Source organism: Emydura macquarii, unplaced genomic scaffold (genome assembly GCF_026122565.2).
Source record: "Emydura macquarii macquarii isolate MOO-44397 ecotype Brisbane River unplaced genomic scaffold, CSIRO-AGI_Emac_v2 contig_450, whole genome shotgun sequence".
NCBI classification, from domain to species: domain Eukaryota; kingdom Metazoa; phylum Chordata; order Testudines; family Chelidae; genus Emydura; species Emydura macquarii.
This window is the reverse complement of record NW_027130587.1, coordinates 11,716,417-11,860,595: the sequence shown is the minus strand read 5'-3', so window position 1 is coordinate 11,860,595 and position 144,179 is coordinate 11,716,417. Positions and strand designations below refer to the sequence as shown.

The following is a 144,179-nucleotide window of genomic DNA, read 5'->3' as shown; positions in this document are numbered from 1 at the left end:
GCTTTCCGAAGAGCAAAGAACAATCTGCTGCCCTTAATGGGTAATATTCTCTGCCATCAAGGCAGCCTTTAGTATTTCACAGTCTCTCATAAAGAACAATTTTACTGGGCTATTAAGGGAAAAAATGACTATCACCAAAGATTGTTTGACAGCAAATTTTCCTCCAAGTCTGGTCAGTTCTTTTCCCCAAATCAAACACTTTTACAAAGTCCATGCAGCTTTGATAAAGACTAGAAGCCAGATCCCCATGTCCATTCTGGCTGTTTTGCATCTCCTCAGTGTCAGACGGGAGAGGTCTATAAATATCACCCCTGTCCTTACATCCTTCCACTGGCTTCCCAGTCTCCAGCACAAACACAGTTACTTGTCTTCACTTTAAAAACCCTGCACTGCTTATCCATGCCTGCCTATCCTCTCTTATCAAGATGTCCACCTTCCCATCTCTTCTCCACCTCTTTTTACAAATTTTTCAACAAGCACCATTGCGCTTCCTCTCCTTATAGCTGCAAAACCACCTCATTGTTTTCCTTCAAATCTCTTCTTACATCTCTTCTCGGATGTGATGCCTACAAAAAACTCACCCTTGGTTAAACAGTTAGCCCAGCAAGCCAACTTAACATGTCAACCAGTGTTAATTCGGTTTCCTTGTGCTCTCCTCATCGGTTTTATCCATCTGTTTCCTACAGTCTTAGACTTAGATTCTGAGCTCTTTGGGCCAAGGACTGTTTCTCAGTTGTGTTTGTATGGTGCCTGGCACACCTGGGCCTTGGCCGCTCGCTGCTGCCATAATACAAATACATAGATTGAGCTTTTCTGCTCAGGTCTGAGTAAGTGGGGTCATGCAGCTGTACCATTATCAAAGCAGCCCTGGGAGGAATTGAGACTCACATAGCTTTTTGTAACCCTCTTGATAGGAGGAGGTGGTGGGGTGGGGAATAAGCTATTGTAGCTGGAGAGTGCCATCTTGGCTAACAAACTAGGGACTGAATGGAGGTCCTCCAGAGCTAAAAGCTGATCCATTACAGCGTAAGCTAAATAGACAAGGCAGTGCTGCAACAGAGTGGCACCCAGCCCTAGATAGTTGGGGGGGGGGGGGGGGGGGGGGGAACCACAATTTTGACAGAATTCGTGGGACTTGGGGAAGGCGGGGGGAGCAGGAGTAGGGGGAGAGAGAGAGCGAGAGAAACACGTGGAGTTTTGGGGGTTGTTTTTTTAGGCAAAATATTCAAAATATTTTGTATTTTTAATCAAAAAGTCCATAACCTCCCCTCCCTCATATTCAGACCTGCTCTATGATCATATCCACTGTAGTTTTGGCCCAGAATGGGACCCGTACCACACACTGTCTAGTGGGTTACAGGAGGTACAACTTATTTCTCCCATATACCTGGCCAGCTCCTCTGACTGGCCAATGATGGGCAAAAGAGGCCCTGCCCATCCCTTTTCTCTCCCTGTCCCCCTCCGAGCCCCAGTACTCTTCGGGGGGAGTTTTGGAGGACAGGGGTATTACTCTGCATTAGACCCAAGATGTAGGTTGATATTAACTGCCCTGAATCCTTACTGTTCATCCAAGTAGGGCAAAGATACAATCAAACCCAAGTGAGTTGATAGCTACAGTATTTCTAGAGATGGAACAGTGCTGTTACCATAATAACGATGTCTGGTTTATAAATATCAAAACAAAATAGATTAGATGAACTTTGTAAACTTTTATATATATTTTTAAGAGATCTTGCTTCCTACACTGTTTTTTGACCCCAGTGCGCCCAGCACTCTAGTAAAATCAGTCAATACACCACTACAATCATTTGGGGAACAGTAAACCTTTGAAAAAAAATACCATTTATACTGTGTATTTATAGAAACCATTTGAACTACAGTAAGCCTCAAAGATAAACATGTTTCAGGGTTTGATTTTCTCAATAATTTATTGAAAATCATTAAAAGAAAATGAGAACTCTACAGCCTGGGCAGACACAGGCTGGGAAAGCAAAGCACCAAGGGGAGAAAAACATTTTTCCTTCAGTATTTAAGAAAACGTATGAAGACTCTGCCAAAACAACAAACCCACTCTGATGAAGAGAAAAACCAAAAACCCAACCAAACGACAGTGCTTCCACTGTATAAGAACTTGCACGGACTACTATTTACGGCACGCTCCCTAAGAAGAATTCAATAACATTCTCCAGGAACGTTCCCCTACTTTGTTGGGCATATTCTCCTCTGGTGTAAACTGGCACAGAAGTCAAGGGAGCCACATTAATTTACACTAGTTGACCCTGCATCTTACAATGGTGTCATGGGCCATTGCTGTGAAATCTGACACGGACTTCTTCCAGTGCTGTCTGATGTTGCTTAGGGAACAAAACGGCTCCACCATCCCTGCTGCAAAATGTTGTGTACTTTTTTATAATGGTTTGACTGTGGTTTTGGATTTGAAGTTACCATTCTGCTCCAGTGCTACCTCCCAAGACTTCCTATAGACCCTTTGGAGTCATCCTGGCACCCGGGTTTGTCAGCCAGGATAGAAGGGAGGCAGTGTGGTTTAGTGGACAGAACTCTAGAGTGGTACTCAGGAGATCTGGGCTCTGGCACTGGCTTGATGGGTGACCTCAGGCCAGTCACTTTACCTCAGCTTCCCCATCTCTAAAATGGGGATAATGATGTGGATTTCTTCTGTGAAGCACTTAGAACTTTTAAGCCACTGATCTCAATATAAGAGCTTGGTATTAACCACCCAGGATTTTCATTGTCATGAGGACAGACCTCTATCATCAGAACTAAAAGAGCAACTCTAGTACCAGCAGCAGGCTCTTGTCTTAGACTCCCCAGGCACATCTACATAGCGAGTGGCAACAAATTTCAGAGCCTGGCTCAACAGAGGCAGGCTTGCAGGGCTCAGGCTACAGCACTAAAAATAGCGGTGTAGGAATTGCCGCTTGGCCTACAGCTCCAGCTCAAAAACTCACCCCCTCCCTGGGTGTCAGAGCTTATGCTGCAATGGCCACGTTGCTGGTTTTGGTGCCGTAGTGCAAGCCCGAGGCTGGTCTACAATGCCAGTGGATTTTGGCACGTCAGTGGGAGATACGCAAGCTACGCATCTCTCTCATTGACTTACTAACTTCTACTTATCGTGGTATCCCCACTGCACTGCACCGATGGGAAATGTCCTCCGGTAAATGCAGCATCACTCTCTTTGCAGGGGTGGATTAACAGCATCAACTTCCATGAGCGATTGAACGGGTCTCCACAGCCACTCAATTGATCCCACAGAATAGATCCTGCATTGCCAACAATGCTGCCGGCAGTGTAGACATACCTAGAGTCTGAAGACCTTGGTTCTAAGACTCGCTTCTGCTGGTTTTATGTGGGCTAGTCAGCAGAGCGAGACAGAGCAAGGTCCATGCACTCCTCTGTTCATATAATGATAGAAAAAATAATACTGAGTGAAGACTGAGTTGTTTATGTTAATGATGAAACATGTAGATAGTTAAGAGCACCATCTGGTGGAACACAAGATCATGTAATATTTGTTCATATATTTGTTGGACCAATAAAGTTATTTTTGCAGTACATTGCAAAGGGCTTCTGGATGAAACAGCTTTCAATAAATAGAGGGGCTGGGACTAGAACTGAAGTCTTTTGACTCCACAGCTGACGTCCTGTCCAATGGACCATGCTGCTGAATATGATATGGCTTTACTAGTCATTATGCATCAGAGAGAGTTCGTTAGTTACTGCTCTGATGCTTGGTCTTCTGGGACAAAAGGGAAAAATCCAGCAGAATAAGCTCCATCGGGCCAAGAAGGAAAAGCAGTAATAGAAAGCACAAGCAATCAAAGCAACGATGAGTTTCCGAGGCAAGGGAAATCTAGAAGCTGCCAATCATTGGGACCATGGGCACAGTGCACCTGGCTGAACAGTTGTTAGCGCTGTTTGTGTGTTTTGTGATCCCATTAACACCAGCGGGAGCTTCTGGGGCAGCGAGGCAGGAAAACTGAAGAGAAATGAGGAATAGATTGGAGTTAAGCATTAGCTGGCATATCCCTGGAGTATGCTAATCAGTGAGGGTATGTCAAAAACAACAACAAAAAAGGAGAGTTTAAGGGCTTAGTTTATTCCTTTTCAAGCTCTTGCTTCATCATTTTAATTTAATTGTGACTAAAGGCTCCATAACCTTATATTAGAAGGACTGTGTTAGCTCTGTGTTACAGAATAATTTTGGCTAGGAATCAGAATGACTCTAGTCCAGGAAGAGCCCTGCTCTAAATCCTAATGGTTTCAGTATTGTTCCCATTGCCTCTCTCTTGTAAGTTGGTTTATTTCTTTGATTATTATTTAAAGCCAGAACCAAGAAGCAACTCTGAGGACATCTGCTTAACTGGATTTGGAGAGTATAATCAGCACTGCACCAACCACTTAATAATGAATCAAATAGATTGCTTAATTGTCTCCTGACCTACTTTTTAGCCCCATTATGACACCTTTCCAAAAATATAAAAAAAAGTCTTATCAGGGTTTATGGGATTTATGGCACATGTCCAAAGGCCAGAAATGACTACACATTAATGGCTAAGTGAGAAAAACTGCTCCTGGCACTTTTAGTATTGTACTTTATCTCCAGGGGAAGTAGCAGAACTTTTTAATCTGGGAAGCATTTTTTGTACAAATGGGAACAGCAAGACTTTTTTTGGCAGGGGTGGAGAGAGTTCAAAACAGAACGCAACATTTATGAGTGTGCACAGCTCAATATCCAGTTTACTTTCATAGTAGCAAGCCAAGGAGGAGGTACCAATAGAACTTGGGTTCCTTTTTTTTTTTTTTTTTTTTTTTTTTTTTGCTTTTAAATAACTTGATATTATTAGTAGTAATTATGCTGTAAATAGGAATTAAGTAGGAAATCATTTTCAGCCATTAAAAATTAAATACCTGGCATTTCCACCGATCAGCTGCAGCTCAATTATATCTTCTGCGCAGGTGCCACTTGGAATTCAGGGAGGATATAGATTTGAAATATTTTTAAGTGACTAAAGAAAGAAGCAGTGGCAAATTGGTTCTAAACACAGTCATCCCATTAGCTGTGCATGGCTGCGTGCAGTGAGTTTGCACAGTGCTTGGGCAGGTTTGCTAGATTTGGTGCTTTTAATATGCGGTACACGTGCTGCAATCTGTTTTCCTACCTGCTCTGTAGTGCATTTAAAAAAGAAAAAGTTTTTGCCTCCTTGGGGACAAGTCAATTCAACCTGACCCTGCAAAACCTCTGACTGTTTCAGTGCTGAGTCTTTTCAGAGCAAGAACCTGGAAACCCTGCTTGGGGGTTTTGTAAAAGCAAGTCCTACCTCCGTTAATAAAGTGGATGTGCTTCTACTGTGCAAGGATTATATTACAGAGGGAGGGTTCTTACACTGCAGTGGAAAGATAAGGGGAGGGCAAGGGTGGAGGCAGAGCTACTGAGTGCTATATCAGCCATTGGGATGGAGGAGCCACCACTGAATGGCCTTGTAGCCTTGGGAGGAAGATTCCTCACTCAGCAGCCTATGCACATGCACTGTAGTCAGCTATGCAGGCTGAGTGATGGAGTAAGGAACTGGCCCTTAGAGACAGGATGAAGATATCCAGATACCACAGTTTTCAGCTGTGAGCTATAAAGCGTTTGAATCTAGGTCTGTAGAATTCAGGAATAAATCATGCCTCCTATGTCAGATTACAGGAAGGTTGCTATGTCTGAGATATAGATGCTCACTGATTTGGGGTAGCCAGCCTGAGACCCCTCTGAGGTAGTTGATCTTCAGTTAGATTAGTGGGTACTCAGCTTTTCAGACGACTCAGGCCCAACATATCTCAAGTGGAGCTGCCAAAAACCAAAGCGCTCAAAATCAGAGGCCACTTTTGAAAAGGTGGGCCATAGGGTGTAGTGCAATTGTGTTACTATGTAGTGTAAGTGAGAGAGAGAGAGAGAGAGAGAGAGAGAGAGAGAGCACGCTCTCACATTGCTTTAGCCATTTGCAAACAGTACATGACAGCTCATAGCCTATCACCTGTGCAACAGAGCTAGACTAAGAATGAAAAAGAAAAACAGCCCTGAAGTCCCATCTGATCTGCTATTTGAACCAGATACACGTAAAATGCCCATATATAGGTTCAGAGAGAGAAAAACTGATTTGTTGATCTTTTTTACAAAAAGGCTCCTAATCTATATTCAGTTCAATTTGTCTTAAAGAACAGATTCATGGGTGTGCTTTGGGACAAAACGATCAAAGATTAGCCCCGTTATGACACCCTTATGAGTCGCTCATTATTTCTTACCTGCCTTTGTGGTATACACCTGTAGATGGTTGATATTCCACTCGACTGTAAAAGTAAGACAACCTTTAAACTCAGTGGGTTCTTATAAAACCAGTTTTGACTCCTTTCTGAAACAAACAATCATACTCCTTTTTCTAACTGTGGATCCAAAAGTAACACAGCTAAATAAAGCAGCAAAACATTTATATAGTACCTTTCATCCCTGGATCTGAGAGACTGTTCTAATCAATTAATTCATTAAGCCTCAACATCGCTGCCAAGAAGGTTCAGTAAGTACCATTCTAAAGGCATAGTTATGTATTGTACTTGGTTCAGCATAGTTCATGTATTGCTGGGTACAGTATACACTTACTATGCTATACAAATAGCAGCTGTACCCATTGTGCAAGTAGATATGCAGAGTTACATCTGAGGTTAAGAAATTTACCCAGATTTCTACAGAGAGAGTCTGAAATAGGACCTAGGAATTCTAGCTCTCACATCCCTGTTCCAAGCCCGAGATAAACCTGCCTTCCCAGAGTGCTATGCTCAATTTGTAATCTACCGCACCCTTCCATACCCTGATTGGATGTGGACTGCTCCATGTCCTTGTTCTGTTTTCTACCTGTAAGCATGAGAAAAGGAGGTTTCTTTAAAGTAGAGACAAGCCCATTTCTTATGGGCCAGTTTCTGCACCCTCTCAAAGGCATCCAGATGTATTCTCTCACCCACCGTCATTACTCATCTGTGTTCCTCAGAGTCGTGCCATAGTACAGAGGAGCTATTAAGAAACAGTGTTTTGCCCTCTGGCTGTTTAACAGGCTTAATGTTCTCTTACACTCCATCAGATTTTGTATTGTTCTGTAGTGATTCTTGTAAGTGTTTATCTATTATTTCAGTCTGGTGAAGGATAGCTCAGTACAGTTTAGTGCACAACAGAATAGGTGGTCTTACAAGGATACATTTTTTTTTTTTTTTAAAAAGAATTAACACTGAATCTCTCTCTTTGCAGTCAATGTGCGTTCTCCTGAATTAACTGTTTGGACAAATCAAAAGTACTTGCTTATCTAGTTACCTGATTTGCACTTGCAAAATATCCAGATTTGAGCCCATAGTTCAATTAGGTAATGTGACAATGTGGGTTATGTAAAAATCGTATCCTCAAAATGTCAGCATAGTTTATAGCTTAGTTGTTGCCACGTTGGGGAGAGAAGAGCTTTGTGCCGCTCTAAAGCTTGTCTCTCTCACCAACAGAAGAATTTGGTCCATAAAAAGATATTACCTCACCCACCTTGTTGCTCTAGCATAGTGATAGATATTAGTAATCTTCAGGCAAACCCCACTTCCATTCTCACATTGGATTGTAAGATCATTGGGGCAGGGACGGGCTCTTTGTTCTATTTGTAATGGGGTCCTGGTTCACTAGGCACTGTGATTATTCAAACAAACCAAAACAACACTATATTCTAAAGGCAACTCCATGTTCTACAGAAAGTAACCTATTGAGGAACAAAGTCAGGTATAGTAGCTACTGAATCAGAACTCCTGGGTTATATTCCACTACTGACTTGCTCTACCACCTGGGGCAATGTCTGTACAGGGCTTAGAAATGCTCAAAGGAAAGATTCTATAGAAATGCAAAGCATTATTACAATTGACATTCACAAAACATGGGATTTTCAAAATCACTTAAGTGATTGACCTCCAAAAACCCACCACAGGCCTTTTTGGCTATTGTGACAGATTACATGCTATTGGCTAAGAAAAAAAACAAAGTAGCTATCTGTTTTTAAAATAATAAAAAGTTTGAGCCAGGCAATGCAGAGACACCCTAGAGGAATCGGAGCTGGCAGTGAAAGAGCATGGTAAAACCTACTTTGTAAGAGTCCAAAGGCTGTCTGGAACAGGGAACATCAACTTGTTAATGGTGATGGCAAAGGACGCACAACAGCATAGGGGTACTGAGAACCATGTTTGCACCTTCTGAGGCTCACATACGTATGAACAGGGCTATATAAATAACTACAGCTGGAACATACCAGTACAACAGGTTTTGTGCTAGAGAAGGGAGGTTGTAACATGATCACAGCAAACCTTATTCTCGAAATGCTAATGCAAAGGAAGCTCGTGCGCCCTTCAGAGCTATATATTGAGGGCCTTCTGAGTAGTAACATAACATAGGCCATGAAGATGCTGCCATGTTGGCTGGAAAAGAGACATGGAAATAGCCTGAAGGACTATGGCAAGCATCTGAACCCTAAGAAATGAATCAAAAGCCCATTACAGTCAATGGGAGACTTTCCATTGACTTCAGTGGTCTTTGGATCAGGGCGTAAACGAATATCTGCTGAAATCATTCTGCTATAATAGCCATATCTGGGTAAGTTGTTATCTTGTCTTAGACTAGATAGGATTTTGCACCATTTATTGATTAGGTCCCACCCCATATTTCGACACACGTTGTTGTAGTTCTGATCTTTGTAATCTAAGAGGGTTTCTGGGAGTCATCACTTCACTCGGTCCCGAGGAGAGGTAAAAAGATCCTTTAGCCTCTGAGGACAGGCACAGGAACTGCTACACTTGGATTCTCACAATCAAAGGCATGGGGCACTGGTGCCCCCCAGGGCTGGTCAGTGCCCTGGCTATAGTTATAGTCAGCTACAGATGAGTGTTGGAAAGCCCAGGAGAACAGCTACCTAACCCATGGTGTAAACCCATGGTATCACAATGCTGCAATTTGTTACAGGGGTTAATGATAGTTGAGAGTGGCTAGCAGTACAATGCTAGTAGATTTTCAGTTAATTTAACAGATTGTGTCAGATGTGCATTTACAGCCTATTTAACATTCCACTTCATTAACTTGAGTTATGACAAACTGTATTGCTGTATGGCACACTTCAAATAACACTCAGCAATCCACTCAGATGAGCAAAACCACCATGTTTTTTGTACTGATGGCGATGGTGGAAATTTCAGTTAGCCCTCTTGTTTCTGGCTGTGACCAGGTCAGATCTTACAAACTTAAAAAAAAAAAAAAGGGGGGGGGTCAAACCAGCTTAACAACTTGTATGGAAGTTCCACACAGAACACGTCCATGCTGCAGGAAACGGTTTTGGTGATTCCAAAACTGGCATGTTGCCCCCCGAGTCAATATTGGATGAATGCCTTTGAGCAGACACCATGCTGCTGTAGACACCACCTTTCAGATGAGGTGTAAAACTGGAGTTCCTTACAGCCAACGATTGTGAAAATATCCATGATGCTTTTCATAAGGGTTAGAATATTATCCCTCTTGTTCTGTTTACATTCCACTCTACATTTTGCCCATATGTATTGCCCAGGGGAGAGGAATCTTCACTTCCTGTCCTAAACATTGGTGCAAAGCAGGTATGAATTATCAAGAAATAATAAAGCCTATTTCTTATAGAGTGCATTTCCTCCATAGATCTCAAAGCACTTCACAATCTTTAATGTATTTACCCTCATCACACCCTGCAAGGTAGGGAAGCATCATTATGCCCCCCATTTTACAGATGGGAAATTGAGGCACAGAGAGTCTCAGTTACTTACCCAACATCACACAGGAAGTCTATGGCAGAACACAGAATTGAACTGAGGTCTTCTACATACAAAGCTAGTGCCCTGACCACTGGGCCCGGCTGTGTTAAAGAGCCAGAACATTCCATCCCAGATGCGCCAACATTTCAACAGTGGGAGAAGGGGCCCCTCCGCCAGAAGTTTGCAAAGCACTTTGGAATGGAGGGTGTTCCAGAAATGGAAGATCCCAACATCTTCATTTGAATATATTTGCCCCGGTCTGACAGTTTTAAACCACGGTATTTAATGTTTTACATTGTCTTCCATATGGTAATGAGCTATTTACTCTGCCCAGGAGTGCTTTTGGCTCTCTTCTGTCCAGGCAGACTAAGGGCAGCTTTAAATCCTGCCCTATGCTTTACTTGTGCAACAAGTATTCCCTGTCAGGCAGGTGCAAAAGGTGGGCAGAGAAAATGTCTTCTCCTGCCCCACCCCAGCCCAAGTAGCAGGTTTGGTTTCCATAAAAGAGTGCAAGGAAAGTAGGCTGGCTTAGGTGATAGCCCTTGCAACAAGACCCCAGTGGGGCATGGCCTGTGGTTTTGGGGTGCATTGATATAACGCCCCCCCCGATCCCAGTCAGCTAACGTGTCAACAAGTGTTAGCCACATAGTCAAGGGTGTTAATTGGTTCTGTTCAGAGAAGCAGTAAAATGGACTCCAGGGCTCATCCTTCTTGAAGAATCCTGTCTGAAGCAGCAGAATTCTTGTAGCGCTGGCTACCCTCTCACTGTGTAAGGTAGAGCAGGATTCACCCTAGGTCTGCTCCTTTCTTTGCAAAGTTCTTCATCTCCTTCTTGAACTATTTAAAAGTGGACCAAGTATGACGGTGACTTAAGCGATGCAACAGCAGCATTGAGGCCCACTATCAAAACAGGAAAGCGAAGAGAACTCAGTAGATCTCATTCCTATGTCTGTAAAGTTTGAGAGAATTTTGTAGCCTCCAGAGGTCTTCTGAGGTAGGTGTACATGCGCCTGTCCTGTGTTTTCATGAGGGGAGGCAGGAGAAGAGCCTATCATGGTGTTTAGACCCTGGTCTTCATACTCCTGCCCAGAACCATGAAGTGCAGAAATGCCCAGTTTTTAAAAGATATTTTAAAAAGTTAACCCAAACTTTTCATACCTAGAACATCATCAGTTTGTATCTAGTCAGAGATGGGCAAAGCTTCATGTAGATTCTGATTGTATCTGTTACTTTCACTCATCCTTAGTTTAGGCCTAAAATTCTTTAAAGTCCAACCTTTATACTGCAGTATCATTAATGTTTAACTATCGTAATGAACTGTTCTGGGCTCCTGTAATTAGAGGAAGTTCTGTTTTGTCAGCAGCTCTGTCAAATGCAGAGTAGGAGTTCAGGTAAAACACCTTCAACATTCGAAATTTTCTCCAGCCTGTCACTTCCTAATGAAAATGGCTTCCTCATCTTGACTCTTTTTCACCCTCTGCCCCAGGTACTCACAATCCCTTGCTACAGTTGTCTTTGGAGAGACTTCAAGAATTACAGTTTCACTGGGGGCGGCGGGGGGAAATCTAGTCCTCAGACTAAAATAACGCAATCAATTACTGGTTTCATTGTTTTACGTTAGCCAACACAGCCAATGCTGTTCTAATATGAGAGGACTTTGATGATCAAAAGAATCTAAGGGTACATCCGCACAGCAAAAAGAAAACTCCCATATCAACAAGGCTCTGAGCTAGGGTGAATTGACTTGGGTGCACGCTATGTGGCTACCGACAGCAGTGTGGACTAGGTTCCCACATAGGCCAGAGCCCAGGCTCTGAAACACAGCAAGGGGGGAGGTTCTCAGAATCTGGCTCCAACCTGAGTTGGAACCTCTACGCTGCTATTTTTAACCCCCTGGAGCAAACCCAAGGCTGTTGATCTGAGCTCTCAGACTCGTTGTTGTGACTTTCTTTTTGGGCCATGTAGACATACCCCAAGGGAGTTGGGCACCTAACTCCATTAAATTTCAATGCAATCTGGGTGCCAGACTCCCTTAGGCACTTTTGAAAATCCCAGTCTAAAGTCCACGAAGCAGGACATTGAGATCCTGTTACTTACTAGGCAACTTCTGCTCACGGACCGAACATCTCCTAGTTTTGGTGCCTACAGCGAAGCAGCAAACTTCATATTTAGGACTGTACAAAAGTGGCCTGATCCTCTGAGGGGCTCAGCACTCACAGCTTATAGCAGCCTTAATGGACGTTGTGGACGTCCAGCACTTCTGAAAATCATGCCACTTCCGTTATCTAAATATGGAACCAAGTAATAACTTTCCAAAGTAGACTTTGGATTACCACAGCAAGTTCTACTGGCCGTTTTTAGGCCTGAGGTAAAAAACAGTTGAAAATAAAATTTGCTGCCAGAGGATATATTTTGTTATCTGGAATTCTGGCAGTTGCCAGTCCTCCCCTCGAAAGCTCAATAATATATTGCAAGTGGGATTTACAAAGCCACTATGTGTATCTGAATCCCTAGCTTCTCTTAGGGGCTAATGGGAACTAGGCATCCAAATTCCTAGGCAGCTTTGACAACCCCACTTCAAGCTGTGTTACCAGCCATGAAAAGAGGCCAGTGGCTATAATGCAGATTCTTTTGAAATTGCAAAAGAAACCGTCACTACTGCAGTGCATCAAACAGTTAAGTATTCTATTAAGAGCTAAGCAAGCCCATCAAGATCCTGGCAAATCACACCTTATTACTTATTTATAAGAGTTAATGTGCTGGCATTTAACATGCCATATGGAAGTGACTTTTGAAGCCAAGTTGCTATTTTTCTTTTTTTTTTTTTAAATGTCTGAATATGAATGAGAGAAGGTTGGTGTTAGTGCCAGTTTTGCTAAGCAAAATTCCTTTTTTTCCTTAAAAAAGAAAAATCCCTTCCTCCCCTTTCCCCCCCAAAGTCAAAATAATAAAAACTAGAGACAGGAAAGTTTGTATGATGGAGAAAATCAGTATACTCTGGTGAGAATATTACATTTCTTTGGCTAAGCAGCAGTCTGCAAACATTCTGCTCTTGTGGATATAGTTAAATAATTAGATCACATACTAGATACTGAGTGTGTACATTCACCTCTATTTGTTTTAATAAGCCAAACTTCCTCCTAATATTTGCTGATGCGATATTAATTTAGAGGAGAATGTGCTGAAAGTATTTTGCTATCAGATATTAAACCCCTCATACCTCGTAACTCAGCTTTTACAGCAAGCTGACTTTACACAGAGAGTTTTCCTAAGAGACGCTTGCCTCATGAAACTCCTTTTGGCTAATATTTTCTGCAATCCACTGTGCTCCTTAGAGGATCTTTAGCAGGAGTATCACATTCCTCATGTTGGACCAGATCCTCAGCTGATGTAAAGCCGCGCAGCTCCATGATCATTAATGGAATATGCTGTTTCAACCAGCTCAAAATCTGCCCCCCCGCCCCCGGACATATAGCTTTTTTGTATCATACCTTATTAAATTAGGGATCTCTCTGAATAAGATGCTGATATACCCCAGAGTTATACAGTAAATACTAAATGTGTCATAAGAATGACATTTGTGACAATCAAACTGAAGGAGCTCTGAACAGTAATTATCCAGATAATATTTCTGTAGGGGCAAAATGGAAACTGAGAAATGGCAAGCGAGATGGGACATGGGAGAAGTGGGATTTGCTGCAGAGGTTTGGGTGGAGGTGGACATTGCTATTCAAAACCATACATGGGCTGAACGGAAACGCAAGACCATAGTCCCTGCTAACATTGTAGTATCAAAACTGATGCAGTATGTTAAAAGAGCTCTAAATATGTGAGGGTGAGTGACGTGTGGGGGTGTCAGGGAAAATTGAGAGGGTTTCAAACAAACATTTCTCTCTCCCCCTCTTGTTCATAAGGAAAAGCTCTAGAAAATGTACTAAAAGTATTGGACAGGATCCTTCTCCCTACTTCTGCCACCCTGCATGACTGCAGTGGTGAAGAGCAGCAACAGTACCTGTTTAAACACCTACTGGCCGATTCCACGGACACAAGGCACACGAGTTACTCATCCTGGCAACCTCTAGTGTAGGTGGGGGGTGTTCATGGGACTGACACATGGCTGGGCCTGGGGCACAGCAGCGATCCATTGACATTGGTTGCTGGAGCGGCCCTTAGGAGCTGTTGCATCTGGGTACAAATTAGAGCAACCCTAAAGTGGCTCAAAGTTGCCACAGGGGCCTAACCTGTCCTAAGAGATCCCAAGGCAGGGAAGTGTGAAAGTGGCATAAAGCCATTTTTGCTCCACCCACTCGGATCCACAAACCATAAACTATTTGCAAATGATTAGTATCTAATAAAGAATGACTAAAAGAATTTCCAAACAGTTTGTGGACAGTTCATCAACAAAAATGGAGACCGTCAAGTGTCTTCACGTTGTGAATTATTAATTTAGCTCCAGTCAATACTAGTCCTGAACTGTGTTAGAGCAAGTCGTCCAGTAAACACAGCTACCATTTGTGGCATGGTAACAGGACTTTTGTTACATACAAAAGGTTCAAGTATGCCAAAAGTTGCTTACTCAGGGAAACGCTCGAGTGAAAAAAGCTTTTTGTGCTTTATCTTTTCTCCTTTCCTTTGTCTTGTTTATTTAGACTGAGCTCTTCAAGACAAGGATGTCACTCATGTATCGGTATAGCACCTATTGAAACCCAACTCTGGTAACTCTGGTTTTAGTAGAAATCTCCAGGAGCTACTGCAGTATACAATCATAGAAGATTGGTGCTGGAAGGGACCCAAGGAGATCATCTAGTCCAATCCCCTGCTCAAAGCAGGGCCAAAACCAGCTAAATCATCCCAGCGAGGGCTTTGTCAAGCTGCACCTTAAAAACCTCTAAGGATGGAGATTCTAACGTTTCCCTAGGTAACCCATTCCAATTCTTCACCACTCTCCTAGTGAAAAAGTTTCTCTTAATATCCAACCTAGACCTCCCCCCACTGCAACTTGAAACGATTGCTCCTTGTTCTGTCATCTACTACCACTGAGAACAACCTAGCTCCATCCTCCCTGGAACTGTTTTTCAGGTAGCTGAAGGCTACTATCAAATCCCCCCTCATTCTTCTCTTCTGCAGACTAAATAAACCTAGTTCCCTCAGCCTTTCCTCATAGGTCATGTGCTCCAGCCCTCTAATCATTTTTGTTGCCCTCTACTGGACTCTCTCCAATTTGTCCACATCCTTTCTGTAGTGGGGGCCCCAAAACTGGACACAATACTGCAAATGGAGCCTCAGCAGTGCTGAATAGAGAGGGATAATCACTTCCCGCGATCTGCTGGCAATGCTCCTACTAATGCAATATATGAATAATTATTAATTTATACAACCTGTAACATATGCATATACTAGAGGGCAGCATTCATTTGGTAGGATAGAGTAGAGTTGATATAAAAAGGGACATGCAGTGGAAGCCAGTGAGTACATCACATACACTCTGTCTTGCGGAATATCACACAGCACATATTGCACACTGATAAAGAAAAGACTATTCATATCCACAGAGAGCATCATGCGTGTCCTGAAATTATCCCAGACTTCATTCTTTCCCACTCTTGTAGAACAACAGCACTGAGGAATTGGTGATGCTGCTTGCTGCACTTTCACTGTTCCAGGATTTTAAGGGTTCTCCAAAAATGAAAAAAAGGTCTTTAAAAAAGTGCTGTTACATAAACAATAATGCCAACACATCCTACCAATAATGGCTGGTCTTTGGATACTGATTGAATCCTGCATTATCGGGTTTTTTGGTATTGCTGCACTTTGATCCCAAGGTCAGAAAGTAAGAGGCCCTGTATTTTCGTCTTCAACATCCCTCACGTTGACGTCTGCCCATTTTAACATCCGAGGATATTCCTGGAATTCCTCTTTAGCTGGACTGTGCCTGTACAGAAAATCTTTATTCATTTCTTGTTCTCTTTCTGACTCGTCTATTGCAAGTCACTGAGATTGTCACAGGATTTGGGCCCTACTATTATAAGTGGCAAGGCACATTAACGAGAGAATATTGGGAAATAAGAGTGGTTTTGTTTATTCAGAACCTTTGGGCAGAGGATGCACCTGACCGTTGTATTCGTTCTGGTGAGGCATGCAGCCGGAAGAACGAGGCTACCGTGTTCTAGCGAGTTGCAGCAGTGCATGGGAAGAGATAAGGTCAATCACGAAGTACAGTGCTAAGAGGCAAATCTCAAGCCCACACACACACCTGCTCCCTTGCTGATAGGAGTGCAAGGTAAAAGAGAGGCAGAGTTTGGGAGGAGTATGGACACGTTTGAGGAAACATGGGCTTAAGTTTGATCATCTGCATGCAAATAAATAGTGAGTTGCTGGCAAAGAACGGGGCATGCCTGAAGAGATACAGTAAGTTTGAGCTTCCAGATACTGAGGTACTTAGCCATGTACTTTCCTCTCTGGCTATACCCCTACTATTAAGAAGGAATAACTTGACAGCAATCTCATTGATATTGGGTTGAGTTTCTCCACACTGGCTGTCCTGATTATTGCTTTTTCTCTTGCACTTAAATGTGCATCTACAGTGTGCAGTTATTTAATAATGTTAATATACCCTTCCTATTTACGGGCCCTGAAAGAGAACACATTGAAGTCAATAAATACAATCCCATTGACTTCACTGGGTGTTGAATTGGATCCAATACAGACCATAAGTCCTACTAGGAACATTGCTATTGATTTAATGTGGAAGGTGTTCAGATACTACATGGATAGGTATCAGTAGAAAGCCTTAATAGAGCTAGAACTGTGAGGAGGTCAGTGGAGTTACGCCATCAAAGAATTAGGTATAAGTGTTTATGCAGACCCTCACTGATCATTGCACAACCACCACTGAACTTGTCCTCATTACACTGTTGTGAGGGAGGAAAGTACCATTGTTCCCATTTAAAACATGAAGAAACTGAAGCTTAGAGAGCATTGGAAGGGCTCAGCTCCCATTTAGGCAACAAAATAAATTGCCAGATTTTCAGAAGGCTTCAGTACATCAGGTGCACGTTGGGTGCAAACCTCTTGAAAATCTCACCCTTATTTAGGTAACTAGATGGGAGCTGAACTCTTCTGAAAAACTGGCCTTATATGACTTCTCCACCCACACCCACACCCAGTATATGAGCCAGGAACTGAATGCAGATCTCCTGAGTTGCAATCCACTATCTAAATCACAAGACTGTCCTTCCTCTCTACCAGGGCCCTCTATTATCTAATATTAGGCTTCCAATAATTTCCCCCCAGTTCTTTATCAGAAGCAGTTCCCTTCTTTTAAAGAAGTCCACGGCTAGCTGCGGATCTTGCCGAAATCATTTGTTCCCTTAACACGTGAAGCACCCTTAGTCCTGGTCTATACTTGCGGGGAAATTCAGCGGCAGTTGACAGGAATTATGCAAGCTACGCAGAGTAGCTTGTGTAACTTACGTCGACTTCCTAAACCCTCTTCTGAACACCATCTCCACTATGTTGCGCAGATGGCAACTTCGTACCTGTCGACACAGCGCTATGCTTTTTGGGGAGGTGGTTTTATTGAATCAACTTCTGGGTCGACTGAGTGGGTCTTCACTTCTGCTCAATTGAACTGGATAAAATTGATCTGACGGCAGTGAATTTGCCACCGTCAGTGAAGACATGCCCTTAGACTTGTTTGGGAAGAGTGCTGAAAAAACAAACCACTGTAATGAGAACAGTTTTCTATCAATGTTAAATTAAAGTTTAGAATAAGATGCACAAAGCAGAATAAACTTTCAATTAAAATATAAACATTGTTACTTGAAAGAAAACTGAAGGGAGCTTGTAGGCTTCTTTGCATTAAAAGTGCTCAAGATTTAATTTCACTGTGACATCTCCTTGGCATTACATTGCTAATTGATCAAATTTTGTCTGTCTGTTATTTAAACTTTCAATAAAACTTAGATTAATGGAAGGCGTAATTCCCCCGGGCAGAACAAATATTCCCATTGTTCATCTCAGGTATGGAATAGTAATGCCCTAGTAATAGCTTTTGCATTCAATCTGTGAACATGAAGTTAATCATAAAAATGTTGTAATTCTATAATTGCTTGAATGAAATTCTCTCTCCGCATCATTTAACCAACCAACGAAAAAAAATAAAATAAAAAAAAATCTGCATTAAATGGCAATGGAAGCAAAGAGTTTCAGAACTACCCATGTATAATACTCAGGGCTGATTAGCTTGATACAAAATTACCAATACCATTCCATCCACTCTACTTCGGACCTTGCAGAAGAAGAAGATACTAATTACCGCATTGGGCTCTACTGGCAAGGACTATTTTAAAAAAGGTATTAAAAACATTTCCTTCTTCAAATGGAAAGTTTAAGGTTGATATTCAATCTAATCCGCCTTCAATGTATTTCCCAAAATCTCGGCTGTGGGCAAAGAAAGCACAGCAGAACTCAGTCTCAATTTTATCCACCGGGTCCTAGGGCTAGTCCCCCACAGCATAAATTAGAGCAGCAGCTCTAATTTGTTCCAGCTGCCTAGAGAGGTCCCTGACCACACACCTTTTCCTTTGGCCACAGCCCTTATTACCGAAATAGGATAGAGCAAACAGACTGAGCTGTCAAAAAGCGTCATTAAACATGTTGAGGGGCCAATGTTGGATGCTATGGCTCTGCTGTTTGCCTCCTAGGAGCAGCCAATCCTAGTCTTGGATTCCTGAAGCACTGGTTCCTTACCAGTTCAGGCCCCTCTTGCAACCTGATCCAGCTCCACTCATCATACTACAACCCCTATATCAGCCACAAGGAGGGGTGGTGCTATACAAGTTCACATGTCAACTCAACATCCCTGGAAGATCTCACTGGCAGAATCCTCCACTAGCCTGCTAGCTGCTTTCTGCTTGCAGCATATTGCGAAGCACGTGAATCTGGGCCCTCATCTAGCATTGAGCAGTCTAACTCAATATATGTGATGTTCCTAGGTCTGCCAAATTTAACAGGACCTTCTCAAGATTTGATGCTTTTCTGAAAGCCCCAGATCCTGGAATCCTATGCTTAGGTGAGAATCTCAGTTGTATTTTTTTTTTTTTTTTTAAATAAAAAAAAAAAAGTCACTGTTGTGGAGGAAAACTAGAACCCTAAAACCTCAAGAAAGGAGGCAAATAAAAGGAAACCCTATATTTATTATTATTTTGTCTTAAATCATAGGATTGCAATCTCATTTTGGGGGGACCTGAGCCTGAGTCAAGATTTTTGATTACTTGGAGTTGGCAATACTGTATCACATAAGATCACACAGATATTTTCTGGAGGTGGGGAGCTATGGAAACATTATTTCCACACAGCAGTATCAAGCACTTTCCTTACCAATCTGGTAGCCAGGCAGAGGAGATGGGGCCAGATTTATTGAGATATTTAGGTGCAGACAGGTGCCTAATGAGTTTCACAAAAGCACTTAAGGAGTTAAACGCCAAACCTGCTTAAGTACCTAACCTGCTTACGCACTTCTGAAAATCCCACTAGACACCTTGCCTGCATCTTTAGGCACCTAAATACCTTTGGAAATCTGACACCAAGTGGCTAATAGAGGCATGGCCAGACACAGGAATCAAACTACTGGTTCCATGAATACATGGGTTTATTCACAGTCAGAAGTCTCTCCCTTGGTGGAGAACTCTGCAAAGACTCTCTCACACATGCATATGCTTAGGATTTCTTATAAAACTTAGAAAACAGCTTCAGATAAACTGTAATCCTCCTCATTACACTCCGATGTCATTTTCATGGTCGTATGTCCCTAAAACATTTTACTATTAATCTAATGACAGCTATTACAGACATTTAAGACACTCACTTGATTCCTTGGGGTGCATTCATGGATTTTGTAAGATACTTACAGATAGACCCAACAACAATTAGCAAGTCAGTCCTGGGAAATGCTCAATTAAAGAAGCATTACTCTGCTGCAGTTACACAAAAACGATTGGGTTTTCACATATATTTTCCAGAGGCAAAAATCTTACAATCTTATCTCAGGAAAGTTGTTTGGGGCTTTTTCCATTTACTTAAATGACTAAGGACTCCAGGATCTTAGTTCTTTGTTACTATGCACTTATCTGATTTTCTAAGTCTTGGCAATTTTATTAATTTAATAATATTTGCCAGTAGTGCTACGTAACCAGAAACCCTGCCTCCCCAAGGAAAACAACTTCTCTTTTCAGCTTGCATTGGAGTGGAGTAAACAGAGGCCAGTGTCTCTCCCGCAGTGTTCTCAGAATTAGTTATTTTACTTTCCACTGCAGTGATGAGTACAGTGAGCACTGTAATTTTGATAGCCTTCTCATTAAGCATTAGGGCACAGACTCTCAAAAAAGGTACTTTGGCATCTAACTCCCGTTGATTGCAATAGGTATATAGGCACTAAATCGGATGAGGATATGGACTTGGGTGCTTATCTTTAACTTTAAATGATGGAACATTGCAACAAATATTACAGACCTTGTTACTGTATAGGTTTCTCCTTTGGTGGTACACCCAAAATAAGTCATATGAGACCAAATTAGAAGACACTGAATGTTGGTGAATGTGTCAGGAGTTTATTTAAGATTTAATTTTTTTTTTAAAATGTCTACTCAAGGCTCTAGGTGCCTTAACACATTTATAGAACACAATGTAATCTCATCAGCATTAAAATAATCACTCCACGGGAACTCGGTCAGCCAGACACTACAGAGAGTCCTCTCCATGCCTTCATTAGTGGGGGAAGCAGATCCTCAAACCTTTCCCCAAACCCTATCACAAAATTCAGGCTATTTCAGACCAAAGGGAAAGCAAGTTCCAGAATGTCAAAGCTCTCATAGAGAGCACGCAGCCACCTCCCATCCCATGTTATAGATGAGAGATCCAGCTCAGGCACTTCTGCTGATGGCCACTTTGAAAGTATGGCCTGACGCCTCTGGCACATTAAATAGAATGCCTTGGATGGATTGCAAAGATGGCAAGTGGTTGTGCATTTAGAGGACAGGACTGGGCCTTGGGAAATCTGAGCTCAATTCCTGGCTCTGCTATTCTGGGTGACCTTAAGTAAGTCTCAATGAACCAGATTTTCAGCATCCAGAGTTCTCTGGAATATCGGAGGTCTTATTTTGGTCCTTAAATGGGAGCTGAGCCCTTTTGACAATCTGGTTTATAATCCCTCAGTGCCTCCCATCTGTAAAATGAGGCCAGCAATACTGATTTCTTCCAGTCTTTGTCTCTTTGGGGCAGGGATTGTCTCATTGTGTGTCTACAGCACTGACTTGCAGAGTCAGGCCCTGACCTGAATTGGTGCCTCTAGGTGCTAGTACTGTACTACCACTACTACTACTACATAACAAGAGACTATTCATGATTTTAATGGAATTCCAAGACTACAGCATCAAAAAACAAAAACAAAACAAATTGAAAAGCAAGAAAGAAAGTATACAGGAATCCGAGCTGCAGGCAAGATCTGACCTTCTCCATGTTTCAGAAGGCTTCAGATCTGGCTTGGGGAACAGGTGTTTGTTTCACCGGCTGTAAAGCTCAAAACCACCTACAGAAGTTTTAGGGTTGATCAGTTCTTGAGTTGTGGTCTGGGCTCATCTTTAGTTTAAGATCTCTTCTAAAGTGAATATTAGATGAGTTCAGGACAATGGGATCTAGAAAATAAAGTTGTTCCCAATTTCACAGCTGTTAAACAGTATTTTATGTGCAGCAATTATGTTTTAAGTAGTAATTAGTATGAAAACATTTTACTATGAATGGGTTTGTTTCTTTAATGTTAATTGCGACAACATTAATCCTGAATAATGTTGATAATGTTCTGACTTTACACTTTGCTTTTAGGTGCTGATGGCTTCTAGCGTGTGAATTATGCATGTGTGAAGACCGCACAATATACAGAGGTGACAATGTGTAAGTTCCATTCCCCATATGAGGTCGCAGCTGATTTCCCATAAAACACTGCATTACCACATTTGAAATCATAGCTCAGGGCCAAGAGAGCACGCACAGGAAAGTGATAATGGTGTCAGGTTTATCAGGTGATAAATAGCACCATTAATGCGTGTCATCACTCTAGGGCAGATCTTCCAGCATGACAAGAATCAGACGCAGTTATTCATAGTCTCCGCGTTGCTGAACTACTGTAACAGCAAATAAACAAAATGAGTAATTATGTATGTTTTTAAAGGTCTATGGAATAGCTCTTCCAGCTAGTTTTACAAATAAAGAGAGGTTATGCTGTTGAATATATTAAGCACTTGCCCTATTATGCTGTTTAACACCCAAGTTCGCAGCTCTGAATAAATCTAAAGATGGACTAGATTCTCAGATGGTATAATCTAGCATAGCCTCTCTGATGTCAGTGTAGCTATGCTGACCTACACCCGCTGAGTTCCTGGCCCATAAGTAAAGATTTGACAATGTGCTACACTTCCAAATAACTCTTTGCTGTAGCAGTAAGGGCAAACCTTTTGTTTGCAGGGCTAAACCCTGCTGTCTGTGGCATTGATGTGACCTTGAGTAACTCCAGTGAATTCCCATGATGCCATGTTCCTAGTAAGAATCCCTAGCCAAACAACATCTGTTTTCCCACAAATCATTTCAATTTTAACGCAGATAGGATTTTGCAGGTCCTTGATCACTGGAGCAGAAAATGCTGCCACCAAAACTTTCAGAATTGGTGATTTTTCCAGGATTAGTCAATAAGGGAGAATGAAAAGATGGATTTGGAACGAGAAAAACATGCATCTCAGAAAACACGCACCTATGCCAAGGTATTTCAGGGGTAAGTCCTCCAAAATGTTGAACACCCTCTGCTAATGGCAATTGAGGTGATCAACAGTTTACAGAATTGGACCTTCTTGCTGGAGGACAGTTTTGACTTAAATGAAAGAACTATTGCATCTAAATAAAATAAGCAGTTGGAAGGTTGTTTTAGGCACACTCCAAAGCTGTTCCCCCAGAGAAAGGTATTATTTAAATGAGGCTAGCCAGTGGAATTCACAGGTGACCCAAACTGTGAAGATACTTGGTTCCCCTCCCGAGTATGTCCACAGAAGAACGAAGGGGTTAAGGAAGAGATTACAAAGGAGTTAAAAGAGCCACAGTCCAAAGGTGGGTGAGAATGTGGAAAATTGAGGAATGTCAAAGTACATGCTGCTCTTGTAGCGAACTTGCCCCACTGGATTCACTGCAGTTGTAAGTAGATTAGCAGGCGGTGCCTCCACATTTGTAACTCAGTAACCTAGGTTCAAACTAAAAATCATGGTCTCAAGGAACAAGATGAATTGTATCCAGAAATTCTCCTAAGAAGATACATGCAGTTTTGATACATTATCCAGCTTATACACAGTTCACAGACACGTAACCCATTTGACCTCATTTTTTCCTTCTAGTTTGTACAAGCACAAAGGAAATCAGCTATTCTCACTGAAACATTCATACTTACTACAGGGAAAACACAGAGAAGCCAAATTTGTTAGCCCATCTTCAGAGTATCTTAATTTGCAGTTAGCCCCACTAGTTTAAATTAGGCTACTCATTGTGAGTGAAGACTGCATAATCTAGCCTCTTGACTTTAGGGGAAATCCAAACAGGAGAATTTGGGCAGCACTGTGCCTGGGAACCTGTGGTAAGGATTTTATCTTGAACCCCATCTAGCTTGTTCAGTTTTAGCTACTAGAAAGCATTTTATCCTTATTTCTCTTATACCCATTTCTGACTTTCATACCTTAGACTTGTACTCACTGAAAAACCTCTTTGCAGTTAACAAAACTCATCTTATTTTTAATATAAACTAGCCCAGCGTTGGGTTTAAACCGAACTGTTTGGATAACTCCAGTGAAAGAGTAGCAAGCTGGTGCACACTGACCCCTTGCAGAGGCAACGAACCTCTAATATCGGAGCTGCCCAGGAGAGGGCTGGACAGTGCAGCACACACTTTTCGAGGCAGTTTGGGACGGGGAGAGCAGTGGAGTCACCCTGCAAGAAGTAACCAAGGCTGGCAGAAGCCAGAGTGGGACTGGAACGTTGCTGACAGGCAGCTGGGCCACGGTTATAGCGACAGACACTCCGGGTGTGACCCGCAGGCTGGGTGTAAGCGGCCCAGGGTGGGAGCTACAACAGTAAAGCATCGTGAGGCACCCCGGGTTACTGGGCAGGTGGTGACAACCTCTGACTGGTCAGGATTGCATCCTGGAATGCAAAACCCTCCCTCAACTCTCCGCTCCTGGACACCCACTCACTCGCCCCATAGTCCCTGCTGTGAATCTCTCCTGCTGTCCTCACCACAGCCAGAGTCACGATCTGAGAAGGGGCGTACAGGGCAGGGGTCTGCTTAGCTGAGTAAGCATAAGGGTCTGGATGGAGTGTGCCCTAGGCCCCCCTCTGTGCCCAATCCATGATGCCCAATCCATGAAGGACAGAAGTGTGTTAGAGCCCCCCCCCGTTAGAAAGCATTGGCTCTTTAGCGCAAGCTGTGGTTAACTCTTGCTTTTAGCTCTGGACGTCCCCAGTTTAATCTCCAGCATGTTAGTCAAGATGGTAGCCATCATATATGGACTGTAACAGTCTAGCTCGGTGGAGTAAATTACTATTCAGCACAAACAGAGGGTCACAACCTGGCTCTAAGCTTGCAATAATTAATTTTCACTTAAAAAGAGAGGTTAGAAAGGTCTTCCGTCAAGATGTTGCAAAGGAAGCAGCACATCTGCATAGAGTCTTAATTGCTCAGAAGAGGGAAGAAAAAAGTCACACAAGACTTCTCCCTGATGTGCATGTCTTCAGCACATTCACAATTTGCTGGAATAAGGCTGTGTCAGAGCACAAACAGGCCAGCTAATGAGGAAAAAAGTTAGGAAGCAACATCTCGTTTGTATTCCTTCAGTGGTACAGTTTGTTGATGCAGTGCTAAATTAAGTCCGATTAATTCACTGTGAAAACAAGCCTTAGAGAATAGTATGGAATTTACAGTTTCTTCTCTTGAATTAATGTTGCATGGTAGCACTTTATTTTAAGACTAATTAATGCTAACTCAATAGCAGAAAGTCTGATACATCTGAAATGCTTCAACAGTAGATGGCTGCTATTGTACCTGCTGTGATATGCGTTTTTTTTTTTAACAAAACCAACCATTGAACATTTTCATAGGTCGGATTCATCTTTATGTCCACCCAAGCCTGTACTATATTTATTGTAAATGGATCTCTCTTTTTTACTTTAATGTGTTTGAAATGGGAGTGAGATATAGGGCCAGATTCTGCCACCTTTACTCCCATTGAGCTGTGCTTTATTCAATGCTGAGTAGTCACACTGAAATCAAATGAGTAGTAAGTTATTTACATTGAGACTACTCATGGACTAAGGGCAGTAGAATCTAGTCCATACTAAATACTCAAATATACATCACAGCCAGTAGGTGGGAAACTTCTGTTGGGGGGTGAAATATTTTGAGATAATGGAGTAGAGGTGAATGAATAATTAATACCAAATAAATTGACAAATGCAAACCCCCATCTCGCAGTTGAGGGATCTGTTTGGGTAGGACCATAATGTCCGCAGAGTCAGATTGCAGGAGCAGAATATTAGTCTCTGTAAATTGCCTGTGACCAGTTTACAGCCTGTCATTCACTGAATGTTTACACCAAGTCAGTCCTAGCCCTTGTCTGCCAACAAGTCATTGTGAGCATACAATAATCTAAATTCAAACTATTCAGAGATGCTGGTTCATACTGACTGGATGCAAAGGTCACATGGTAGTCATCCATTCAGGAAATGGAAACAAACTCTTTGGGTAGTGTAGACTCCAATTGGGAGCATGCCTCCCAACCAGGTACTAGTTCTGCAAGGTAGTGCACTACAAATAGCAGTGTGGACATTATAGCATGGGCTAGCCACCAGAGGACGAAGTCTACACTGCTATTTTTAATGCGCTAGCCTGAGTAGAGATAGCACGTCTCTCTACCCGGGGCTGGGAGGCACACTCCTACCTGCAGTGAATCCACTGTCACCTGGGAATACTCGTCATTACTTCGTTCCAAATATACTCTCTCTGCTATTTCTTTAAACTCAGTGATTTCCTTAAAGTTTCCTGCCAGAAAAAATGAGCTCATGTGTTTGTGGAAAGTGAAGGGGAAAAAAAAAAAAAAAAAAAGGAGCATGACCACAGCTAAAGCAAATTTGCTTTTTATACAAGGAAACATCCATGGTAAAAATCTGTTGAGGTATTAGCTCAGCTCTGTAAGGCCCTGATCCAAAGCCCTTAGAAGCCATTGGAAAGTCTTCAACTAACTTCAATGGGCACAAAACAAGCACAGAAAATACAGGTGTACTCTCTATTATCCTAAGCAGTTTATTTTATAACTTTCCAGAGAGGTGGGACTAGTGAAAGAGTGAAACAATATACTTATAAAATATATTTTTATCTCACTGAGACACAGACCTATTAGCTAAAAGCAGGGTCTGTGATGCCTGCTGGAGCAGCAAAAAGCACAGTATAGATCACTACTCAATACACTTCCCATATAGCACAAGAAACCTTTCATCACAGAGTCAGAAGAACCATAGGGCCAAATACTGTTTGTCTTTGACTTCAATGGGAGTCTGGAATTTGCGAGGCAGGCAGGTGATGATCCATAATAACTCAAAGGAAGCATTTTTGTGATCAGTGCTCAGCATGCTAGGTTCTGTTAAGTGAGGCAGCTCTCTTAATGTAACATCTTCGCCACACAATTGTGCATAATACAATAAATATTAAATTTTAAGTCAACAACTCCAAAAACAAATTAAAACGCAAGATTAAAAGGTGTAACTAACTTTACGGAAGGGTTAAAAAAAACCACCACCCCCTAAAGCAAAACACAAAAGGTATTCGGAAAACATTTAATTTCGGGCTAAAGTAGCCTGTCACAGACTTTCTTAATTTTACAGCTAATCAGGCAAACAGGGCAACAGCCCATAGAACAGACATTTTCACTACATAACAAGTATTCTAGTTTTTTAGGTGGTGTGGTAAAAGACAGCGGGGTCAGGAATGGAGATTACCAGTTTCTCAGATGGCAGTACAGTTTACAAGACAATAAGTACAGTGGTAAGTCTTCAGCCTGGCCAAACCTGCACAGGCAAAGATTATGATGTCTCTCAGTTCCAGCATACCTCCCTTCCAAAAAGGACCATCTGCACAGTTTGGCAACTGAGGCCTCTAAAGGGCCTGCTTAGCATATTGAAACGCAGGGAAATGTTTTTAAATTAAACTCTCAAAAATGCAGCAACTGAAGATATTGTATTTTATTTCCATTAAAAAGATTCCAGGCTATGAACACAATCACGATCAGTAGAGCTCTGGTGGGCCTGGGTCTATTTCATTGTATAGGTCCACCTAGCTTTTCGGAAAAGGGGTGAAATTTAAGGAGCAGTAGCATTAGTAGGCTTGGATTCCAGCCCTTACACCTTCTTCTGCCACACTAACTGGGAGATAGGTGCAGAGGGAGTGTGGTGCCGGTTGGGGGAGGGAGGGTGTTGAGGAACCTCTCTTGGCAAAAATCAATGAAATTTGTTACACTATTCAATTTTATCTCCAGTAATTTGGAAGAGGGGAAACAAGCCGTTATTTCTTATTTAAAAGCTGCATTTAAACAGAGTTCTAACTGCATAGGTCAGATGCTCACTTATTATACTAGCTAAACACCATCATTAGGGCTGGTTGAAAACAGTTCTGACTAAAAAAAAAAAATTAGTGAACAGTGTCTGCTTTCTGTGGAAAATTTTAATTTTTCATTAAAAATAGCAAATGACTGAAAACTGAAATATTTTGACTTGGATATGCTACCATAGTGCCTTGTGGGAGTTGTAGTTTGGTTGCTTCATGTCTCCATTCTTCTTTACGGGAGAGGTTTCTCAGCAAGACTATATCTCCCATGGTGCACCATGGACGTGTATTCCATGATGCACTGCCATCCCTCTCCAAGATGAATCATGGGAGAGGTTGTCTGACCTGGGAGTATTACTGCATCACCCAAAAACTTAAATAATCTGTGGTGTTTGTCACTATCCTTCTGTTGCCCACGTACTTCACCTTTAGAAGTCTGCCTCCTGTCCGCTAGAGCCAATTTTTAAATGAAAAACTAGTAGCCAAAAATAAAAGAATTCAGTGCAACCCCCAAAATAAAAACATTTTTTTCAGTTTGGAGTCCTCTCTATTTTGCCACTAAAAATAAGAAAGGGTGAAGCAAAAGAAAGGAGGGGGGGGAAAAAAACAAAAACAAACAAACAACCGACCTTGAAAATTGAACTCGTTTTGAATAAAAATTTCAGATGTGTTTTTTTGAAAAAGTTTCACAAAAAACTTTTCACTGTTTCCCAACCAGCTGTATTGCTTCCCAGCCAGCTTGTTGATGAATGAGGCTTATGGAACACTTCAAGAAGGAGGACCTGGCAGAGTGAAACACTCTATAGGCTCACTTACTCTCTCTCTACAGGAAAACAAGACCACATGCAATCTAAAAGTAAAGTAAATCGAGAAAGAAGGTTTTTCCCCCTTGCACATGAGAAAGCATAATGTGATCCCGGAAATGCAGTCACAAAAACACTTCCACACTCGGGCAAACTTAGTTTTGTTTACAGATGCCACAGCAAAGGGGGCCTGATGAGTGTGCTATTCAAAAGAATATTTTACTAATCTCTTAAGTAAAATATATATATGTTGCAATATATCAATGTAGGAATTTCTCTCATGGAGCAAAATTCCAAAAGTTGCCTCTTAAATTGTGCCCACAAGTTAACAAGAGCAGGTTACACAGGCACTTCAGTTTTAAGTGCGGGGAAACAATCCCAACACAACAAAAATAAACCCCACGCACGCATGAAAGACTGTAGGTGCAATTCTAAATGTTACCTTAAAACTAGGATGCATAAATACAATTTAAAATCCAGAAACTCCAAGTTCATTTGGGACTTCACTATTGCTATTGATTTTATATGGAAGGGACTCAGACACCGCTGATGGGTGACAGTCTGTTGCCCATTTGAAGATATGAACCTTTGCTTGTTCAAAGCACAGCCATGTTTGGATGCAGAGAGACAAAACCAGAGTTTCATTCCAGTATAGCAGCCTGCCACTTGTATTCTCCCCAAAGGTTTTTGAAGAATGTTCCTGACAATTTTCTGTTTGATCTGTTAAACTGAAACATAAGGAATCTTAATTCTTTAACTGGCTAAGACCTGGCTCCAGGTTGGGGGTTTTGTACAAAATCTGCACAGAAGATTTATACAATAGAGAGGCACATACTGTCCTCATTAAATATCAGTATGGCTGGAAATGAAAAAGATTAATATCAGCTGCAGGAGGCTGTCAGGGATCAATATGTTCCAACATATGTCTTAATGCTTTTTGGGTCCTCATATGTGTCTCCCGAGATGTCTTCATTTATCTCCCCCTGCTCCCTCCTCCACCCAAGGTTATGGAGCCAACCGTTTTCATATGCATACATATATATGCTTGGAAGCAGTGAACGGATTTTCATAATGAATATTCTAGAGAGAAGAGTAAGAAGCTGTGCTTCTTATTCAAACAGACCATGATAAGATTATGTTATGCATAAACCCTGAACTGATCCTACTGTGTGTTACTGTGTTTAAGCCCTAAGCACACATTTGGGTAGATTATTTTTCTAGCAAGGTGGTTAACCACAATTTCCTTGTCAGTGATTTACCATGGATTTTTCTTCATATCCAGTTATATAGACAAGAAAACTATAGTAGTGGACCTTATTGAAATTGATGGGATGGTGGATTTGTTTTTTGGCACATGGAAAAAACCAGCCACTCAAGTACTGTATGTGAAATAGGTGGGCAGCCAGAGCCAGATTTTGGAGAAAAGAAAAGCCAAGAGGTGTGTGTGTGACGGAAGACAACAGATAAAAGTCAACAGAGGGTATGGCTTCAGAAACAGATTCACAGGTTGCTCTGGAATTTGTCTTCTGAGGCATGCTTGCTTGCTAACTAATCAGATTTTCCATCAATTAACACAGCGGGCCCAAAGATCCAGTTGACGTCGGTACTTGGCAGATGAAAAATACACAACACATCCTGCACAGAATACAGGACTCAGATGTTCAAAGATACACCTCCAGTTATGTCTCAGACTAGCTGAAGAATTTAGAACTTTAAGAGGGTGGCAGAGGTAGGGCAGTTCCATGTGTATTATCCTGAAGAGGACTAGCATAGAAATAAGGAAGGTGTTTCTTTTTCCAGAGGCACGATCTAATGGTCTGAGCTCTGGACTGGGAGTTAGGAATTGCTGAATACTAATCCAAGCTCTCAAACCATGATTCCATTTGTGAGCTGCTCTAGTTTTCCCATTTGATAAAAAGGAAGAGAATATTTTCTCCCTGACCACGCAGGGATATGGTGAAGATCAATCAATTAATTGATGTTTTCACATTGTTCCTTTGTGCTGCTCCTGTCTGATACATTAACATGTTTTTTCTTGTCTTCTACTTAGACTGTAAGCTCTTTGGGGCAGAGCCCATCTTTTTGTTCTGTTTGTACAGCACTTGGCACAGCAGAGTCCCGCTCTATGACTAAGGCTCCTAAGTGCTAACTCAAGACAAATTATATCAAAAAATGATCCACAAATGAGAACTGCTATTTACTTTCTAATAAAATAACAATTGTAATTATTTATACTTCTATAGTACCTTCCATCCAAACATTACAACAATACAATAGCACCTATTAGCTCCCTCCCACACTGTAGTGCCTGCCATTGTGCTAGGTGCTGTACATACACAGAGTAAGAAACAGTCCCTGGTCCAGACCGCTTACAATCTAAATAGACATGATAGCCAAAGGGTGGGAGGAAGGAAACATCATCATCCCCATTCAACATGCGGGGAACTGAAACTCAGACATTTCAGCAATGTGTTGAACTAAAGCCCAGTATGGTATTTTTGAGCACTCTCTTCTTTAACTGAAATTTTGACCATTTGCTCTCTCATATTTGGGAAGATGAGGGATGTTAGACCAAGTATCACAAATATTTTTCAATTTAAGTAGCTGAATTTTGCCTATCTAAAATTCTCACTGAAGCTTCAGTTGGATTCAGGACTCTACACTTTTTTGTTCTAAATTATTAGACATCCTAAAACAACTTCTGCATTCCACCCCAGACAGTCATACTTCAGTGAGGAGTGAAGTGATTTGTAAAGCATGCTGAGATCCTCTGGGTCAAAAGGAGCTATAGAAGTGCCAGTCTCAGAGTGGATGGCCATTCCACGTCTCAAATGGGCAGGGAGGGGAGTGAGGTGATCAGAGATCTAGTCCCAGCTCTGCCTCTGCCCTGCGGCGTGACCTTAGGCAGCTCTGCACCTTGGCAAAATGGCGATCCAAAGTTTGGCCTCTTTGGATCTACAGATGAAGCACTGCTACCGGGACTTGACCCTGCAAAGCGCTGGAATAAGATGATCCCTTCTTCCGTTGCAAGAGATGGTGTGAACCCTCAACTCCCACAGAGGGCAATGGGTCAGAACTTGGCAAGACACAGCCCTCCAAGGATGCGTCTACACTGTGTTTGAAAAGCCAAGGCAGCGAGTGTTAGAGGACAATAATCTTCACAACTCATGGGCCGTGGGAATAGGAGGTCTTTTTTTACCGGGACTTGACCCTTAGACCTTAGCAGCTCTGCACCTTGGCAAAATGGCGATCCAAAGTTTGGCCTCTTTGGATCTACAGATGAAGCACTGCTACCGGGACTTGACCCTGCAAAGCGCTGAGGGCCCTCAACTCCCACAGAGGGCAATGGGTCAGAACTTGGCAAGACACAGCCCTCCAAGGATGCGTCTACACTGTGTTTGAAAAGCCAAGGCAGCGAGTGTTAGGGGGGGGGGGGGTTTTTTTTTTTTTGGGGGGGGGGGGGGGCGAGGGGGGGGGAGACACACACGACACTTAATGCCTGGGAGACCATCGGAAAATAATTAAAAGATGGAACCTTTTATGTTGTTTACGATGCTTTGGTGGAGGTTTTTAAATCAACCTATCTTGCCGACTGCAGGTTCTATTCACCCAGGTCGACAGCATCAGCATGGAGCTGAATATGATACAATAGAGAGCGTGAGTAACGTGTTACAGAGGAGTCAGTTATTGACACTAAGCTTACCAAGCCCTTTGCTGCTGAACACAGGCACAGTCCGTGTGTGTGAGGACAGTGGCATTCTGCCAAGGTTGGCATTTCAATGGGGAAAGAACAATGGAGGCAGGCATGGAAATGCATTTTGGCAACACACGGTACCTGGCACATTAGAATTCCATCACAGTAGCCAGCTAAGACCAAGTGTACCTTAGTGGCTCAAGGAGTGGATTAGGAATCAGTGTTGACTTTTATCACGATTATTTAAATTACCAAGATGGGGATATTGTGCTAGGTGCTGTACATGTACATAGAAAAACAGTCCCTGCTTCAAAGACTTGCCAATCTCAATAGACAAGACAGACAAAGTATGGCGGAAGGAGAAGAAGATAACACTATTCCCTACTTTATAGGTGAGGAATTGAGGCACAAAGAAATGAAGGGCCTGATCCAAAACACACCAAAGACAACAAGAAGACTCTCATGGGCTTTGGCTCAGGTTTAAGTGACTTGGCCAAGATCACACAGAAAGTCTGTGGCAGAGAAGGGAATGATTCCAGATTTCCCAATTCCAGTACCTTAATCACAAGACTATCCTTCCTTTCTATACTAATTCATATTCTGTAACCTTGGGCAAGTGACTTTCTCTACCTCACCTCAGTTTCCCTGTCATTAAAGTGGGAATACCACGACAGCAAGGATCCTTACTTCCCAAGGCTGCTGCCATGTTGAATAGGTATGTGTAATGTACTCTGAACGTGAAATGTACTATATAAATATTTACTATTAAGTGTAGTAAGCAGTAAAGTTGAATGGCTGGTATTCACAAGGGTTTTATATCACTTTCCTCTACCATATGTCTGTTTTGTCTATTTAGATTGTAAACTCTTTAGGACAGGGACTGTCTATTACTCTGTCTTTGTACAGCACCTAGTGCGATGGGAACCTGTTACGGGTTGTTCCATAGCAACATCATCATCTACCACAGCAATATCATTTTTCATTATGGGACCATACAGCAAAACAAAAAAGACTCCGCATTTTCCCCCTCACTCATTCATTGCTTTAAAATAGCTCAGAAGCTTTGGACAGAATGTCAGGAAAAAAACCACCCCCCACCCAACCCCTCCACCCCAACTCAGAGCCTGCATGCCAGATTTCCAGCCCCCCCAAATCTAAAAATACAGAGAAATTTAAAATAATTGACAGTAATGCTTTATATTGGAAATTCACAGGCAGGCTTAGCAATAGGCAACACTACATACTCTGCATTTACTATCTTAAAAAGCTGTCAATATCATTGGTTTTTTTTTTCCCCCAATAGTGAAAACAGAACCCAAGTGCATCAATTCATTGTTCTCATAGCTCAGGCCCCCGTCACAGGGCGTACTCACCAACCAATCCCCCTTTGTGCCAGGAAGCAGCGTTGCCCAAGTTTCTTCTGCTGTAGCCTACCATCATTTGTCATCCTGGAGGTGTCGCAGTCTGCAGCTTGCGTGGCCGGGCCCTCCGACCAGGTCACCATTCAGTTCAGTCCCCTTCCAGCATAAGGGGAGAAATCCTCACAGGAAACCCAACATCTAATAGTTATTATGGCAGGCCTTCAGCCCCCACCTGGGACTCACTGGTTTTGCCTCTTTAAGTCCTCAGGCATGTATTACTCCTCCTGCTGGGAAGAAGTAGGGGAAACCTGGCCCGTCCCCCATCTGCATGACAGCCCAGGGACCCTAGGTTTGGCAGATCAGAGTGGCTTCCAATCCCTCACTGCTTCCCTGGGCTGCTCTGGTTTTTTTCCCCTGTTGATCAGCATCCCCCACGGGGCTGCAAACGAGTCCCACCTGGGAGCTCTGTCTCCTCAAGCAGCTTCTTCCCAAGCCCATTACAAAGGCACTTCCTCAGGGTCCCCGTTGGCCTCTTTAGCAGCAAGCGGGCTGTTTCAGGCAGGCAGGCAGGCAGTCTCCTTCTCCTAAGACAGGAACCCCTGCAGCCCTCCTCCGGGAGTAGGAGTAGGAGTGGTGGTTCAGGCACTTGTTAACTCCCTGCCCCAGGGAGGCATCCTGCCCCAATGCCCCTCCTTGTAGCTGGAGCTATGATTGAAGCAGCTGTGGGCCTTTAGTTGCTTCTCCTCAGCTGGCCCTCTTTCCCCAATTAGTCCCCTGGCAGGCTCATATGCTCAACAGCCAGCCTTCTCCTGCTAGTAGCTCCCTCCTGTGGGGGAGGGGGCAGCATATATAAGGGTCCCCTTCCCACAGCACATCCCAATTGGCTGGGAGAGGAGAGTGCCTCACCTCACCCACTCTGCAAAGCGCCTGGTCCCAGGACTTTAAAGGGACAGTAATGGGCTTTTCTCCACCTATGCCCCAGGTCTGCTACTTCTCTTCTGCTATCTCCTAGGTCCTTGCAAACCTCAGGCCTCCCAGCTCTTAAAGGGCCAGGCGATGTGAAAGGGGTGGGCTGAGCCCTAGACCCCATTACAGTTAAAGTGACAGACTGCCCCATTTTAGCAAGTAATTTAACCACAGGCATAATTTTAGTCAATAGTGTGACTCTTGTACTGAAAGATACCTGTGGTTAAGAACCTTGGTGAATCGGAGACTCATGCAGAATGTTGTGATCACCCTTCTCTGTCTCCCTTCAAAACATCAGAGCGAGTCAACTTCTTTTCCCCCCAACTTTTGATTTTTTTTTTAATTAAATGTATCACCAAAAAAATTCAAATTTTGACCAGACTCCTTGCCATTGAAAAATTATAGTGGAAAAAATGAGAATTTGTACTGAAATATTTTTGGCCAGCTATAGAACTGGTCAAAAGGTTTTAATTTAAAAAAATTTAAAAATTGAAAAGCTAGTAAAAAAACGACTGTGTGTGTGTGGATCTGCACCTAAAAATGCAGATAAGTGTGTAGTAGAAGTTCCCAGTGCTTAGGTGTCTACCTCCTATAGGTGCCTACAGGTATCTTTTTGTGCCAAATACCTTTAAAAGCATTGCACTTAGGAGCCTACATCCTATTGAAAGTCAATGGGAAAGTCATTTTTGAAAATGAGACTCAGGCTCCTAAGTAAGTTAGCCGTTTTTGAAAATGTTACCCCCTGTGATTCCTGCCTGAAGCGCTCGATGAGCTAGAGCCTATCTTTTAGAAAGGCATCCAGCCTGAGAACTGGGTACTGATATGTTTCAGTATGTCAGAGATGGAGAGATTAAAGCCATTGTTTCCTTATGGTGCGAGCCAGCATCTCTCGGTCATGTTAAACCGATTGTCTTTAAGGATATAAGATCCTCCAGAGAGCTGCGGCACCCCTGGGAAGTGCACTCCTTATGTGTCCAAACAGCTCCCAGGGATGCTAATTGCAAGATTCCTGTTGATTTCAAATGGAGTTGTGACCTTAATGGAAGCTGAGAGAATTCTGCATCTGGCAAGAACTGCTCAACACCTCTGGGGATAAGCCTGTTAAGAACGGATCTCATGACCAAGGCTTTGCAGGTTTTAATTGTTAATTGAACAGAGTGCAGAGCACCTTCATTTCCCAATGGATTCAGTGGGAACCACGTATGCCTGGCACTGAACCAATCTCTTACGCTCACCATTAATTCTCTCAGGTTTATGGCACTTTATCTGACTGCTTAGTGTACAGTAAGTGGTGGAGAGAGAAATACAAGGTCTCTCAGCACTTTCATTAAAGGTTAAGATATCTAGTGAACTTGAATTAGAACAAGAGACTCAAACAAAATTCAGCATGTTAAGAGATTTACAGTGTGCTGTACCAGCAACTTTCTGATTGGCTTCTTAAATGGACTGTGCTAATAAACCCTTCAGAGCAAGCAATCACATGTTTGGAAAACGCTGACCCCCTTACTGTTTCCACTTAAATGGCAATAAAGCACAGTCTGTTTAGAAATCCGTTCTTATTTATTTTTTAAAATAAATATTTAAAAACATATACATTTAAAATTCAACTCCATACTGGAAATCTACATTATGGGCCTGCTCATGAATCTCTTGGGCAAAATAAATAAATACGTACATAAATAATCCTGTTTTCACTGAAGGGGAGGGATGGTCTTGTGTTGAAGGCACATAGGATGCAGGAGATCTGGGTTGACTGGCTCTGGCATCGACTTTGGGTGTCACCTTGGGAAAAACACGTCAGACCTGATCCGAAGCCTGCTGAAATAAATGAAAAGATTCCTTATGTCTTCCAGAGGATTTGATTCAGCCTCTTAATATCTCTGTCCTTCATCTGTGAAATAGGGAAAATACTTCCTTTCATCACCCCTTTGTTTGTGCTGGCTATTTGAACTGTAAGAATCTGACAAAATTTGTAATGAAATGGGGAAACAGTAAATAGGGGCAACCAATGTATACATTGTTGGGGTACCATGAAAAGCAGTTATATCAAGGCCCTAACATTGAGACACACCTCAAAATGCATTCACAGGAAAATCTCTAATGACGTTCCTTTGTAATGATTCACAAACAAAACTGGACTTAGAATGAAAAGCCCATGTTTCAAGAAGATAAGAAAAGTTGACATTAAAGAATTATAGCATGCTCTTCAAACTCACCCCCCAAAGAGATGAAGGGGATAACATACACTGACTTATAAAATTGAAATATAAAAATGAAGGATTGCTATTAAAAGTTTTGTTAGTTATATTTTAATGATTTGTAATTATGGATAGTGAATGAGTACAGATAAGCTAGCCCGTAGGGGAAGGCCTTGCTGACATTGTGTGGTTTTGCCAATTCTTCTTTTACATAGAATTGCTAATCTGCTGTAAATTATGTTATTGTTCACAGAACAAATGTTAAAAAAAAAAAAAAAAAGCCAACTGGATAAAGATTAAGTAATTTGTTTTTTGGAAATACATGAAAGACCTAAGTGAACATGGGCTCAAGAGAAACACCAGGCCAGAAACTGAAAGGCAGGGCTGAAGCATTAAATCAAGGGATCAGAGAAGACGCTGACTATCATGGAAGGTGGAAGGACTTCCTGCTGCTCCGTAATATGGTAACTTGGGTCCATTTACCACTTTGGTCTTATCTGTTGTTATTTGTCTGGTATAATGTATGTCCAGACACGATGTGATAATTATTCTGTTAGAAATCGTATAAATAAAGGTGCAAATTGGGTTGAGTTGTGACTCAGTTTCCCAACTTTTACCCCCAATTGTGTTAGAGTATAAGAACTTCTTGGATATTTAACATTTACGAAGTGTGAGTCAATCTCCCCCTTTTGCCTCATCTACCACATGCTTGGTAATAAAATGAAAGGGTTCCATTCCATGTAAACTAAACTAACTATTAAGAGAACAATTTACAGAGCTGCTGAGACCTGTAACTAGCATTCCAGCCTTTTGCGTACAGACTGAGTTCTTGATGCCTCCTTCAAACTCCTTTCTCCTGCAACTTGTGCTCCTTCCACCAAGTTCTATGATTTCTTTTAATAAGGAACATAAGTATTCAAAGGTGCCTGAGCATTAGACATTTTACAGTATCCAAAATGAGGAAGCTGCTCCTTTTAAAACAGATTAATCAGGTTCTGCATTGCAAATCCTTGCAAATTGCTACGTTGTACTGATGTCCCTGTGGTATATTAAGCAATTGCGCACACAAACCAACTAATACATCATCCTGGGAGAATTAATCCAATAATCTGATGATGAAAAATGCAATCTGGGTCTGAGATCTAATTGTTTTTGTCCTCGATACATGCTAATTTGCTGTTTTTTCAGATAAGGGGAAACCGAAATCATACAAGTACTTGCCATTTAGTCTACATGCCACATTCCTTTTAATTTAGATTGTAGACGATGGCTGAGAACACTACAAGTTAAGGACTACATGATTGTATTAAGCAAAGAAATTCAAAGCAGCAAGATTTTAGGTAAGAAGCCAAAGAAAGCAAAAGAATACTTAAAATGGAAGGCAGCAGAATCATTGCACCTCACTTCAAATGAGCAGTTCTACAGACTAAGTTCAATAAAGCCATATGCTGCTGCCATCAGGCACAACAACTATATAAGCCACACATAAACGTGTGAGGTGGATCTAGAATCTTAGGTTTTTCGCGTCCATAAACAGGCATGCCTCATCTGAGCTAACGGACCTCTAGTAGCAGCTAGCAGTCCCTTCCCATGCTCTCCCCTCCTTCACTCCAGCTACCATTCGGTAGCACTATTTCCAAACATTGCTGTTAATAGTAATACCAAGGCTCATATATATCACTTTTGCTCCATACATCTCAAAGCCCTTCAGAAATGGCCTCAGCATCATTATTCCCCATTTTCCAAATGGAAAACTGAGGCACGGGGAGATGAAGGGACTTGCCTGAGGTCACTCAGCAAATCTGTGACATAGTCAAGAAGTGAATTTAGGGCTCTTGCGTCCCAATCCAGTGTCCTATCCACTAGGAAACACTGCCTGCCACACCAAATGGAATGGTTAGAACAGGAAGGCCAATTTATATAAAACAACAGTGTCCAGGATCACACTGTACAGCTTTATTCCAGGAGTCTAAGAGTGCTGCAGGTCTCAAGTTAATTATGGATTTTATAGGCATTAAAGTGTGGACCAGGTTTCAATGGATGCCCCTTGATTCACTCTATCTCCTTGGGACAGGGGACTCGTAGAATGGTGATTTTGTTTGGGGACACCAGCCCCCTTCTCAGAAACTCCTCTGCACTTAGCATGGTCTGAGGTCATAGCGTTTCCACCTTCACCTCCCTTTGGGGAATATTTTTCCTCTTCTCCACGGAGTCTGCCATTGACCTTTGCTCATAACCCCGAGCAGGGGCCCTTAAAGAATATTACTGGCTGGCGCCAGTTGGAAATAGAGGCTTGTGTTGGCAGCAGTGACCACACCCTGAAGAAGCCCAGCAAAACTGCAGCTCTACCCGCCACCCAGAGGTGGGAAAGGAAAAACAAACTGGAAAAATGGAAATCAGAAAAAAGGGAACATCGAAAAAACCAAAACCAAACCAACGAACACTGAGAAGAGCTATGGTTTTCATTTTTCTGACTTCATTAAAAAACAAAAAAACAAACAAATAAAAAAACCCAACCCTGAATATTTTGTAACAACAAACTTTTTCTGGGGAACATTTTCAGTGTTGATAAAAGGCCTTTTCTGGCAAAATATTATTCTTTGATGAAAAAGATTTAGTTGGAAAAATTTCAACAAGCGGTAGGTTGAAATTTTCAAACCTGCCTAAGTGACTTAGTAGGCTAAGCCCCATGTTCAAAAGTGACGGAGGCCCTTGGGCCCAGATTCTCAAAGGTATTTAGGTGCCTATCTCCCATTGATTTCAACTGATGTCAGTTCACTGAAGGGAACACTTAACTGAAGAGAAAGCCCATTTGTTGAAATCAATTTTGAGTACGATGCCTAAATATCTTTGAGGAACTGGGACGTAGGAGCCTCTCTCTTATTGACTTTTAATGAGATTTAGGCCTGGTCTACACTACAAAGTTAGGAAGACGTAAGTCATCTCACATCAACGTATTTGTGCACGTGTCTACGCTCAAGTTTGTCTCCCACCAATGTAAGCGCTCCATTACAGTGATACAGTACCACCACCTCCCCGAATGGTATTGAGCCAGGGTTGACGCACTATGGTCGACACAGTGCGAGTGTAGACACTACATGACATGTGTCGACCCTAACAGTCCTCCAACAGCTGTCCCACAATGCCCAACAGAGACCGCTGTTGTCACACTTGTTAACTCCATGGCCCAGAGCTCATAGAGATCAGAACCCACTCACCTCTTTGAAACTCCCAGGTATTTTTGAAATGCCTTTTCCTGATTGCCTGGTTTGGAGAGCACAGCTAGCAGCTTTCCCTGGTTGTGTGCAACTGCCCAACTGACCATGCCGGCTACAAGCTCTAGATACGCTCCTGCCTGGAGCAGACAGGAGGTTGGATCAGGAAAAAAAGATGTCCCGGCTTGCAGCTTCCTGAACAATTCAGTGTTCTTAAAGATACGAGTGTCATGAATCTTCCCTGACCACCCCACACTGATATCAGTGAAGCATCCACCAATACTTGCATAACCAAAGAAGTACAACCCCTGCTCTTGATGTACTCTGTGGCAAGGCGGGCGGGAGCCAAAATAGGGATACGTATGTCATCTATTGCCCGACTAGTGTTTGGGACCCCATAGTTGCAAATCCATCCACAGTGTTCTGCATATTGCCTACAGTCGCAGTTCCGTCTAGCAGGACATGATTCATGCCCTCCTGTGGATTTTCTAACTCCGAAATGATTTCCCGCTGACTGGTAGCAATCCAGCATTGCAAGCTTCCACAGCGCGATCACCATGCGCTTCTCAATTGTCAGTGCGGCTCTCATTTCAGTGGCCAGGGCCTGGGATGGGCTGAGGTTGAGTCTGAGGACAGGAAGTACTAATATACCATGAGAAGATTATCTTCAAAGTGTTTCCAGCCTTTCCGTCACCTGTCCTTTCAAGGTTTCCAGACGAACTTTGGGAGATTCTGAGCATCTCAATGCCACTTGCTTCTCTGGTAGTTGAGGGTACTCCATGCTAGAGCTGGGTGAAATGTCTTGGTCCAAATCAAAATACTCAGATTTGGGTTGACAAATGTGAATTTTGTGTCAAATTCACTGAATTGTTTCAATTGAAATTTTGAAATTTTTGAAATGCAATGTTTTGACGTTTCAATTTGAAATGATGTTTTGTTTTGAAATCTAAACATACCTGTTTTTTGTTTTTTTTTTAAGATTAAAAAAAGGTCAGAAATTAAGTATTTAGTGTTGGGCAATAAAAAGTGTTTCATCTGACTCAAAACAAATTTTTTTTTTTTTTTGAGTTTTCAGATCACTGAAAATTTAGAAAAAAACTCTGCTTTGGGTCAACCCAAAATGAAAGTGTTCCCCCCCCCCCCTTCCTTTTTTGCCCCCAGAGGTGCCAGCAAACCAAAAACCCAAATCATTTGCACAGCCTTCTTTACCACATTACAGAATCGGCCCTTAACGCTATGTTCAGATAACTGAGGCACGCTTCCAAGCTTTTGGGTGTTTATCCGAACCAAAACGACAAACTACCAACGTAACTTTGCCATCAATGTTTCATCACTCAGCATTGCTGAAGAAACAGCTTTTCTATTGCCTTTTTCCATAGATTTTCTATGTCCTTCCAGTCTCTGCATAACTCAGACAGACACAGGGCCCCTACATAAGAGGGAGAAAAGGGTACACTTTACTGGGGCCTGGAGGCCTGGTCCAAGCTGCAGACCCCATTACCATGATGAAAAAAATCTTTGATGGCTCATGAGATTGTATGTATGGGATGAGGGGTTGTGTGTGTAGGCGGGGGCCCGTGTTACAAGATTGTGCTGGGCCTGACAAAATTATGCTTGGGCCCTGGACAGACACAGTCAGATGCCTCCCTCTGTCTATATGTCGACATTGAGACTGACAGCGATAAGGATCATGATAATAAATATTCTAGTATTATTATTACTACAGTAGCAGCTAGAAGCTCCAACCGAGCTCAGGACCCACTTCTCCCATATGGCGGTTTATTAAAATGAATCAAAATAACAAGCGTTTATCCAAGGAGGACATGAGTCGAGGAAAGGCTCTCGGCTAAGTGTGAGATTCTCCACAGGCTATCACCAGAAACACTATCACTGCTATGGGAAGGGAGGGAGGGGAATAACAGCCATCAGATAGTACAGAGATAAAACCACTTGGGCTAGAAACCCGCTAGGGGCGAGGAGGGGAGCATCTCACTCTTTCTTTAATACCATCCCAGAGAGCGTACAGCTCACAACGGCAGACTTCTGCACAGCACGGCTCCATGCCTGAAATAAACAAAGTCCTCAACATCAAGAGGTTCATGACAAGATATTCAATGCCAGCTGACCCTAGGGGAATCTGGGGGGGCAAACTGACAGCTTGGGAAATGGAGTGGGTCTTACTCCAATGCACTGTCATGTAGCCTAAGCCATTTTTTAGTCCCGAAAAAGAATTGAAGGATAAAAAATATTGGGCATAAAGATGCAAACCCACCTTCTTATTGGAGAGGGAATATCAGATTTGGAAAAAACAGAGAAAGTGGCGGTGGTGGTGAGGGAAATATGTTAGTTAAACCAAATATCTTTCTACGTGCTTTTCTTAAAGGCTTTAATACCTGCAGAAAAAGTGAGAATGAAATAAGAAAAAGATTTATTGAGTCTCAAAGCCTCCAGTTAAAATTAAATGCAGGGAGAAAAGTGGCTTTCCACATTTAATTGTCTTTTTCACAGTAACTATGTGTCAGTCTCTTCTAAAAGCCTATTAATTCTGTAATTTAGTGCTAGAGAGAGCTGGGAGATAGACGGAACCACCGCAGGATTTTTTTCTTACTTCATTGACTAGCTGTCATCAGGCATCAATGTTAGGGTTGCTTTCTCCTTGAACACTCCAAATACTAAAAATTAAAAAAAATTTATAGTCTATTTAATAAAAAAAGTGCTGGCACATCAGTTACTAAAATGGATTCTATGACATTGTATGTTAAGATTTTAATTACAGCTAAAAATAACCCCACATGTCAGATAGGCTAGGGAAAGAAGAGTATTCTAGGCAGAGAAGGAAGATTAGCTGAGCTGACTTCTGCAGTTAGCGGGGCTAGTTTATTTGCTTAGCCATAAAAACACATTAGTTTTAGGAATTATTCTGAAGCCGGCTATAGCTAATGGATGGATACAGTTAACACCACAAACATTATACTGGTGTTCTGAGGCTGTTTAGCCAGCATCTTGTGTTGCTAAACATTTACTGAAAATCAGTAAAAAAAAAAAAAAAACAATACCAAAACTGAGTCTTCAAAACGCAATTAAAAAAATAATCCTATGTCTGGAAAAAGGACCAACAATTCTCCTGATTTTAGCATATATTTCCACGTGATGGGTAAAATTACCCATGTGCAGACGATCCGTACATGACCTATGCAGAGGTTAAATCCCCAAAAGACGGCTTAAGTAGTGCCCTAGACATCATGGTGTTCTCTTCACATAGGTCAGTTTTACCCTGTTAGTAATTTAATGGCTGTTGTTTTAACCAAATCTCATTTTTTCCATTCAGAAATAAAATGGTGGATGCAATTTTGTGAGTGCAAGTAATTGCGGATGCACATTATGGCAATTAGATGTCTAATACCTGAATGCATCCACGCATCAGGCGGGCACCTAATTGATGTAATTTGTGCTCAGAGTTGACTCAGTTGCAACTGCAGTTACAGGAAGAGTGGGTTGTATAATCTGTGCTCACAGTTAGTACAGCTGTGACAGCAGTTATAGGAAGAGTGGGTTCAATCCCCTTTAAAAATCATTCTCAATATGTAATCTGCATTTAAGGGCTTTTTGGATGGCTGAAATGATGGGTTCCAAATTAACAATAATTCTCAGCACTTACATGGCATTTTTCATTTGTAGTTCTCACAATGCTTTAGAAAAGCAGGCATGTTATCATTATGTTTATTATACCTGTGGGAAAACTAAGGCAAAGAGAAATACAGTATCTTGCACGGCAGTAGCAAAGCCAAGAATAGAATCCAGTTTTCTTGACTCCTAATTCAAAGACCTAACCACTATCCGGTACTGCCTCTATTAATGTAACATCAATATGAGGCTTATTTTAGTGAGCGTAAATAAAAGTTATTTGATTTCAGTTTTACTTAGAAATGATCATTTTCTGGGCTGCAGGGTAATTTTTAAATACTTTACTTCTGATTAAAGCTGGGCAAATGTTTTCATGCAAAACCATTTTTTGCCCCAAAAAATTGGGTTTTACTAAAGCGATTTGTGAATTCGGGTTGATTTCAGCAAATAGTTTCAGTAAAATTAGAAAAAAAAAACATCAATGAAGAAATGGTTCAATTCAGCATTTCCAAAACAAAGTGTTTTGACTTTTCTTTTCAGAAAGATGTTTCATTTTGGAATTATCCTCAATTGTATTTAAAAAGAAAATTTAAGAACATAAGAACGGCCATACTGGGTCAGACCAATAATCCATCTAACCCAGTATTCTGTCTTCCAACAGTGACCAATGCCAGGTGCTTCAGAGGGAATAAATAGAACAAGTAATCACCAAGTGATCCATCCAACACATGTAAGAGTATTTTTAAAAAAAAACCCAAAATGAAATGAAACATTTCAGTTCATGATGAATCAAAGGTTTATGTTGGATCTGAAGTGATCTCCTCCCCAACTCCCCGTGCCTGATATTTTTGGTCAGCGAGCTGAAAAATCATTTTTTGCACAGCTCTATTTATGAGACATTTTTGTGATTGAAATTTTATCAGGAAAGTAACTGGAGAGCAATATAATATTGCTGAAAACGTGCATTTGTGTGTGCTTTTGCAGGAATGCGTAGGTTTAATCCCCACCGAATTCACCCATTATGTGTTCCCTTGTATTATTTCAAATAAATCAGGACACAGTTTTCAGATATTTCCCCCAGTGTGGGTACCATCCCTGCATGAATGCTTTTTATTCTTTTCCCACCTGTTTCAGTTCCTCGGTCTTGCTGGTTTTATAACTAGAAAAAGCAGAAACTTTAACAATTCACTTTATAAAATACCTCACGCTGTGCTGTAGGCTGTTCCTTATGGAAAAATTCATTAGAATTTAATGGAAACTTTATCATGGTCCCATACCTTTATGTTACTACGTTCTGGCCTGAAAGGTATTGAAATATCAAGTGAAATTCTGTTGCTTATGATATTTCTGATCTGATTTGAGGTAGGAAGTCTAGGAAATCTTATAAGAAAGCTGATGCTCATAAGATTGCCAGTCCAGGTGGGTAAACGCACGGGGCTAGATTCACAAAGAAACTTAGTTGTGGTGATGCTCAGTGTAACTACACCTAACTTTTAGATGCCTAGAAAATGACTGGGTTTCATAGAACATGAGCTCAGCCCCGAGACTGCTATACAACGAAATGGGGACACAGGTGCCTGAGGGTACATCTGAGGGTTCGTCTACATGGCAAAAAACAAAACAAAATAACCCTGTGGCAAGCAAGTCTCAGAGCCAGGGTCAACTGATTGGGACTCGTGCTATGGGGCTACGCATATCAGTGGAGACACTCCTAATCTGAAACCCAGTGAGGGGCGTTGGCCTCGGAACCCCGGTTCCAGCCTGATGGGGTGTGGGGAGAGGGGATCAGCTTCAACATGGGAGAGAGAAGACATATGAATGACTCTGTAGTCCGCTGATCAGAGCGCTCACTGGGGAGGTGGGGGATCCAGTCTCCCTGATCCAGTGATTTAAAAAAATATATATTTATGCAGAGTTGAACAGCTTCAGCGGGATAGAGTGAGGGAGGCCCACCTCAACAGCCCAGTGATTAGAGCACTCGCCTGAGAAGTGGCAGATACCAGTTCAAATGGCCGTTTCCCCCCTTAGGTGGAGGCGGGACTTAAACCGGGGGATGCCCACATCCCAGGTGAGTATTCTAACCACTGGGCTTAAAGTTAAAGGAAGTCCTCCTTCTCCTCCCCCTCCCCCAGCCATTTTGTGTAAACTCATTGATAGGGGCCTGATCCAGTAGAAGAGGTCTAAACATGCTTAGCAGATTAGGTCCCGCAGGCGAGGTAGGTAGAGGAACACCTATCTCCTCCCAATTTGTACATTGCTCTGGGTATTAGGGGTCCAAACACCTTGTACAGGGCTGCAGCGTGCACGTTCAGAGGCAGAAACATTGGCGTGTAGAGAACTTATTATAAATATGTTGGCACCAAGTATGTTTAAGTGCCTATAGGATTTGAGGGCAGCTGAACAGGGGTTTTGTGAATGCTGGTGGAGCCTTATTCTGGGATTTAGGAGTCTCATATGGCCTCATAGGTGCCTAAGCCCTTACATGAATCCAGCCCCTGATCTTCAGAAACTTTTGCTGAAGTTCAGGTTAGCCACTGAACTTCGAGTATTTAGCCCAACTTTGTAAAGGTATTTGATGGAATACTGGCACTAAGTGTAGAGACGAACAAAGTAATTCTCACCTGTTGTACGCTAGCATAGATCCATTGAATGAAATCCTGAACATAATGGCTAAACTCCCGTTGACTTCAGCCGAGCCAGAATTTCATCCATTAACTTCAGTGGAGCAGCGCTCGATTATATTAGCCGAGACACCTTCTCCGGCACTTGTGGAAGTCAAAGGTGAGACTTTCATTGATTTTAATGAGTGATGGATCAGGACCTACGTGGTTTATAATTCAGTTTATGCAGACATGTAACTTACATTGACATTTACAGGAATTACCAATAAATTAGGGAGAGAAGACTGGAACTCTATGTGCATGAAGGGTGAATTTTCCCCTGTGCAGAGGGCCAGCACAAAGCCAATACACCAGATAACTTCCACTTAGGCCTTCAAAACAGGACACAAGTGACATTTAAGAAGTGCACAGACCTCATCCTGACCCTTTGCAGAGTCTTGAATTTCACTCCAATTGGCTAATGTACCCAATCCGTTAAATACCATGGATAACATGAACTAACCTTTGTGAGTCACTCTGACTCTTGGTTCCCTCACATGGGCAAAGCAGAGCTAAGAACTGTAGAGTTTAATACAGAGGACTACATTTTTAGCTTTGGCTTGCAAATGTTAGTCGTTTTTATACACACAACTGGCTGCATCTAGGAAACAATTCTGCATGTATACAACCTGTCTTGACCAGCAAAAATTAAGCAGCTAGGTGCTCGGCTGCCTGAGTTCTGTGAACGAATGGTTGTCTTCACAAATCAATTGGCTCTGCACACACGCTTTGGTTGGCACAATCAATTTGGCACAGAGAGCTGGGCATGGAAATACCAAGACTGTCTTAAAGGCTGGCTGACAATTTGTTCCCCAATGTTTATATTTGAAAATGTCAGTTAGGATGTAAGAATGATGTTTCTGCTTATTCTCCCTTCACTGTCCATTAAACCACTGAGTTATCTTTCTCCATGAAAAACAAACAAACTGACTTTTAAAACAAATTCAGAAGGCAACACGACATTGTGAGAATGCGCCAGTATTTCTAATCTAATCCAGGCAAGTTGTTAAGTATGTATAGAAACATTTTTTTCCCTTGGCATACCTTAAATTGAGTACTGAATCTAATTTCCTCTGGAGAAATACATTGGAGAGATCAGAAATATAAATCTGTCATCGTAAATAGTAATAAATAACCGGACTGACATAGTTGCTTCTTTAGCAAAGTTATCTCTATATTAATAGTTTTTATAGTTACATCTATGTGGTAAAAGTCACAATGGCCATAGCTCTTCAAGGCGCCAAATAACCAAGTGGGTTGATGCACTGCAGTTACCCAAACAGATTAAGTCATTACGTATTAGCTGTGGAGTACCATTCAGTGAACGGCATGCCATAAGGGCTGCATAATCCTAGTTACAGGGCAATACTGAGACCGGTTTTTTGGGAAGACGAGTACATGGAGGGTTACGAGACGATTTCCTTTCATACTGAACTATGAACATATATGGGCAGATTTCCAAATGCAGGCCCCAGTTCAGGAAAGCACTTAAGTCTGTGCTTAACCTTAAGGATGTGCTTAAGTCCCAATGGTCGCTTAATTGATTTTTTAAGGACAGATAGCTCGGCCTCCTGTATAAGACTGGCCATATCCAGTCACTCCTGTAGCGAGCCCAATAATTTGTGTTTGACGAAAGCGTATCTTCCACAAAGGCATCCAGGCTTGAGTTTGAGCTAACTTCAAGAGATGGAGAGTCCACCACTTGCCGTGGTAGTTTGTTCCAACGGTTAATCATCCTCCTTGTTAACATTTTTGTGACTTATTTCTAATCTGAATTTGTCTGGTGTTAACGTCAAATCACTGGTTCTTTTCATGCCTTTCTCCACAAGATTAAAGAGCTCTTTAATACGCAGTGTTTTCTTTCCATGAAGTTAAGCACATGCTTAAGAACTCTTCTTGAATAGGTATGCTTTCTTGGACCAAGACCTATATTTAGGATTTTTAGTTAACTTGGGTTTTACTGATTTCAGAAACCAAAGCATTGAAAATCCACAAGGAGAACAACGGATCCTGATTGGGGCTCAAAGTCTGACTTTCAGCTAAAATGTGAAAATGAGTTCTCCCTGTCATTCACGTGGAGTACATTGGTGTGGCTCTACTTATTTCTATGGGGCTAAGTCAATATACACCCACTGAAGATCTAGTCCTGAAGAATCTAGAGCAGTTTACGTGTAGGGAAGTTACCCCATGTGTCCTGGCCAAACTCCATCTCAAGTAATCAGACTTGGCTTAACTAAAACAAATTGCCATTTAGTTTCACTGGGATAAAGGGTTCCTAGTTTCCTGTCCTGTGCTGCCATGAAGTACTTCATGTACTTCATTCTCGATATGCTTCATTTCCAAGGTGAGTTAAATGATTCCTAGTCATGTCTGCCCAGTGGTTGCCATTAAAAAGTCAACTTTTGCCAATTGGCGTTTGTCAGTTTGCTGGCTTTGTTGAGGGTGTAGCAGGTTCACGCAGGCCCTCCTGCTGATCAGGTCCTCTGCGCCCACAAACAACTCACAGACGTCAGCTTCGTGCTCTCCCCTGTGCTCTTTATTTACAAATTTATATCCCATCATCATCTACTAATATACAATCTGGCCTAATAGACCCAGAAGCCTCACTGCTCCAGCCACGGGTCAAGGGAAGAGCACCCTTCCGTTGCAGCATCTCCCTTTGCTGGCTGTTTCCCCCCCACACACACGCCCCTGCACTTCCTTCCTGGGAGCCTTTTATAGTGCCTAGGCTAACCAGCCCCACAGCTGCTCCTCATTAACCCATCCTGTGCAGGGTTTACTCAGCCTCTTCTCATTCCCTCTAAAGAGGGCAACCAGTGGTAGGGCACTGAACCAGCCTGGTCTCTCCCAGCTCCCTGCCACCGTGCCTCAGGATCCTTGAGTTAAAAGAAGCTATAGCCCATGTGGGCCAGATCCTCAGCTGGTGTAAATGGTGTCGCTCCAGCTACTTCAGTAAAACTATCCCAATTTATAACAGCTGAGGATCTGGTCCCATAAATACAATCTATTAATATTAATGTATAATCTAATAATTAATTATAATATTAATATTAATACATATATTCATTATTCATAAATATAATAGATTAATATAATCGATTAAAATAATATTTAGGGCAAGAACACAATTGGCAAGATCTCTTGCTTAAATAAACTGATTTTATAGCCCTTAAGTCTGAACTTTAATGTGCAAACTTTCATCGTATAAAGAAGAAATAGCGCCTGATTCTTATTTACACTAAGGCTCTTTTACACCACTGGGCATTGTAATAGACCCTGCAAGTGGGTATAATGTAATTTAGATCCACTTTAAGGCCCTTTTACACTACCAGAGTGGTGCAAAGGAGGCCTTGAGGTAAATGAGAATCTGGATTAAAATGTTTTAGTCTCTGGCTCTGTTGCACTGTTTAAAATATCACATCATTTTGTTGTCATTGGACTAAATTCTCCTCTGACTGACAACACATACAACTCTTCTGAGGGATTTAGGGTTGCACAGAATGTAAGTCAAGGAAGAATTTGTCCCATTGTACAAAATGAACATTAATACCTTGCCTGCATAATCCATACTGTTTTCTAGGCTTGATCCTCTTCTCCCTTACATCGATTTGCACTGGTGCACATTGGCAAGCCGTGGAGTCACGTCTGATTTATTCCAATGCAACTGAGGATAATCAGGTTTTTCTGCAAACTATAAATCCTGTGTTTTCTAATAGAATCTACAGTGTATTTGTGGCTACATCATTAAATAATGTTTTGATATAGCTATATATTAATAATACCTATATCTTATATAGCACTTTTTAACAGTAGATGTAAAAGTGTTTTACAAAGGAGGTCAGTATCACTATCCCTGTTTTACCGCTGGGGAAAATGACTTGCTCAAGGTTACTCAGCAGGCCTGCGGCAGAGCCAGCAGTAGAATACAGGTCTCCTGAGTCTCAGTCCAGTGGTCTGCCCATATAGGTGTGATTGGTCGTATAATGTTATATATGTATGCGCATGTCACAAAACTGGCCCACTCTCTATTAGACTCGTTGTGAGGCCTTTGGCTGGATAGGGGCCTGAACCAGAACTCTAGATCTGCACAGCCCAGTCTTTGAGGAAGTTAAAACATGGAACCAAAATGTAGAGACTCAGAGCTCTGTTTTTGTTCATGCACCCCAGCCACTGAGTTAATGTACTTCACTGGAAAACCCACTCTTGTGTTGAAATCCCTACAGCAGATGAACTGTACAGAAAGCATACACAAAAGATAAAGCAAAACAGGCTGAGTGCCACACTTGCACAGAGCTTTCCTCGCCCCCCCTCACCCCCACTCTCTATAGTTCTCCTTTTTAATACTCAAAATAAGAGAAGTTTGCTTTGCTTTTAGAACACACTCCTGACTGGGGGGCCCCTGGGACTCAAGTCTATAGTTAAAGTGCTGCAGTGCTGTTGACATCTGTGTAGAAGAGAGAAGAACCTTTTTCCCAACTGGAATCTAGTGTTTGAAGTACTCAGAGGCTTTTCTATTAGAAGAAATACTTCAGAATGAATGTCAAGAGACGGACTGAAAAGATGAAAGATGAAATAAAAGGACAGGAGATTAAAGGAGTTCAGGAGAGTGTTTATTAGCTTTACAATATTTTTAATAAAGTGATTTTCCCTCCCAAGTTTCTCCAAACTGCATTCAGTCTCTCTTGCTGTGCTGGCTTCAAACACTGTCTTCCTCTTGCTCACTAATCGCCGTTCTTTCCCACAGTGCTTTTTTAAGTCTATGGTAATATAAAAACCTCTCTCTATTCTCTACCTTTAGCATTAATAAGAGACATCTGGAAGGCTTTTAGCCTTTCAAGGCCATGTGCTTCTATGAAATAAAGGGATGCTAAGAGTAAGCTGAGAAAGTGGAAGAAGAAGAAATGAAAAAAAGGCTATGGCTGGGATTGTCAAACAAGGATATGAGACTTAGGAGCCCAACTCCCATTGAGATTCAGTGGGATTTGACTTTTAACTCCTTAAATATCTGTAAAAATCCTAAACTGTGGCAATAAGGGATGCAAATCCAAGAAAGGGGGAAATGTGGAGAAAGCAAGGGATCTTAAATGGAGATAAAATGAGGAGAAGTGAAAACACACAGGGTCCAGTTCAAATCCCATACAAGTAAATGTACAAAACTCCCATTGACTTTGATGGACTTTGCATAAGGCCCTCACTCTGGAAGTGAAAAGGCTAGTCCAGGATGACAGGTGAAAAAAACGGTAACTAGTAAAATAACCTGAGTGAATTCAGTTAGTTAGAGCCTTATTTATCTGTCTGAAACTAGTGCAGATGTGAATTGATCCACTGAGTGATCAGAGTCAAAGGTGGATGCTAGAATAGCTTGATATTTTCTATCACTGGAACCAAATGTAGAAATGCAAAGGACAAAAACTGCAGTCATTGCTCAGGCAAGGCTCCCAGTGACTTCAGCGCCTCTATGTTTGTGTTGTTCCTAACAGATCTCAGCACAAAACAAGAAGATGCAGTGCTAGATCCTCCGCTGGTGGAAATCCACATAGCTCCCACCATCTGATGATGGTTGAATGTTTCGTGTCCTCACAGGAGGCCTCATTTTGCACCAGCTGAAACCAATGGGAATTTTGCAACTGATTGACTTCAGTGAGTACGGCTTTAGGTTTACTGTTATGGCCAGAAGAGATTCATGACTCAACTGTCTGCCATGGCAAAGCCCCATCAAAATCACATCTGTCCCCTTAATGCCAAGATGAATGGTAATATATATATATATTTTTAAATCTAGATGGATTTAACCATCTCTAGAAATCCCAGTCAGAAAAACCTCTGTATTTGCAAAGGGAGCATGCAAGAATGAGAGCTGACTGAATCAGAGGATGAGAGAACAAACAAGACATGACATTCTACGGCGATAAATGCAGTATAAGAACATATAGAATAGAACGAGCTCATACTTTTGACCATGGCATGGGGACAATGCACTGGACTTAAGCAAAGGACAGACATTGCAACAGACTCGTTGCAAGTACAATCCCTGCTGAAACTAGTTCACCAAGAGCAGGCTTGCCCATCCACAATGAAGGGTTATCTTCAATTTGCTCTTAGCAGTTCCTGGACTGTGCAAGCTACAGCACCCGTGACGAAATATAACTCAGTGTTGCAAGCTCTTGTCTTCCTCCTCTGCAGAGCAATGGTGTCTTGGCAGCTTTGATGTTAGCAGCGTGAGACATCACAACAGTGCTGAGATGCTTATTATCCCCCTAGGTTCTTTTCTTTTCTTTGTCATGGATTTCAGCCCGTTGTATAATATACATTTTTTCAAGTTAAACATCAAAACAATGACTACAAATGAGCAGGAACGTTCAGTTGCAGAAGAAGGGGATTAGTAAAACAAACTTCACGCAGTATTATATATTAATGTGTTTCCACTCCAGCATTTGTATTGGAGACCTATACAAAGACCAACTGAGGAATGCTTCTAAGTGAACAGAACCCACTTTTCTATGCCACACACCATTACAGAGAGAGTGTCAGATATGATGTTTTGGAAATAATAGTCATCAGACTTTTAGATGTCACCTGGCACAAGGAAAATACACCTTTGGTCCTGTCAAAAATAGCCCGGGACCACGGATTTCCCTTATATTATCCACCAGCAAAGGGCTGAAAGGACCTCATTTTCAAGTCAGCTCTTCAGCCGTGTAAATCCATTGAGATTTATACCAATTTACACCAGCTGAGGATCTCCCCCATTGATTTCAATGAGGGTTTTGGCGGAGAAAGGATTGAGTAAATAGTAAGTCAAGGCGATGGGTGAAATTCATCCTTCTTTGTGAGAACTAACCCTTTTCCTACACTAAGGCTGGTGCTTATTCTTTGGATAAGACATTAAACTCAAGTCCCTTTTCTGGTGGCTGTTTGCATGGAAATTAATCCCCATGGCACATTTTAGAAGGGGGAAGGAATATTCATGATATCCCTCTTATTCTATCATGAGTTCTCTCTCTTTTCTCTGACTCTCCTCTTTCAAATGGGTTCCAAAATCCATTTCTCTGTCTGGTGTAAATCCACACAGTGCCATTGACTTCAGTGAAACAATGCTGATTTGCACCAGCTAAGGATCTAGCTTCAAGCTAAGGATCTAGCTTCAAGGCTGCATGGAAGACTTTTATTGAATGCACACTGTTGAATTTGCTTAGATCGTGGGTCAGTGTACTACCAGCATCATCCATTACTGTAAATTGCTTCTGCATACCTTGAGTGCAGATGGTGCTAATAGAAACCCAGATCTATATTTCTTGGATTCTAATCACTGGAATTATAAAAAAAAAAAAAAAGCACCAAACAAAGGCATGGATAATTTCCCAGAACAGCAGGGAAATTTTCCTAAATAAATAATAATAAAAAAAAAAAAAAAAAAAAAGCCAGAAGAAAAAAATTGAACTGGCTACTCACTGCATTTTATATCAATATAACACCATAAAAATAGCAGACCAGACAATCCACTGGTAGATCCATTGTCTTCCTTGGGGCTCTGCTGATTTACATCAGCTGAGGACAGAATGACCAGATGTCCCAATTTTATAGGGACAGTCCCAATATTTGGGGCTTTTTCTTATATAGGCATCCATTACCCCCCGACCCTGTCCCAATTTTTCTTGCTTGTGATCTGATCACCCTAGTTGAGGATCTGGTTAAAAGGTGGGGTTATTTTTTATTTAAAGTAGATTGGGGGAAGGAGAAGAAGGGAATCGTGTGTCATTTTATGGAATCCAGGGAGTTAATCATTCAGCCTTGGAAATTTCGAGGTAAGAACCAGAAAAACAAAACAAAAACAAAAAAAAACCCCAACAACCTTGTGATGAAAAGACTACATTCCCCAGCCTGACTTGCCATAAAGAGAAATTTTGCAGAGTAAATCAATATGGTGTTGTTAGAGCAAGGCTGTCTTGCAGAAAGCTATCTGCAGCCAGCCAACTAGAAATAGAACCACCAGCAAAAAGTGTGAAATGTTCTCCTCTCCAAGTTAATGAATGGGGCATAGCCTCATCCCAAAACATCCCCAGCACATCAACTGAGGAAACCATGTGCTGCGGTTTGTTTTTTTAAAAGCGGTAAAAATACACATATGTGTCAAGATCATAACGTGTAATCAAAGAAAGAGTGAATGAGACAGCATGAGATACAGGGATTTACAGGATGATCTGGCTGGCAATATCAAAACAAAATTACAAGAGGGAAACTTGAACATTTTGGATGTTGTTACCAATGGGCTGATCCAAAGTCTATTGAAGTCACTGGAAAGACACAGATTTCAATGGGCTGTAGGTTTACCTGATATGAAATGAAATTCTGTTCTCATTTTTATTTTATGGGGATCCCTCTGCAAATTGTAGACTAATTCTCTGCTGGGGCAAAATGACACAGCTCCATTGACTTCAGCTGACCTGCACACAGATGCCTTCCTAAAATATATGCTTTGGTCAAACACAAGTTATTGAGCTCAACACAGGAATAGCTTTGGCCTGTGTTATACAGGAGGTCAGACTAAGATGATCTAATGATCCTTTCTGGCCTAAAAATCTATGAATCATTTTACAACAGCAGAGTATCTGGCATAAGCACAATCTGATTTTAGCTGAGTTCTCTAGGCACCATAGCAAAACAAGTGACAAATGTATCCAAATGTTCAGAAAAAACATTAAAAAAACCCCAAACAAATAATTTTATTCAATCTCATTTCTATAAAAAGTTTAAAGGTTTGGGTGGAGACAGATTGTTTTCTTATTCTTCCAGAGTAATTCATATCTCTCTCTCGATAGTGACATGGCAAAAATGTTATTGTTTAAAAGACAAATATTAGAGCTGGCCAGGAAAAATTTCAACAACAGTTAATTTTATTTCTCATTTTTACAGAAATATTTTGAGTTTCAGAAAAAAAGAAACTCCAAATTCTCCAAAAAGATTGGTCACCAGCAACCAAAACTACAGAATTTCAAGCTTTGGGCTTTTCAAGAGAAACCTAAAAATTTTCAAAGGAAACATTTTTCTGAGTCCTTTTAGTTGAAAAGACATTTTCTATCAAAAAATTGATACAAAATATTGGCATGTTACAAATTATCTAGGATGTGAAAATGGAAATAGATTATTAAAACTAAATACTTGGAATGAAGTACCTAAAGTGTTAAAAAGTTCTACTATCATCCTAATTTTAAACAGAAGTGACCATTGATTTGCTATTAGCTAATTGGAGAGTAGACAGGCAAATCCAAAGATACCATTACTTCATTTCTTCATTGCTCTCAGCCAGGATTGTATCATGTTCCACTATATTGCACCAGGATGTTCCCATTTTTGAATGTCAGCGATGTTTGCCAATGCAGTTTGCTGACCACTTAAGTAATTCAAATGGAATCTAAACTTTTGGGCGAACCTGGACTTTGAACCTTTTGGGCATCTCATACTAATTTTTGCTCTTCTTCTGCTTTTGTGTGTGTGTTGCAATAATATAATTAGACTGTAAATAAATACTGCACTGCAGATATGTGGCTAATCATGAATGTGATTCAGGGTCAAGTGCTACATCTTGTAATATGCTTTGGTTTAAATAGCTCCACATTACTTCAAATATACCAGCATTTCATACCATAATAAAAAGTACAAAAATCAAGGGACTGAATGGCTCTGGAGTGTGAATCATAGAATCATAGGGCTGGAAGGGACCTCGAGAGGTCATCTAGTCCAGTCCCCTGCACTCATGGCAGGACCAAGCGATATCTAGACCATCCCTGACAGGTGTTTGTCTAACCTGCTCTTAAAAATCTCCAATGATGGAGATTCCATAACCTCCCTAGGCAATTTATTCCAGTGATTAACCACCCTGACAGTCAGGAAGTTTTTCCTAATGTCCAACCTAAACATCCCTTGCTGCAGTGTAAGTCCATTGCTTCTTGTCCTGTCCTCAGAGGTTAAGAAGAACAATATTTCTCCCTTCTTCTTGTAATAACCTTTTATGTACTTGAAAAGCTGTTATGATGTCCCCTTTCAGTCTTCTCTTCTCCAAGCTAAGCAAACCCAATTATTTCAGTCCTGCCTCATAGGTCATGTTTTCTAGACCTTTAATCATTTTTGTTGCTCTTCTCCACTTTGTCCACATCTTTCCTGAAATGTGGTGCCCAGAACTGGACAGCAATACTCCAGTTGAGGCCTAATCAGCACAGAATAGAGCGGAAGAATTACTACTCGTGTCTTACTTACAATACTCCTGCTAATACTTCCCAGAATCATGTTCACATTTTTTGCAACAGCATTACAGTGTTGACTTATATTTTCCTTTGGTCCACTATGATCCCCAGATCCCTTTCTGCAGTACATCTTAGGCAGTCATTTCCCATTTTGTACGTGTGCAACTGATTGTTCCTTCCTAAGTGGAGTACTTTGCATTTGTCCCTATTGAATTTCATCCTATTTGTGGCAGACCAATTCTCCAGTTTGTCCAGATCATTCTGAATTATAATCCTATCCTCCAAAGCACTTGCAACCCCTCCCAGCTTGGTATCGTCCGCAACCTTTATAAGTGTACTATCTATGCCATTATCTAAATTATTGATGAAAATATTGAACAGAACCAGACCCAGAACTGATCCCTGTGGAACCCCACTCATTATGCCCTTCCAGCATGACTGTGAACAGTTGATAACTACTCTCTGGGAACGGTTTCCCAATCAGTTTTGCACCCACCTTATAGTAGCTCCATCTAGGTTGTATTTCCCTAGTTTGTTTAAGAAAAGGTCATGCAGAATAGTACCAAAAGCCTTACTAAAGTCAAGACATACCACATCTACCACATCCCCCCTATCCACAAGGCTTGTTACCCTGTCAAAAAAAGCTATCAAGTTGGTATGACATGATTTGTTCTTGACAAATCCATGCTGACTGTTACTTATTACCTTATTATCTTCTAGATGTTTGCAAATTGATTGCTTAATTATTTGCTCCGTTATCTTTCTGGTTACAGAAGTTAAACTGACTGGTCTGTAATTTCCCGGGTTGTCCTTATTTCCCTTTTTGTAGATGGGCACTATATTTGCCCTTTTCCAATCTTCTGGAATCTCTCCCGTCTTCCAAGACTTTTCAAAGATATCTCCTCAGTAATTTCCTTGAGTATTCTAGAATGCATTTCATCAGGCCCTGGTGACTTGAAGACATCTAACTTGTCTAAGTAATTTTTAACTTGTTCTTTCCCTATTTTAGCTTCTAATACTGCCTCATTTTCACTGGCATTTACTACATTAGATGTCCAATTGCCACCAACCTTCTTGGTGAAAACCGAAACAAAGAAGTAATTTAACACCCCTGCCATTTCTGCATTTTCTGTTATTGTTTCCCCCCTCCCCCCATTGAATAACAGGCCTACACTGTCCTCGGTCTTCCTCTTGCTTCTAATATATTTGTAGAATGTTTTCTTGTTACCCTTTATGTCTCTAGCTAGTTTAATCTTGTTTTGTGCCTTGGTCTTTCTAATTTTGTCCCTGCATACTTGTGTTATTTGTTTATATTCATCCTTTGTTATTTGACCTAGCTTCCACTTTTTGTAGGACTCTTTTTTTGACTTTTAGATCATGTAAGATCTCCTGGTTAAGCCAGGAGATGATGATAGAAGAACCTATCAGTTTCTAGTTCTAGTTCTACACATCCAACCTCCTTAAGCATTTTGAAGATGCCACTAATCCATGACTAATAAGTAGTAACAACAACTGCTGGTTGTCTGCTGACCCAGTGGGGACTGAGTTGGTTATCTATATCTAGGTCCTGAAGGAGAGGTGTCCACATAAGAAGAGCCACAACTGGCATAAACCGGTGGTACATAAAGCCCTTGTACACTAAGGGCTTTTGGCAGAGGGGTGGCATAGATTCAGCAATGCTCCACCCCAGGATACCCCCAAGTGAGGAAGTCTTCAGATGCTCATGACAGATTTAAGGTCCCTGGGCACTGGTGGAGCAACAAAAAGGGGCTTAAGTAAGGGCTAGGATCTGATCCAAGGTGTAAATGAAAAAAAAAAAATGAACGCAATAAAAACTAACATGGAATAAGAGGGCATACAAATTTTCGCCTGGGTAACTGCACATCAGACTTTTAACAAGATAAGTCTCTTTCAGTATTACCCGTTTCATTTCTCACCTTTCTAATTCTTGCAAACTCTTCTTGTCACAAGTGTCTCAATGCTGCAGCACCGACAATAGACTGAATTACTCTAGAGCACATTGCAGACGTAAGGCGTAGATGAGCAGACAGGCCCACTGAGCAGAGAGCCAGCGGAACAGATGGTTGTGACAAGGTGCTTATTTCTGCACAGTAACTGGTGCTGGGCTCCCCCCAAGATCTGACATATGCTGGCGAAGCTGGTAAATGGCCACAGTTGAGACGGTGAGTCAGATGCAGGGCTGTTAAGAAATACACTTTCTTAGTCATACGTTCAAATCAAATTCTTCTGCTTTAATCAACAGATGGAATTGTCTGCTTATGGAAGCACTGAGAGAATCAACTTTCCTAGGACATAAGGAAGAAAACAGACAAGTTCCTGAACCCCTATTGAATCTCATGAATTAGATCAAAACTATGGGGACTCTTACTCAGCCAAACATAGCAATTGTGATAGCGGATCAGACCACTGTACCATCTAGTTCAATGTCCTGTCTCCAACAATAGCCAGTACTGGCTGCTTAAGAGTATGAGCCTAGGCACCTCTGTATTCACACACTACTCACTACTGCAATAATAGCTGTACAAAATATGCCTTGTGAGATATCACGTGAAAGCTGACAACATGCTGGTTATTAGTATCATTGTAAAATGCAAGTGTTAGTGTTATATGTGAAGTTGTGAATTCCCTCTGTCTGACAAGACAGCTTAGCCTAGGTAAAAGCAATAAACACCTCTGTCCTCAGCAAAGGACAATTTACATATTAGCAGAAAACAAAGCTAACAAGCTAAACAAGCAGAGATTATCCTGCTCCTGAACTCAAGAGACAGAATTAACATGGCTCCTGAACGTCAGAGACACACAGGAGGCTGACTTGTAAGGCAAAAGCAATCCCTTTGGAACTACAAGGAACAGAGAGCCACTCCATCTTTATCCTTTGCCTTAAGGAGACAAAGAAACCAAGCAATTTGATCTCTGTGATGGTTCCTGGTCAGGCCGGCCAGTAAAAAAGTGGAAGGAAGATCATGGGTGAGAGAAACCATCTTGAACGATGACCATATCTTGCCAGGTTCATTTTTAATCTCTTAATTGCATGTTTTCATTTATATTTGCTTGTAACCATCTTTACCTTTATCCCTTTTACTTACTTAGTCCATGATCTTTTGTTTATAAAACTTGTTTTCCTTTTACTTTAAGCCAATGCAGTGCTGTGTTTGAAAGGAAGGGTGTATTTACCCCAATTCAATTAACCTGTAAAGTACTGCCTCTTTAACAGAACAGCAAACTTGATATCTTCTGTGAATGTACAGTGATAGGTGCTGTGCACTGCAGAGAAACATCTCTGAGGAGCTTGGGGGCTGGAGTTTTTACCTGCTAGGTAAGGTTTGGGCCGGGAGAGCCTTGAGGAGTTTGCTGGTGAGGAGGATTGTCCACTCCCTGGCACACCAGTCAGACAGTCTAATCTCTAGCAAAGCTCACGCTTGATGAGGCAAAGATGTAACACGGTGGCTTACTGCTCTGGGTAGCCTCGGTAGCATGTTAAAAAGAGAAAGGTGCAGGAAACCCTACAGAAGGCAGTTATGGGAGAACTAGTTCCCAGAGAATGTTTCCTCCTCTCTAACTCCAAAAGTGAGAACTTGGATTCCTTTTTGGAGTATGAGGGTTTCTATCTCTTCCAAATGCGTGGGGTTTTTTGGGGGGTGTTTTGTATTTACTATTATAACTCTAGAAATGTTCATTACTCATGTGAATGTTCAATCCCTTTGTGAATGTTTGGTTACCCCATTTGCCCTTTTGGGGTATCCTTCAAACAACGGGTAGGGAAGGAAGTTGTTCTTCATGGTATGTTGACAGGGACATGGGCCATGTTCCTGCTTCGCTGATGTCAATGGGAGTTTTGACATCGATATCCATGGCACCGTATCAGGACCACATGGAGGACTCACCTTCCTCCTGAACATCCCTTAGGACCAAGTGGGTATATGTTCCATGATCAATTTTCTGCTGCAGCTGGACAAAGAGTCTTTTTAGATCCTTGTCCTCCCCATCATCTTCTCCTTGAGGCATGAAAATGTAGCTATAAAAACAGGCCTCTATCCAAACTCTGGAAATATTTGTTTTGGAGGAAGACTTTTTTCCCTCTAAATAAAATGTATCCAAATTGTTTTATGCATCCTTCTCTGTGATGCTGGTTCACAGAAGCAAAAGTGGCCTCCGACTGGGAGACATGCAAAAAAAAAAAAGCAAGTCTGCTGGATAGAAAATAATTATGTTGTTGAGGAACATATAGATATTTAGATACTACCATAACTTTGCTGAAGAACGATAACTCACCCAGCAATGTTAGATACTGAAGCCAGGTCTACACAATAATGCCAGATAGGGTCATGCTTTTTTTACTACATTTTTATACTGGCAAAAGCCCTACTGCAGGCACAGTTATACCAGCAAAACAGTGCTAGGGAACTGCTGTATGCTGAACTGGCAAAAGCACTTTTTTCCCAGAGGAAGCTGCATCCACACTAGGCAGGTTACCAGTACAGCTATACCAGCAACCATTTTCTAATGTAGACAAAGCCTTGATATGAGTGTGGCTGAGAAAACTGGGCCTAAGAAGCCAATTTGTTATCCGAATTCAAAGTTTTCATTGTCTGGCTTTGCAATGTAGGTTTGTTTGAATTTTCTTAACTCCTCGTCAGCTAGATGATTACTTAAGGGCTCTTTATTTTAGCAGATAATGGTATAACTAAATCCAGCGGCTGAAAGCTGAAGTCAGCAAAGTTCAAACTGGAAATAAGATGCACATTTTTAACATAGAAGGCAATTAACCATTGGAGCAGATGACTGAGGGGATGTAGTTAATTCTCCATCACGTGTAGCCTTTCTATCTAAGTGGATAACTTTCTAAAACAGATACTGAAGTTCAACCACACTTGGTTGGGCTAGATGCAGGAATTACTGGCTGAAAATCTAGGACCTGTGTGATGCAGGTCAGACCAGATGACCATAACAGTCCCTTAAAATCCATAAATCTGTGAAGTAACTGTAAAGTAACTGTAAAGTAATAGCTAATAATATTTACTGTCCCAGTTACTCCTGGTGAATAGTACCTGGCTGTACAAATGGTCACATTGATTAAAATGTGAGTAGGGGGATATGAATCCAGCTTTGAATGAAAAGTGGTGGAAAATAAAGCAAGAGAGGGCAACACCCAAAAGATGGATGAAAGTTGAAGCAATAAAAAGGAATAATGGTAAAAAGGACAACAAGGGGGTGTGTGGGATTTTGGTTATTTTTTTGGTTTGGTTGGGGGTTTTTTTGCATTAAAGAGGCATCTAATTTCCTTGCTATTTTCTTAAGAAATTCTCTCTCATTATCTCTGGTTGAAGGTCATGTCTAACAAAATAAGAGTGTAGAGAACTGAGGTAATGATTTTCAATTTCTGTCACATTACAAGAATAAAAAACTCTGCTCTGTTTCATTAGGGCTCCAGGTGACTTGTCACCAGAATACTTAGCCTCTATTAAAACTAACTCAAAAATACAATGAGATCAGACTCTCAAGTCACAAAAGAAAACCATTTCTGACAGGACGTGACACACTGGATTATTTTGTACAGTTTCTTTAAACACAACTGGCTGCTATTGGAATACATTCCCATCCGAGAGATTTTTGTTGGGCCAGCTTCAATATTGCCATGTAAATCTTGGACACAACATGCTATGTTTTTCCTAGAGGAAGATGTCTTTTTCTGGGTAGTGAATCTAAATAGTTGCTGCCTAGAGAGCTCTTGGTAAATGGGAATTAGACAATATAGTACTCTGGTCTGTAATGACAAAGCCAGATTTGGATACCTTTACTCATAAGACCTTACTTCATTGGCTTTAATGGGATCATTTTAGGTGCAAGGTATTACTCATGAAAAGCACTATCATAGGCCCCATAGCAAATCACAAACACAAGCTGGTATTGTTATTGTTGAAAGGGATAAGCAAACTGATTGGGAATATAGGCAGTTCTTGGAGCTCTGAACCTACTATTTCCTTGTAAAAAAGGACACCTTTCTCAGGTGGAGTGTTCCAAGACAGTGGACAGAGGAATCAAACGCCTAGTATACCCCATCACAAGTCACCATTTGAAGAACTTCAGATCGTTTTGGGGCCAACTGAACACCCTTGTTAGACAGGTAAAGATTATTGCCCCATTTTACAGATAGAAAAATTGACAGACTAAGGAACATTTGCAAAAGTGCCTCAGTGACTTAGGCTCCTGAGTCTCATTTTCAAAAATGACAAAGGAACTTTGGGTGAGACTTTCAAACATATTTAGACACCTAAAGATGCAGATTTGATTTCAATGGGATGTAGGTGTCTAACCTGCCTAGGCACGTTTGAAAATCTCACTAGGCACCTATCTGCAGCTTTACCTGCCTAAATACCTTTGTAAATCTGGCTCTGAGAAGCCTCAGCCGGTTGAAAGTCAAAGAGATTTAAGCTCTTGTGTGCCTAAGGCACTTTTGAAAAAGGGATTTAGACCCAGATCCTCAAAAGTATTTGAAATCAATGAGACACCTAAGGATTCAGTCACTTTGAGGATCTGGGCCTTAGACACTTTTGAAAATTTTACTCTAAGTTCTTTTGGCCAAGATCCCACAGAGAATCTGTTGAAGAGCCAAGAAGAGCAGCATTCTCTCTTGACTCCTCATTCTGGGATTTTAGCACAACACAGTCTCCACATTTCTTCCAACCCATCCTAAATTGTCAGGCGGTTCCAGTCCACTGCAGGTCTGGCAGATTTTGGGCTGTCACGGGGCTGCTCGGAGTTAAGTGTTAACTCTATCAGTGCAAGAACCTCTATTTGTGCATCCTTCCCCCTACTGCACATTGAACCCCCGCTTCAGAAAATCTGCCATAAAATGACACAGTGGCCCAGAATAGTTACTGTATTGTTAAAAATACTGTAAGTCTATTTTTAATGTTAGTAAATGGGCTATTTTTTTTCTTTAGATGGGTGAATAACTTCCTTCTGGTACATTTCCACTTAAAGGGAATAACTACAGAGACTGAGTCAGATTGGCTTAGCAAATCCAAGCAAGACTGTCTCAAAAGTCATAACTATGAAAAGTGGCAAAGGATGCAAAATGTCAGGCAATGAAAGGAGCTTAATCCAGCTAATTGGAAAATATTTAGCTTGGGGGACATCAGTGTGAAAGCAGGTAAGGAGCTCACGTATCCCTGTTCGGTTTTTTCAAACGTGTCTTTGAATGAGGCTGAGTTAGAAAAAATAATGCTGGGTGAATCTCTAAAGATCTGCATAAGCCTCTAAAGTTTAGGTGCTTATCTGTACCTCTTTAGTCTGCAAGACTGGAAGGAACTTTCATTGGAATAGCATTTTCCACAGCATTATGCAGCACTTCTGCTTCTACCCTCTGCTAAACCATGGTAACCCTAAACTTTTTTTCCCCTCTAAGGCTTCTTCTCCCATGCCCCGGTGTCTGATCTCCATTCCTTTCTCTCTCCCCTGCCTCCCAGGTCCCTCTCCAGACTTTACTCCCCCATCATTACCCCACCCTATCCTTCCTTTACCCCGAGTTTATGCCTCTTCAGTCTCCTTCCCCACCTGTTATCACATTCTGGGCAGTAAGCCAGGCAGCTTGTCTCCATCTCTAATGGACTTTTCCCTTCACTACCTATGAAGCGAGGCTGCCTAACCAAGATATTTTTAGAGACAGAGAATGGGATTGAGTAGGCCAATTGAGAGCCGGAATACTTAAATTAGCTCGTCAATTTCTCATTCTCTATGGCTGCAGAGGTCAGTGGAAGTTCAAGTCCTCCAGAGGCATTCTGGAAAAGAAGGAACTTCTTAGCAGTTAGATACAGCAACTTCAGTGGGGCAGTTTGCCAGGTGCCCAATAGAGGTGGTGTAGTGAACACGACTGCACCACAAAAACAGCCAAATCACATGATGATACAGAATTTCCTCCCCCAGGAGATTTGGGGCTGTGTGAAATCACGTGAAAGTGACAGTCTGGGATTTGGGCAGAACAATACGTTCAGTTTTGAGGGAACCGTGTCTTGTCATATGGTCTCATTATTGATGTGAAAGTCACATTGTCTTGTAATTTCAACACAAGGAAAAGAAACACTTATAGTTCTGCTCTGAGGTTTTGGGCTGGTTCAAAACCAAGTCCCCGACACTCACAATAACTCAGGGGAATGGACTCAGACCAGAGATGGATCCATCTTTCTGGCGATAATCAGTTTGAGAGGCGGATTATCTGTTCCACTTCACTCTCTGCACCAGGCAGTTAGCTCAACGGGACCAAAAAGCCAGAAGTTCACAGTGTGTGTATAGCCAGCATAACTGTGATACCCAGAGCATGGGGTTGCATCCCTGACCACCTTGACTAATACCCACTGATGGACTTATCCTCCATGAACTTATCTAATTCTTTTTGAAAACCAGTTATACTTTTGTCCTTCACAACATCCATTGGCAATGAGTCTCACAGTTTGACTGTGTGTTGTGTGAAGAAGTACTTCCTTTTGTTTGTTTTAAATCTGATGCCTCTTAATTTCAGCGGTTGACCCTAGTTCTTGGGTTATAAAAAGGGGTAAATAACACTTCCAATTCACTTTCTCCACAACATTCACGTTTTTATAGACCTTTATCATTTCCACCCTTAGTCGTCTCTCTTCTATGCCGAACAGTCCCAGTCTTTTTTAACTCTCTCTTTGTATGGAAGCTGTTCCATACCAACTACTCATTTTTGTTGCACTTCTCTGTACCTCTTCCAAGTATAATACATCTTTTGGAGATGGGGTGACCAGAACATCACACAATATTCAAGGTGTGAGCAGATCATGGATCTATGGAGTGGCATTATGATAGCATCTATCCATTTTCTAATGTTGTTAACTTAACATTGTTAACTTTTTTTTTTTTGACTGATGCTGCACATTGAGTGAATGTTTCCAGAGAACCACCTATGATGACTCCAAGATCTCTTTCTTGAGGAGTAACAGCTAATTTAGACCCCATCATTTCTTCTGTATAGTTGGGGTTATTTTTTCTAAAAATGCATTACTTTGCACTTATCAGCACTGAATTTCATCTGTCATTTTGTTGCCCAGTCACCCAGTTTAGTGAAATCCCTTTGTAACACTTCACTGTCAGTTTCGGACTTAAATATCTCAAGTAATTTTGTATCATCTGCAAATTTTGCCAACTCACTATATAGTACTCAGTAACAACTATATAATAACCCAATCCCCTGCTCTGTTAGAATAGAGTTATGCCATGCAGCAAAATATTTATGGACTCTCATTGGTTGTAGCATTCTATCTTTCTACATATGCAAAGGACTGACAGCTTCAGCCTTTGCACAGGGGAATGCTGATAAGGGACTGCCAGAGGGGAAGGAGGGAAGAGGGAATTTATATAGGTTTAAAAAAAAGGCAAAATATCTGCAGAGTTACAAAGTGTAGTGCGACAAAGGCCAATCAATTTTAATAGGTGGCACTTCTAGAAACAATGACTCAGAAGGTTGACTCACAGGAAGCATAATGATATCTACTAAGTAACCTTAGCAGATAATTGACAGGTTATCCACCAGAAGCTGATTATTATTTTAAACAGAAATAGAGAACTTGGGGAAAAACTTGCCCTGTGAGTAAAGTCACTGTTGAAGAAGTACCTCACAGCAGGAATTCAAAGGGATGGAGAAGACATCCCTGCTTAGATTTTCAAAGGATGGCATCGCTTTCCATGAGTACTATTGGCATTTTTTTGATTTTGCATCTAATGAGTTCTTTCCCACTTGCAAATGTTCAGAAGGAGCATAGATTAAATTTAAGCTGCTCAAGGTGGTTAATCTATACAGATCAGAATACAGTCCTTATGTAAAAGACAGATGTAGGGTTGGTCACATTTAATGCTACAATATACTGCAGACTGGGGCCCAAGATAGAGCTGAGATCTGTCTCGGACTGTTCAAAGATCTTTCAAAATCATTGTTTTAATTTACATCAGTTATGAAGCAGACAGAAGTTGGAACACTTAATTTGTATTTCTAGACCAAACATCCGTCACAAAATGCACTAATGCAGTCACTTCACCTATAATCCTTTTCATGCTTTTTAGTGTTTATTTTCCTGTCCATGCATGTGTGCCAACTTGCATTAGCTTTCATTGGAACGGCTTTAAAAAAAATATGCTCCCTGTTGTGTGCAAATAGGAAATAGTGAGAATACCACTTGGTGAGTGATGGAGAAAGTGAGAGACTATCAAAAAAAATTGAGCCTCAGACTATGTAACCTGCCAAAAACACAGCATAATCAATGATTTAATGAAAAGCTCAGTGTTGACTATAAAACATTTACTAATCAGACGGAAAGGAGGAAATATTTGACAATTCAAAGACATGCTCTATTCTTTGAAAGCTGGTGTGGGAAGCAAAAAAGATATGAAATAGGTCTTGAGAAATCAAGCACAAAGACATTTGATGTAAATGCTGATTTGATGAGCTGAAGTGGGAAGCCTGCTATTATTCTTTTTACAAAGATTTATGAAACGTTTAAACTAAACACTTGAACCTGCAACCATTTCATGCAGAGCTGATTAAAAATTGTCTAAGCATTTTTTTTAAAATGCAAAAGGACTTTCACAAAACAACATTTTTGCAGAAAATGTTCATTTTGGTCAGAATTTTCCAGTTTTTTGTTGAAACCTAAACAGGAAAATGTTCAGGGTAAGAAGAATGCCTATCAGTAACAATCAAACCTTTTCTGGTAAAGAATTTGGGGATTTAATTTTCAAAAACTGAAAATATTTTCAGAAAATGCCTTTCAAAAACAAAACTGATTTTCAGTTCATCGAAAAAACAAACATTTTATGGGGCATTGTGGGAGAATAGGGGGTGGGGGTTGAGATCTCTGTGAAAAATAATTGCCATTTTTTGACCAGCTTTACTTTCATGTGCCAAAACTCCCAGGGACTCATTTGGGACATTTATCTTTAAATGAGAAGTCTTGCTGGATGAGAGACCAAGGATGGTTTCGATTCAGAAATCTTTCCCAAAGCAGCACATAAATACAACATTTTTTTTTATTCACTTCATCCAATATATGAACACTCCCCCTCTCCTCCCACGAAGGTGCACAGTGGGACCAATTCTCAGTCAGGGAAAATTATCTGAGTCTGTGGAAGACAACAGAACTACACTGATTTCCACCAGTGGAAGATATGGCTCAAATACAATGCATCTATTCCAAAATTTGTTGGACCCGTACTACCTCACAGAATGGCAGCTATCTCTGAGTAAGGAGGGCTGGAGAGGTGTAAAAGTTCAGTACGCTATTATGTTTACTTCCTTCTGGTAGCTCTTGCTATGTGCTAGCAACTGTATAAACAGAAAAACAAGGGTTCCTGATGTGAAAACTTCACAGTCCAAGCAAGGCAAGACAGACAGACAGACAAAAGGTAGGGGAAGAGAGAAACGTATATCAGATCAACCAAGTATTTAATACAGGAAAAACTAAGTCACAACAGTAACATAGCAACACAGCAAGGTTGTGCCAAGTTTTCCAAAGTGTACAGAGCCAGAGTTTCAAGTGCTCATTACCCATTGCTAGACTCAGATTCTTGAAAGCACCTAGATCCCAGCCACTTTCATCGCAACACTCATGGCCAGATTTTCACATGTGCTCAGCATCCAGCATACACCCAGTGTTGTGATTTTCAAAACTCAGGCCAAACTCCTAGAAATATAGGGCTGGAAGGGACCTCAAGTCCATCCCCTCCACATTAGTCCATCCCCTCCACATTAAGGCAGGATTAAGTATACCTAGACCATTCCTGACGTGTTGATTAACCGACTTTTAAAAACCTCCTATTACAGGGACTCCATGACCTCCCCAGGTAACCTAGGAAGCTCAGCTCTTTTGAAAAGCTGCCCCTAAATGTAAGATTTCTAGCCCTTTTCTTCAGACTCAAGAGAATATTTCTCTTGGAATGAGTTTAACCACCTTTGCCTTTGATATTAGCTGCACCCATGAGAAAGGAATTCAACACATTACAAAACAGGGAATTTATTTTACAGGGCCCAGACTGTCAGGTCTAGTTAATGCAAATTTAGTGCATGGCAGGAGTGCGGGATCAATGCAGAAAAACACTCTTTTGGTCAGTATTATTACTTACTTTGAGTCTGCCTGTATTATGAACACACATAAAACAAACACTAAAAAGTATCCAAGTGGCTATAATAAAGCTGAATTTAATGACACGTACCATTGAATCTAAACACCTTTTAAATTCTCTAGCTTGGGATATAACAAATAAGTCTTACAATGATTTGTGAACATTTGTTAAAAACAGTATATGAGTCTGTTCTCATTTGTAGTCAGTAGAAACAATACAAAAAACTAGTATCCTTAGGATCCCAGGACAAGATTAATGACTGACATAACCACGAATGATGTTGCTGGGTAATGATTCGTTACCAGGCTGGGCGTATAACTCATAATGAATAAAATATTCCATGAATTTTGCCTCCTTTGCTCCTTGCTAACTGATGAACATGTAAACACTGGCTCTCATTGCTGTCCTCCCTTTCTAGTGGCTGATCCACACATAGGATAAGAGCCTCCTACTGTTTGCTGCTAATGGAGTTATTCCTTTAGCTCAAGCGATCGAGGTCTGTGTTTTAGAACAGAAAGTCCAGGTTTCGGTGTATGCAGATGATCATAATGTTAAAGCACCTATTAAAATCTAAAGGATTTTAGGCTATTTTCTACAGACCCTTATTACATTACTATACCACAGAACCTCATTTTTTTTTAATCCCTACTCAGTTCTACAGGATTTTTCCATAAGAGATTTTTTTTTTAAAGAATCAATTACACTTTATTTATTATTGCACAATCCTGGTTTTTTGAGAGCTGTGGGAATATTCAGTTCTGCAGGGCACAAAACAGCATGCCTGTACACTTTACTTGCCGCATGCAGTAAAGGATGACAAATCATTACATTTTAAATACCAGCTTTGATAGAATGGTTACATAACATATTATTACCGGGAAAATGCCTGGCTATTACTGTCTTCTAAGTGGGCATTCCTTACCTTATAATCACAGCATTTTTGGATATAATGGATGTGAATGTGGAATGTGTTATTAGTAACAGTCATGTTCTTACAAAGGGAAAACACCATTGTGCGTTACATAATGTATGTGATCCATGTTTTATACTTGTAATTTGCAGTGCAATGCCTTTAAAAACAAGTGGGATCACTGAGGTCAATGTTATCTACAGAAGTGTTTCTCAACCTTTCTGATACCAGGGACTGGCTTGCTGCCTTCCTAAATTGTCAGGGAAATCTCAGGGACCGGCTGGTTCATGGACCAGACGTTGAGAAACCACTGATTCTACAGCACAGGGGTTGCAAAACATTCAGGGTGAAATCCTGGCCCCATTGAAGTCAATCAGAGTTTAGACATTGACTTCTGTGGGGCCAGGATTTCACCCTCAGTACCTGATTGCATGAGTGAACGGTGGTTCAAAGAGATAGATGTTCGTAAATTGGCTTATGGCTACATAACCTATAGAGCCATTTAAAACAGGAGCATTATACTATTTCTTTTCTTTCTTTACCTTTCTTTCCGGCTTTCAAACCCACAGATCTTCTGCTGGGCAAAAATACAGAGGAAAGTAGGGAAATTAAAACCTGCTCAGCACATCAGAATGAACAACTCTTTAACAACTCGCGCAACATAACCCCACGCAAGAAAGAGCTCTTTAAAACAGAGTTTCCAAGAACATCTAACATCTTAAACATGCAAGAAAGAAAAATAATTGGCCAAGGAGAACTTAATGAAGGGCTCTTTGTTTCTGTAAATCATGCCTCTTCTTTTGAAACAGAAACCTTTTCAAAATGCAAATCCAATTGGAAATGGGATAATTTTGTTAGACCATCTGGTTGCAGGATTGTTCCCTGTTTCCATGTTTTGTACTGTCCAGTTTAAAACGACATAAGTGATGACGATTCTGGCCCTTCCCTTGGGAGGTTATTTGACCATCCAAAAGGTCAAAGAAGTTTTCCTTGAGATTAAGCCTAAATTTTTCTGTGCTTATTACATCCTATGAAATCTAATTATGGGACAGATTGTCCCTGGCCAATGTGCAAGCAACCTGGGGAGAGGGAAGGATGCAAGGAGTTTTCTTAGCCCTTGCAATGGCTAAGACAGTCAGAGCCCCTGAGCACAAGAGACTGCAACCATGCAACTATCCTGGTGGCACAAACCACTCATGAGAAGGGCTAGAGGAGGAGGAGGATGCACTGGCTGCTTATGAAGCTGTCCAACAATGAAAAAAAAGGAGCAGTTTGACTCATTCCAGGATCTGTGTTTAAAGCAAACTCACCTGACCCACTGGGAAGATGGGTGAGAATTTCTCACAGAAGCTCAGTATGTTAGGCCAACACTCTGGGGGCACACACACACCTCCACACATCTCCTTCCACTGCTCAGAACAAATCCTCTCCCTCCTTGCAGTTTACAGCCTTCAAATGCATGTAGACAGACATTACTACCCCCTTGCTTCTCCCTGCTCAATCTGTGCAATGCTTTTTCTTTTAATCTTTCCTCGTAACCCGTCCCTCCAGTCATGTTTGTTGCTCCTGTCTAAATTGCTTCCAGTTTACCAACATTTTTCTGTTGTCATGCCCAAGAATGAGTGTATTATTCTTGGCGAAGCACGGTCAGAGCAATATAGAGGGATCACCACTTCCCTGCTTCTTGACATAACGTCTATATGCATGCAGTGCAGAAATCACACTGTTCGTGTTTCTGCTGACAAATTGCATTGTAAAATGAACCAAACGCAATATACAGACTCCCTATGCCAATCCTCCACCCCTCTGCAAAAGCAATACTTCCTGAAGAGGTTCCTGCTTTTCTGTTGAGCACAGTCTGGGACACAAGAGAAATCACAAAAGCGACATTGGTTGCTATAGCAGACAAACTCAATATTACCAAAGGCGTGGTCCAAAAAAGCCTAAACCCACTGAAGTCAACAGGCGTCTTTCCAATGACCTCCGTGGAGTTTAGATGAGGCCCTTACAATACGGAGGCTTAGTTTAGAAGTTAGTCCTGTAACCTTGATTGCCTATTTCCACTTACATACTGCCAGGGAGTGGGATGTGGGTGGTTGTGCCTAGTCGTTAGAGAAGTCATGGTCAGAGCCTGAATCCAAGGCAGATGCCAGAGCCAAAGGGCAGAGCTGAAGTCAGGAATCTGGGTCACAGAGTGAGGCAAGGCAGGGATGGGCTGAGTTCAAGGCAGGAACTATCATAGCCATGGGGTAAATGCTTTGAGCAGCTGCTGGGCCGGTCTGCTTACTCTTCCAACAATCAGGTGGGGGTAGCCAATCAGGCGACCTTCTACAGAACAACTGCAGTTGCCTGCAGTCTATTCTGCTGCAGGCCTGATTCCTGAGACGTTCTAGTTCAAGGGGTTCTTTAATGGAGCTGTGCATCCACTCTTAAAACTTCCACCAAAGTGGGATGCTTCCCTGGCTGTACAGTAGCATCAAGCAAGGCCTACTTCAAAATAAAATGAGCCAGACATGTACGTAATGATCAAGATAGAGGCCAGCCTGTGTTTTGGAAGAGAACCTGTAGCATAGGGATTTTACACTGGAGTTCATGTCTCGGGCACACAGCTTGTGTTTCTCATGATGGTATCGGGCAGCATTTAATGTGGTGTGTCAGAACAGATGAAAGACCAAATGAGAAACGATGGCCCGGATTGTATGCACAAAAGATGATCAAGTCTAGGAAACAGAAATAAAAGCACACCATGTCCTTGAGTGAACAAGAAACAAATTGTCCTTTCTGTTCAGTTTTCTGCAATATTTCCACATGCACAAATTGGATTCCGGTAACGACTCACATCAATGCAAATGATAATGTGGATGGACTATTAGACAGCCTAATTTAGTTAGAGATTCCAAAGCATATCACATACACTAGTGATGTCATCGCATTTCCGGCAGCGCAGTCTACCAATACATTTGAAAAGTACAGGCTCCCATGCCAAAATTCAGCCCTCTGTGGAACGCGAGCTATCAGCTGGTTAAGATAAGAGCACAGAGTAAAAGTCATGGAAGTCAGTGGGAGTCTTTCAGGTGAGGGAGCTGTAATGAGATATTTGAGAGTGATGAGTCAGAGCTATTTTCTGACTGCAAAATTGTTTACAAATGCGGCCACTTTTCATTCAGATTTGAATGAGTGGGATGGGCATGTGTAGATTAAAAAAAATCAGCAATCATCTCATCTCTTTTCTAGCTAGGGTATGTTCATCTAATTGATGGGATTAATTCTATTCTGCTAGCATGTACCAGTCAGACCACTGCACTCTGGATTTCTACCCTCAATCTGCTATTAGCAGCAAAACAATAAATAAATAAATAGATGTGCAGACTGAATAGGGAAAGATTCTTAGGGGATTGCTACACATTTTAGACCTGATTCACCACTTTCATGTCAAGAAAGTTCCTTATCGAAAGCCAGTGTAAGTCTCCAAGGCACCAAAGCACTCAGGGTTGGATCCAAAGCCCATTGCACAACCTCCACCCCCATCGACTGCAATGGACTGCAGATCAGACCGTCAAGGGTATGTTTAAATTGAAGCACACGGGGTTTAATCCTGCAAGAGGCTGAAGATCTGGCGTGAGCACATGCAGAGTCCCACTGGAGTCAGCAGAACTATTCAGGTGCTTTAAGTGAAGTACATGCAGAAGTGTTTTGCTTAGTGGGGTTGGAGCACTCGGCATCTTGCAGGATCAAGCCCATGACGGGTTCCACTAATCTCAATGGGACTGATGCTTAAAGTTAAGCAGGTGCTGAAGTGCTTTGTTGAATAAAGCGCCTAGTACCAGGGAGAATCAGGCCCACTGGTTTTGACTCCAGAGTTCTCTGTTGGCTATTCTCGTGCTCAGTCTTTTCTTTCCTTTTAACACGCAGGAACTGTGTTCTCTCTCCCTCTCTCACTGTTCTCCCCCCCCCCCCTTGCATTTTAGGAATTTATAACAAATTATATGTTGACACTGGAAGAAATGATTGTAATCAGATCGGTCTTTGGCAAAGCTAAAGATGTTACATAGAAGCAGCCAATCGTGATCATATATATATTATACACAGGTTAAAGATCAGTTCCTAGGTAAATTATTTATTCCTTCTGGATACTTGATGTCCATTCAAAAAAAAATAATCAACTTCTGTAAAATTTGCTTGAGCCACTGTGTTGGGTGCTGTACAGACCCAGAACAAGAAGATGTTCCCTTCCCCAAAGAGCATATAATCTAAGCAAACCATCTACCCCTTACTTCTCTGCTCCCTCCCCACCCAACGTATGCACTTTAGGGAGTATCAGAGAGCCAGACCCAAATTCCGGGTAGGATTTATTCAGCCATGCGTAAGGCTAAGGGAGACTATTTCCTTTTATTCTCGCACTCTTTTGAGTAGGACAACGACACTATCCACTCACAGTTTGTGCTGGCTATTTAGAGTAACCAGACAAAATCAGCTGTCACTGGAATTCCCTGATCTTCTTTATTTGGTCTGCCAACTTGCGTAGTATATCTGTGTTGGTGTTTCCTATCTCATTAGTCAGTGCCAGATAACATCACTTGAGTATATATCTATTTTATAAGTGTAGACATGCCCATTCCTTCATTGAAATTCTCACTTGAAGAATTAATTAGTTCAAATGATAAAGTACTGAAGAGAAGGAAGAGCAAACACATGTTAATAAAATATCAGCAAGGTAAAATGACTACTTGAGTCCTAGCTATGCTATATGCATATACATTATGTACCTTTCTTTTGCAAGTTCAAACAAAGAATTAATTCAGGGAAGTTCTATGGCCTGTGTTATATGAGAAGTGGTCCCTTCTGTCTATGAATCAATCACATTTCACCTTTGCAGCAGTTTGTTTCCAAGGCATGCATTGGAAACATTCAGGTGGAAAGCCGAGAGTTGTCTCTCTGAATCAGACTATGGCCGGTAGCTTCATGCTTCAGGCCTTTCCCATATTGTGCCTATATTCACCAGAACCATCACAAAAGTAAAAAAGGCACCAGTTTTTCTTTACTTATTTGTATAGTTTCATCACTGTCACAATTAAATATTTACATGGTTGCTGCCGTACATTTAGGAATGCAGTATAGCCACAGCCCTTTGATAGACAGGTGGGAAATATCATTTTAACTTTAGCCAATGATCCAGTATCCTAACAATGGACTTAGAGCTGAAGGGTGTTAATAAAGGTGATAACAATACAAGTGTCATAGAATCACAAAGTAATTTCTTCCATCACATTACATAACTGCAAGAGAATCGGAAATTCACCTCATCTCCCTTTAGAATGGGAGGAAAATACTAATCCAGAACCTTTGTTCTAGAGAAAATATCCTGGTTTACACCTCCATTCTGCAGTGAAGCCATAGCATATGCTGATTCTTTTTTAATTCATGTTCTCTTGTTATGAAGCGCCCTGTACTTTAAAATGCTAATGTACCATTCAAACAAAGAAAATGACAGTACATTATGTTCCATGAATTGTGTTGATCTGTTGGTCAATGTCACTCCAAAATGGCTCTTAATTTCAATGATTTAGCTGTATAGTATGAAGCTGCTTTCATGCTGTGGGAGAGAGGTTAACATAATATCAGAAAGAGTTGTGTGTGTGTGTGTGTTTGCATTTGCATTTAATGAGTGAATTCTGAAAGCTCTAACATACTCTTTGAAGGCAGCTGAAAAAATGCGGACGCTTCTAACGAGGATGGTTTACTTCTTAATTTCCTAGTTTTATCCTCCAAGAAATCCCTGTGAAGTCAAGTCAGGGAAGGTTGGCTAATAGTAATAATGAGCATTAAGACTTTAGGACTGAAATATGAAACCATTTATCATCATTATTACAGCATCACCTGGCAGCCTCAACAAAGATCAGGGCTCCACCATACTACGTACTTTACACATAGTAAGAGACAGTTTCCCAAAGCGCTTACAAGCTAAGAGAGACAAATCGTGAGACAGAAGAAATATTGTCATCCCCATTTTACAGATGGGGTGCAGAGGAAGAGAGAGAGAGAGAGACTTGCCCATAGTCACCCAGGAAGTCTATAGCAGATCTAGGAATCTCAGTCACACTGATGCAATCCCATTTTTTCCCAAAGGGATTGGCAAGAATTTACCCAACAGCAGAATTTGTCCCTTAATGTGAAAGTAGAAATAAAGTTGTAGTGAATTAATTTTTGTGCATTCATAGGTTTGAAAAAAAAAATCAGTATGGATTTAATTGACAGACATTATTTCTAGCCACAGATAGGCAGCAGTCAGCCACAGGGGACACTGAGGGGCCTGAAAATAATCTACTGTTAGCAAGAGGCCAGCCTGTCTTGTGCTAAAATAAGGAGTCACTAAAATAAACAACTCTACAGCATGTAGACGTTTACATCCTCAAAGTGCTACACAGACATCAATTAACCCTCACAACAGCTGTCAAGTAGGCACCTCAGAATTGATATTAGAGCTGTGGGAAAGGTTTGCAATGATACCTGAAGCCACAGGATACTATGGAGATGCGGGATTGAAGGCGTACCTAGCCAGCTAGGTAAGGCCAGAGTCTGCCAGTCTAACTCATGCAGAATGGTATGTTACCATCAGCCAGATTGTGATCCCTGACTGAAGGCTGGTTAGCACTTTGTCTGGAGGCCAGGAGGCACTGAGCTTCAGTAAGGGTATCACTATTTTGCCCTTAGAATGAGCATACAGCTTGATCCTTAGCCAATATAAACTGGCATAACTCCAGTGACTTTAATGAATTTCCTTTGATTTATTCAAGCGGAGGATCTGGCTGCAAGGGCTCTCTCAGTCCCATTGACTTCACTGGAAGTGCTAAGGACAGGAGAATGGCACTTCTGGAGCAGGATCAGACTCTTCTACGCTGAATGTTTTTCAACATACTGTCTACACAGACACTGCGTCGCCCTAACTACATCGACCTAAGCGCTATGCCCCTCGCGGACTGACATCAGCACTTAGACAGTTAGAGACCTAGACGCTTCGCGAGTTAGGCTGTCGTAAGCTGCCTTATGTCGGCATAACTGAGTGTAGACCAAGCCCTAAAAAGAGATGCTCTCGTTCAAGCGGGAATTATTTTCGAGAAGATCTGTGGCCTGCGTTATACAGGGCGGACTAGATGATCACAACGGTCCCTTTGGCAGTGGGGTCTATGAAGTTTGCTAAAACTTGGGGAGCTTAAATAGAAGCAGAGGAGGACCAGAGTGTCTGATGGAGCTGTGACTTGAGAGAGCATTGGAAAAATCTATTTGCCAGACAAGGCCTCATCAAGCTTCTGAGGCTACTTATTGCCCCATCCGCAGTGCTAGTCCCTCAGGCCCTTGCTACTCCACCGCTGCAATGAAGAGTTGAGTGGCTGGTTCCTGTATCGATTGCACTTTTCAGTCCCAGCATAAATTGATTCTTTCCTCAACTCTCATAGGCACTGACCTTTAGTGTCACATCCACAGCTGCTCCCTGGAACCCCTGCTGCTTTTCCCCTAGCCTTCTCATTTTCTTCATTTTGCAGCATTTGCTGTGACAGGCTGCATCTAACTTTTGTGTTTAGTTTGGTGAGTTAAGTGCCTGTGAAGGAACAGTCTCAGAGTCTTTGTTTATTTGCCAAAAAGATGCTACACTGGCCAGTGACAGTACAAGTTTCCCTGTGCTCCTTCACACCAGTAGATTGCAACCCACTTCTGGATGGACTGCCTTCCGGGATGAAAAGATGTGCCTGGCCCATTTAGTGCATGGCAATTCTGCTGCCAAGGTGCTCTTCCTCATGGTGGTGGCTTTGGTAATGAGCACACGTGGGCAGTGGGATGCCAACAGAAGCCACATTTCACACAGACCACTGACCAGAGATGGTAAGCACTGTCAGTGATCACTTACTAATGGCTAGGGCTGGATGAAACCCAGCAAGTTCCATATTCCGAGCCAGTCTGAGTCCACTTAAATTTCCCCCGAGTTTCAGGTTCATATGAACCTGAGTTGCAAAGTTTTCTGAGCCACCTAGTCCTCCAGACAGTTCCCTTTTTAGCATGGCATACTCCTTATATGTTGCTCTTATCTTGAGTCCATCTCCTTTATCTTTGCCACTCAAGTGAATTTGATAGTTTTGTGGACTAGGACCTGAGTTCGTACTGGAAGTCCTATTGACCTTCAAAAGTAGTAACTCCTCAGAGCCTCTTTCTAATACTTTCCATAACTGATAATATGTTAATGGTAATACAACAAATTATAGTCCTATTGCTTACTACATCTTTAGCTACCACTGTGTTGGGCATGGGATACAGAAGTGACTAGAAAATAATTCCAAATATCAATATATCATAACAAATTCATCTATTTTATCATCCAAAGGATTATGTAGCTAGCAAAACAAAACTGATCTCTCTTTTGTTCTTCTTGCTGCTAACTTAGGAAATATTTTTGGGTTTGATCACTATACTCAACAGAACAAAAATCAGAGAAGTTCAATCAAGCAAAACCCTTAAACAGATGCTTAACTTTAAGCAGGAGACTAGTGCCACTGAAGCTAATGGGACATCTCATGTGCTTAAAGTAAAGCCCATATTTAGGCATGAGTTTGGATTGGGGGCAGGAGGACTGAGCCTTTAGAGAACAATATGGAGTTTAAAGAAGGACATAGTGCCTTGATAGTTAATGTCATGAATTTGTCTCCCTCTTTCATCAGTTTTTTTCCAATTACAAGTGTTCTGGTGTAGCTGCAAAACATTAATTTTATACCTAACTGAAAAATCGTAAATTTTTATTTTTCATCCATAATAGAACAGCACCAGGAGAACTTCAGGGCTAGATTAGCCCCTGCTGCACGCTCCAGCCTGCTAGAGTGATCTATTGCAGAGGAAAAGAGTTTTTATGGAGGGGTAAAAAGGGAGGATTTTTACTGTGTCTTTACCCAGGTCTTGGCAGCTGTATCATCAACCATTAGTCATATTTCAACTCTTTAACCATCAGTAGCTTCTGACTAATACCTCAACAGATACACGGTAAGATTTCCACAGTGATATATGTTGCCTTTCTTATATTTTGATATCTGGAAGTAGAAAATTTCAAGGAAAAAGGACTTTCCACTAAGATGACCATAAATCTCATTGTGTTTACAACAGAAGACTGACCAGAAGAGTTTATTAAATCTATAAAGGATTTGATGTATATCAAACTGTTACATAAAGTCAATACTTTGGAAAGAACTAGACAATAAATACTCTACACGAGGCAATATTTCTATCACAGAGAAAGCAATCACATAAAGATTAGGAGACCAATTTCAATATTGAATGTCAGTCTGCTGTAAGAAGACATTTATTGTTTTTTTGAGTTATCACGAGGAGCGAGATAAGGTACAACAGTCTGAACTCGGCTAATCATGCTATCAAATTTAAAACTACTCTTTCACCTTTTTAGAAATCACTTTTCTACTTTGCAGATAAAAAGAGCACCTCTTCCAGGTGTTTGGAGGTGGGAGGCAGATTTATTAAAACAGCCAATAAAAATCCCAAGTTCAAATCAAGCCTCAGCGACTAACTAACTAAAATGCTCTACTGCAGATAATTAATTGTATAGAGCTGGTTTGTCATTTCACTTCTAGCTCGAAGTAAGGGGCAATGCATAACTGGGGCAGACCATGGAAGGAATTATGTTTACACTGCAGGTGTGTTGTGAGTTATACTGTGTGTTTTTTTTAAGCCCCACCTGTCATCCACATGCAAAGCTCTTAGACACGTGTCTAGGTGCCTGTTGAAGCCAAGGTGGCATGCTCATCTGGGGGTATGAGTCAGAGTGTGTGCTGACCTATGACCAGCCTCCATTCCCCCTTAATTGCAGCCTCTTTCCCAAAGCTGTATGGTAGCAAGCAAGTGGCATGGTGAAATTATAAGTACGTGACAGATGCTCCCATCTTCCTTCTCAGACATTCTTTCATCCTTCTCCAACTCATCATTTCTTTCTGTTCAGACACCTATGCTGTTCCATTTCATAGTCAGAAATGGCCTATTTCAGAAAGGCATGTGCATAACTTTATGCACTTTGAGCTAGGCATCTGCTTAAGTAACCTACTGGATAGATGCCTTTTGACCACCTCCTAGCTAAGGACAAATGAGCCTAGCTAAGACCTAACAACAATGAATAGAGTGGCAGGAGGCAGGGGAGAGGAAAGGGGGGTGGAATCAAAGAACTACTTGTAGAGAGTGGAAGTTTTTAAGGAGTTCCATAACTAAAGCAGGTGGGGAAAAAATTACAATTTTTAAAAATTCTGTTTTTCTGGGTTTGTTGTTGAAATTCAAAAGTTTTGAGCCTTCAAAATGTCATCAAAATTTTGTATTTAAAACATTTTACCTGCTGTATAGCTGATCAAGGAAAAAAGTTTCACAAAAAGATCAAAATACTGCTTTTCATTTTTTTCATTCAAAATTTTAAAAATTATTGACCAATTCTTATTACTTGAAAGAAAAAAAAAAAAAAAAAAAGGAGGTATCTTTACAAGACAGCCCTGAGTCTGTCAGTGTGTTGTGATCTCCAAAATCCCTTCAGCCTCGGACTGTGGAGACCTGGGTTCAATTCCTTGCTCCTCTACAAACTTCCTGTGTGACGTTGGCCAAGACAGTCAAGGCTGGTCTATATTACAGAGTTAGGTTGGCTTAACTACATTGCTCAGGGCTGTGAACAATTTCATGCCCTGTGCGATGTAATTAAGCCAAACTAAGCCCCCATGGAGACACCACTAGGTCAGTGGAAGAATTCTACTGCCCTTCAGAGAGGTGAATTTACTACAGTGATGGAAGAACCCCTTCAATTGCTGTTGTAATTGCCGCTGCAGCTTTTCTAGTGAAGCGGTACCCTGAGTCTCTCTGTGTCTCAGTTCCCCATCTGTAAAATGCAGATAATAGACTTCTCTACCTCACAGAAGTTGTGCGGATAAATAAAGATTGTGAGGTGCTCTGATAAGACGGTAATGGGGCCATATAAATACCCCATAGATATCTAGACAGACAGAAGCAGAGATTCCAAGATAGTGGCTGCAAGTGTCATTAATCAAGCTGACAGAATCAATTTTAAAAGTTGTCTTGTTTGGCTGAAGTAAATTTGAACAGAGACAATAAAACATGCTCTTAAAACAATGTTAGTAGTTTTTATTCTCTGTTTACCATGTATTTCACCACCAGGCAATATCATCATAGGCAAAGAATAGAGTGAACCATTTGCATGCTGGGTACAAGTAAACAAAGATAAATCCCTTACAGGGTAAGATTAGACAACAGTTGAAGTGAACATGGCTATTAATAACGAACCCAGGAACCATCAGTCATACTTATCACCTCACACCCGTGTTCCCAACAAGATGAATCTAACTGATTGTCCTACCTAGCGGGGAAAGGAAATGTAACGAACCAGTTGCTCGTTATTATCAAGGACTGAAATAGAATGAAATTAACTTGATTATTATGAACAATTTTAACATTGCTAAATGCCCAAGAGAAGGTCTGAGACACATTCCGTTATAAACGTGTTTTTTAGACTAAAGGAAGTGCTCTTTCCTCAGTGTCTCTGACTGGAGGTGTTCGCTGGCAACATTTTGGAAGCAATGGGGTGGAGATAGGCTATGGGGTCTGGTTGGCTTTTTAAGTGACAGCAGTGGGCATGGTTAGGATAAATTCTTTACCCATCTTTCTATCTTTAGGCTTTCTATACCTCTGTTCATTAAAAGATCAGTGGTTTAGGGGACTCTTTGAGCAAGTATATTTCATGCTCAAGGTGTACACGGATACAGCGCTGGATGGACCATTGGTCTGACCCAGTATAGCCATTCTAATGTTCTTATTAATTCCAGATCTTTCATGATGAGGGCTTAGGCCAAAAGGAAGCATGCTCATCCAGTGGTAGGAGCTGAATTTCAGTAGAGATGACAGATACAGACAACAGGCGGGGCATCATGCAAGGAGAAGTCTAAATGTTTTTTAAAAAGGTTCCAGTTGGTTGGGTGTACACACAGGTTGGGAATCCACTTGTTCACCCTGGCTTAATTCAGATTACTTTTAAAAATCAGAGGGAAAATAATACAGGGAGTGATTTTCAAAACCACGAAAGAGAATTAGGCACTTAATTCCCATTGGAAGTCAGTGGGTGTTGGACACTTAACTCCTCTTTGTGCCTTTGGAAATCTCCCACAGAACGTGCCAAACACTTATGTTGATCTTTAAGTGCTTTACCTCATTTTTGGCCATTTTGGCCATTTTCAGATCCAGGAACTGTTACTGAGCAGCTGGAACCTTCAGCTAAGTTTTTAAATGTTCATAATTTCCAGCTAAGGTGGCCAGCTGAAAGCTGAAAATTACATTTTTCAAATGGCACCTGCAAGGCTTTGGGATCCAACAGACAACTAAAGTCTGCCATGCTCCCACGTTCTCATGGAAAGGGGTAAGAACAAAGGTGCTAAGTACCCACAACTCCAAATGAAGTAAATGGGAGCACCCAAATATTGGGGGACCCAAAGTCACTGGAGGCTTTTACAGTTGTCTGTGCCTCAGTTCCCCGTCTGTATAATGGGGATGCTCATATTTACCTAGCTCACAGCACTCTTGTGAAAAGAAATTGATGTTTGTGAGGCACTCAAACACTAAGGTGATGAGCACCATAGAAAGAGACTGTAAATTAATAAATACATTAAACAAAGTGCGTGAGTAAGAACTTCAGCGTCAGAAGGTATATACCTGATTTGCTGCTTCCTTTGGACTTCTTACTGTTGGGTTTGCAGCATCTATTATTCCTACTCAATTTAAAAGCCAGTGGTATTTTGTTATTTTTAAAAACAGGAATGTATCATTTCTCAGATGCAAATACTCCCTTCCGTTTCTGTTCTCTTAAAACTGATCATCTGCACACAGAGACGAGGATAGGGAAAGTAACCTACAATTATTTCAACACTGGCCCATGTTTATTCTTCCACCTGACCCCTAACTATCTGATAAATAGGAATCCTGTAGATTGATGTGTTAAGATTTTGTTCACAAGAATGGGGGAGGAGGGAACGACGACAACAGCCTCATTAATCTGAGATCAGATAAGAACACAAGCTGAGTCTGGGGCATATAATCCGATGTACTGATGAGAAGATTGTGGATTTACATATTTATCAGGGGTTCCCAGGTTTATACATAGATGAAAGGAAGATTTGAGGGGGAATTCAGAGATTCCACTCAATGTAAATGGCTGCAGGGCCTCATAAAACATGCCTCATCCTGGTATGATGAGAGGGGGGAATGAAGAGAATGTGGAGACTTGAGGAGAACTACTGAATATTGTCCCAGTAGCTGATCTGCTAGGCCTTCTGCCTCTGGTGCTGGGGGGAAATTGCTACACACCTGCCACCTCACACACAGACACTTTCAGAAGATCATATGTTGAAGTGCTGAAGGGAGCCTGCCAAAAGTGTGTGTAACAGAGTGTGTGTGGGAGAAAGTGATTTAGTGACCCTGTAAAAAGCTTCAGTTTGGATTAGAGAAAGGGACAAAATAGTCTTCACTGTCCAAATCAACTCCCCTATTTCAAGTTACTATAAACACAGTGAACTGTTGTGATGAAGATAACTAAATATTCCCACGCTCTTGGAAAAATAAGAAAGCCTGTACATTTCCGTTTGAGTTTCAGGACATTTGATGGGCACGGTTATGCCTGCACATTTAACAATTACCAAGTCACCGGTTCAGTCATAATCATATCAGGAACACAGCAAAACTCTCCCTTCCACCTGCACTGCCAAGAAGAGAGCAGCGGGATAAACTTTGGGAGGCAGGAGAGGATAGACGGGCAAGCTAGTAAGGGTAACCAGATTTCCCGATATCAGGGTCTTTATCTTATATATGCAACTATACCCCCTTCTCCCACCAAAAAAATGTTTCCTGATTTTTCACATTTGCTATCTGGTCACCCTAAAGGTGCTGAGGGTTTGATTCTACTCCCATTGACTTCTGTAATGCAAGGTCAGAGCTTAAGGTGGCGTTTGGGAGATCTGGGTTGAATTCCTAGCTCTGTCATAGACATTGTGTGTGCAAGACTCCTAATTTCTCTGAACCCACTTCCCAGTCTGCAACATAGGGATAAAGTAATACTTCCTGAATTCTCACCATGTCTTTGTTGTCGTCTAAATTATAAACTCTTCCCATCAGGACTGTCTCTTACTTCATGGACATGCCTAGCACAATGAAGCTCAGACCTTGATTGGGTTCCCTTGGTTCTACTGCACAACAAATAATTAAAGGGAAAAATTATGGGCCCAGGTCTGCAACTCTTTTCTCATGTGGGAGTTGGCTTTCAGAGCGAACTGCTTCTCCCCTCAAGTTCTCTAGTTTTGCAAATCTAGCTGACAGATATCACTCTGATGGTGAGCATCATTTCGGCCTCACCGAGTGAAATAAATTGCAAAATATTTTGTAAATTGTTTTTTGACATTGAGATTGACTGTGAAATATGATGGCCCCATAAACTGATGTACAGTCATGTTGTCTGCTTGATAGATCATGTAGGTTGTGTGACATGTGACAAATGATCTCTCTCTTCTGGCTGAAGATTAATTCTCTAGGTCATTCACTGCATTTAAGGGGGTGTGTGTGGGGGGGAGAATTCAAGGGGAAAATCACTAGAATAATTTCCGGTGGGGTGGTATCTCTGCTTTGAATTTGTTTTGATGAATTTGTAAAGGGAGATCTCTCCTTTTTCCCTCTGTTTGCAAGGTAATCACAAATCAATAAAGCAGAGCCTGCATTGTACCAATAACTATACTAATAAAAATACCACGGCAGAGCTGGGGTTGAATAGAAATACAGAAGAATTAACCCCTGTGAGAATGTGTATAAGATATGAGTCACTTTTTATGGCTATAGAACGCTGTGATTAATTCATACGAGGGCAACCTGAAAGCTAGACCATCTGAAAAACATCTTTCACCATTACTACCAGGATTTGTGTTTTGACTCAAGTTCCAATGCTGCAGTTGTATCCACCATGCAGGTCTGCACTAGAGTCCCAATGACTTCCGAGGGTCACCCATTAAAAGTCATGGGAGTTAAGTGCCTTAGTAGGTGAGGAGTTATTAAAAATCCCAGTAGGCCCCTATCTACATCTTTAGGCACCTAAATATTTCATAAATCTGGACCTCAGTTCCCCAACTGTAATATGGTAATAACAATATCCTACTTCACAGGCACATTTTCATTAATGATTGTGAGACACACAGATAGTGAAGTGACAGAAGGGCTATAGAAAACCAGACTGACAAATCCAATTGCCTAAAGCAGCTTGGTTCAGAGATGATTTGCCTGCTATTATCTCTACATGTTATATTTTTTGTTCTCATTACCTAGGCTAATGCACTTGTTTATTTTTAGAACTATGGAATTTAAAGCAATTAAATCTCACAGGAAATGAAATGTCACAGTATTTCCACTTCTGAGCAGTGTTAAGGTGGCTATTATGACAGTGCGGCTTTTATGCAGCCATGGGGAGTTTGGGGGGGGATGCAGAGGAAGGATTCTTTAAATTAAAATTGAACCTAGAAGAGCATAGGTTAATAAAAAAAATAACTGGCTTGGATAAGCTAAGATTCATTATTGTCATTTCATATTGTGCTGTTCATAGACTTGCTGTGGAAGCATTATGATGAAATCCCTATAAAACCCAAGTAATACTCCTGCCTCACTTTCATACAGTATGTATGCTGGATTAATTTACAACATTAATCAGAAAACAATTCAGCCTCTCACAGTTTGATATAAAGAACTAAGGGCTATTTTATATAGCACATGAAATGCAGTGCGGCTGACAGGAATTCCTGAAGCATACCTTCTCTGGGGAGATTTCTGAAGGGCTTTTGAAGCATCTAATGTCTTAGCCAGCAGAGTGACATAATGACATAGCGCACAGAAAAGAAACCCTAGGCAAGAAGAACAAAGGTATATAAATGAGCAAACCCAAGAAGCAAACTCAAACTAATTTTAAAAAATGTGGCTCTACTCATTGCATAGTGGTAAAGCTTTTGATCAAGAAGTTGGACATTATTATTAACCCTGCCATGCAATAAATAAAGAACAGGAATGGTAATGTGGCCTGCTAAACTGGATTCTATTGTTTCCAGGTTGGTTGGCATTCCTCTAAAGGAGTGAAAATATGGCTAGACACCTGTCCCTTTAAAGCTGAAGCCCCTTGTGAGATTGCAGTTACTCTGTTCCGAAGAGTGATTAGCAGAAGTGCATTGTGGGAATGGTTCTCAAGTTCAGCCAGAAAGAAGACCACATCTTGTTAGTCCTGAAGTCTCTTGTCTGAGATTTTAAGGGAGGAAAAGAGGTTAAAATAAAATAATCTCCAGAAATCCAGGTGATAATAGGTGACGGTGGAGAGGTATTATTCTGTTTTCTATTGAGTAATCATAAATAACCACAATTAGATGTATGAAACCACTGGAGCAAAATAACTCTCATACTTCAGACTGTGAGCTGGATTAGGGGTCAGAAGGAATTTTCTCCAGGGCTTTGGAGAGGTACATTTCAGGAGATTGCTTTTGCTTCTGAAGCATTGGATCTTGCCACCAGCAGAGGCAAGATATGAGACTTGATGGACCAACAGACTGATCCATTAAGGCAAATCCTGCATTTAAAAAAGGAGACGAAAATGAAGCTTCAGACTGGAACTTCCTCTAACCTGAGGTTTTTGTGTTGGGCTCACTTTGCGAAGTTCTTTAGAAGAAAGAATTAAGCAGCCACCTGTAACTTTTCTCATGGGTGCCTAGGGTTCTGAGGCACCTTGCTACCACCTGCCCTTAGCATGAGGATGTAGTGTCTGTGCATGTTGTGGATCAGCTTCCTGACCCCACCAACCTCTGGCAACACAAGCATTGCCTGCCAGGCCTCCACAGGCCTTGCTCTGTGTACAGATTAGCGAAAGACACTCAACAACCCCAGAGTCCTCCAAGCATCCCTCTGGAGTGCCAGCCTCTGCTCCACTGAACACTCACAGAGCTCTCAGATTCGCTACTTGCAAAGAAATAAAACACGCCAGCTTACGAGATTCAGCTCCAGATCACCCCTCCACTTAACATACAGCACTTAGATATGTTTATAGTGAAAACGAAAACAAGTTTATAATCAAAGAACAGACATTCAAATGATAGTAAGAAAGAATACTGGAAACAAATGGTTACATATAAAGTGTAAACTTAGCTCACAAGACATTCTCCTGTCTACTACAGGACTGCTTACCCCAAGTCCTTTTCCCAGAGTTTTCAACTAGGATGGCTGAGACTCACTCCCTTTTTTAAGATCAAGCCTGCTGGATCCGCAGTGCACCTCCATACCCCCCACCCCCGTTATATCCCCCAAATTTCATTGTCTTTACTTGTCAATGGGATAACCCCTGTTGGTTTTGTTTTTTCTTCCAGCACTTGCAATTTACATAGACCATGGTCAACCAGGGTGATAAGGGTCTCCCGCCTCCTGTCTGGAGAAGTCTGTTTCAATGTGCACTACCTCTGAATGACCTGCCTTTAACAACGAGGCCTCCCAAATGTAATTTTCAGGATACATACATACATGATGCCTTACACGTTATCTGCACATACACAGAAATCTCCCCAGAGAAGATATGCTTCATAACCACTGGGAAACATGACACATACTTTCAGCAGAGGCCTTACAGATCCCTGTAATCCTATATGCTCCTGTGTCCTACACCAATGGGCATCAAGAGGTTTGTGGGTCACACCATCTTCCTCCATACATCTACTTGGAAGCCTTCCCCCCTGCCAGCATCTTTTCCTTTCGCTGAATGAAGTTGCTTGCTTCACAGAAGTACTATACTTTAATAGTTCCCTTAGGCTCTAGGCCTGTAAACGTAAAGGTCAACCCAGCTAAAGGCACATGAGTTATGTAATATGGGATAATCAGGCCTTCCGATAATTGGCCTTCTGATGTAAATCAGCTTGGGTAGGCGGTGTTTCCTCATTCCTGCAGCATTCAGCATTCTCAGATCAGAGTCCAAACAACTCCCCTATTGCACCCAGAGAGCCCCCCATTATTCACAATCAGAGTATCCATTTGGAGGGTGGTAGGTCCCTAGTTAAAATTGGCCCCATCATCAGTTACCCTGAGGTGCAAAAATCCTCATTACCCATGGGAGAGAAGAGGTCATTTCCCGAGATCTTGGGATAAAGTTGGCTCTCAGTTACTCTATATTGATCTAGAGTAATTCTTGAGATTTACCGGTGGATTGAGTCTGGGGTAAATGAAAGGAGAATTCAGTCCCTTATTAGTTCACCTCTCCTTCCATCAGCTTTCTAGGGGATATTTTTACAAATTTTGGTCCAGTGAATCTGTTCTTTTTTTGTGAAAAAATTACAAGAAATAACTTAACACAGTAGGAATGACTCTTTCTTGCCAGAAGTTTCAATAAGAACATTGCCAGGATAACAAACTTTAATCATGCTGCTTTGGTTCCCCCCAGCCTGTGTTAAAATGCAGATTGGTTCTAGTATTTAGCTTTAATCTTAGGCACAGCTCTGTTCAAGGCTGATCTGTGAAGGTTTTATTATTGATCGCCTCACCCAAAAATTGAGAGAGAAGTTACAGAATCCACTCGGAAAGGTTAAGAGATTTAAATGAACCTTTCTGTAACCTGCACTTTTGTGGGTCTGAAACCTCATTTGAAAGGAACAGTACGCAAATTCTGCATTGCTGGTTCCTTCAATAAACTGTGCGTTTCTTTTCCCCATTAAGAGGAGCTGGCTGCTTCTTAAGAATTCACCCAGTCTAATCAGAACTACTCTCTCGAATTGAAGTTAGTCATAGGAGACTGGTCAAAGAAAAATGGTGTCAATGACAGATGTGGCACTGAAACTGTCAATTAATACAGGGTTAGTCCTGTGATTATCTCTCGGGAAAATGTGTGTGAAGGCTTCTGAATGCAAATATAATCCACTGATTCAATGTGTTACATGTTCCCCTCTAGTGCCTGATCCACATAAGAGGAAAAGGATAAGAGCCACAAAAGGACTTCGGCATGCAATACTGGGTGTTATGCCTAACTTTTAGGCATCTGGGGGGAGGGGGGGAGGGGAATATCACAGGAACGACACTGATCCACAAAGCTGAGTGAGGTGCCTAGTCTCCCTATACAATGAATGGGGGAGAGAGAGGGGCCTAAGACTGCAATCCACAAAAGCCAGCATGCTAGATGGGAAGCCCCCACTGCGAGGGGTGTGTGCGCCAAGCTCCGCCCCTCTCTCAGAAAGACGCTCGTGTCAGTTTAACAATCCATGCGTGGGAATCCGCTGCCTGCAGTCCGGGGGCTTACGCATCTAAGCTGCTTTTTGGATGGAATGAGTCAGGTGCCTACCTTGCGCTCTGTGCAAAACGGCTGGAGGAGGAGATGGTGCCCAACTTCTAACTTTTATCCCAGTGGTTGGAGCCATCACTTGGGATGTGGGAGACCCAGGTCCATTTCCTCCTTCTCTGCCCAAGGGGAAGAAAGTATTTGAATAGGGGTCTTTCATCTCTCCAGAGACTGCTCTAACCTCTGCGCTATGGGATTTTCTGAGCTGGGGCTCCCTCAGTTTCTCCTGTTGAAGCTGGGAGCTCTGGATAAATAATGAGAGAATGGTTGGAGCAACGGGACTGAACCCAAGGTTTCCTACATCCCAGGTGAGTGCCCTAACCACTGGACTACACAGTCACTCTCTCTCTCTGGCCCAGTGACTACAGCACTGTGGAATAGCATGAATTAAATAATTAAACAGTCATACAAAGTAGATACAAATCTGCACATCTCTGTTGATTTGGTCTGTTAAGCTTCACGTAGCTTGCATCGTATTAGAAGCACCTCCCCGGGCATGCACAGAAGGATTGCAACAGCAATCTTCGAGCAGAAACAGGGCCCCTACAGGAATGAAAGTCATTGCAGCAGCACGTCAAGCCTGCCTCGCATAACTTGCTGCGTATTGATGCCATAGTTACAAGGGAACAAAGAAGATATAGGCCCATGACCATATCAACAGGGAAAATGGTGGAGCACTTTGGAGCAGGGAGTGAATTAAATGAATGAGAGCACATTACTTTTAAAATAAAAATTAAACCATAGATCCCAGTTAGCCACACGCTTCAGCAACTCACCTTCACGTCCCCCTTCCATATATACTCTTCCCAGCCCCACCTGCGAATCAGCAAGTCAGGGAGGGGAAATGCACAGTGCATTTACACTGATGAAAACTGGATTCCAACCACCCTTAGCTGGAAATGCTGCAAAGGACATCTGGGGTGAGACAAGCTTTCTTTAGCAGTCTGTCAAAGTGAACTTTAGTCTCTAGGCAGCGTGCTATGATTTTGTTTAATATATACATTTTCTTTTTCCATTATCCTTATTGGCTACCTCTTCAATCTGGAGCTTTGATAATACGCTTCTGATTGTTTTCACTAGAAATCTGCCTCTGTCCTGTGAGGTTATGTAGGTTCTGATTCCTCTGAGGATCAGACAAGCTGGTATGTACTCTGTTTCTTTGGGAATGGTATACCTGGTTTTACTGTGAGTGTTCAAGGGTTAAGGGATTGAGAACTACAGGGGAATGCTTCAAAAGGGCTGGGGGAGTGGGGTGCATCTATTGTTAACCTGGGAGGCAAAATAAACCCAGAGGAGTTTATCTGGCGTAGCCAGAGGAGATTGTCTGGGTGTCTGATAGGCTGAATGTGTCAGGGAGCCGACACCCAGTTAAGCTCGGGGGGGGGGGGGGGGGGGGACACACACGACACATGACGACAAGGTGTCTCCCCATCTTGGTCACTCAGTGAACCATCACAGTCTAACTAATTTTAAAGATGTGGAGAACATAGTAGGAGCACAAGTAGTATAACAGCCAATAAACAATCCTGCAAACCATTTTTTAAAATGGAGCAAGTGAACTTAAATAACAGATTTTATACATTCATAGATTTTAAGGCCAGGAGAGCTCACTACACAACCTTCTCTGACCTCCTGGATAATACAGGTCATAGAATTTCATCCATTTACTCCTGTACTGAGCCCAGTCACTTATGCTGACTAAAACAGAAAGGCATCTAGTCTTGACCCGAAGACTTCAAGAGATGGAGAAAATAACCATTGAATGGAAAGTTGTCAGTTAGACACAAGGAGAATAAATAAATATTGGAGAGGGCCGACCTTTCTGACTTGGTTACTTGCAGCACAGATCCATTTTAGTTGGTATTTATTCTCATAGGAGTGAAGCCAGGTCCTCAGCTGCTGTAAATTGACATAGCTTCATTGATTTCTGTGGAACTATGCCATTTTACACCACCTGAGTATCTAACTCTTCATTCCACCTCCTTGAAACGGGCTGTATAGTACCTTACTTACATCAGTATTCACTCCTTAATCACACCCGTTCCTTTCTGTGGAATGATTCTCTTTAGTAAATAAGGAGTGCAGAGCTGGCCTCTTTATCAAGCCACTAACCAATAACCAAAGATATGAGAGAGCATTTTCCATGTAATACTCGGTGCTGAATGCCAGGCTTCTAAAGGCTTCGAATCTGGGGAGATCACATGTATCAAGTTTTCCTCTTTGATATTTCCCCAAACACTTATCGAAACATAAGGAGCTAAATTGAGCTCTGACGTAAATCAGATGAAGCCAATGGGATATAGAACAGGAATTAATTTGGCCCTGTTTTGTCTGGTTTTTAATTTTTAATCTCTTGTATTTATTTCCTTCTTACTGCTCATCAGCATCATGTTCTTGTTTTATAAGAACAGAACCACACAGAGCCACTGCATGGCTTTCAGTTCATCAGTTTTTAATTAAATTTGAATTGAAGATTCTTTTTCCCCTGGGCTAATTTTCAAGTGACGAACAAAATCCCCTTATGTGTCTTTTTTTCTTTACCATTTACTAGTAATGCTGAGGTCAAAATCCCATAGAAAACAAACTTCTCCAACCTCACCATAGTACAGATTATTGCTCAATGAAAACTAAGCTACAGCCGTTTTTACAAGAACACATCAAATAAAAGACATTCTTTTCTTTGCAAAAAGTCCAGACTTTGCTGTGCATCATTCAGCTCATATGTAGCACAATAAGCTAAAGAGATGATTTATGGACCAGATTCTCAGCATGGATAAATCAGCATAGCTCCTCTACTGAAGTTTATGAAGATTTATGCAAGCTGAGGATCGAGCCATACGCACTGGATGGTAGAAGGGCTGAAGAGGACAAGAAATGAAAAGAAACATTCAGTTAGCCTTCTCCCCACTGTCTTAGTCTCCTCTTCCACCTTTCCAACCCCATATGTTCCCTGATCCAAAGCCCAGCAAAGTCAATGGTCAGGCTCTCATGGACTTTGAGTCAGGCCCAAGGGAGCACCAGGGCTATAACTGATCAAGCAGCTGATTGTGAGTCATGAGGTGAAGCTCTGAAGTGATACTTCACTGATAGCCATTTGAGAAAAATGAATGATCGTTTCCCTCAGGTTTTTTTAACTCAGGAAGACCCACGCCTATGTGGCTTTGCTGCTGTTGCCCATCCTTTTCTGTGGTTAAATTGAAAACTTTCTGATCCCTACTCTGAAGTTGGACAAGGAGTTTCCCCATATGCAAAATGGGGATAATAACTCCTAACCTACTTTGTAAAGCACTTTGAGTTATATGGAAAAAAAGCGCTATATGAGAGCTAAGCACAATCATCATTGTTATTTTAAAACTAATCAGCATGGATCCACCCAGCCAGCCAGCATTTCACTCTTCATTTACAACCTCCTTTTCCCACTTCACTTATAGGTGCCCCTCTTTCTATCCTACTCCAATAACCCTAAATCCATCAACCTCAATTAATTCTATTGCAAAGCCTGCTGTGAATGAAACATGGATCGTTTTTTCAGTGTTTCCCAGCTACTACACCTAAAAATAAGAAAAGTCTTCATGAAAAAGAAAAGAAAAAAAAAATGCCACAAAGAATCAGGCCAAACCCACATAATTACTCTTAACTTAAGTGGTTCTTGCCTCCTAAAATGCCAGGAACACATTTATAATTAGCTAATAAACTACAAATGAATAATTACCTAGCGCAAAGGGAAAAAGGAAGGAGAAGTTAAAATGTGACTCAGACGCTTCAGCTTGTTCTGGAAAGGGAAAACTAAAATCACTACAGTTGCAAAAGGGGGCAATTTACCTCTTTTACACAAGACCTAGGTCCCACATAAGCCCTACAGGATTTCATCCCTTGTGTTGAGTGGGACATAAGTGGAGTATCAGAGGTGTGCTGGACCTGACTGTAACCCAAGATTTCACCCCTGAGGTGTTAGTGTATAGTATAAATGTACTGTCAGCAGATAAATTGTGTATTAAAAAAGGAAGCAACTCTCTCATCTCATTGGTATGAACTGCCATGATAGGGAAAGGAAACTCCTACTACTTAATGTGGTGAGGTCAATATTGCCACAGGATAAGCGTTTTCTTTGTAATGTAAAAACCATAGTATAAACAACTTAAGACATTTTGTGACCAAGTCATGATGCATATAATCCATAGGGATTGGGGAATACTGGAGTATGTGAAGATGTATTTGATACTAAGCAGATAATGAATTTTCTGCCAGAAGAACACGGCTGCAGTGCCAGTGATGAAAAGTCCTCCCTGGACATTGGGACAACCCCGCTGTTAGGAATATCGCCTCATGATGTTTCGAACTGAGCACCGCTCAGAGGAAATAGGATAACGATAAAAGAAAAGAGCCTGACTTAGATCAACAATCATCCTGGCAAGTTAAATCGAACTTCCACTCGGCGCTGAAGCAGGGAACGTCTAGCCTTGACTTTGCAGGCTGGTTGTCAGTGATTATGGTCAGGACCAGCTGTTTAACCAGTACTCACAGCACTAGTGAAGAAAGAGACGGAGAGAAGGGCACCGTATCTAAGCTACTCCAAGGACTGCCATGTCAACTTGGGATTCATCCCCTGGAGCCGCGGTAGCTTTATTACATCCTTAGACACTGATCCTCCAGTTGACTGTGAATGAGGTCAGAGAGAGCCCACTGATTAAATGGGACCCGACACAGGCACAGCAGTTTGCCCACGCACGGTCAGTTTCAGGATCAGGTCCTAATTTGGTGAAGGAACAGCAGCTTGCTCCGGCTTGGTGCACCGCAGGGCTGCTGGCTCTTGATAAAGAGTGCAGCCATTTGTTTCTCTTCACTTATGCTAGTGCTGCCTAGTGGATAGAGCACTGGACTGGGACTTGGGAGACCTGCGTTCAATTCCTAGCTCTGCCATTGGCCTACTGAGTGACTTTGGGCAAGTCAGGTTTACCACTCCACGCCTCGGTTTACCCTTCTGTAAAATGGGAAGAATGATACTGATCGTTGTAAAGGACTTTCAGATCTACTTATAAACAGCTGTAAGAAAGGTGCAGATATTATTCATTCTAAATTTTCCAAAGTGGCTAGCGATTTTGAGTACCTCAGTTTTAGGATGCCCAAGTTGAGAAGCCATAAAGAACCCTAATTTTTAGCACTTTCTGAAAATAAGGCCTCTAAGGTGCATCAAGTTGGTCCCAGGTTTGAAGCCTCCAGAACCACTAGTCACTTTAAAAAATGTAGACCAATTTGGGTTTTTTTAAGGACACATTCAAAGTTCAAAACACTGTTAGAAGACAGTAAGTGTATCCAACTAGAAAGGACCATCTGTCTGCGCTCTGAAAATATTGGGCTAAATTTGCTGCTAGCATAAATCAGGGTCACTGCGTCTTCAATGAGCTCACAATAATTTATGAGGAGCTGGCTGGGAGAACCAATGGGCCGGTCCATTCCTCACCTTACACTGAGGGATAAAGGTGACTCATTCGGTCCCAAGAACACATTCCCAGCACCCTTGTATAAAGAGAATGCACCGAGGGGAAAAAGAACACCCAACATTTCAGATTAATAGTAGCTTCTTAGCCGTTGTTCTCCTTGGCATGGAGCAATTTAAAGACTGTTCTCTGCAGAATAGCAGAGCATGAGAAGATATCACTAAAAGACAAGCCGAGGAGACATATTTCCGTAGTTACTTAACACCTGTAATTTATTAGCTAATGTAGGACAGAGTGTACGACGTTGTACATTAGTAAGTTATGAATAAAGGATTATTTTTTTTACTTATGGCTTTGAATAAAATAAGCACTTTAAAAGACTGAAGAATTAGGTTACATTGACTTCCGGAGATAACATTAGGATTGATAGAACTTAATTGACCTCTATGTCCAATTTTAATAATTGTGTGGAAAACATATGTATATCTTCAAGGATAACTGAAACAGTAGGTGGCAGTGTGTTCTAAAACACCCAACACACTCCCTCTGAGGACTGGATTTCTCCCAGAGTGAGCTTCAGATGTTATTTCCTCCCCCCTCCAAGACCCAGATTGTCAGGTAGTGTAAAATGGCACAGCAACATGCTGTTACGCCAATTTACACCACCTGCGAATCTGACCCCCAAAGCATATCTAAAAATCTGTGAAATCACTACCGTCTTCTGAAATAAACAAGCCAGACCCTCTGCTGGTGTCAAATGCTGCAGTTCCATTGGAGTTAATGGCGCTACTCCCAGAACACCAGCTGAGGACCCGGTCCATTATTTTTAAAAAGGTAAAAGAAGTGAAGCGGGCAAGTGTATTCTGCTTTCCTGTTTGTGACGGTGATTGACTGATTATGCAGTGACTGCATTGTGAGCGTTGTTTCCCCTCTGGGATTTGGAGCAACTTAAAAATGTGCAACTGATAATATGGTCATAAAGATGTATTTGTGCAATGAGATGTTCTTCCTTTCCAGTGAGGATTAGATGAACGGCACCACCAGAAGATATAACATTTTAATATTGCTTTTTGGAGAAGTTGATTTGGCTGGACCTGTTCAATTCTTACTCCCTCAGTGCTAGCCTTGATTGCCACTTCCCTGACAACTTTCTGTTTAAACTCATTAGCTGGAACATCCCATGCAAAATAGGATGTTCTGAGGGTTTTTTTTTTTTTAAAAGAGGGTCTCTCTTTGTAAATCTGGTCTCTCTTTGTAACAGGATTATGTCAGCTCCTTATGCTAGATGAGCCAAGCTAAAATGCAATTTCCATGTTAACTCTATCATATAATTACTACCATTGGAACAGAACTAATACAATTGTTTACAATACAGTATAAATTATATTAATTTTGCCACATAAGCCATAACTACTATACTGTATTTTACTGCATTATATGCTGCTTTGTGCATTTTATAACTGCAGTTTCACCTTTTGTTTCCAATTTTCTCTACAGCAGGTCTCTGAAAATTGGAAATCTGCTCTTAAATGAGCATAGAAAGTTCTTAATCATTAGAAGAAAGAGCAAAGTATTCAAGCAGGTTTATTTTCAAACAGTTCCCATAATACTTTTGATTGTGAGACTTTAGGGCTTAGGTTTACTGGGCTATTCAACTACTTCTCATTATTAAAAAAAAAAAAAGTAACACTATAGCAATGGAGTATTTTATACATATTTGGGCAGTCGAAGAGATTAGGCTGTTTATGTGTATGAGGATTTAGCTGCTGTTCTGCTTATAAATCCGATTTTTACAGAATTCTATTATTTGACTGTTTAAAATTAGGCTGGGCTGTAACTTACAAAGAAGTTGTCATCCCAGAGGGTTTTGTTTTTGTTTTTTTGCTTCACACTGCAGTTATTTTCCTTTAAAAATTTCCGTAGATCTGGAGAATTAACTGAGAGACGTTTTCTGGAGGGTTGGGGGGGAGGGTATAGTTCAAAATATACCTGGTGTAGCTGGAGTGAAATTTACCTCCCTTACCTTCTTACCTACTTTGTGTGGGGAGCTAACAAGGAGCAGGCATATAGAATGTATCCCTCTAATCCTTGAGCAGACTGCATTGTAACAATGCAGCCTTTTTGTCGTCCCTGCTCAAGACTATATATTGGGATAGTACCATCTGCACCTCATATGCAGGGGGTTTGAGCCATTTGATCCATGTAAGTGTGGCATGCCTGCCCCCTACCTTGTCCACCCTCATTGTATCAACCTATTAAGATGTGGCACATGCCATTCCAACCCTGCAGAGGTGAATAAATGGGGTGGAGGGCCCGGTGTGAATGAATTTCACCATAGGTGAACTGCAGAGGAGACTGTAGCAGCCTCCCTACAAGCTGCACTAGTGAAGACCCTAGAAGCAGAGAACATCATAGAAGGTTTAAATAAAGGGCCGAAAGCATGCTTAAAAATCAGCGCCTCTGAAAGCAGTTACTGGAACCCACTGGTCAGTGTGTAACACTCTGCTGTGCCTGATCCACAGAGGATCTGACTCTATTACAGCTCCTCACTGGAGAGCCTGACCCTTGCTTTTAGCTCGGGAAGTTCCCTGTTCAATCCCTGTTGTTGGCCAAGATGGCAGCCGTCTCATTAGCCTCTAATGTCTCTTCAGCAACTAGGGTGAAACCAATCTGATGGGTCCCAGCCCAGTCCCTAGTGAACAGATGCCCACATCACTAAAACCAAAATAACCAAGTGGCAGTGACGAGCAGCTTTGTTGGCAGTCTTAGCAGAGAGAGTTCCACGAGTGAATGATCCCGAACACTCACTGTCCCTCTTGACCCAAAAGTCACGTTCCTCTAGGTCATGGCTGAAGCATATGGGCAAAAGCAGTTTGGGAAAGTAATCATACCCTACTTGCTCGGTGGGGGTGAAATTAATTCCGTGCAAAAGGCCAGGAATGGGCCTAATTGCCACTTAGGTATTGGCCTTCTTTTGATTCTATGACCTTCAGGGGTGAATTTCACCTTGGCTAAACAGAAGACTTCATTCTCCAGAATTGTCCATCTTTCCCCAGTAAAATGACTTAAAAAAAAAAATTTAAAAAAATCAGTACTGAGCACCAAATGCAACTGTAACTTTCTCTCTAGCCATTGAATTTAATTAAAGTTCCTGAGCCTGACAAACACACAGCTCTTTTTTCCTAGAGTGTGTTTTCCCCAGGCATGGCTTCGCTTGAGAGTAAATAAAAACCTGTCATTAAAACCTATTATTCCCATCAAAGTGCATATAATGGCTGTTGTGCTATAACAATATGTTTTGTCACACATTAGATTTTAGGCTCTCATTAGTGATACCAAACACCTGTCAGGGAAATATACCCCGGAAAAAAGACCAAGAGTCGTTCAATGCCTGCACTTAACTCTTCACAGCTGCTTCCTACCAGCCGCCGTCACTGGAAAGCTCAGACAAACAAACCCTGAAAACAGACATCTCAAAATGAACTGGAGCATTAGCTTGGAATGAAAGCCCCTCACTGAAGCATTTAAAAGTGATGAACCTCCCCTGGAAGATGCAATCAATACATGACAAAAACCAAAATGAAATTTACAATAGAAGAAACTTAACTAGCATTCACAGAGAGCAAACTGATGAGCAAACAAGGAATTCTTCATGAAATCTCAGCTGGAACGTAATGCAGAATGATGAAGACAGGGCTGATGCTATTAAGGTCACACTCTCAAACAGAGGTCTCTTCTACACCCTTAAAAATAATGCTAATTCTGATGAATATCACTGCCTTCGTGAACATAAAAAAATGGACCCAAAGTCAGGGCCAGATGTTCCAAAGAGCTCAGCTCTCATTTTAGACACTTAATAAGGTTAGCTTTGCAGAAGTACCCAGCTGCTCCCATGCGGAGAGATTTTCAGAAGACATCAGCACCCAATAAGCTGATCTCCTTTGAAAGGCTAGTGCAATTGCAGGAGCTCTTCAGAAAATGCCGACTTTCAATATCCACATATTTGCCACGATCTGACAAATCACACATGCATTAGATCCAATGGCACGGTTCTCAAAAGTGAAGCTGCACGTGTACGTAAGCATTTGCAGGATCTGGACTATGGTTTATAAAGCTCTGTGGCAGAGGTGATTTCAGCAGGAAAGCAGCTATCCACATTATTAATAGTAGGACAATGCATCAGTTCTCCTAATGAAGTCAGCATGGAAACATTTTCTAGGTTGCATAGTCCAGGCCACCAGCTAACCTCTCACTGTTCCTATGTGCATTCCACTCTTTGGGACCGATCGCAAGCCCATTGAAGTCAATGGGAATCTACCAACCAACACCAATGGGACTGGGTCATGGTCTCTGTAGATAAGGAGGGGGAAAAAGGATCTTTTCAGACATGCTATTTTACAAGGCTGCTCTGGCAGCCTGAGTATGAAAAGAAGAACAAACATGGTTGATCCCAGCTGTATGCAGTTGGTGGCCTTAGTAACCCAAGCGAAGTTGAGCTGAAGGGTGCGTGGATGGAAAAGAGGAGGCTCAGATCCTCAGAGGTATATCATCTCCTACCTTCCATTGGGAATTAGGTGCTTGAATACCTGTGAGGATCTGGACTGATCACTTTCAGGAGCAAGCCAAGGGCACATGGTCACTCCCTGCTGTTGGCTGGGAAGGGAGAGGGAAGGTAGGACATCACAAAAGGAGTTGTATTGATTAGCTTGGGAGTAGAGAGGTGCGGGTGTTACAGCTTTCTGCCAAAGTTGATTTGCTGACAAATGAGCACGATGGCCTGTCCAAGCCTGCCCACAAACAATAAAACTGACGTGAAAAAGTTTGCTCAGAAAAGCATATTACTGTACTGCTTCCAGACCAGTCAGGCAGCAAATGTGTTCCCAGAATTAAAGTGAATGTAATGAGATGCAAATTAGATATGCTGCACAGTCATTGTACATATTATTAAAGATAGATGACACTTGTTTATTTCAGTTTTGCAAAGGCTCTGGGAAAACTCCGAAAACATTTTGTTCCCACTCCCTTAAATGAAAGTACAGTGTAACCATTTGCCAAATTGTCAAGAAGTAATAGTGTTTTCTACAAAGTTATAAGCAGTAGCTTCTTTCGTACAAGTATAAATAAAAGGCTACTCCCTAAGGGCCTGACTCTCAGTCTATTGATGTCAGAAGAAGTCTTTCCTTTTGCTTCAATGGGTTTTGGATTAGTGTCTCCAACAGGCTTTGGACCAACCCCTAAGAACAGGCTTAGGGTTGAATATTTGCATTAGAGATGGTTGAATCCTGCAAACATAGCGACTGTAGCTGAGGGGCACAACTCAGAAAGGATAGTAAAAGGTCCTTCTAGCCACCTGTGCCATCTCACAGTCCTGAGTGCTGGGCCAAAATGGATTTATACTGGCATAATGAGATAAGAGAATCAGAACCCTCTACAGAGGTCTGAACAGATCACAGAAAGCGTAACAACAATACATTCACAGAGCTGCTTATTTGTGCCCAGTTAAGGAATTTGCTTTCCTCTTGTTAGGATGATCATTGTTTTCTTTATGTGATCTCCTGCTGCACATTTCCCCGGCAGCACCTCTTGGGACCCCAGCAGGATGACGTCTGATCTTCTCAATTATGTTTTTAACAATTGTTTGGACCCCGTGTCCTTTCCACAAAGTTTTCATTATTATATCAACCCCTCAGCCATTTCACCTCTATGTCCCCACAGATTCCACGTATCCCAGCTCTTGCTCTTGATTCATTTGCTTCCAGTGGATGATGAAAAGTAGCCAAGTCAGTCTTGCTAAAGCTGTTCATAATTGGAAATTGAAGATATGGCTTCTAAGGACCTGAAGAGTGACCCCAGCCACCACATTCTGGGCAAAGAAGAGAGGATATTTGCTTGATACTACTACTCCTCTATATGGTAAAATTCACATGACTTTAAAGCCCCCTAATGTGGGGCTTCAGTGCAGCGTAGACCTTTTGCTGGCCCTCTGGATTGGTGTGAATTTTGCTGTTACATTCTACAACTCTGTTGAGTTGCCAATGGCTACACCATATGCTCCATGCTCTAACATAATGAGCCAGCCTCAATCACATTTTTCTGATGCATAATTGATACTAAATATCTTCATCTGCAAGTAGAATGTCTTTCCTGACACAACTTCCAGACCCTCCTGTTGAAACTTGGATTCACCCTGAACCCTTTACGGCATGTCAGTCTCATCAGTGCCTATGCACCTACACCGACCAGCACAGAGGAAAGCAAGGAGCTGTTCTACTCAGACCTGGGCTCCATCCTCAGATCAATCCCTACAGATGATAAGCTCATCTTGTTGGGAGACTTCAACACTGGAGTTGGTAGAGACAGCAGTGTCTGGAGGGGTGTGGTAGGATGACATGGAGTGGGAAAGATGAACAGCAATGGATTCCTCCTCTTGGGTAAATATGCAGAACACAGTCTGCTCATCACTAACACCATCTTTAGGCAAAATGATAAATACAAAACAATATGGATGTGCCCATGGTACAAACAATGGCACCTGATTGACTATATTATCACCCGTCAACGAAACATCTGCGATGTCAGAATTACCAGAGCCATGCGTGGCATGGAATACTGGACAGAGCACAGACTGGTAGGAACCGTGCTCAACCTGCATATAGTCCCCTTACCACACAAGCGTCCCACGCTCAACAGAACAGCCTTCAACATAGCAAAGCACAAGCACATCGTCCATCAGGTGTAGTTTCAGCAGTCACTTGATCACAAGCTTTTTTCATGCCCACCAATCACAGGCAACCCAACAGAAAAATGGAACCAGTACAAAGATGTGATGATTGACACAGCTAAATCAGGATTGGGGCCAAAGAAAGGGGTACACCAGAATTGGTTCAATGAGAACAATGGGGACATTTCAAAACTCCTAAGTGACAAGCAGAAAGTGTTTGTTGAATGGCAGAATGAAATGGAAGTGAGATCAAAGAAAGATAGGTCTAAGTGCCTACAGAGCAAGCCCCAATTTGAACTGAGGAGAATGCAGGGTGAGTGGTGGGATTGGAAAGCTGCAGAAGTTCAGCATTATGCAAATACGAACAATGCAAAGATGTTCTTTGACTCTCTCAAAGCAGTCTATGGACATCTAAATCTGGCACTGTTCCCCTGAAGTCAGCAGATGGTGTAACCCTTGTCAAAGGCAAGGAGGGAATCATACAGAGATGGTTCATACAACTCATCCGTCTGTTCCATGACCACATGACAGTGCTCTCCAATGGTTTTCTTCTGACAAATCTCGAATGGAGTGAAGCAAAGCTGCATACTTGCTCTGGTGCTGTTCAATTTGTTCTTTGCCTGTGTCCTCAGCCATGACACATGGGACTTGGATCAGAGGATATACAAATGCTACTGACTCAATGGCTCCCTCTTTGATCTTCGAAGACTCAATGTTAAGATCAAGATGGTGGACAGACTTCTTGCAGATGACTGTGCCTTGATGGCCCATAGACATAATGACCTTCAGTTCATCGTTGGCAGGTTTTCTGAAGCATTCCTTCTCTTTGGCTTCACCATCAGTCTTGGTAAGACAGCAGTCTTATTACAACCAACACCTCATACCAAAGCCCGAGCCCCAGTCATCTTCATCCAAAGCATACAGCTGAAAAATGTGGATCAGATCAAGTATTTGGGCAGCACCATCTCGAGTGACAGTTCCCTGGATAAGGAAACAGCTTCCACAATCAATAAAGCTAGCCAGGTCCTCAGCCGACACCAAACAAAAGTCTTTAACCAACACAACATTAGTTTCTCCACCACATTGAAGACCTACAGTGCAGTGGTTCTAACATCAATCCTGTATGGATGTGAGACATGGACGCTGTATAGATGGCACATTAAACAACTGGAGCAATTTCACATGCACACCCTCCATTCAACAATGAGCATTCACTGGCAGAACAGAGTGGCCCATATTAAGGACCTTGAGAGAGCAAACACAACCAACATTGAGGAAATGCTACTGAAAGCACAACTTATATGGACTGGACAGGTCAACAGAATGGAAGACAACCATTTCCCAAAACAGATTTTGTATGGGGAGCTGAGGCAGGGCAAAAGAAAGAAGGGCCATCTGTATAAGCACTTCAAAGATACCCTGAAGAGTAGTTTTCAGTGGGCTGGCATCAGTCTCAAAGAACTCAGGCAAATGACTCAGAACAGGACACATTGGCTGTCTCTGACCAGATCATCATGTAACAGGTTTGAGCGGGATCAACAAAATCGTCACCAGGCTGCATGTGGAAGGCGCCACAGAGCTGCATCATCAGACATCATAGATACGGACTTCCCATGCTCTCAGTGCAGCCGATTCTGTGCATCAGGGTTCAGACTTCAGAGTCATGTGTGTAAACATAGATGAGAATTGCAACAATATTGTCATCATAGGCAGCGATGGACTCCCAACACACGCACATCTTCGTCTGCTGAAATATCAATCCATTTCTGAGAGTGAACATTGAAATTGAAAGCTTCTTTATATGCCATGTATTCCTTAAAAGGGGCTATAAACCCATCGAGCAATATGATAAAGTAACAAAAAAAAATTCTTTAAGGATGCAATAAGTATGATGTATTTTATTGATCAATTTCTTTTTATTTTGTGTGTGTGTGTGTGTTTCATCAGGAAATGATTCCATTCCTTTTCTTCAGAACCTAGTGACACAACTGCTTTTCATCATCTCCAAGTGTTTCCTTTGCAATTAAATATTAAGAGGAAGTAGTTTCTCTTTCACCTCAGGCCAATGCATTTGCAGCGCTTGGATAGGCATTTCATTATTTCAAAATAAATATCACTTTCAATCAAATATTGATTTTATATGAAAGTGGAATGATTAGGAATGCTTTATTTTTTCCCCTCCAGAATAAAAGACAGATGAGCAGCACAGGGGTCATTAATTTCTTCACAGCAAGCCAATTTTTCTTTGTGGCTCAGAGATGCGGAAGAAAAAATCTCTGCCCCCTTCCTAATATTTATGATCTCTCTCATGAGGGCATTCTTTTGGAGGAGATGGCAAGATGAAGAGGATCAGACCCTCCAGCACTTGTTCTATGGTCCTAGAAGAAATGGGAAAGATGAACACTCTTGGCTGGGAAGTGGAATCTGGGTAACGTTTGAACTTAGAAAACTCTGAGCCAGATTCGCCACTGCTTTGAAACTTGTGTGGCAATTTGCCACTGTGCAAACTAACAGAAGTGGGGGTGCAAAACATTACCTTTCTGACCTGGTAGCATTTTACAGCTACTTTGAACTCATTTTGCACTGGAGTAAGAGTGGGATTTTCAAGAGCACCCAAGGGCTTTTCTACATGGAGAAATAGCTATTCTACACTAGTTCCTCCTGTGGGCACACTTGTTTTGCACTGAGTGCTTTTGTGCAATTTAGCTAAATCATTTCAGAAGTGGATTAAGCTAATCCACAAACAGGCAGTTTTAGTGAAGAATAAGTAGCTAGAGGGAGGGTGAGCATGGAATAGCTATTGTAAAACAAACCAGGGAGTTAATTTAAAGCTCAATACCTTTCCCACATAGACAAGCCTTAAAGTGAGTTTGGCGCCGGACATGTAGGTTCTTTGAAAAATCCCACCCAAAAAGACGACACAAGGTAGTGGAGAATCAGGCCCACTTTCTCTGTGGGTTTTTTTCTTCCTCCAATTCTCCCATGAAAAATAAACAACAAAACAAAAACAATTGAAAGTGAGATGCAGACCCAGTGTCCTGCTTCTGCGTCAGATGATTAAATGACTATGGTGATGAAAGCCATATAAATCTCTAGATTTAACATAACGCTCCAGAACAATTCTATTCAATTCTTTTCAAAGGGCCTAATTCACACAATGAGCCCCCAACATTAGCTATATTCTGATTTCAGTTACGTGACTGAAAATCCAGAAGTAATAGATTTCAATAGAAGCCATGTGCCAGACACTGAAATTATAACAGTTTATGCCATCCGATTATATGGCCCCGTACACACGAAGGCAGAACGCTGCCCTAAGTGATTTTATCCTGCAGCTACAGCAGAGTAACTCTTTGCTTATATTTGGACTGTAATTTCTAGTTTCATAAAAACAAGTTAGAAAAAAAGTTAATTTACATTTGTAGTAGTGGGGCAAAATATTAAAAAGTCATTCACCTGCACTAGCGTTCCACTGCTATGAAATATATGGTTAAGTATACAGAGGCTGGGACTGAATTACGTGATTCAGTCAGTGACTCACTAGAATACTGTGAAGTATGTAGCTATGTGACTTCTATTACTTTGTTTTTCTTATTCCGTACCTTTAACGAGTCTGCCTACGTGTAGGGAAAAGTCTGTTTTGTGAAGCCACGTGGATGAAAATTGTATGATCCCAGATAAAAAGAGATGCAAAGATGGAGCCCAACAGGTTTCCCCATGGCTTGTATCTGGTCTCTAATTTAAAATTAATAAAAAGTTCAATTCCATATAGCAGGTAGAGTTTCCTATTGGTCTCCCCACACAATGCCAATTTAACGAAGGGCTTCCCAGAGTGGGAAGGTCAAGATTTTCCACACTTCCAGCCTACATTTTCCTATGCTTCAATTTCATCTCATTATTTCTCATTCAAGCCAACTGGACAGCACTCTTGGGCTTGTTTTATCCATTCACCTAATAATAAAAAATGCAATGAGGCCGGGTTCTCACCTGGAGGAAAGCAACAGAACTCCACTGAACTTAAATGGAGCGCCACTGAATTACAGCCGCAGAGGGTCTTGCCTCATGAAGTGTATTTTCAAAAATTCTTTCATAAAATAATTATTTTATTTGAGAATTCTTTTATGGCACCCCGGGGGTTACCCCTTCATGCTACTGAACACAGAATATTCATATTTACTGCCAGAAAATGGATGCTTCATTTATTCATTGACAATATAGCCTTTAAGTTTGCTAACTGTATGGCTAATTCAATTGCCAGTATTTAAATATATATATATATATTCGAAAGTATTAATTCTTTAAAGCAATTTTATGTTGATTCACTTTGGGATGCTAATACTGACTGAAGGCTAGTTTTCCTTCCCTTCGTATTACATTTTTACTTTACAGTACACAAGTGAAAAGGGCTCACAATATCAAATGTAAAGATGACCTGAATTTCCAGACTTCTGTGCTGCATGTCAGCATCACATGAATGCCATGAAATCCCAGCATAAGCCCCCTAAGTATCTTCTACAGGTCTTTAATTCTCTCGCATTTCTGATCATTTCAAATTTGGCTCTATAAAAGCCATCTAAAAAGAATGAGAGACACGAATACTGATAAGTTTTGCATATAAATTATGCCTTAATCAGTCATTTTCAAATGAAGTGTCGTCTTTCGTCCAGCTTCAAGTTTCTTCAAGGACACAGCTACTGCATAAGGGAGGGATCTGAGCCCTAGCTTTTCATTTGTTGTGCACCCAAAATTACCTGCTAAAGTCCAATGGGAGTTTGGGACATTCAAAGGGCTGCAGGACAAAGTTTGATCAGTTACATTCACCCCTGTGCAGAGGAGGGCTTACTTGATGCATAGATCTTGAGTTAGTCCCTGCACAGGAGTGAATTTCACTCTGTAAAACCTAACAATAGGTTTGTGATCCCCAGCCAGGTATATGGGCTAGAGCTATGTGAATAACTAATTTTAATGGCTTGCAATTGTGAAAAACTGAAAAAACCGTTCCCGATTGAACAAAGGTATTAATTTTGAGTGCTTAACTCTGATTTAAAAAAATAATAAAAACAAAGGAAGTTTTGAAACAAGAACTTTCAAACAAAAACCACACACAAACACTGTTTGGTTTCAAAGAAGTTGAAAGGAAATATTTTGACTCTCTTTCTGGAGTTTGTTTGTCTTTCTATTCCCAACCTCCGCAGCCCATGAACAAGTCTACAAACCCGACAAGGACTTATGAACGTTTTATGAAGTTTTAATGTCACCAAATCTGCATTTTTCACCAAAGAGTTTCAGACCAACAAAGCCAATAAATACAAATTTCCCAGTTCTAGTATGGAGTTATTCTTCTGTGGCTCTGTGCTCTCTTTCTGAGATTTTGAGGATCGTGTTGAACTGCTCAAGGGCTCTCACGCCACCTCTTGCCACCTCTCTTGGTCCACGTTCAATGTTTATGTTATCTATGACATCCTACTCTGCATTTCTATCCCTTGTCTATCCCTACTGGTGCTATTCAGCAATTAGATACGACTCAAAGGAGGATCACTGGTTGAGTTAATGTTGGTAGCGCTACAGTTTCAACAGAGATACTTTAAAAAAAAAAAAAAAAAAAACCCTCACAATTTAAACAAACATTTTCATGTTCAAATTGCTATGCAAACACTGCGGGTGAAATCCTAGGGCCAGTGAAATGAATGGCAAAATTGGCTTTGGTGGGACCAGGAATTCATCCTGCGAGTTTTGCCATCAACATCAATGAGAGCAGGATTAGTCCTGCTATTTAATCCATTATAACTACAGCGCTTTTCTTTTTTTAAAAAAAAGGAAATGTAAAAACTGTGTTGTGGTGGACAAATTGATTAGAGACTGGTCTCCAATGACACACCACCACAAAAATCACAAAGATGAATTTCATAGCCGATCTAGGAGAGAAAACCCCAAAGTTTTTCTGTTTCTAGCTGGGTTATCATTTGAGCTATTAATACTTATCACATTCCATTAATACCTTAATTATTTTCGTGACTTTAATAGTGATAATTTCCAGGGAATTGCTTTTTTCCATAATTGAGTTTCCACTTTTCCAATTGAGTTTTTCCATAATTGATTTAAGATTCCAGCGAGATTAATAATATAAAACAATTTCATTTGAATTTGAAGCATATGCAAGTCTTAATAAACCCTGTAACACTGACGAGGACAAAAAGTTTTTACTAGGTGCCTGACAATATATGAGCAAGGTCACCACAGCTTTCAGTGGCATGTGGAATGGCTACTCTTTCTGACCCATTGTAAGTTAAACATTACACATAAATCCTGACTCAAAGCACCAATACCTACCTGTCATACAAACACTTTTCATCTAGAGATCTTAAAGTGCTTTACAAAGGAGGTCAGTATCACTATCCCCATTATACAGAGGGGGAAATTGAGGCACAGAGGAGGGAAGTGACTTGCCCAAGGTCAGCCAGAAAGCCAGTTGCAGAGTCAGGAATAGAAGCCTGGTGTCTGGGGGTCCTAGTCTAGTGCTCTAACCTCTAGGTCTCACTGCATCTCCATAAGCATATGCTTCAGCCACACTGAAGTCACACATAGGTGAAAGGGAGGGTCAATGGAACTCAACTATGTGCTTAAAGATAGGCATGTCCTTAGGTGTTTTCCCAAACAGGAGCCACAAAGAGCAGGAACGGGCAAGTCTTGGGGAGTCTGAAGTTTTGGGAATTCCATTGCGGTTTCTGGTTTGCAATATTAGACTGATTGTGCCACGTTTTCCTCTAATTCACACCCTTCCTCTCCCCACTCCCACCCTGACTCCAAAAGCAATTGGTTTGAAACAACAAACAAACCCTGCTCCAGGGAAATCTGTGCTATGGAAAGTGTTAGGGATGGAGGATCGCTGCTACGAAAGCTCATCAGCACACATGGGTGCAATATGCTGTACATGACTCAATTTGTACTTATTCATAGAGGTTTCCCATCCCGCCCCCAACTTTTCCTTTTTATTTGCACCAAGGCTTGACTGACCCTTAGACTACGTAGTGGCGGTGGAGTGCAAAAACCTCCTTTAATAATATTAGTAATATTTAGTAATTTAGTAAAAAATTTAGCATCCTCAGTCAAAAGTAAAAAGTGCGCTGGGTTCATAGAGGTTTCCCCTCTCTCCCCATCTTTTCCTTTCTTGGAGCTCTTGTCTGAGCACTGATAAATTGAACTAAGCATCTCCTTTGACTAAGATTGATGGAGAGCTTAAATGATATACACTGAACAAATGGCCGATTTGTGTATTCTTCCATTCAGGATTAGGCTAATCAGATGTCCACTTATAGATCTATTACTCAGTCATTTAACTGCTTGGAAAAATAAGAGTGGGTAAGCCTCTACATGTACAGTATGAACGATGCGTGTGATTCCCCTGCTTGTGTACACGTACTCACACTAGCTTGACGAGAGAGCACATGGGTATGAATAGCAGATTAGCCACAGTGGCACTGGATGCAGCAGCAGAGGCATCAAAAAAAGAACTAGGTTATGGCTACACTGATGGCGGGAAAGTCGCCACCATCAGATCAAACTCTCTGGATCGACTGGGAGGTCAGTGAAGACCTGCTCAGTCGATCCAGAAATCGATGTACTAAGACACCTTTACAAGTGGCGTAGCACTGCGTCAACGGGAACACGGTTCCCGTCGGCGCAGTGCAGTGAAGCCGGCGTGCAGAAGAGAAGCAGAGAAGTCGACCGGAGTTACGCAAGTTTTTTGCGTAGCTTGCGTAACTCCCGTTGACTGCTGCCTAATCTCGGAAGTAAGTGTAGATAGGGTCCTAGATAAGTTCAAGAAGGATAGGTCCATCAATGACTATTAGCCAGGATGGGTAGGGATGCCAAATCAGGCACCCCTGAGTCCAGCCCAAGTCCATATCCACTGGTTTTAGGTGGGGTTGTACTTGGCAGAGCTCAGTTGTGCCTCGCTTGCTGCTACCAATGCTACCATGGCTTCTTGAGCACGGTGAGGGCTAACGCTAGCACACGTACATGAACAGAGGAATCGCACCTCTTACTCATGGTGTAGACGTAATCTATCCTTCACCAGCCAGGCATTTCTTTCCATCTTTTGCTCTTCGAGTATTTGCTGGATAATCTGGAGCGGCATATTAATGTTTCATTAGAAGAAATGTTACTTTTAAATAAGTTAAAATAATAGTATTTTATATTCCCAAAACCGATGCAATTTTAATTGCAGTTTCTTTTAACGCTAGCATGATTTTGTATTAGTGCCAACATATGACATTTGAAATTGCATGGTGTAGAAACTAGTTTCCTTGGGTTTCTCTCTAAACGTCATACCAGGGATCAGCGTCTTTGACCCATCCAAGAAGAGCAGGAAGCAAAGATTAATTTAAGCCAGATTCAAGATACTTATGCCTGGATTCTCTTTTGTCTTTTACCACTATAAATCAGGAGCAACTCCATTTCCCAGTGTTAGGGAATCCTCCTCTGCCTGAATCCGCAGGTTTCATACTTGTCTGTGAACATGAGCTGAGGTGGACTCTTAACTGGCAGCAAGAATGTGCAATCCTTACCCAAGTGAACACTTATTCATGCCAGCCATTCTATTGACTCCACTAAGAGCCAGTGAATATACCAACTGGCCCTCTGCCCCTCTTGGGGCCAGAAGGTGGATGGGATGGAGAATGGGTCTGCTGTTCATAGCATCTGGCTGTGGTAAGTTACAGCAGTCCTTATACTGCTCTAACTTACACTGGGGCTGACATTGGCCCACTGTGTCAATCATATCAGAATGTGGATCTCAGCACAGGAGACTGTGGGCCACAGTGTTTAATTCAACCATATACATTTTTTTAGCAGAAATGGAAGGGGGACAGGGGCAGGTAACCACTTATGAATACAGGCTTGGAAATGCTACTTGACAAGACAAGATTGAAAAGATTAGGGATGCTGAGTTTGGTGAGATGATGAACAAGAAGTGACATGACGGGTATGTAACAAAATAATAAATGGAACAGAGAAAGTAAAGTGGGCATTCTTATTAGCTGTCCTATAACACAAGAAAAAAGAAGTTACACCAACATTTTAAAAAAAAGGCAACACATTTAAAACTCAGAGAGAGAAATGCTGTTTTACCCCAGGCATATATATCTCACAGAACTCATGGCCATAAGACATAAGAGCCAGAACAATACACAAAAGATCAATCATTTATACAGATGATGACATCTAGTGTTACATTGGATAGGATTAAAAGCAATTTATAAGGAATATAAACCCCCCTGCTTTTGAGGCATAAACTAACCACTGTGTGCTAGGAGTGGATAGACACTTCCCCTGTGGGCAGGTTACCATATAATGGACAATTACGGTGTATCTTGCACTTTTTTCTGAAGCGTCTGGTATTGGCCACTGACTATATGGGTCATTAGTTTGGCCTGGTATTGGCAATTCTTATGTATTGCTTCCTACCAGTGCCGGTAGTGATGGGTTTGTGTAGTCAACATTAGCACAAGTCAAAAATTCACTTGAACTGTTCTTCAAACTGAAAGTTTGGGTTATTGCAAGAAAAAAAAAGTGCCGGTTTTCCTCAGAAAATTAATATTTCTTTATAAATCCTAATGCCTGAAAACTAATGTTACAAATGGCACCGCTGAGCCCTACGGGAGTCATAGTACGCTCCCAATCTCCTTTATGGGGTGAGCTCTTTGGCCAGTCTGCGTCTCCCATTATGCACCACGGCCAGGGACCAGTGCAATGCAATTCCCCTCACCCAGAGAGGAACAACTTCCAAGAACAGAAGCACCTTTTTGAGTCAAAATACTGGATTTGATATTTTGGTGAAAAGTTGAAGTTTGCCATAGAAAAACAAACAAAACAAAACTGTTCATGTCAGAGTAGGGGCAAAAAAAAAAAGTTAGAGAGTTCTAATGAATACGTATCCACTAGGAACTGGATTGTAGAATTTCATTTACATCAATTTACATCAATCACTAAGCAGTGGCTAGAGAATAATTGTCTTACAGTCACCTGGACCAGGCATGGATTTAACTAAGTGACCTAGAACTGAAAAGCTCTGTATCTCCTTCAAGCCACCGAACCACCCAGTCCCATTTTCACACCAGTTAGCACAACACCTTCCTAACCAGAGTGCTGGGCAGTCACCGGAATGTTGAAAAGGTACTGGTGGCAGTCCCATACTTTTATCCAATTTAGACACAGATTGCTGGAAGGATGTTCTTGTAAAGAGAAAGCTGAAGGTTATTGTTTACCTCCTCTTCCTTCTCCAGTCTGGCTCTATTAAGAAACATGTTTTTCTTCTTGCTTCGCTTTTATCCCTTTCTTTCCTTGCCTCAGCAATCGTGATGCATGCTAATGAGACAATGCTCACTCAAACCATGGTACTTCTTTTAGAGACATTTCTTTGGGTACTCAATAACAAACAGGTAGCTTTTCTGCTCTCAGAGAGGTCAAGTCACCTAGGTACTGAGAGCTGTTTTGCTGGTATGAATGAGTAGCCATACTCGGATTACATATTCCTCTTTCATTTGAGGAAGTTTGATATTTTTTTAAAAAATGAACCCAATACTCTTTCAGGGCCTAGCTTTACATATTCCGTTTTTTCATGTTTTTTCTTTATTTGAGACTTAGTTATAATAACCGGCATTATTTTAGATCGTAGGCAGCTGGATAAACTGAAATGAAGTTCTGGCTGTTTAGTAGTCATATACAGTCTGATTTTTTTGTTTTTGTTTTGTTTTTAGTCTTTTTTTCCCCTTTCAAGTGGTCTTTGGAGGATTTTGCAGTTACCCCACGTGTATCAGGATTTCAACATATACAATTCCCCGTACACTCACCCTTATTCTTTCCCTGTACATATCCAACAGCTGTAACCAGAGCTACAAATGAAAAGCTTGTATATAGTTCTGTAAGTAGTAGGCCTATGTGTACATGTGCTAAGGTAAAGCCTGGAAGGAATGGATCCCTGACTATGTAATGCTTGATTACTAGAGATAAGTAATTTTAATATTATGTTGCGGGGAACAGTTCTCCAGAGCATATCAGTACTCCACAGAGACAGAAAATGCAAGGTTATTTATACTTGATTACTATTACTGATACATTAGCCTCCTTTTTCTCTCACACATTAACAGAGGGGGAAGTTTGTTTACGCATATGCCATACAGAGCAGCTCAGATAGTGTTCCTGTCTTAGTTTAGCTGTCTGAATGAGTACCGACACAATGATCAGTGGGGAAAAGGTCAGAGGTGTCTTAAAGTCCACAGCAAGCTGAACCTAAGATCTCTGGATTCTGTGGCACACTGGTGGAAGACAGGAAATTTGTGCAGAAGCCTCCCTTACAAATGGAGATTTATAGTTAATTAAATAGTTCCCATTTTCCCATAGGCTGCAGATTTCCATACTGAGAAGCATACTTGCAACTCAGAAGTGAAGGGGAAAAGTAGGAGGTGCTAGCAACTAAGCTGGGAGCAGGTGGTTCTTTATAACTTAGGAGGCAGTCAGGGATAAGTATGTTAGCTGGATGCTTCTGCTCAAATGATCAGCCGTTATCGTTAATGTTCATAATTAAAGTGTTGTCTTTAGGTTCTAGAGCTAACAGCCCGTTGGGGTGAATGGGCCAGTTCACCCACCTCTCAGGGCTATTGCTTCAGGATGTCTTCAGTACCTCAGCTCACTCTGTTTATACAGTCGAAGTGATCTTCACAGCAGTGAGGACCAGCGGCATAACAGGCTGACTCACTGCTCTGCTCTGTTTGCTTTATGCTTGCTCCAGGGATGCAGAACCCATGATGAAGCCTGGTTAACAGCTTCAGTGGAACTCCACAGTTCAAGGGTGGGTGAACCTGCGTGGATCCAGCTGCAGAAACAGGACTTATCTGGTGATGCACATGTACCTCAGGGGGACTGATGTGCATCGCCCCGCCCCCCCCCCCCCTTGTGGTGCATGTGCATGCACCGCAAGGGGGGAAGAGAAACTGAACTTTGTCGTTTCCTGACTGCTTCCCTTTGCAGCCTCAAAGGGTTCTTTTAGAAGAGCTTCTAGCATGGAGATTCCTAGTTTTATTGAAATGGAAAAAAAAGAGAGTCATTTTATTGCATGGACTGTTTGCTAGATAGCAACAGAACATAGCATCCTGCCCATACATCCCATCACTAAGACAAGGGAAGGGGCTGAGGTGGTGACAAGCCGTTGGATCTATTTGTCAGCCTGCTACCAGTTAGCCACACATTGCCGACGGGAACCACCTGTTACGTAGATTCAGCGTACACCTACTAGAAAGGAGCCAGAACCCACAACACAAACCCCTGGCGCTGTCTCTTTATGGACTTGTCCACATTGCTCTACACCAGTTTGCCGTCTGGCAATGCAAATCACAGACTTCACAGCACAGCCATGGATCCGAAAGCAGCATCTGAACCCTTTCCAGACCATACATTAAGGAGCAGGCCCAACGATCACAAAAATCAAAATATGGGTCTTTCCTTTGATGTCTGTGGTGTGTGAATCAAGTTTATAATCTGCATGTTGCAGAGGTCACTTTTCACAGTCACTCCAGTTTTCAACAGCATTGCCAAGCATTAGAGGGAAGAAGTTCTGTATTCTCCAGAAGTATTTTCCTCCTCATTTCAGGCTTCAAAACCTATGATTGTAATAGAGCACTGCAAGAACTCTCTTATTGAAGAGTACTAGTAACTTCTGGAGAACAAGCAAGCAGTTCTTAATATACACTTCATCCACTAGTTAACAGGTCTCTACATTCATACAAATTATACCTCAGGATCTTGGCACCAGCTCAGTTTTCTAATTGTTCTGTTTAATATACCGGCTGTGTAATAAGAATGTCTCATCTTATATGTTCTGTCTTGTACTCTACATTAATAGAAATGACTTTCATGCATTCCAGCTCTCTATTTCTTCTGAGAAATATTATGTTGGTTAAAACTGATGATTAAAAAGAAAATGTGAAAGAGTAGTTTTGTGGCTGCATTAGTTTAGTTAGCTATTGTCTCCCCCACTTGTATCATTACAATATGACAAAGGTAATAGAAGGAACAGTCAGTTTTAGCCAGAAGTTAGGGAGAAGGGACAGCATTAGCAAATGCATTTTTCCAGTTCAAAAGCCAAATGGAACCCCTCGCCCCTCAAAAAATTGGTTCATTTTGAAAAGAAAATGAATTTTTTTCAGTCTCTTGCCAGAATGGGCAAAACCATTATCTTAGATCAAAGAACACCTGAAACAGAACAATTAATTAAAAATAACCCCACGCCCAATATGAATTTTTGTTTGTTTGCTTATTTTTTAAATTAACCATAGCTAAATTTCTAAACAAAATGTTGTTTCCGAACAACATTCAAATTTGGAAATGTTGAGTTTCAAAATGGTCAAAATAAACCATTTCAAGTTTTTCTTAAAAAATCCTATTATTTTTCCAGCCAAGACTATTTCCCAAATTCAACCCAAATTCATGAATAGTTTTTGGCAAATTTACCATTCACCAAAAAAATTTCACCCAGCTTTAGGAAGAGTACTAATATCTTCTAGCCCCGCCTTCAAAATAGGCTCCACCCAATCGAAATGCTGCTCAAAGTAGATTATGCAGATGTTCAAAATATGACGACTCGTGTTCTCCTGGCTCCTTCAATTCCCCTCCCCCTCAATGGACTCCAAATACACCCAGGAACTCTTCTGGGCTAAATCATTTTTGCAGAGGTTCAAGCAATTTAGGGTTAGATTGTAACCTTACAGCCAGACCCGATTAAGAGGTGGTGCGTAGCTGCACTGCTTCTGGAGAAGACCAGAGAACAGATTGTGATTCAGACAGACCAATTCCTCCCGAGCCCATTAGCTCCAGGAAAGGAGAAGCTGATTCCATCCAGGCACCCTGACAATTCACCTGGCAGATGAGGGGGAGATGGGGCCACATGTCCCACATTCCCTGCCCCTCTCCACTCTATCCTCACCCACTTGCTTGCCATAGGGATGAGACCAGCCCTGGCTCTCAACCCCATAGCCAGAGTCACAATTCAAGCATGGGGAGGGAGACGGTGGGAGAATTACTCTCCCTTACTCCCTTGCATAACCAAGTTACAGATGAGAAACACTTAGTGTCTAAGGCTAAGGATTTACCCATGGCCTTTTTATTTTTGTTTCAGGTTAACTTTTCCTTAGAGTGAGCAGATGTCCCGATTTTATAGGGACAGTCCTGATATTTGGGGCTTTTTCTTATATAGGTGCCTATTACTCCCCACATCCTGTCCTGATTTTTCACACTTGCTATCTGGTCATCTTCCTATTCCTTTGCTCCTAACATCTAGGGCTTGTACATTTGAGTAAAGCTGAATAGCTTTACTTTGATGTTGTTCACAGGCTTTATCCCACTGAATCGTTTGTGTGGCCAAAACACCACATAATCTGATTTATTTCCAATATTCCAGCCACACAAAATGTGGCTTTTTCATAGTATTTCCATCATCCTGGAACTGAACCACCACGAGAAGCCCAGAACATAAGTAATATCTAGAAACATTTAAATAAAATAGCAAACAAAAATGTAAGCACAATTGCAAACAAATACTAGACTTCTGTCTCTCACACACTCCTCCTACTCCATAATTTTGCCACCAGTCATTCTGGCTGGAGCTTCACTCAGAAGTTATAGTTTGTTACCTAGCGGCAAAGAGACATTTCTTGGGAAGTTTGTTTTGTTTTGGTTTTTTTTTTTTTGCTCAGGAGGTGAGAAGTGGGGGCCAATGGAAAAGCAAATATACGAATCCACTGGAGTCTGAGAGGATGACGTTGAAGGGGTGAAAGAATTCTTCCCTCACCTTTTGCAGATCTCCACAGCTCAATGTCTGTTAATAGGACTGTGCTCTGAGGAGAAGGTTTAGTGTTATTTCTAAGGCACTGAACCAGGGTTCAGGAGACCTCCATCTTATTGTTCTGTGAACGGGCAATTCACTTCACCTCTATGCCTGTTTCAGCTCCTACTCATTTTCCTGTCTTCTGCACTGAAGTGTAAATTCTCCAGGTTAGGGATTGTCTCTTTATGTGTTTGGATAATGGAACACTGATCTCAACTGCAGCCTTTAGGTGCTACCATTATACAAACAGTTAAAAATAATAAATATAATTTCCACGTACAAGCATACGCACAAAAATCTGTTCTATCTACCAGCTTTGCTCCCTAGCTAGGTTACGCATGCCATGCTCATCACCATGTCTGAGTCACCAGGTACACGTAATCTATTGTGATGGCACCTTTTCAGAAACTCTTTGAAAAATTATCTCTAGACATTGGTTTTAATGTTTTTTTTCCCCTCATCCTTTCAAACACAAAACAGTACAATTCACTGAGCTGTGACTAAGGAATAAGCTCATTTCTACCTCCTATTTTTTTTTTTTTTTTTTTTGCATAATGCATTTAGAAATGTATCTTTTTTATTGCTGAAAAGATTCTTGTTTTATGTACTGGCATCTTTTTGATGTACTGAGGTTTTGTGCAAATTCACTATTCATCACAGCAAAAGCCAGATAAATAAATACCACTGCAGTTTCATTTTGCAGTCACAATTATCATCTCTTCCAGGTATTGCTTGCTTCATTATCTGAATGAACAGTTTTATCTCACCCAAAAGGCTGCCCCTCCACATCTGCAGTTAGGCAGAGATAACCGTGGTTATTTAACTCAGTCTAAATGGCCCTCTAATACTTCTCTTAACTGCTGCTTTTAAACAGCTTCCCCCTATAACTGCATATCCAATACCTTTTAATGTGATTAACAATTTCCTTTAATTATGTGAAAATATTGCTTGTTTCTTTTCTTTGGAACCTTACATACGGTGATTAATAATTAGAAGTTTTAAAAGGCAGCCCAAGAAAGCTCAAAATTATTTATATGTGCCTTAAACGGGAAGACACCAGATTTTCCCCCCCTTTCCTGATTTCACATTCTCCGATTTCCAAAATTATTCTACATGTGTCATCATTACATTAATCAAATACATGTTTTGTCTTCCACAAATCTACCTAATTGCTTTCCTCATTTAGACAACCCTAGAGTCATTTGTTAATGAACATCGTCACAGACTAATATGGCATGGAGGATTTACATGGGAACATTCAGAACAGATTTAAACAAGCACGCGGGGAAGAAAAGATGTCAGGCTTGTCATTACAGGTGCTGGAGGCTTCCTGAGCCATTTCTGTGCAATTACTGTATAGCAGCCTGGAAACTGAAACTCAGTAACACTTCACATTAACAGGTGCGAACTGTACGAAAACTGCCATGCACAGGTAAATGAGTATGTTCCACGCACAGGGCCAGTTAGACAGGCACATCTGCAGGGTCTCAACGTGGGATGAGATGACAATGTGGAAAGGACGGGTTTAGATTGATTAGGAACAGAGGCATCTTTTGGGAAAGGGGAAGCCTATACAGGAAGGATGGGCTCCACTTAAACCAAAATGTAACTGGATTGCTAGCAAGTGAAATTAAAAAGGTCGCAGAACAGTTTTTAAACTAAGGGTTGGGGGAAATCTGACAGGTGCGGAGGAGCACGTGGTTCGGACAGAGACATCCCTTCAAGGAGGATCTATTAATGGATCTATATTCTAGTAAGGGGGGAGAGGATGGAAGAGGATAAAATATGGGTAGGAGCTGATGAGAAACAGTCAAATGAAAAAGAGTCCCATTCAATTACATCTCATGAGAGCAGACAGCTAAAAAGGGACAATTTTTTAAAGTGCTTATATACAAATGCTAGAAGTCTAAATACTAAGATGGGTGTCTTGAGTGCCTCATATTAAATGAAGATATTGTTATAATAGGCATCACAGAAACTTGATGGAATGAGAATAATCAAAGGGACACAGTAATACCAGGGTATAAAATAGATCAGAAGGACAGAATAGGTGGTATTGGTGGACGAGCGGCTATATGATACTTAACTAAATGTTCACTGTCGTTATGGGAGATCAGGCAATAGGAGGGAAGTCATGCTGGCCCTAAAGAAAAATACAAGCTATAATTGATGATATCAGTGGGCAGAGCAAAATCGCTGAGCAAAGAGACACTGGGCCAACTCCCGCGCTAGTGTAACTGGCCACAGCTTTGTTAATTTGAATTAAGCTTTGGCCATTCACATCAGCTGGAGCAGAACCAACTCCCCTGGTCTGAACAATTACAAACTCTTTGGGATTCCCAGCTCAGAGAGGAAGATCTAGGGGAACAATTTGTAGCAAATAACATCACTGAATTTTACTCCTTTTCACTGTAAGTGAACTGCCTATAACACATGCGATCTTTGCATATTTGTTATGCGACGTTATTTGCTAAATAATCTCAGCAAATACTTAGCCTGCAAATCAGCTCAAGGTACTTTTATGGCCATTGTCACTCTCGAATCTGAATGCCCCACAATCTGTAACATAGAATGTTACTGACCTCCTTTGTAAGGTACTTGGAGATCTAGGAATGAAAAGCACTATGTAAGAGCTAGCTATCAACATCCAAGTAAGGTAGGCTAGTGCCGCTGTCCCTGACACAGACAGTCGAATTTGTAAAGGTATTTAGAGGCTTAATTCCCATTAAAATCAATGAGAGTTAGGCACATAAATACCTTTGTGGATCTGTACCTACATGACTTGCCCAAGGTCACACGAGAAGCCTGTGATAGAACAGAGACATGACTCTCCCAAGTTCCAGGCTAGCGTTCTAACCATTGGGCTATCCTTCCTCTCCATTTTGAGACGTATAAAAAATGGTGATAGTTCTCTATTTTTCAGCCCGTTCTAACAGCCTTTTCTTGTACAGTTAGAGGGGAATTCAACCTTACATGCTACTTTAATAAGAAATGCCTGGAATAAATTGAGAAAGTATTTGAGACAGTGATAAAGAGAAAGTTTAAAGCTTGTATTTAGATAAATTGGCTGGAAAATTTGATCCACACTCTTTCAAATATGATCATACAAACAACATTTGCATAGATATTATAATTAAAATTCTGCCCATAGCATAATAAAAAAGGGAAAATAGTATTAAATGATCAAGGCAGAAGTGTTTGAAATATCATTGTGTGATGTTTCATGCTGTCCATTAAATAAGTAATTTATTACAAAATCTATCAAAGAAAAAGGAAATCAAGTCAGATAAGGCTGGCTTTATAGTTTGTGGTTGGATTTTGCAGAGGTTATCGTTACTTTCAGAACACATTTGATTTTTTCCAAAGTGTTAACTCAGACTAATTATAATACTGGATCTGCTTTGGAGCATGACAGAGTTCAATATCTGTAGTGCATGCCAATAAGTGACTCATGGAAGTAAGGAAAAACAGTCACTCATTTTCAGACTAGAACGTGGGTTCTTGTTCAATAAATCCAGAGACTTTGAAATGAAAGGCTGTGATCTTACTTGGACCAGTTTCAAATACAGATCACACATGCAATGTTAATTCCAGATCAGTGTCCTCTGAGGCTGGCAGCAGTGCCGTTATGGAACTGCTTTGCAATGCCTGCAGTGAGATGGACCCAAGAATTCAGATCTGGATTCTACACTGACTTGTAGAAGGTAAATCCAGGCAAGTCGATGGGGAGAGGCGTATTCCTATTTATTAGCAGGCTGGTAGCCACTAGCAGCCCGTGCACTGTCATAGGTCTGGAGGTGGTGGAATCTCCATCCTTAGAGGTTTTTAAGGCCCGGCTTGACAAAGCCCTGGCTGGGATGATTTAGTGGGGGTTGGTCCTGCTTTGAGCAGGGGGTTGTACTAGATGAGCTCCTGAGGTCCCTTCCAACCCTCATCTTCCACAATTCTATGAAAGCAAAGCATTTGTGCACGTGCTTAACTTTTATTATACATAGTTTAATAGAAGTCAGTGGAACTACCCTCATGTTTAAGTACTTTGCTGGATAGCAGCAGGTATCTCTTGTGCTAACCTACTGGCAATCCTGCGGCTTTCAGGCCTCCTAGGGCCTTAAAGGGTCTGTCTACACTGCAATTAAAAACCCACGGCTGGCTGATGCCAGCTGAATTAGGCTTGCGGGGCTCAGGCTAAGAGGCTGTTTAATTGTAGCATAGACATTCAGGCTCAGGCCGGAGCCCAGGCTCTAGAACCTTGTGAGGTGGGAGGGCTGCCGTCTGAGCCCAAATGTCTACACTGCAATTAAACAACCCTTTACCCCTAGCCTGAGTCAGTTGGCACAGGCCAGCCGTGGGTGTCTAATTGCAGTATAAGCACATCCAAAGAGACACCTCACTACGGTTCTGAATTTTGGACATCTGAAGTATGGTAAATGTATAGATCCAGGTGGGGTGCTTGCTTGGGTGCGCTATAGAAGTAGGGGCTAGCTGCAAATTCTATCTTTGGGTTCAGATTCTAAATCAATGTAGAGAACACTCACATCTCTAGCTTGAACAAGGAAGCATATCTGAATGTATCTGAACCTATTCAGTAAAGAAAGGTTAGGAAAAAAATTAAGATTTCTATGCAAAATGAATTGAGTTGGTGTCCTCGGTCCATCCTTAGATGATAGGGTTCACACCAAAAAAGACAACAAAAACCTGACCTGATCCTCGCAGGTGCAAACAGACATAAATAGAGCTGTGCTAATTTACACCAGCTATGGATCTGGCCCATCATCACAGTCAGCGCCGCTTCATGTGGTCTCAAAAGTGAAGCCGATGACCAACTATGGGGAAAAAGTTCCAGGTTCTGGATAAAGGGTCAGCTCCATTCTGAATTTATCCAAAATAGTTCATCCATTCTTGATGTTTACAGAGCACTTTATCACATCCCTTTGTCCACTGCCTTTTTATTTAGCCTAGTATCCTTCTCAGTTTTCAAGATGACACATTTTTATCTAACTTCATAACTCGTGGGGCCCCAACTGTGAAATGATGAAAGCTATTGTAAGGGGAAAAGCCATCCTTTATCTGTGTACGACACGTCTCATGCATGTAAAGATAAAGGATGTCCTGGCAACTGGTGTCTCATTTTAAAAAAATACAAACACTGAAGAGAGGAATATACTAGAGAGGACTCCAGTGAGAAGAAAAACCAAGATGCTCAAAGAAGAGTGCTTCTAAAATGAATCCCAGGAGACAGGAAGCCAGGCACATCTTCATTAATAAAGCAGGAGATTCCAGAGATGTAGAAAATGTTTTTGCAGAACACATTTTGCATAGATTCCTCTATGACTCAACAAATTAATGGTGACAAATGATGATGCTTCCTTTGAAAACAAAAGGAAATATTACACAGGACTCAGCACAATGGGGCCTTGGTCTTGATAGAGCCTGTCAGTGCTACTGAACTAGAAAGAATTACAGGTTAGATTGCAACTTTTGGCACAGCCAAAAAAGGAATGGTGTGTGAGTCGCATTACCAAGTGTAACCTCCCACTTGGTTTCCCAGACTGACCTGCTAGGGGTGCTACCTAAGGGACTACAACTGCAATGGCTACCAGACCCTTCAGAGAATGTTTCCCAGCATGCTTGGAGTCAGTGGTGGAGGCAGAATGGGCTAGAAACTCTTGCTGAGGCCAAGAGGGAGGCTTCTGCAGGGGGTGATCCCAGCATGATGAGCCCAGCATGCTCAGCCCAGCAGTGGGAAGGGACAGCCTGACTTCGAGGCAAAGAGACTAGCTTTAGTTTCCATTTTGAACTTGGGAGCTAAATGAAGCCAGACAGCTCAGGCAGTCTCTGAATAACTCCCATGCCCCTTCCAGGAAGTCTATGATCTGCTGTGGGATTTAGTCCATCGGTCAGGCAGTTCCAGCCCTGCAGAGACTGCATCTAGAGTGGCAGAGATACTAACCAGTCCTGGCTACTGAAACCTCCACAGGACTCCAGACCAGGGAGCCAGGAGAGGACCCTGCCCCAGCCAGGAGAGAAGACACTGCAGGGGGACCCTTTTTGTTTAATCCACCCAACATTTACAGCACTCAATCTCAGTGTGTCACCTTCCTGGGAAGGTACCAGGCAGAGAGCTGGGGACTGAGAATAGTTGTGTTTTGGGAGTTGGGGGAATGAGTGTATTGGTTAATGTTGAGTGCTTATTAATTAACCCAAACACTTTCCTTCCCCAGATCCTATTTGCCTTCTAAAAATAAAATCCCCCACTGTTATATTGTTGTTTTGGGGCGTGTCATTCCATTGTTGGGGTTTGTGTTGATGTACTTAATTGTTTCTTGTGTGCTGAGTTTTATATTCCTTGCCCACTAGTAACATTATTCTTTTCCCCAAGGGACAGCACCACTTGTTTCTCGGGCACATTGAGGAGTCCCCTTGGGTGGAGGCACCAGGTGTCGGGAAAAGAACCTAGGACCCAACGTATGTAAGGAGAGGGAAGAAGCCACTCCAAGCAGCAAGCACCAGAGAGGAGTCTTGAACCACAGTGTCTCTCGCAGACACACTCAAGACATCTTCAGGAACACGAGTAGTCCCATTGAAGGACTTGGCCACATGCTTATGGCAAAGCAAGTCTTTTGAATCCGGGTCTTTCTAATGGTCTATATCTGTAAAATTACTAGTCCCCTTCACCCCCAAAACCCCGTCACATGCTGGTTCAGCTACTCTGGCCAGTGAGTAGGTGCAGTAGGGGGAACAAAACCCTTTATTCATTCCCAGCCCATCCTTACCCACCTGTTCTGGAGAAGAGCAAGCTGGTGTGCACTGACTTTTTCCTGGCTCTGATCCAAGGTCTGGACAGTTTGTGTACGGCTATGCGGATGAGTTTATTCTTCTTACTTCCCTGCATGGGTGCGTAATCCAAGCCACAATCTAGCCTAATATTATGTATTTGCTTTTCCTCCTCCCGCTGCTCAACTATTAGAGTCACATTAGTAAGAGGTTGACTTGAAAATGGTCAAGTTAAAAAGATCAGGAAGTAGGATTAACTTTAGTTCTCCTAGGTAAAGCTGCCTTAGGAGCTCTGGTTTGTGGTGGGGAATAGATAAATTAGCCCTAATGGTGCTGGGTCAAATGCTGAGGTCCTTACACAGTTTTTACTTATATCTTACTCAGGCAAAGACTTGTGGAGTAAGGAAAACTCCACGTGAGTTAGCAGGGCAGCACTGGGCCCTGAGTTACTAGATTTGGATATGTAAGTTGTTTCTTTCATACAATTCTGCAGTCCTACTACTAAATTCACTGCACTCTGTGTCTTTGGTGTTTGAGTAACTTACTTCTATCCCAGCCAGATCTTAGGAAATGCTTGATAATTTAAAAATCAAGTAGCTGAAACAATACCCGTACTTTGAATTGATAAAAGCAAAATGTTAAGGTGCATCAACATAGCTACCACTGCTTCACAGTTGACCTACTTAAGTAAATCCAGCGACAGCAGATAATTTCAAGTAAGGTTGAACAGTTCAAAAAACTGAAAGCTTTGTATTATGAAATATAGGATGTTTCAGAGCTAAGTCCCTCTTCAGCTGGATCAGATTTAAATCAATAGGAGAAGATGAATTAAATTAATATTTCTAAACATGGATATAGAAGAGATAATACTGTTCTCCCACCAGCTCAGATCATGCCTCTTCTTTGATTACATGCTTGCCTGGGGAAAATGATGGAATACGTCATGGTGGACCATTCTCAGAGATAGAATACTTGGGAAAATATATACAGGCAAACTGCAGTTATCTAGTTGTCTGTGAGGATTTCCTGAAAGTTTCAGAAAACCAGAATTTGTGGCCAATTAGATTAACTTTCACATTTGGGGTATAGAAGTGTAATTGAGATTCAGAAAACTGGAGTTGACATTTGTTTTAATATAGATCAGTAATAAATGGGAATCTTCTAGGCAGCTTTGGAAAAAAAATCTCAGTCAATGTGTCCCATGACGTACCCTCTTTAAATAACATTACTAACCCACTGCTTTTTAGCTGTTTTAGGAACAGGAAGGTTTGGAAGAAGAACGTTTCCAATGTATGATGGGCCCCAATACAACATCTACAGAGACCATAGAATGTTTGGAGTCAGATCCTCAGTGGGTGAGAGTCAACATAGGTCCATGGAAACCAACAGAACTCCCCTTTCCTTAGCATTGTATGCCTCAGTAGCATGGGGGCTGAATCCAGTGAAGAACGAATGCAAGGTGTCTGCATTCCTTCTGCCCAGATGTTTCTCCTATGCTGGAGCGTGATTATTTTTCAAGTGCCTTTTTCAGGCAGAAATCCCCATGCATGCTGTCACCATGCCTCAGTGGATCAGAGTTTAGGATATCAGACGCAGGACAAACCACAGAGAAATAGGGTAAACAAACCCTAGACTGGTGGTTATTCTTCCATAAGATATACCAAGCCAGCAATAAAAGTAAACTTCTGTCTTACCACACTGGTTAACGAAAAGCAGTCTCCTTAGATATCCAAGCTTTTGTTTCACCATTCAGACACTAGACTTTAAATTGAATGGTTATTTAAAATCAATTCAATCAAACAAAGGGGTCTTCCAATCCCAAGAGGTAATTCTTGATTTAGTCCTAAATGGAGCACAGGATCTGGTCCAAGAGATCAATATAGCTGAACCACTTGGTAATAGTGACTGTAACATGACAAAATTTAACATCCAGGGTGGGAGAGGGGGGGCACCAAAGCAGCCCACCATGGTAGCATTTAGTAGCAGAAAAGAGAGCTACACAAAATTAGGAAGTTAGTTAAACAGAAATTAAAAGGTACAGTGCCAAAAGTGAAATCCCTGCAAATTGCATGGAAACTTTTTAAAGACACCATAATAAAGGCTCAATTTAAATGTATACCCCAAATTAAAAAACATAGTAAGAGGACCAAAAAAAGTGCCACCGTGGTTAAACAACAAAGTAAAAGAAGCAATTAGAGGCAAAAAGGCATCTTTTAAAAACTGGAAGTTAAATCCTATTGAGGAAAATTGAAAGGAGCATGAACTCTGGCAAGTGAAATGTAAAAATATAATTAGGAAGACTAAAAAACAATTTGAAGAACAGCTAGCCAAAGACTTAAAAAGTAACAGCAAAAAAATGTGTACATATATGAAAAGCACTGGATGATCGAGATGCTAAAGGAGCACTCAAGGAAGATAAAGTTATTGTGGAGAAACTAAATGAATTCTTTGCATCAGTCTTCATGGCTGAGGATGTGAGGGAGATTCCCAAACCTGAGCCATTCTTTTTAGGTGACAAATCTGAGGAACAGTCCCAGACTGAGGTGCCACTGGAGTTTGGTTTTGGAACCAATTTATAAATTAAACAGTAATAAGTCACCCGAATCAGATGGTATCCACCCAAGAATTCTGAAGGAACTTAAATGTGAAATTACGGAACTACTAACTGTGGTGTGTAACCCATCATTTAAATCAGCTTCTGTACCAGATGACTGGTGGATAGCGAATGTGGCACCAATTTTTAAAAAAGGCTCCAGAGGTGATCCTGGCAATTACAAACTGGTAAATCTAACTTCACTACTAGGCACACTGGTTGAAACTATAGTAAAGAACAGAATAATCAGACACATAGAAGAATATGATTTGTTGGGAAAGAGTCAGCATGGTTTTTGTAAAGAGAAATTATGCCTCATTAATGTACTAGAATTCTTTGAGGGGGTCAACAAGCATGTTGACAAGAGTGATCCAGTGGATAAAGTGTACTTAGATTTTTCAGAAAGCCTTTGACAAGGTCCCGCACCAAAGGCTCTTAAGCAAAGTAAGCGGTCATGGGATAAGAGGGAAGGTTCTCCACTGGATCAGAAACTGGTTAAAAGATAGGAAACAAAGGGTAAGAATAAATGGTCAGTTTTCAGAATGGAGAGAGGTAAATAGTGGTGTCCCCCAGTGGTTTGTACTGGGACCAGTACTGTTCAATGTATTCATAAATGATCTGGGAAAAGGGTAAACAGTGAGGTGGCAAAATTTGCAGATGATACAAAACTATTCAAGACAGTTAAGTTCAAAGCAGACTGCGGAGAGTTACAAAGGGATCTCACAAAACTGGGTGACTGGGCAACAAAATGACAGATGAAATTCAATGTTGATAAATGCAAAGTAATGCACATTAGAAAACATAATCCTAACTATACATATAAAATGATGGGGTCTAAATTAGATGTTGCCTCTCAAGAAAGTGATCTTGCAGTCATTGTGGATAGTTCTCTGAAAACATCCACACAATGTGTAGTGGCAGCCAAAAAGATAACAGAATATTGGGAATCATTAGAAAAGGGATAGATAATAAAACAGAAAATACCGTATTGCCTCTTTATAAATCCATGGTATGCTCACATCTTGAATACTGCGCACAGATCTGGTCCCTCATCTCAAAAAAGGTATAGAAAAAGGCAACTAAAATAACTGGGGTATGGAAAAGCTTTCATATGAGGAGAATTAATAAGACTGGGACTTTTCATCTTGGAAAAGAGACAACTAAGGGAGGACATGCTAGAAGTCTATAAAATGATGACTGGTGTGAAGAAAGTAAATAAGGAAGTGTTATTTAATCCTTCTCATAACACAAGAACTAGAGGTCACCAAATGAAATTAACAGTCATCGGGTTTAAAATGAACAAAAGGAAGTATTTCTTCACACAATGCACAGTCAACCGGTGGAACTCCTTGCCATAAGAAGTTATGAAGCCAAGACTATAATGGGGTTCGAAAAAGAACTAGATAGGTTTATGGAGGATAGGTCCATCAATGGCTATTAGCCAGATGGGCAGGGATTGTTGTTTGCCAGAAGCTGGGAATGGCGAACAGGATGGATCACTTGATGATGACCTATTCTGTTCATTCCTTCTGAAGCATGTGGCATTGGCCACTATCGGAAGACAGGATACTGAGCTAGATGGCTTGTACCTTCCGGTTGCCTCTGGCTACTTGCAGTTGTTTTCTCTCTCCTCCTTGTTCCCTGTTGCCTCCCTTGACCCATATTTGCACAGGATTTTACCTTTTGTGACTGGAGAAAGTATTGATATATGAAAGGTGTTGTAGTTAAGGCATCAACATGGGATTCAAGAATAATGGGTTCAATTTCTAAACCTAGGTCATATTTGGCAAATCGCTCAGGGCCCCGTTACACTCCTAAACCGGTGGCAGATTTAAAAAAATGCTCAGCACCCAGATCTTCCCATTGTGACTCAGTTAGATTTTTTTTAAAAAACATAGCACCACATTAGCTCAATTTACCGGTTGTTTTCAGACTCTCAGTTTGCTGTAAGCCACTGTGATGCTTGTCTTTTCAGTGTACTGCACTGTTCAGTTTCCAAGAACCCTGCCTACAGACACAGCAACCCTTCTATTCTTAGACTAGCATCAGCCTGTTAAAGGGATGTAAGCACTGTATTATCATCGAGGTTTTACATTCGTTCTTTCTTGTTGTCTTCCTTAAGCAGGAAAAAAAAAAAGTCATTTTAGACTGAAAGTATATGTTTGCTCTTTGGCTATGGAAAAGAGCTCCGACAAAACAGCAAATTACACTCAGGTTCTGAAAATTAAACTGTGATCTCTCTGCCTTTTATGTTCATGAAGAGTAAGAAAGCTTTTGCAATCAGAATTTAGCTTGAGGATTTTATGCTGTGCATGAGGCAGGACAGAATCCATTTCATTTTTCCATATTGACTCTGCAATATCTGATGTGTGTCAATAATGGAGAAAAAACACAAAGACTCAAATACACTAAGGCCAGGTCTAGCGATTGATTTTTTCCAGTATAGTTATATCAGGAGTGTGATTTTTTTATGACATAGCTATACCAATATCAGCCCTAGTAAACATGCACTTATAATGGCAAAAAAAGTATAAGCTAAACTTGCAAAACCGTCTTTTTGCTAGGATGACTGTATCCACGCTGGAAGGGTTTTACCAGTTTAGCTATGCTGCCAAAGCTTTCAAGTGTATACAAGGACTCTGGTAAATGTGGTAAGAAATACATGCACCACACTCATGCTCCTTCCAATTACACCTACTTCAAATGGGTCTCACTCAATCCCAGGTCCACTGATGGAGGTGGGGGGGAATAGGTAATTGCTCAGAGGCCCGGCAATTTAAAAGGGCCTGGGCCTTTTCCCACCCACCCCACCACTTGTTGTGCTGCTTCTCCCCACCCCCACTCAGTCTCCCCGCCATTGATCACTGCTTGCATCCTTTTTCTCCTCCCTTTCTTGTCGCCCCCCCCCCCCCAACACTGCTTGTCACGTTCCACCCTCCCCTCCCTCACCCCCGCTAACCACCCGGGCTGTTGCTCGTTGCCTTGGGGGAAGGGGAATTGTGGAAGAGAGGAAGGGGACTGAGTTGGGGAGAGGGGAGAAAGACGTGGCAGTGAGTGGGCCGAGCAGGGTAGGGGCGGGGCCAGGGGCGGGGCCTGGGGGGGGGCCACAGGCAGAAGAGGCGGGCTAAGACTGTTCTGCCCTGGGGCCCAGAATTGCTGTCAGTGGGCCTGCTCCATCCACTTCAGTGAAGTTACTCCTGATTTGCAGCGGTGTGGAGGAGAATCTGGCTCACAAAGGAAAACAGCAATTCTAACAAAGCAATGTATTATTTTTTACGGTGCCTGTTATTTCATGGTTAGGAAGGCCTAAAGGAGAAGGGTAGCTGCATCCTAAAAATGAAAGCGCAGCCACAGTACACACCTGGAATAGCCTAGAAAAAACAATCTTGATTATCAGCCACTGTTTCCTCTCCGCCACCTTGGAGATTTACTTCAAGTAGACAAAACCAAACCAAAAAGCAGCCCAAAACTCAAGCACAGTTTATTGAAGCATTTAAAATAAACTGCTGCAAGGTGTTTAGACCCTTTGATAAAGCAGCTCATATAAATCCTCTGCCTTTTTCACCTTCAGGTTCTAAGAACAATGCAGTCTCAAATCTAATGTCATTTCCAGGGCTGAAAATTTGTGACATCAATAAAATCCTAGTTTGTCACTACAAATGGAATTTTAAATTGAATTCTTATCAAATTAGCCTTTCATCAAGGTCGTGCAATATTGTGCGAATAACCTTTTCAGAAGCTGTGTACATGGTTGCTGCCGGAGGTGAAAATGAAACAAATTCTAATGAGATGATTCAGCTGGAACACTCAATAACATGCTATGGAGTATACAGAGGTGACACTAGGTTTACTGATAATTTAGGTAAATAGATATACCAATGCTCAAAACACAATGCTTCACTCTCCTGTCCAGATATAAACACATGCACTTGCAGCACCTCGCTCAAGCTTATTCAATAGCTAGGAAATAATTGTCACGTCTCCTATGAACAACTTTCAAATACCACGTTTCCTGTAGCTCTTGGGATGAATTGTAAATCACATCTCTCTGCTAGATCCTTGTTGCTTTGAGGACTCCTGACTTTCAGACCAATACTGTTCTGTGGTATTTGCAGTTGTGTGTGACCCAACCCAGTCCAACTCCCAAATCTTTCCCTGCCTGTAAACTCCAGCATTAGGGGCTCAATCTCTCAAGATTCTGGTCACTCTAGCTCAAATGAGCAAGAGATGTAAGCAAGTGCTTGCAGAGTCCCACTGATCGCATGCAAATGGTCATATGCTTAAGTTAAAGCAGGCGGTTAATTTTTTTTCTGGGTCAGGTTACAACGCTCGACATCTTGCAGATGGCGCTCTAGGAACGGAGAAGATACAAACATTCATGTCAGTTCCATGATTCACCAATGGGCCTAGAAATGCTTTGACACCTTTCTAAAGCCTGCATGTATATCGCATCAGAAAAGTACTGTACGATAAGTAATTCATCAAGAATTGTCACAACACAGGTCATATGAGGATCCTCTTTCTTGCAAAAGGGGATTAAAAAGGTCATTGGTGTTGTCTTTACCAATAGTTTATTTTTGCCCTCTAGAAGATGATGATTAAACTATCCCTTCTAGAAACAAAATATAGTGCAGTTGGAAAGCATGCTAGAAGTTCTTGCCCAATAACAACACATATTTGACAACTCAGAAAAATATTTCAGAAAACATAGTAGAGAGGATAATGATAATTAGACAAGTATTTATGCCATAATGCTCATAAAAATACAATATTTTCAGCAAAAGATAACTGAAGAGATTATTTGGCTTATCTAAATAACTTTTCCCAAGCCTCAGCACATCTGTTATAAGAACACACACAGACATATGGTGCAATGCTGTAGATTCAACTTAATGCTTATCATTTTGAGAAAGAAATGGATAATAATTTGAAGTGTGTGTTCAAAATGGGGTTCCCGTAGTGGAATCTGGACATGATTGCTTATTATCAGCCCAGTGAAAAAGTAAAAAGGACTAAAGAGGTGTAGGAAAACAGTAACAAACAAGGCTACAAGAGCAGAAAATGAATATAGACACAGAGGGCCAAATTCTCAGCTGAGTTAAATCAAAGTAGTTCCATTGTGGTCAGTGAAACAATACCTATTTACACCAGCCAGCAATCTGAACCAAGGTATTTTGACAACCTTACGGGGCAAATTTAACAAATGCCCACAACTCCACATTTTCATACCTGCATTTTTTTGCACACCCCAAAACTCAGGTCTGTACGTACAACAGGGATGTGTACTTGGAAACTGAATATTTGAGCTTGCAAATTTAATTATGTCCACAGGTCACCCTCCGACAGTTGATTATAAGCACAGAATTTGTGCTGTGTTGCTTGGTTGCATGTCCTATGGTATTGTTTCTATTTTCTGAGTGGATGACTTCAACACAGCACGTCTGGGTTATTTGACGATCAGGTCTACAATTTAAAATTCACTTTCAATAAATATTCAAACATGCGAGCTCTCTAATTGATTTTCAATGACTGTTCATGCTACTGAAGCTGAACTGTTTGAATATGTGCAGGAAGAGTCACAAAAACAGTTTAGGGGAAAATTACTTTCAATTTTGAATCATTGTTCTTGGGAAAAATAATCCACTATTTAGTCACAATCTGATAACGGATGCTAACCGTGTCTGCAGTATTTTAAGATTAATGATAGAGCTGTGTGGAGGACAGAAGTTCCATTTCGCAAAACATTTTGTGAGATTTCAGAATTTTGCTTCATTTGGAGTTGGAACAAAATGTGAAAATTTTGAATTCTTCTAATTTTGGATCAAAACGTTTGGTTTAGCTAAACCTGAATCGAACAATATTATTTCAAAAGAATATCTTGTGTCGTACAGTACAAAATTTAAAGACTATTCTAAACAAAATGTTATTTTAAAACAAAAAAAAATCAAAAGGCTTAATTCTGATAATTTCATAATGGGATGTTTTGACATCGTCTGGATTTTTGGAGTCACCTCTCCCCCAAGAAAAAAAATTTCAGCAAGATTGACATGATTTCACCAAGCATTACAATGGAGTTGGGCTTTCCCAATGGGAAATGGCTCTGTTACAGTTTTTTGGACCAGCTCTAGACCATGGGCAAGCGCCTCAGCTGCTGTCAATCAGTATAGCCCCATTTAAGTCCAATTCCTCCTAATAAGGTATTAATAGGACTGACACAGTGCATAAGCATTTTGCTACTCCTATGCACAGGGGGTGAATTGCATCCAAACAGTAAGCACTGCTAAATTTGTCAGATAAACTGTTCATTACAAGTTGTTCCCTCAGCTGTAGTCAGGCCCACTGACAGCAATTCTGGGCCCCAGGGCAGAACAGTCAGTGGATCCCCTAGAAAGGGAAGGCTCAGGGCTGAGTGGGCTTCCGTGGGAAGTTTTTACTTATTTATTGTGGACCATGCAGCTTCCCAGGCAGCTGAGGAGGCGGTATCTGCTACTCAGCTTCCAGGGTCCCTTGGACTCCCCAGGGAGATCACTGATGAGCCTACATGGTGCATAATAAATAAGCTCAGCTCAGGGGAGGGGCAGAGAGTGTGAGCGGCAGGGGCCTAGGGGGAAGGGAGCGTGTGGAGGAGAGGAGGCTGTAGTGCAGATGCACAGGCAAGACAGCAGATATGGAGCACTGTAACTATAGCAAGCAATGGCATGCAATAGTCATTTACGAGCAAAGAGAGACTCCAACCAAAACCCACATCACCAAACTGCCTGGAACTCTGGGAAGGCTCAGATTCTGATGCAGACTGCAGTGTTGCAGCTCTAGGCCGTGATAAATACACCACTGCTGGAGAGATTCCTGATGTCTCCCTCCTAGGTACTCATATGGCCCTAATCTCCATAGTATCTCAATGTCTCACAATTATTAATGGATTTCACCCTCTCAACTTCCCTGGGAGGTAGAGTATATTCACCCTTATTTTACAGTTGGGGAGTTAAAGCACAAGGTAGATTTGATCAACTGCCTATGGTCACGCAGGAAGCATGTGGCAGAATTGGGAACTTTGAATTCAGGTCACCAGGGTAACATGCTGCCCACTAGATCAGCGATACTCAGACTGAGACTCAGGAGCAGCAAGTGGCTCTTTACTGTGTCTCTGTGCAGCACATGATATTAAAACACTGTGTGATATAATTATTAAACAGTCTAAGTTATTAACCAATCAGGATGCTTTTATGTTATTAACCAATTGTAGTTGATAAAATAATACTTGGTCAGTCATTTTGCTGTGAGAATTTATGTTTATGTATATATATATGTATAAAGAGAGAAAAAATGCAACTGAATTCACACGATTGTGGCTATTTCAGGTAATGTGGATCACTAATTTGGCTCCTGAATCCCTGAGGTCTGAGTATCACTGCACCAGATCATCCTTTCTTCAGTCTTATGGCAGGAAGGGATTAAAAGGTCTTTGTCTTATCTGTCCCAGACTTTGCTCAATAGGCACGTTTATGGTGGCAGATAGTTGAAGTAGGGTAGAGCTGAGAAAAAACAACAACAACTCATCAAGTCAAACTTAATGCAGCAGCTCAGACTGCCCAGAGGACTCTGACACATTGATTCACTTACCAAGCCTGGACTTCTGATGAGGCACCATATAGCTACTTGTAGCTTTTATTTCTTTCAAGTGCAGCCTAACCTTTGATGACTTCTTCACATTCTTTTCAGAATTATTTCTACTACAGTACATTTTTCGTCTACTGCTGACATTTTGTATTTAAGATTTTTCTTTTTATGTAATCCCACTGAGTTTAGAAGTGGGGCTCTGGGAGGTTGGGAATACCCAGCTTGGTTGATGAGCTCATGCAGGCGATGGGAAAAGTTTAATTAAAAAGTCTCTCTCTCCAGTTGATAAGGTGACAAGGGAAAAGCCCTTCATTTCTGTTTTGGAGCTCACTCAACACTGTCCCTTCTTTTGTAGTTCTGTCTTGGATAGTCACAAATGGAAAACAATTCAGAGGCACTTTCTTGGGGTTCAGAGCTCACTGCCTCCCCTTGTCTCAGCCTGTCTACCAGTGACAGCACCCTCTTTTCCTCCTCTCCCCATGCATGACTTGATGAGCTGTCTGTTACGAAAGATTATCTTTGTTTTTCAACAGTCTAATGGAGACCATTTAGAATTGCCTCGTGATGCAGAATCTTTTGAGCTTGGAGGTCCTAATTCTGAAATTGTGTCCCAATTATTGGGTGAAATCCTGTCACCACTGAAGTCAATGGGAGTTTTGCATTGACTTCAGCAGTGTTGGAATCTTACCTTTGGTGCTTTACTATTTAGCACGTTGGACAGTAGTTTATTAAACACAAACGTGCTGCACAGCATTTTCTCTATAATACACCTAGGCACATATCTGTAGGAAAACACAGACCCAAACCTGCAGCCCTTGCTCACATGAGCAATTCCTACATGGAAGGTGACTTATACCCTTTAAAGTCCAAAGGCCTTGGAGTGACCCTCTGCACAGTTCCATCCCAAAGTTATTCCATTGACATCATGACCGCTGGCATGAATCAAGATTACTCAAGGAGTTGAGGGAGCTGGCCCATCATTTGTTCTCAGCATTCGAGAACGCATTTGCGTAAACACACTGTTTGTGCAAAGTGCTAAATGTAGTAATATATTCCTAGCATTTAACTTCAGGCTATTCCTTGCCCTACCACATTGCAGAGAGTTAGAATTGGACAAGATTTCCCAGGAGTGAGAAATCCATGTTCATATGCTTATAAAGGTTGACTTGTGAGCAAACTCTTCCACAGGGCAATTTCAGATGCTCTAAATGACATTTTAAATTCTTATGATTTTTCATTTGCAAAGCAATGTTGCTCTCCAGAATGACAAGTAAACCAAGCTGACTTCCCAGAAGCTGGGAAACCTGGCCGCTTAATTGCTTTAATTTCTGTAAATCCCCCCAAAATGACCAAAGGTTAAAAAAATAATCTAATAAAGAGATTTTTAATTTATCCCTATTTTACCATTTAATGGGGAAGGGTAGCAGGCTAGCTACCTGATAAGATATATCAATAATTTTTATTGTGAACTACAGTGGAAGCACATTTAACTCAGAACCATTAGCAGAGGAAATGGATTAGCTGTAAGAGCTAATGGTAAAGTGCAGTATAAATATTTACATTAATGTATGACTAAGTCTTTCATTAACAGGACATATTTTCTGCACATTTGTCTGCCCTTTATTATGGGATTTTAAACTGGATTTATACCCCTGTAGACTTTTCTAATGTATTTAAAGAGGAAGATATGGCCCCCTTCGGATCCTTTATGCCATTGCAGATTACCAAGATCTTTGCATGGTTGAATAAGGGTGGGCACTTTTTTCTAAAGTGTGTAATTGAAATCCTTCTGCTTCTAAGAAATTAAGCAATGGACAAACAATGATGACAGAGGGACAGATTCTCATCTAGTGCAAATTACTGTGATTTCATTGCCTTTCACGGAACTTCATCAATTTACACCAGCAGAGAATCTGGCCAAGAAAAGACTTCAGATTCTTACTACTGGAAATTCTCCCCGGTTTTATTTTTAAATGAAGGTTTTTCTTCTTTGGTTTTCTAAATATGGCATTTAGTCTCCTTTTTAGATTAGACTCTCTGGATAAGCCACACGGCCTTATTCACCAGCCACACTTCATGAATGCTTGGAAATTCTCTTTGCCCCATTCTCATGGCATGATCCAAAGCCTATTGAAGTCAAAACAGGCAGTGATTTCAGTGGGCATTAGATTAGGCCCTAAGTGAATCAAGAACATTGATGGAGATCAGCTAGGAACTCAGCCCAATTCATGCAGCGCCTTCAGGTGCATCCTCATGTGGCAGCAGAGAAACCACCTATTCTACATATTAAAACTAGAAAAATATTATGGAGAGTAAGCATCACCAGTCAGTGACAAAGAGACATTCTTTCTAAACCTGAAGATGTCAAACCCTAGGAGGAAAAGCTTTATTTCCTTTTATCCAAAGTCCTGAGATTCCTCAGGCAGCAGCACAATGTATTGAAAATGACTTGACATTTAGTTTTTATCTACTGGCACCGAAAAGGCTTTATGGGTTCCTGTCACATACAATTTAGGAAGCGATGGTCTTATTTATGACCATGTCTTAGATGTGCTCATAAATACTGGAGATTAATCCCAGTCCCAACTTCCCTGAGGTTGGAGAGTGTCGGGATCTGGGGTTTTGATTCTGGTCCATCATTAGTGAATATAATGCAAATATTAGAACTGTCTGCCTTCTTGTTATTCTCATGGGTTCCCATTTTCCTTTCCAATTTCATTGTTGTTAATTATTTATATAGAAACCAATCATCTGCTGTATGGTTATAAAGAAAAAAATAAGATAGCATGTCCCAAGAAGCAAGTAGCCAAAAGTCCCGATCATGAAATTCACTTAAGTGAAGTGCGCACTGGCGTCCCCACACAAAAAATGAACTGCAGAAATGGAGCCTAAAGCCTGATTTTGCTTGTTGATCCACTAGGACAAACCTTTATGCCCATGCAAAGTCTAGCTGAATTCAGTTAATTAAATTCACTCGAGTTCTGCATGGGTACAAAACTCTGTTGACTTGGATCTGGTTGCAGGAATGAGGCCTAAGCTAAGACCAGGAAGATCAGAGGTAGGAGAAGAGGGAATATATAAAGCACAATTTCTCCTATATAGAATAGATTCTATTCCCTTCGTAGAAAGGCCTATTGTTTCAGATCTGGTTATTCACCTGCCTCCCCCAACAACTCCTCCCCTCAAAACATATACACTTTTCCCAAAAATAATATTGAGGTTACAAATAAAAAAATAAAGCCCAGATGGTCAAAAGCCACAGAAACCCTAAAAAATTGGGTTTAAATTAAAGAACCTTGAACTTCCTTGAGGGTCCTCTATTTTTTTAAAACCATACACAGCCTTAGATTTATTGCAGAAGAATTTACATTAGAATATATAGAGTCAAACATTAGGGAATGAGGATCTAGACAAACAATGTATGTCAGATATATTATCAAATAAACCTTGCATTTCTGTTCTGAAGCAGACTTGAAAAATGTATTTCAGGTTCCTGCCATCAATTTCCAATTCCACCCGCACAGTAAAATGAAAATTATGAGAAATTGTCACCTAGGGTCACTTATGACTCTCCCATCAAGCACAGCTCTGAATAGCATCCCAAATCCTCATGGCATCATGATTAATCCAATCAGACCTGTCAGCCACGCCTACATTGAGCTTGCCTGAGCATTCATTTAAAGCATTTGTAAAGGATATCGTGCAGTGCTTCCCGTGAATTTGCCTGGCTGGGACACCCTCCCCCACCAAGGGCAATAGCAGGTTTTAATTAAATGCTGTAGTCCTTTCCTCTCCCCCTCCACTGGCTGTTTTAACAAATGAACATCTCATTACTCATGCTCCATTGGTGCCATCTGGAGTCTCCACTTCATTTATTGGTGTCCCCCAGTTCCTTTAAAAAACCAACATCTCACAGGTGCTTACGAAGAATCCTGCTGTTCGAGTCCCACAACTGCATTTTTGTATGATGGTAGCACATTAAGGACAGAGCCCAAATGACACTGTTTCCAAAATACAGGGAGGTCAGTTGGTATAAATGGGTGCAACTCCACTAGCCACAGATTTAAGATCGCATGCATCTGTCCATTTTTCTGCCTGCATTTACCTCCGATCTGTTACTGAAGCCTGAATGCACAGGCTTTCTAGTCCTACTTTAGCAACTGGTTTTGAAGAGCATGGGATATCCTGGTCATGGAAAGATTCATTTGACTTCTACAGAATAAAATGACCAGTGATTTGCGATGTGCCTACTTTTTCTTGGCCTTGCTGTCTTGGATACCCAAGAAGCTAAGCCACATAGCTTATCATTTTTACTTGAGTAACCCGTTGCTTTATATGGAAGTGTCAGGGGGTATTTGGCCCTTTGACAGAGTCAAGGGCCCAGGCTTCCTTTAGCAGGTTCCACAAGCGGGCACCACAATGAATTCTCCCTCCCACCCCCGATTTTGGTTTGGTCAGTGAACTGAAAAAAAATCAGTTATTTAATTCTAGTAAGGAGTATAGAATAGATTGTCAGCTAGTGCAAATTGCCATTACTCTATTAAAGTAATGGAGTTATGCCAATTTCTACCAGCCGAGGAGCTGCCCCTCAGGATCTGTGTCAAGTTTAGGTCTATAGAGTTTTACATGGACCATGTTCTGGTGTCAGCTATGCAAAGTTAAAACCAGAGTCACTTTATTCATTTTAATGCAGTGACTTTGGATTCAACCCAGTATAGCTGAGATCGGAATGTGGTACATTTCTGCAGCTAGACGCATAGCTGATATTTATGCTTCCAAATCCTGTAGAATCTCACCTGGTGATGTCAGCAGAGGATTAACACAAGTCTAGTAGAGACTCAAGTAATTTGTACTTTGGCAGTTTTTGAAATTTAAATATTTTTCAATATGATCAAAAAGATGCTTAAATATTTACGCCTCTCCTAGTCACCTTTCAGTTATTAATATGCCTCCAGTTTGAGCTTCCTGCTATAAATATGATGGTTTTGAATGATTTCCTGAATGCATTAAAAGTAAAAATCTAAGAATAAGAGAACAATATCACTTGAGGCCCTGTAAGTGGGTTTAAGCCATCCTCAGCACAAATCTAGCTAGCAATTTATATAGCCCTCATCACTGTGGTATCTGAGCACCTCACAATTATTAATGGATATTATCCTCACCACACCCTGTGACATAGGGAAGTATTATCCCCATTTCTGTCAGAAGGAGAACAGAGGTACTAAACAGAGTAGGTGACATATGCAACATCACACACTAGCTCTGTGGGCTCATCCAGAAACTGAACCCATGTTTCTTGTGTCCAAGCACAGCATCTAACGCTCTAGACTTTCCCTCCTGCCCCTTCATTATGGTGGATATAACGTTTCTATACACAAAGACGATGCTTGGTGTCTGAGAGAAGAAACGCATCAACAAATCCTGTAGGTAAAGGACAAGATTTTTTTTTTCCCCCTCAAAGTGACAATTAAATGATTCTGGGGTGCCTACATTTTAGCGTGCCCCACCTGGGATACCTTAAATGGGTCCGATTGCCAGAGACTTGCTCAGCACTTTCTAAAAACCAAATCCTTTTATGATGCCTCAGATTGAAAAGATGAACCAAAAAACCCCCCCAAAAATGCAGGCACTCACAAATCACTCATCCATCATAGCCAAGATTTGCAAACACAACTAGTAATTTTTTTCTGATTACAGCTAGTTCATATGTTTATATGCACCCCCGGCCCCTCTTTGCTTTTCTTATCAGCTCACGTGATTTATTTCAGCTCATGCACACATCTTTCTTTCCTAAAGGGGTTATAAAGCACAAACTGCTGAGAAAGGATGTTTCCACTTATCTGCTCATCAGTTTCATCTCTCCATTATGTTGTAGGGCTCCTGATGAAGGGGAACCCTCAATGATCAGTAGTTAGCTGGTAGTTAAAGACCAGGAGTAGCCCTGAATTTGCTACAGGAATGGAATGCTAATCTGGGGAGAGATTTCACTGAGAGTAAAGTTACTATACTTGAAGAGTCAGTCACTTACTAGCTGGCTATGAAGGGACAAGGAAGGAGAACTTTTAAAAAAGATCTTTAAAAAGATCCCAACACAGCTTTACAAAAAGAAAAGCCGCAGAAGTTTTAAGAGGATTTTGAGAAGTCCCCACTCAGAAACTTGCTTGGGCCCATAGGGCTAGATTTTAATGTCTCAATCTGCCCTGAATAAGGGGCAGCTCCAGGAACAAACCAGAGAAAAAAACATGACCTCAGTTTCAGTTCTTATCTACGCTACTTATATAGGCCCCAGTACCCTTGTGCCTCACGAGCGTTGATGCGACTATCTTCACAATGCCCCTGTGAATGGGACCACTGAACTGGAGAGGGAGATGTGCTTCCACATGGCAGATGGAGCACTTACACAGTAGATACAAAAGAGGAGGAGAAGCCAATGGTGTCGGATGCACTGATCTTCGGGGATAAGAGCACCAGATTTGACCAAATTAGAACCAACCTGAATCTTTACCCAAATCTTGAACTAAGCCAAGACCAACCCTTTTCTGAGGGTCTACATTTTTGGGAAGTTGGGTCTTTGCCTTTGCATTTCCTGTTTTTTATATGGAACAAGTTACCAAACCACCACAAAGCTATGGCTGAATTTCCTCAAACAAATAAATATTAAAATTCTCTTATTGAGATCCAGCTCTCCAGAGACTTCCAGCCCAATCTCTGGAACAAACAGGCTTGTATATGCTTCTTATCACAATTCTCAGGTTATCTGCTGGTGCTCTAAATCCATAAAAATGGGAGTTTCCTCCATGCTAGAATAAGCCAAACGGTCTGTCTGAGTTTAAAGGGGGTGACCCTGGCTCCCATCCCCCAAGCCCTACTTAGCATAGTTCCAGGGGGCTTCAAAGCCCAAGCTGGGACATCGACTACATGGCTATTTTAAGCACCTTAGTACAAGCCCACATCTGTAGTCTTGGGCTCTGAGACTCATTGTTATGAGGGTTTGTTTTTGTTTTTTTTTTTGGGGGGGGGGAGGGGGAAGGGGTCTTTTTTGGCAGTGTAGACATACTCTGAGTGATCTCTCTGAACACCACACCTATCTGCAATTTTGCACCTTGCCAGATCTCTGCCTGCTAATCAGGATTTGTTGCACCATCAGTCTTGTAAGCAGAACACCCTATTTAACTCAATGGGGAGTTTTGCTGGGGGAGGGGGGGGAGAGAGACAGTACACCCTGGCACCTGTATACCTGACTTCAGACAACTACATCTTTTAGCAGCAGTTTAATTGAAGCAGCTAAGGAATAAGAGAAAAATGCAGCACTTACTACTTTCCTCCAATACTGCAGACCAGTCTCCACTGGTGTAAATCGGTGATTCTCTATGAACTCTGAAGGAACTGAGTTAGTTTATGCCAGCTGAGGCTCTTCTGCTGTAAGTTTTGAGAGAACTCATTGTTAGCTCTCTAGACATGCAGACAATGCTACTCTTAATTAAAGAAATGCCACCATGACAGCTGGGAATTAACAGCCGTAGCTTGACCAAAAAGAGTATAATAGCTTTTTCAATTTCTTTAAATAAAAAATAAATAAACCCCCACACACACTCCAAAAACACCCATAACGCCCAAAAAACTTTCTAATCTGAAAGTTTCTATTCTGATATAAGTGAACAGCTGTTGATTCACAAAGAAATAGTGAAAAGTACTTCAATGCAAGCAACACCTTTTTTTCTTATAGGAAAGTAGTTTGGCTAAGGAGGAAAAATCTGTAGGAGTGCATGTATGGGGCGGGGGAGGACACACTTGCCAATTGATTTTCAACATTATTTTCTAAAGTATCATTCTTAAATAAATGACTGAGCAAAGGCAGAGCATGCAAGCGTACCTAGAGAAGCATGACACCAGGCATATCTATAGCTATTGACCTCAGATTTAACTGGCATACTTTTAAATAGTATACAAATATATTTTGTTTCAGAAGGATAGAATAAGAGGATATTAAACAACAAGAGATTTAAATCTCTGGCTTTCTTTTAATATCCTCTCTTTTGCCAGCCTCTGAGATAACCAAATACTTTTAAATTAATTTAGATATTCTTCTATACTATCTCCCAGTCAGAACAATACATAGCTGTGTTAAGCAGATTCTCTCTCTTTCTTTGGGTATTTGTTTATGTATATCTAGATAAACTAGAGACGTTGGGAGTGAACTTCCTTGAGTCTCATTCTACCTTAAGTTGTACCTTTCTAACCCCAGACCTAGCTAAAAACATTGCTTCTCTGAGAGGGGAGTGCTAGCTTTACATCACCTGGGCATTAATTATATCATGGGGGTCCCTTCTCAGTAACAGTAGCAGAGGGACAAAGACCGAGGCTAGAATCTAACCAGAGAACCAAGTAACTGCTGCAAAACGCAAATGGTAACACCCAAGGAATGGAGCATGCGAACCAACAGGCAAGCATCACTCAGCTATACCGGACAGATGATCCCCCATTGCAAAATAATAATACAGCTAGAAACATTAGTATCTTGTTTATTAACCCTTATGCAAGGGAGATTGAATACTGCAAATAGCAGGAGGAGCAGAAACTCTTAGAAGCGAATGTAAAGGGCAGCCCGAGGAAACCATTACTCAGGTAACAGAAACAAGGTTGCTTCCATCTGCGGGGTGGAGATTAACAGCCCTGCAAACCCTGTGTGGCAGTCCCACTACCTGGTCCTATATAACTCTTGTATTTTAAACCCAGAGAACTATGTCTGCTTTTTGAAATATACCTGTTATAAGCTCAGCTATGGCTTTATCCCAAGCCCACGCTTGCACTATCCTAGCAGCAGCTCAGGAACTGGCATTTGATACTGAGGGTCACTGGTTTTCACCTTGCTGGAGGGGAGAGGAAATTATCTGCACCATCTGTAACTGACTTACTTCCTCCTCTGAACCAGCTCAGCTGTCCTGACCAGCATGCTGGCGGAGCTGAGTCAAGGCTCTACCCACTCCCCACCCACCTGGCAGCTGAGGGCATGGGAAATCTACACAGGCCATTTGCCCCCATAGTATGTTGATAGCACATTGCAAGGAGCAAGGGGACCCCTTACTCTTTCATTCTCCCTCGCATGAGTGTGTAAAGTAGCACACCATGGAGCCCTACAGGATTTTCCACTTTGACAGCAAAAAGCCTAACTAACCATTTCTTTGTAATCAATTAGCATGGATGAATCAGGACGATAGAATAATTTATTGTATTTGATTGGGAGTGGGTTATTTGTGTTTTTTGTAAAACTCGCTCTCAGCTGAAAAGCCTTGTCAATAAAAGATTATAAGCTTAGTTTTATTTTAGGTAGTGAGCGACATAAATTGAGTAGCAATTATTTTTATTTCCAGCTGTAGAAAAACCACCTGGTGTTTCTTCAAGATAACAAGGAGGCTAGGTCAGCGCTCTTTATTTGCCTAGATGAAAAGTCTGGGGGCCACATTCTCAGCTTGTATAAATGGGCTTAGTTGCACAGGCTTCAATGGAGAAAGGCTGATTTGCAGCCACAGAAAGTTTGGCCCATGAAATTTATCCTGAGCCTAACATTTCACCTGCTGGATTTGTACCCTGTGTTAATCTAGTTTTTAGTGGGAGGATTCAGGGCCAGATCCTTAGCTGGTGTAAATTAGCCTAGCTTCATGACAATCAAAGAAGCTACTCTGATTTACACCAGCTGAGGATCTGGCTATAGGTTCCTCCGTTTCCACCTAATTTTTTTCTGAGCATTCCTCTAAGTGGAAAATAACCTCAGCCAGGATCAGGAGAACCAATGAAACTATCAAATCGTAACAGAAAGCAAGATCATATAGTCTTCTACTTCAAAGGATTCAGCTAGTTCTCCACTGCCTTGCACCATGCATGGTCATTTATACCTGGTCCATGTGCGTGCACTGGAAAGAATAACAAAACTCCCAGGCCTAGTTTGCATGGTAGGTAATTTGATGTGACAAATATGTGATAATTAATATCAATATCATTCTTCATCGAGACCTCGGATATACTGTCACCTCGGTGCCTGAGCACGTATCTCCTATTAACAGTACACCAATGATAGGAGTGGAGGTTACCCAGTAGTTGAGGCCCTGATCCAGAAAACACTTAAGTACATGTGTCCTTTGAAGCATGTAAGTAGGCTGAAGTCAAGGGAATTATTCACATGCTTAAAGTTATGCACATGCCTAATGTTTTGCTAGACTGGAACTACTCATGTGCTTGAAGTTATCCATATGTCTAAGTCCTTTGCTGGATCAAGGCTTTGCTGTAATCATCCTTCATTCTGTCGTCTTAACAGCAAAGGAAAGAGAGGAAAGAACTGCAATCAAACCTATATCATTGTGGAAAAGGTCAGCTTCTCAGCATTTCCTGGTTTTGAAAAGGTCAGCCTGGTGCCACCTGCGGTACCCTGTGTGCTTTGACTTTGTACTAAATGGAGGGCAAACCATGTTTGGAAAGAATGTTTTTCTAATGCCAGCCACTCCGGAGTTTGCCTTTTCCAGTAAATTACAGGGTTTGGGCGACAGTAAGAAGTGGTTGGGATGTGGGTTCAATTGTATTTTGTCCGACTGTGATTCATGGGTAAATAATAAATAAGCAGACTCCTTCTCCATGAACACATAGATTTTAAATATAAAAATGAACGTGATGTGAGCTGGACACATTGAAAGAAAGTTTTTAGCAAATTGTATCCTTTAGAATTCTCTTGGCTTGATATAAAGGACCTTTCATTTGTGAAGGCAGGGGACCTTGTTGCTTTCTTCGGCGCTGTGTTTGATGCCCGTAATTGTGTCACACAATATACCAAGGTCGATACCATTGTTTGGCTGCATGGAGTTTGTTAATACTGAAAACGTCTGTCACAATCCTTTCACTTTTTATTCTCCTTTATGGATTTGTCTCAAATGTTTGCAGCCGGCAAATGACCTATTTTGGATTCTAAGGAAATAAATGAAGACCTGCAAATGCACCTGTCTCTCCAGTTATCTTCCACTCTCTACTCCCTTCTCCTCTTTGTCAGTTTATTCACTTGTTTGTCTAAATCCTCGCTTGCGAGCTCTCGGAGGTAGAGGCTGCTTTGTGTTATTGGTTGTGCACTGCCTGCCCTATCCTAACAAGGCTCTTATCCCTGATTGAGATCTTCAGGTTCTACTGCAGCAGAAAATTAGTAATGATAATAATCAGAAGATGAACCACTAATGGGAATAATTTATAAGGGGGATGGTTGATGGTATCAACCTGATTTGAACCACACTGGGAACACCTCCACTGGAGCTGTAATTTCCAGCACAGATAGGCATACATCAGCTGGCTTTGACTGAGCCAGCACACTAAAACCAGCAAGGTAGCCACAGTGGTACAGCCAACAAAGTTGGGCT

The 144,179-nt window shown here is 41.5% G+C and overlaps 2 long non-coding RNA genes across 2 annotated transcripts; both read right to left on the bottom strand.

Moving 5' to 3' along the window:
* Positions 1–35,904: 35,904 nt before the first annotated feature.
* On the bottom strand, positions 35,905–141,644 carry LOC137146437 (uncharacterized). Its single transcript, XR_010917936.1, has 4 exons — positions 141,551–141,644; positions 140,102–140,205; positions 58,226–58,488; positions 35,905–36,168 (listed from the first exon to the last, which is right to left on the bottom strand). It is a non-coding gene; the product is annotated as an uncharacterized lncRNA (long non-coding RNA).
* On the bottom strand, positions 41,535–46,121 carry LOC137146438 (uncharacterized). Its single transcript, XR_010917937.1, has 3 exons — positions 46,009–46,121; positions 42,372–42,435; positions 41,535–41,827 (listed from the first exon to the last, which is right to left on the bottom strand). It is a non-coding gene; the product is annotated as an uncharacterized lncRNA (long non-coding RNA).
* Positions 141,645–144,179: the final 2,535 nt, after the last annotated feature.